At 36.1% G+C, this 139,163-nt stretch overlaps 19 protein-coding genes, 1 long non-coding RNA gene and 2 other non-coding genes across 32 annotated transcripts; 10 read left to right on the forward strand and 12 right to left on the reverse strand.

The window, feature by feature from the left end:
• Positions 1-7,847: 7,847 nt before the first annotated feature.
• Positions 7,848-10,206, reverse strand: LOC106444939. 5 transcript variants are annotated; one of them, XR_001288371.3, is made up of 7 exons: positions 9,694-10,206; positions 9,393-9,575; positions 9,163-9,302; positions 8,985-9,080; positions 8,773-8,889; positions 8,337-8,683; positions 7,848-8,223 (listed from the first exon to the last, which is right to left on the reverse strand). It is a non-coding gene; the product is annotated as an uncharacterized LOC106444939 (long non-coding RNA). The 5 variants fall into 5 exon arrangements; XR_007339222.1 differs by having other exon boundaries at positions 8,337-8,679; positions 9,393-9,578; positions 9,694-10,205; XR_001288369.3 differs by having other exon boundaries at positions 9,163-9,307; positions 9,694-10,202.
• Positions 10,207-25,197: 14,991 nt separating this feature from the next.
• On the reverse strand, positions 25,198-26,872 carry LOC106444940 (probable inactive patatin-like protein 9). The gene is made up of 2 exons (XM_013886380.3): positions 25,682-26,872; positions 25,198-25,604 (listed from the first exon to the last, which is right to left on the reverse strand). Exons 1-2 carry the CDS (start codon positions 26,615-26,617, stop codon positions 25,377-25,379), a joined length of 1,164 nt encoding a protein of 387 aa, XP_013741834.1. The 5' UTR covers positions 26,618-26,872; the 3' UTR covers positions 25,198-25,376.
• A 3,137-nt stretch (positions 26,873-30,009) lies between these two features.
• On the forward strand, positions 30,010-32,129 carry LOC106444941 (ribosome-recycling factor, chloroplastic). Its single transcript, XM_013886381.3, has 10 exons — positions 30,010-30,246; positions 30,347-30,494; positions 30,577-30,643; positions 30,717-30,910; positions 30,984-31,095; positions 31,163-31,204; positions 31,307-31,363; positions 31,448-31,498; positions 31,648-31,704; positions 31,839-32,129. The coding sequence occupies exons 1-10, from the start codon at positions 30,168-30,170 to the stop codon at positions 31,854-31,856; spliced, it is 825 nt and encodes a 274-aa protein (XP_013741835.1). The 5' UTR covers positions 30,010-30,167; the 3' UTR covers positions 31,857-32,129.
• Positions 32,130-34,569: 2,440 nt separating this feature from the next.
• On the forward strand, positions 34,570-38,879 carry LOC106444942 (protein TIME FOR COFFEE). Of its 2 annotated transcripts, XM_022717808.2 has the most exons (12): positions 34,570-34,861; positions 34,934-35,158; positions 35,279-35,340; positions 35,479-35,596; positions 35,685-35,859; positions 35,945-36,023; positions 36,104-36,190; positions 36,283-36,439; positions 36,559-36,628; positions 36,697-36,766; positions 36,863-37,177; positions 37,303-38,879. In XM_022717808.2, exons 1-12 carry the CDS (start codon positions 34,771-34,773, stop codon positions 38,632-38,634), a joined length of 2,781 nt encoding a protein of 926 aa, XP_022573529.2. In that variant the 5' UTR covers positions 34,570-34,770; the 3' UTR covers positions 38,635-38,879. The 2 variants fall into 2 exon arrangements, with proteins under 2 accessions (XP_022573529.2, XP_013741836.2); XM_013886382.3 differs by having other exon boundaries at positions 34,571-34,861; positions 35,279-35,596.
• A 63-nt stretch (positions 38,880-38,942) lies between these two features.
• Positions 38,943-43,807, reverse strand: LOC106444943 (transposon Tf2-1 polyprotein). The gene is made up of 5 exons (XM_013886387.3): positions 40,231-43,807; positions 39,707-39,958; positions 39,333-39,582; positions 39,152-39,243; positions 38,943-39,085 (listed from the first exon to the last, which is right to left on the reverse strand). Exons 1-5 carry the CDS (start codon positions 43,805-43,807, stop codon positions 38,943-38,945), a joined length of 4,314 nt encoding a protein of 1,437 aa, XP_013741841.2.
• A 2,049-nt stretch (positions 43,808-45,856) lies between these two features.
• On the forward strand, positions 45,857-49,699 carry LOC106369305 (mitochondrial Rho GTPase 2). The gene is made up of 14 exons (XM_013809443.3): positions 45,857-46,156; positions 46,310-46,442; positions 46,530-46,679; positions 46,873-47,049; positions 47,131-47,382; positions 47,519-47,587; positions 47,703-47,758; positions 47,959-48,040; positions 48,165-48,376; positions 48,462-48,531; positions 48,622-48,734; positions 48,823-48,973; positions 49,051-49,237; positions 49,322-49,699. Exons 1-14 carry the CDS (start codon positions 45,939-45,941, stop codon positions 49,387-49,389), a joined length of 1,938 nt encoding a protein of 645 aa, XP_013664897.1. The 5' UTR covers positions 45,857-45,938; the 3' UTR covers positions 49,390-49,699.
• A 149-nt stretch (positions 49,700-49,848) lies between these two features.
• Positions 49,849-51,756, forward strand: LOC106369308 (chloroplast stem-loop binding protein of 41 kDa a, chloroplastic). Its single transcript, XM_013809445.3, has 6 exons — positions 49,849-50,379; positions 50,463-50,584; positions 50,679-50,781; positions 50,859-50,997; positions 51,073-51,350; positions 51,449-51,756. Exons 1-6 carry the CDS (start codon positions 50,005-50,007, stop codon positions 51,629-51,631), a joined length of 1,200 nt encoding a protein of 399 aa, XP_013664899.1. The 5' UTR covers positions 49,849-50,004; the 3' UTR covers positions 51,632-51,756.
• LOC106369307 (RAN GTPase-activating protein 1) lies at positions 51,719-53,520 on the reverse strand. The gene has a single exon (XM_013809444.3). It carries the CDS (start codon positions 53,518-53,520, stop codon positions 51,901-51,903), a length of 1,620 nt encoding a protein of 539 aa, XP_013664898.1. The 3' UTR covers positions 51,719-51,900.
• A 7,346-nt stretch (positions 53,521-60,866) lies between these two features.
• LOC125608404 lies at positions 60,867-61,879 on the reverse strand. Its single transcript, XM_048778877.1, has 2 exons — positions 61,856-61,879; positions 60,867-61,736 (listed from the first exon to the last, which is right to left on the reverse strand). Exons 1-2 carry the CDS (start codon positions 61,877-61,879, stop codon positions 60,867-60,869), a joined length of 894 nt encoding a protein of 297 aa, XP_048634834.1.
• Positions 61,880-63,405: 1,526 nt separating this feature from the next.
• On the forward strand, positions 63,406-64,869 carry LOC106365430 (adenylate isopentenyltransferase 3, chloroplastic). The gene has a single exon (XM_013804864.3). The coding sequence runs from the start codon at positions 63,561-63,563 to the stop codon at positions 64,563-64,565; it is 1,005 nt and encodes a 334-aa protein (XP_013660318.1). The 5' UTR covers positions 63,406-63,560; the 3' UTR covers positions 64,566-64,869.
• A 2,842-nt stretch (positions 64,870-67,711) lies between these two features.
• On the reverse strand, positions 67,712-68,918 carry LOC106365431 (histidine-rich glycoprotein). Its single transcript, XM_013804865.3, has one exon. It carries the CDS (start codon positions 68,875-68,877, stop codon positions 68,071-68,073), a length of 807 nt encoding a protein of 268 aa, XP_013660319.1. The 5' UTR covers positions 68,878-68,918; the 3' UTR covers positions 67,712-68,070.
• Positions 68,919-69,153: 235 nt separating this feature from the next.
• Positions 69,154-71,047, reverse strand: LOC106365432 (probable glutathione peroxidase 5). 2 transcript variants are annotated; one of them, XM_022691615.2, is made up of 6 exons: positions 70,834-71,047; positions 70,655-70,731; positions 70,509-70,570; positions 70,246-70,364; positions 69,889-70,056; positions 69,154-69,784 (listed from the first exon to the last, which is right to left on the reverse strand). In XM_022691615.2, exons 1-6 carry the CDS (start codon positions 70,834-70,836, stop codon positions 69,731-69,733), a joined length of 483 nt encoding a protein of 160 aa, XP_022547336.1. In that variant the 5' UTR covers positions 70,837-71,047; the 3' UTR covers positions 69,154-69,730. The 2 variants fall into 2 exon arrangements, with proteins under 2 accessions (XP_022547336.1, XP_013660320.1); XM_013804866.3 differs by having other exon boundaries at positions 70,882-71,016.
• Positions 71,048-71,262: 215 nt separating this feature from the next.
• On the reverse strand, positions 71,263-78,771 carry LOC106369309 (protein HUA2-LIKE 3-like). 2 transcript variants are annotated; one of them, XM_013809448.3, is made up of 11 exons: positions 78,342-78,771; positions 77,855-77,931; positions 74,912-76,954; positions 74,086-74,482; positions 73,538-73,637; positions 73,326-73,438; positions 73,060-73,244; positions 72,573-72,975; positions 72,131-72,470; positions 71,844-72,032; positions 71,263-71,603 (listed from the first exon to the last, which is right to left on the reverse strand). In XM_013809448.3, the coding sequence occupies exons 1-11, from the start codon at positions 78,462-78,464 to the stop codon at positions 71,575-71,577; spliced, it is 3,999 nt and encodes a 1,332-aa protein (XP_013664902.2). In that variant the 5' UTR covers positions 78,465-78,771; the 3' UTR covers positions 71,263-71,574. The 2 variants fall into 2 exon arrangements, with proteins under 2 accessions (XP_013664902.2, XP_013664900.2); XM_013809446.3 differs by having other exon boundaries at positions 73,529-73,637.
• A 185-nt stretch (positions 78,772-78,956) lies between these two features.
• Positions 78,957-81,017, forward strand: LOC106363873 (E3 ubiquitin-protein ligase SPL1). Of its 4 annotated transcripts, none has more exons than XM_048778257.1 (10): positions 78,957-79,176; positions 79,253-79,359; positions 79,432-79,527; positions 79,605-79,745; positions 79,810-79,875; positions 79,959-80,071; positions 80,169-80,300; positions 80,389-80,459; positions 80,535-80,622; positions 80,728-81,017. In XM_048778257.1, the coding sequence occupies exons 1-10, from the start codon at positions 79,053-79,055 to the stop codon at positions 80,834-80,836; spliced, it is 1,047 nt and encodes a 348-aa protein (XP_048634214.1). In that variant the 5' UTR covers positions 78,957-79,052; the 3' UTR covers positions 80,837-81,017. The 4 variants fall into 4 exon arrangements, with proteins under 4 accessions (XP_048634214.1, XP_048634216.1, XP_048634215.1 ...); XM_048778259.1 differs by having other exon boundaries at positions 79,444-79,527; XM_048778258.1 differs by having other exon boundaries at positions 78,961-79,176; positions 79,250-79,359; positions 79,444-79,527.
• A 179-nt stretch (positions 81,018-81,196) lies between these two features.
• Positions 81,197-81,391, forward strand: LOC125608468. Its single transcript, XR_007339361.1, has one exon. It is a non-coding gene; the product is annotated as a U2 spliceosomal RNA (small nuclear RNA).
• Positions 81,392-81,583: 192 nt separating this feature from the next.
• BNAA04G00180D lies at positions 81,584-82,880 on the forward strand. Its single transcript, XM_013804867.3, has one exon. The coding sequence runs from the start codon at positions 82,261-82,263 to the stop codon at positions 82,681-82,683; it is 423 nt and encodes a 140-aa protein (XP_013660321.1). The 5' UTR covers positions 81,584-82,260; the 3' UTR covers positions 82,684-82,880.
• A 19,884-nt stretch (positions 82,881-102,764) lies between these two features.
• LOC125608405 lies at positions 102,765-103,238 on the forward strand. The gene has a single exon (XM_048778879.1). The coding sequence runs from the start codon at positions 102,765-102,767 to the stop codon at positions 103,236-103,238; it is 474 nt and encodes a 157-aa protein (XP_048634836.1).
• A 15-nt stretch (positions 103,239-103,253) lies between these two features.
• Positions 103,254-104,517, reverse strand: LOC106377832 (methyl-CpG-binding domain-containing protein 4-like). Its single transcript, XM_013818065.3, has 2 exons — positions 104,341-104,517; positions 103,254-103,903 (listed from the first exon to the last, which is right to left on the reverse strand). The coding sequence occupies exons 1-2, from the start codon at positions 104,383-104,385 to the stop codon at positions 103,391-103,393; spliced, it is 558 nt and encodes a 185-aa protein (XP_013673519.2). The 5' UTR covers positions 104,386-104,517; the 3' UTR covers positions 103,254-103,390.
• A 191-nt stretch (positions 104,518-104,708) lies between these two features.
• On the reverse strand, positions 104,709-105,324 carry LOC106449034. Its single transcript, XM_013890844.3, has one exon. The coding sequence runs from the start codon at positions 105,264-105,266 to the stop codon at positions 104,721-104,723; it is 546 nt and encodes a 181-aa protein (XP_013746298.2). The 5' UTR covers positions 105,267-105,324; the 3' UTR covers positions 104,709-104,720.
• Positions 105,325-108,072: 2,748 nt separating this feature from the next.
• LOC111212230 (gibberellin receptor GID1B-like) lies at positions 108,073-110,460 on the reverse strand. Its single transcript, XM_048778260.1, has 2 exons — positions 109,792-110,460; positions 108,073-109,571 (listed from the first exon to the last, which is right to left on the reverse strand). The coding sequence occupies exons 1-2, from the start codon at positions 109,834-109,836 to the stop codon at positions 108,534-108,536; spliced, it is 1,083 nt and encodes a 360-aa protein (XP_048634217.1). The 5' UTR covers positions 109,837-110,460; the 3' UTR covers positions 108,073-108,533.
• A 3,433-nt stretch (positions 110,461-113,893) lies between these two features.
• On the forward strand, positions 113,894-113,966 carry TRNAA-UGC. Its single transcript has one exon. It is a non-coding gene; the product is annotated as a tRNA-Ala (tRNA).
• Positions 113,967-114,068: 102 nt separating this feature from the next.
• Positions 114,069-115,737, reverse strand: LOC111212232 (NPL4-like protein 1). The gene is made up of 2 exons (XM_022713684.2): positions 114,605-115,737; positions 114,069-114,459 (listed from the first exon to the last, which is right to left on the reverse strand). Exons 1-2 carry the CDS (start codon positions 115,589-115,591, stop codon positions 114,205-114,207), a joined length of 1,242 nt encoding a protein of 413 aa, XP_022569405.2. The 5' UTR covers positions 115,592-115,737; the 3' UTR covers positions 114,069-114,204.
• Between the last annotated feature and the right edge of the window lie 23,426 nt (positions 115,738-139,163).

Below are 139,163 nucleotides of genomic sequence, written 5' to 3' on the forward strand. Positions count from 1 at the left end.
ATTTGCATTATGCACTAACATATTATGAAGGTCAAAGAGGTTTTGAACATTTGTTGTCTCCATTTCTCTAGAGGATAATGATTTTATAGTAGTTAGTCCACCAATTTCGGGAGTATTACGAAGTTTTACTAAATTATTTGATAAAAAATTAAAACGATACCTATGTACTATGAAAGAGAGTTGAATATAGATTAATACAAATATAGAATGATCATAGGCTTTGGTATAGAGAATATTTACCGAAAAACTCAATATTTTCGTAGATGTTAACACATAGATTTTGAGAAAACTTCAAAATTATGATAATATTGTTTTAATGCATAGTTTCATCCTGAACTAACATATGATGAAGGTCCAAGTGGTTTGGAACCTTTTTTGTCTCCGTTTCTCTAGAGAATACCGAATTTATAGTGGTTAGTCCACCAATTTTGGGAGTATTATGAATTTGTACTAAAATAATTGATAAATGATTTAAACTATGCCCATGTACATTGAAATAGAGTTAAATATATATTAATCCAAATGTATAGTGTGTTTAGAAAATTTAAAACTCCACTAAAGATCATGGGCTTCAGTATATAGAGCATTTACCGAAAAACTCAATATTTTCGTAGGGGTTGACACATAGATTTTGAAAAAAATTCAAAAATAAGAAAATACTGTTTTAATGCATAGTTGCATCCTGCACTAACATATGATGAAGGTCAAAAAGGTTTGGAACCTTTGTTGTCTCTGTTTCTCTAGAGAATAGCGATTTTATAGTGGTTACTCCACTAATTTTGGGAGTATTATGAATTTTTACTAAATTAATTGATAGAAAATTAAGACGGTACCAATGTACCATGAAAGATAGTTTAATATACATTAATACAAATTTAGAATGTATTTTGAAACTTTAAAACAACACTAAACATCATAGGGTTCAGTATAGAGAATATTTACCGAAAAACTCAATATTTTCGTAGGGGTTAACACATAGATTTTGAGAAAAATTCAAAAATATGATAATATTGTTTTAATGCATAGTTGCATCATGCACTAACATATGATCAAGGTCAAAGAGGTTTTGAACCTTTGTTGTCTCTATTTCTCTAGAGAATAGCGTATTTATATTGGTTAGTCCACTAATTTCGGGAGTATTACGAAGTTTTACTAAATTATTTGATAAAAAATTAAAATGATGCCCATGTACCATTAAAGAGAGTTGAATATTCATTAATAAAAATATAGAATGAATTTTAAAACTTCAAAACAACACTAAAGATCATAGGCTTCAGTATAGAGAATATTTACCGAAAATCACAATATTTTCGTAGGTATTAACACATAGATTTTTAGAAAAATTTAAAATTATGAAAATATTGTTTTAATGCATAGTTGCATCCTAAACTAACATATGATGAAGGTCGAAGAGGTTTGGAACCTTTGTTGTCTTCGTTTCTCTAGAGAATACCGATTTTATAGTGGTTAGTCCACCAATTTCGGGAGTATTATGAAGTCGTACTATAATAATTGATAAACGATTTAAACGATGCCTATATACATTTAAATAGAGTTAAATATATATTAATACAAATTTATAGTGTGTTTAGAAATTTTAAAATACCACTAAAGATCATGGGCTTTAGTATATAGAGCATTTACCGAAAAATTTAATATTTTCGTAGGAGATGATAACACATAGATTTTGAGAAAAAAAAATCAAAAATATAACAATATTGTTTTAATGCATAGTTGCTTCCTGAAATAACATATGATGAAGGTCAAAGTGGTTTGGAATCTTTATTGTCTCCGTTTCTCTAGAGAATGGCGATTTTATAGTGGTTAGTCCACCAATTTAGGGAGTATTATAAAAGTTTTCTAAATTAATTGATAAAAAAATTAAACAATGCCCATGTACAATGAAATAGCATTAAATATACATTAATACAAATGTAGAGTGTGTTTAGAAATTTTAAAACAACACTAAAGATCATGGACTTCAGTATATATAGAATTTACCGAAAACTCAATATTTTCGTAGTGGTTAACACATAGATTTTGAGAAAAATTCAAAAATATGACAATATTTTTTTAATGCATAGTTGCATCCTGCACTAACATATGATGAATGTCAAAGAGGTTTTGAACCTTTGTTGTTGCTTTTTTCTAGAGAATAGCGATTTTATAGTGGTTAGTCCACCAATTTCTGGAGTATTACCAAGTTTTTCTAAATTATTTGATAAAAATTAAAATGATGCCCATATACCATGAAAGAGAGTTTAATATACATTAATACAAATATAGAATGTATTTTGAAACTTCAAAACAACACTAAAGATCATAGGGTTCAGTATAAAGAATATTTACCGAAAAACTCAATATTTTCATAGGTGTTAACACGTATATTTTAAGAAAAATTCAAAATTATGACAATGTTATTTTAATGCGTAGTTGCATCATGAACTAACATATGATGAAGTTCAAAGAGATTTGGAACATTTATTGTCTCACTTTCTCTAGAGAATGGCGATTTTATAGTGGTTAGTCCACCAATTTAGAGATTATTATAAAATTATCACAAATTAATTGATAAAAGTTTTAAAAAATGCCCATGTACAATGAACTAGAGTTAAATATAAATTAGTACAAATGTAGAGTGTGTTTAGAAATTTTAAAACAACACTAAAGATCATGGGCTTCAGTATATAGAGCATTTAGGGAAAAACTCAATATTTCCGTATGGGTTAACACATAGATTTTGAGAAAAATTCAAAAATATGAAAATATTGTTTTAATGCATAGTTGCATCTTGCACTAACATATGATGATGGGCGAAGAGGTTTGGCACATTTTTTGTCTCCGTTTCTCTAGAGAATAGCAAATTATAGTGGTTAGTCCACCAATTTTGGGAGTATTATGAAGTTTTACTAAAATAATTGATAAACAATATAAACGATGCCCATCTACATTGAAATAGAGTTAAATATATATAAATACAAATTTAGACTATGTTTATAAATTTTAAAACAATACTAAAGATGATGGGATTCAGTATATAGAGCATTTACCAAAAAACTCAATATTTTCGTAGGGGTTAACACATAGATTTTGAAAAAAATTCAAAAATATGACAATACTGTTTTAATGCATAGTTGAGTCCTGAACTAACATATGATGAAGTTCCAAGAGGTTTAGAACCTTTGTTGTCTCACTTTCTCTAGAGAATAGCGATTTTATAGTGGTTAGTCCACCTATTTTGGAATATTACGAAGTTTTACTAAATTATTTGATAAAAAAAATAAAAAAAATGTCTATGTACCATGAAAGAGAGGTTAATATATATTAACACTAATATGGAATGTGTTTATAAATTTTAAAACAACACTACATATCATTGGCTTCAGTTTATAGAGCATTTACTGAAAAACTTAATATTTTCGTAGGGGTTAACACATAGATTTTGAGAAAAAATTAAAAATATAACAATATTGTTTTAATGCATAGTTGCATCCTGGACTAACATATGATGAAGGTCAAAGAGGTCTTTGTTGTCTCCCTTTCTCTAGAGAATGGCGATTTTATAGTGGTTAGTCCACCAATTTAAGGAGTATTATAAAATTCTCCTAACTTAATTCATAAAAAAATGTAAACAATGCCCATGTACATTGAAATAACGTTAAATATACATTAATACAAATGTATAGTGTGTTTAGAAATTTAAATCAACACTAAAGATCTTGGGCTTCAGTATATATAGAGCATTTACCGAAAAATTGAATATTTTTTTTTGATGAAATTTAAAATTTATTGATCCATCAGAAAATAATGTTATGTACAAGGTACAAATATTGAACTAAGTTTCCTCTATGCTATGGTATGATAAATAAAGAATGATCTGATCTATAGAGTGGCCTCGAACCATCGCGTTAATAGTCCTCCGTATTTGTGGTCCGGTTTATATCGAAGGGAGACAATCCTATTTCTCATGGCTTTGTCAATCCTTCTTCTCATCTGATCAGTACTCATACCAGGCTGTTGGTGGCGCCTAGCATTCCTCTCCCTCCATACATGATAGACTGTACTCTGGAATAACATTCTTGCAAGTATGGTATCCAATCTCTTATCGCTCATACGCTGCAGTCGAGTACTTTGAAAAACTGAATATTTTCGTAGGGGTAAACACATAAATTTTAAAAAAAAATCAAAAATATGAAAATATTGTTTTAATTCATAGTTGCATCATGCACAAACATATGATGAAGGTCAAAGAGTTTTGGAACCTTTGTTGTCTATGTTTTTCTAGAGAATAGCAATTTTACAGTGGTTAGTCCACCAATTTAGGGAATATTATAAACTTCTCCTAAATTAATTGATAAAAAAAATTTAAACGATGCCCATGTTCCATGAAATAGAGTTTAATATTATTAATGTAAATGTAGAATATGTTTAAAAATTTTAAAACAACACTAAATGTAGAATAGCATTTACCGAAAACATCAATATTTTCGTAGGCGTTAACACATATATTTTGAGAAAAATTCAAAAATATGACAATACTGTTTTAATGCATAGTTGCATCATGCACTAACATATGATGAAGGTCAAAGAGGTTTATGTTTCTGTAGAGAATAGCGATTTTATAGTGGTTAGTCCACCAATTTCGGGAGTATTACGAAGTTTGAATAAATTATTTGATAAAAAAATTAAAATGATACCCATGCACCATGAAAGAGAGTTGAATATACATTAATACAAATATAGAATGTATTTTGAAACTTTAAAACAACACTAAACATCATAGGGTTCAGTATAGAGAATATTTACCGAAAAACTTAATATTTTCGTAGGTGTTAACACATTTATTTTGAGAAAAATTAAAAATTATGACAATATTTTTTTAATGCATAATTTCAACCTGAACTAACATATGATGAAATTCAAAGAGGTTTGGAACCTTTATTGTCTCCCTTTCTCTAGAAAATGGCGATTTTATAGTGGTTAGTTGACCAATTTAGGGGGTATTATAAAATTCTCCTAAATTAATTGATAAATAATTTAAACAATGCCCATGTACAATGAAATAGAGTTAAATATAAATTAATACAAATGTAGAGTGTGTTTAGAAATTTTAAAACAACACTAAAGATCATGGCTTCAGTATATAGAGCATTTAGCGAATAACTCAATATTTTCGTAGGAGTTGTTAACACATAGATTTTGAAAAAAATTCAAAAATATGAAAATACTGTTTTAATGCATAGTTGCATTATGCACTAACATATGATAAAGGTCAAAGAGGTTTTGAACCTTTGTTGTCTCCGTTTCTCTAGAGAATAGTGATTTTATAGTGATTAGTCCACCAATTTTGAAAGTATTACGAAGTTTTACTAAAATAATTGAAAACAATTTAAACGATGCCCATGTACATTTAAATAGAGTTAAATATATATTAATACAAATGCAGAGTGTGTTTATAAATTTTAAAACAACACTAAAGATCATGGGTTTCAGCATATAGAGCATTTACCGAAAAACTCAATATTTCATAGGGGTTAACATATAGATTTTGAGAAAAATTCGAAAAATATGACAATACTGTTTTAATGCATACTTGCTTCATGCACTAACATATGATGAAGGTCAAAGAGGTTTTGAAGATTTGTTGTCTCTGTTTCTCTAGAGAATAGCGATTTTATAGTGGTCAATCCACCAATTTCAGAAGTATTATGAAGTTTTACTAAATTAATTGATACAAAATTAAAACGATACTCATGTACCACGAAATAGAGTCTAATATACATTAATACAAATTTAGAATGTGTTTAAAAATTTTAAATCAACACTAAAGATCATGGGCTTCAGTATAGAGAATATTTACCGATAAACTCAATATTTTCGTTCGGGTTAACACCATCTTCTCAGTCTATCTCTAGTGCTCGTACTCATCAAGTATCTAGTCTTACTTTTCAAGCAATGTCTGGGCTAACCCGCCTCAAAATATTCATTCAGCCGCAGCTTGGATTTTACTTCCTCGTGGATCATCATGTCCTCATGCGAGATGTGTTATAATGCTCATTTTCCAATCATCCATTTATCTTATATGGAAAGAGCGGAATTCGAGAATCTTCACTGCAAAGGCTTCTCCGGTCTCAATTGTTCAAGCGGCTGTGGATAGGCAGATCAGAGATCGTCTCCTCTCCATTCCACCATCTCCCCGGATTCAACCTTCATTCCTCCAGTTCTTTCTTGCTTTCACGAGGCCTCCTTGATCTCTCCACTCTTGTAAGCGTAAGTGTAAGCGCCAGTTAGTTAAGTTGTCTCTCTGTTTCCTTGTGTTTCTTCTTTTATTTGGTTGTTCTTCGTTTGTATTTTCTCAAAATAAGTTGCTAAGCAACATGTAAACTCTTTAAAAAAGTATGAAATTTAACATGATTACCCAGAAAAAAAACATTGTGTAGACTGGTATGGTAAATTGAACATTGTCATATGACACACATTATTTTTACTCCTTCCGCTAATATCTATGTTTTAGAAAAAAATGTTTCAAAATATATATTTTTATATTTTTAATATATTAATTAATGGTAAATTGTAAACTTCAAACACACATAATTATGTTCATCAAAATGCTATTGGTTAAAATTATGAAGAATAATTAGTTAAAAATGCATTTTGGTAATTAAATTTTTTTTTTATTTTTCTAAAATATACATCTTATTGAAATAAAGGGAATACTATTTGTTCTGAATTAAGTGCTCAGTGAAAAATGTACATGCGTTTAGCAAAAAAAAAATGTACATGCATATCGAAAAACATAATTTTCAATTAAATCCCTTATATATTCTCTCTCTTCCTAAATGTATGATATTTTCAAGAATTTTGATGTTTCAATATATAAGATGTTTTTATTTTTCTAGGTAATTTTTACTTTATTAAAAATTGTGTAACCAGTTATATTTAATAATTGGTTAAATATCATTAATTTATAGTTTTAATGATACTAGGATCAAACCCGCCCTACGGGCGGGTAAACAAATATAAAACTATTAAATTTATATTGACTGGTAAGATATATTTAAATATATTTAGTTTATTCTATGTTGAAAAATTTAACAAAATTTATTTTTGTTTCAAATAATAAGATGGTTTAATTTTACAAAATTATGATGCCAATGCAATTATGTTCAATTTAATTTACTCGAAATTATAACAGAACTATTCATGAATTGACTATTTTCACCTTTTTATGAACTGTTCTTATTTATTCTTAAAATTAGTTTTTTTTGTATTACATTGTATATTTTGGATTACATTATATATATATATATATTGTGTATTTGTCTGACATGCAACTGTATTTTTCACCTAAAGTAACGTAGAAAAGTAATTAAACAAATGGTTTAACATATGAACTTCATCTATATATAAATATATATATATATATATATATTTTTTTTTTGGGTAAAAATGTAAAGATTAGAAATTATATTTCATATTAGCTATGCTATTTTCTTGGAACGCATATTATTATCTATGCATACTTCTCAATTTTGATGGTTAATTCCAACTTTTACAAACAAAACCAAGACTACGAACGGAACACACGAAACAATCTTATATTGGAAGTCATATATTTGAAGTTAGTTGGTCGATCCAACATTAGAGCCATTGTTTTTGTAATCCTTTTTTTCCTTATCTTATTGTTAAGGTTGGTAAATTTTGGTTCGGAGTACATTTGTGAGTGAGTAACATTATCATATACTCAGACAGTTATTATCAGAAGTGTTCTAAGAGGTGTTCCCTTCTTCTATTTTATAACTTACAATTTTGTTTTCTTTCGAATTCTGGTTTTTTTGTTCAGAAAAAATAAAAGTGGCTGCTGAGACCATTTTATAGTTTTAGTCCATGTTTTAGCTATTGGCTTATAAGCAGAACATAGCTTTTTTCTCTAATCATATTAATATTCTTTAATCATATTAACTCTGGTCACACAAATGGAACAAATAAATTGTAGAGCTTCAGCTAAGGTTACAGATGAGCTGATTTAATTTGCCTCCGGATTCATTCTTTGTATCACCGTGAGACCATTTCAGCCTGTAGACCTCAGATTTATGTCCCACGGGCTTGCTGTTCTCGGCTCGAATATTGTGTTAAAGGAAGTTTATGCCTCTATAGGCCCTGGTGATAAGATCCTTGACCTTCTTTTGTTTCGACTTTCTTGCACTGTGTTCCGTCCTAAACCTGCAAGTTATATATGTGGAATACTCCTTTCATAGAAGAAGCAAAAAAGATACGGGTTGCAATTTTAACAGTAAAACCAAAAAACAATTTTATATGATGCTTTCATTGAATACCTTTCACAACTTCTGCCTTCAGAGTAAGCCCGTGGAACTATTTGCTTCCATCAGCTGCAAGCGCATCTTGAGATGGAGGGGAACACAGAGAAATAATAGAAAGACAATACATACCAAACTATACACAGTAGTGTCTGGAAAATTAGAAATGTACATCCTAACTTGAGAGTTTAATCATAAGTCGTACCTCCATGATATATCAATGTTGAGTAGTTCCTTTGAATCTATCTCTTTCTCTTTTGTTCCAAGACTTGATAATGTTATTACTTATTGCTGATCGTCTTGCTAAATCAGCATGTAATCTCTACTCTGTACCCACCATCGGGTGTTGAACTCTATCTTTCTAGCTTAATTTAATCAAAGGTTTGATAAAAAAAAATCATAAATCGTACATGTAAAGAGGATGATGACGTTTTTTCTTAGTGGTTTAACTCACCTAATCAAAAAAATTAGCTAGTGGTGATCTAATATGCGTGAGAGAAGTGAAACTGAATCCCGAAAACACAGTATCTTGGTGGCATTGGGGAGGCCATGTCATGTGAGTCTTCAAAACCTGCATCAAGTATTTATGAATTATGATGAAGAGGTGGAACGCTCTACAAAATACATAAACTTAAGTATGATACAGAGGAAATGAAAGAAACTAACCTTATCCAACAGTTTCAATACTTTCTCCTTAGTTTTTTCTTGCGTTGGTGTGAGTTCTCCCGTGTATGTTTGCCACTTGATTTCTTCAACACCCTCCTTCACGTTTATGCAGTTTAAGAGATAAATTAATTCAAAATTTAAGAAGATTAATTTTACAAAAAGTCTCAGTAACACTTACAATACAAAAGTAATCATTACATCTGCTTCATCAATAGCATTTTTCCCAATGCCCCAAAACCATAATCCCTTTATGGTTTCTGTCTTGCTCTCCGAAGTAAAGATTCTCATTCAGATCCATCATCCATGTGTTCTTCTTATCTGAGCTACAAAAAAGAGGCCTTTCATTCATAAAGTACACAATTTTCTTATGTATAGAACCAAAAAGAGTAGAGAGCTGAGCAACATTACCAACGTCATCGAGGGTAGAAGGTAACACCAACCTCTCCCAAGTTCTCCGTTCAAGAACAAATTTTAAAGTTGAGATGCTTTACTTCGGAGAGATCGGAAAAACCATCGAATCAAGGACCACCGCGTTTGACGTTTCGAACTTCCCAGAATCAGAGCAAACACACCTCGACATAGGAAGAACAGCTGCTGGTGTTTAAAACACCAAGAAGAACAACTGAATTAGCCATTATACTGCAAATATTATGTTTATTGAGGATTTTAATGAACTGAGTGGAACGATGTTCTAGGGATGTAAGAGTACCTTTGTAATGAGGGTGTATAGGTAACGTAACGTTTCCAAATTTTGGTCGCCAGAGAGATGAAGGGAATGAAGAACTCTGAAGACAATTAGATCGAGTGTCTTCCACACTTAGATCAGCCATTCTCAAGCTCTTCACGGGATTTGGATCGTCGCTTTGATGAAGGACAAATCACAGATTGGCTGCCGCAGTTTGAGATATTCTGCAATTGGAAGTGAGATCGACGACTTTTGGAAGCTAGGAGACACTGTGGCTTCTGGTCGCGAGTTTAGGAGGCCGCGGCGGTGAAACGATCACGCGGGCTCACGCCGCGAAAGAAGCTTGGTCACGACAATGGAGGGAGGCAATCGCGGTTAGACCACCAAAGATCATTTGGAGCCGCGACCGAGATGACCTGAAGAGTCGCGAGATGTTTCGAGGTCGCGGAGACGATGAACTTTTGCAGTATTGTGATGGTCCTGTTGGGCTGCAAAAAAAAAAGCACATCAGAATAAATATTAAATATTAAATGAAATGATGAGTTTTGTGTTTGTGAGTTTAGATATATCATCTGACGTGTCAAAACGAAATATTGTGATTGGAGGAATATTTTTAGTGACGTGGACAGCTTAGAATTTCAGGATATCTGGCTTTTAGTATTGTAATTTTCTAGATAAAATGTAGTTCTCTTAATATGTATGTTTTTATCTAAATATCTTATATTTAGGAACGGAGGTCTCAGTTCCTAAATGAATGTTGTTTTAAAGAATTTTGATGTTTTAATATATAAGATATTTTATTTTTTTAGGTAAGCTTTTACTTTATTAAAAACAGTGTTACTAATTATATTTAATAATTTATTTTTTGGTTTTTTTTTGTCAACTTGTAATTGGTTTAATACTATTAATTTATAGTTTTAATGATATTTTTAGATAAAATATATATCTTTTTAATATGTGTGTATTATCTCAATATTTTATATTTAGGAATCAAGAAGTACAGAAATACTGAATTTTATGCTTAGAAAGTAAAATAGGTTTTTCAATGCAGAGATGGGCCCGAGTGGGAAGGTTTCTGCCAGAGCTTCGTCCTTAGAACATCCGCAATGGAAATCCTTAAGGGGAAGTCCTTAGGAAAAAATAATTAAATAATCGGTAGACCCCACCAAAAGCTAAGGATTCAATCCTTAAAATTCCTAAATAAGGACTCTTTCTTAGTGAATCCTTGCACTATTTGCGAGTCCCGACGACATGTGGCGACCCGCAATTGGTTGATATTTATTTTTTTATTTAAAAAAGAAAAAAATAAATAATAATACTTAAAAAATCAAAATACACTTTTTCTAAGGACTCCCCTTAGAATAACACCATTGCGGGTGCTCTTATTATGTCCATTGTCGTCGCTACACGACATAACTCTTTTTTTTTTTGCTTTTTTTTTACAGTAAACAAACACTAACACACAAATTGCCTTTTAACTGTAATAAAATAAAATGAAAACAAAGTGTCTTATAGAAAGAAAAAAAAATAAAGAAGACAAAATCTTAGCAAGATCCATGTAATGTTTTTTTATATTCGAGCCACTGACTTCACTTTAAAATTACATATTCAACTTTATATCTTTAAGAAAATAATTCACTAAAGGGGAAAAAGAAAAACTGAGAAGTACGAAAGGCCAGACGTGTGTTGTTATTTTTTTTGCTCTCTTCTCTTTTTGAGTTCCAAACTCTAGTCAACATATTTATGCTAAAAATATGAGTATATATAGCAATGCTCTGTGAAAAAATGTTTAATGTAATCACTGATGTTAGGATGCTAGAATTGTTATACATCAGTGTCAGTTGCCCTAGGAGGATATTCAGTACAAAGACTGCATAAATATAGATATCCAATAAGATATAATATAAGACATTTACATGATAGTCACTGTAATATCTCGATTTCACTTTAACTTATAGTCTAATACCAACAAAATATTATCTGATAATGTGACTTACGATTATTATATATTTTTAAAAATATGCATTCTCATCAAAACAAATAAAACTGTTTTTTTTTTGTTGGCTAAAAGTACCGAATAGTTTAGTTCATGATATCAGTAAATAGTATTTACTAAATACTAAATTGTCAGTTTCATAAAAACACCTTCAGTCTTAAACATTATTTTATTTACGGTTATATAATATTTTAACCTTTGTTAACTTACTTTACTGATGCCCATTTTGCATTTTGTATAAATAAATTGTAGTATAGGTTCACTTCCAACAATAAAAGTTGTTTAAAGCTATCCCTTTCTCAAAAAAAAACAAAAAAAGTTGTTCGAATATACTAATGATATATATTTATATGTATGATATGGGACGTTCTTGCATTATTATATGGTCTAGAACTTGCATATGGATCCATCTAATTATTCGACTTAATATTTTTGTTTTTGCTAAACTGTAAATATCATGTTATTAATGAGAATGATTACATGTTAACAAAAAAAAAATGAGAATGATTACATATGTAGAATTTTAAGTCCGCAACGCTCTGGCAGAAAAAAAAAAAGGAAACACAGAGCGGCCAAAGAAATACGACAGATGGAATATACATTCATTCATTCAATATATCGCAGCCAAATAGATTAACAGAAGAAGACCGAAGTGTTTACTCCCCTATCTAGTTTTGAAAAGACGCCGTACCTTTAGTTTTTTTAAAAAGAACCGTAGCTCGTGGGCCGCTAGCTTCCGCAGGATTACGACCTTTATAGACGCGGGAGACCGGAGCCATGAGAGGAATTCGACTTAATATGTGAAATAGTTTTGGCTAGCTGACCTGAAATCACTTGATAATATCTCGTAACCAAATATATCAATTGCATGGGTCCCTAGTCGTACTTTCAAACAAATCAGTCATCCACGTCATGAATGTATTAGTAAGCTAGTAACGGATCATTTAACTATAAATATAGCCAGGGCTGTCTCAAACTCTACGAAACCCTGTTCAAAAAAAAACAAGACTCTTTATAATAATCTAAAATAATTTATGTTTTTCTGATAATATTGTTAAAATATATAATAAATACATTAATCTAATTTGAGTGGAAGAAACATCTTTTTCTTTTATAATTGAAAACTTATGAAAAACATCTTTTCGGAACTACGAATTTTTCAGTTTCTTTTGATTCTTTTTCTATCCACAATCAAGAGTTATAATCTATAGAAAAAACTAACAAAACAATAGAATCTAGATAGTGGTTAGACAAAAAAAACCGTGGAGACTCCTCAGTTTTCTTCTTGATAGACTAGTGTTTACTATTTTTTATAAAAATTGATGAAAAATTATATATTTTCCTCTTTATTTACAATCACTAATTAATAATAGTTTTATAAATATAATCAAATTAGAATATTAACTTTCTAAATTTACATTGAATATTAAATCAAACACCAACAACTATTTTTACTTCCCAAAATATATAATTGATATAAATGTTAATTTATTCCTGACTTATTGCAATTTTTGTTGGTTATGGAAAAAAAATCAAATTTGTAATTTATATATATATTGTTTAATAAATATGAAAATTAAATTAAATATAGTTATCTGATTTTTAATCAATATATGATTTTAAATTTATAGCTATTACTAAAATAAAAAAATTATGGGCCCTCTAAAATTTTGGACCCTGTTCGACCGCTCTACTTGCACGTGCTAAAAGACGGCCCTGAATATAGTCCTTCAGGTTTGGGCTTTATCGGACTACCCGATCCTTCCCGGTTACTCCCCGAGTGCATCCATATATCAAGAACTTTCTTTTTTGGAAGAGAAAAGAGGTGGCTCTTCTGAGACTACAATTCGATACATTTCCATGGATCTGTTGGTATATTTGGAAGGCGAGGAATGATAAACTCTTTAATGCGAAAGACGTATCCCCAATCGACACTTTCCAACACAAATCTCTTGAGGCAGAATGTTGGAGGAAAGCTAACGAACAAGAGGAAGCAAATGAGGATCATGACGATCCCCCTGCTACAGAAGTTGAGATAGTGCTCTCTTGGATACTTTGAATCCCTACTTGTCAAATTGATGCATCATGGATCAATAATGGCAGCGTCAGTGGCTTAGGTGGAGTCTTAAAGATCAAATGGGCTCAAAATACTTCGGATTACGGGTGTGTAACAGGAACCTCACAACTTTGCATGTTGAGATGGGATGTTTACTTTGAGCAGCCTCATGTATGAGAGACAAGAGGATAACTTCGGTACGGTTCGAGACGGACTGCTCGGACTTAGTGGACATGACTACAAACCCGATGGATTGGCCATCCTTCGCGAAAGAGATCGAGGTCTTCCAAAGGTTACTGGAGGACTTCGAGGATGTGAGCATGTCTCATATTCCTCGGAGTCGAAATGGCTGGATGCGTTAGCAAATGATGCAAGGACCATAGGCTATTTTTTCCCATATAGATCAGACCGGGATAGATAAAGATGCTCTTCGGAGAATCGGCTCGTATGTTCTCCACTTGATCTAGCTTAGATGGGTAGACGACAAAAAAAAACTATAAATATATTTGTTTCAAGATTACTAGAATAATAAAATCATTATATATAAAGTTGAGTAAATGTTTTATAAGAGAAATAGCTGTTTATATTTGTTATTCCAAAGTGTATAACATGTTAAATATTGGTATAATACTTATTAATAGGTCTGGGACGGATCGGGTATCCGGGCAATTTTAAACTATCTGGATACGGATCTTTATCCGGCGGATCCATAATCTGACTATCCTTATCCGGATCCGGGGTTCTCGGATATCCGAGTGTCGGATATCCTTCTAAAAATTGTAATATCCGGCGGATATCCGGATTTAGATCCTTAAAATAAATAAAAATAATAATAATAATATATATATAAAATATTTAAAATAATTTTTTTAAAAAAAATATATAATGTTTTTAATTATTTCTATGTATAATATTACAAAAATTTACATATATTATTATAAAAATGAAAATATATTAAATAAAGTTAGTTTTTATATATATATATTACTTTTTGAAATAATTATTAGTAAAACTTACGGATCCAAACATCCGGACTAAAAAATCAAGATATCTGGATCCGGATTCGGTTTTGACGGATCCAATATTTTACTATTCGGATCCGGATTCGGCCCCTCCGGATATCTGGATTTTCGGATCGGATCCGGAACGAATCCGGATCTCGGATAAAAGTTTCAGGCCTACTTATTAATGTACAGTAAATGTTACATTCATATGAATATTTATAAAATAACTTTCAGAAGAGCCGGTTACTGTGAAATTCTATAATTAAACGTATAGAAAATAAAAGATTGAGGAAAATTATAAAACTATTTCAACATATTTGTAAAATATTTTACAAAAGTTTGGATCGCCAGTTTCCAGTTTCAACATATAACGAATAAAATATAAAATGCACGTACTAACGAATGTATCAAAATATTATTCCCTCCATTTATTTCAACATGTTTTAGAGGAATGTTTTTGTTTCAAATTATTTGATGTTTTCAATTTTCTGTGTAAAATTTATTAATAATTAATGCAAGATGACCAATAATATTATAGTTTTTGTTTTATTATTGGTTGAATTGGGAGTAGGTGAATAATAAATGATGTTTTTGTTTAGAAAATTAAATATTTTTTTAATTTATGTGCATAATTCTAAAACTTTAAATATAAAAGAAAAATGGAGGGAGTACAAAACTTGAGTCCTCATTGTGAACTAAGTTTATATAATGGAAGTAATTCTATTAAATGTACAAGTTTTAATCATTAGTTTGGTTGGCAAAAAAAAAAGTCATCAGTTTGTCCCTAAGCTGACACATTTTTCAAACCAGAATTTAGTTACCTGATGTTGGTACTTGGTACAATATAAGAGAGAGAAGAAAATAGAAGTGAAGGGATAATTAATTTAATTTATTGTAGTGTTAACTACACAAGGAATGTGGTGGTTCCACGCCATTGATGAGATATAAACAGAAAACGTAAAGTTTTTTTGTTTGTTTTGGTACTTAAGTCATAACGTTAAGCTTATCTTCCTATTCTAGATCACAGACTTTTTGTTTTTTTTATTATAAAATTTTCGTTAAAGGAATGTCCTCAATTATTTTCAAAACACACTCTTCCGGACCTCTCTCTTGATTTTCTTCTGATTTTTCTCTAAAAAGTTTTACAAAACAGAGTTTTTGTTCAAGTGGCCGGTGGTTTTCTTGCCGCCGGTCATTAATCCCTTTTGTTTTTTGTTGTAAACTACCTTCGATCTCTAGATCGGCTGTTTGTTTCCGATTAGCGGATCTCTCTACTTTCCGATTAGCAGATCTTTACTTTTTGATTAGCGGATCTAAACCCTTTCCGCATCTTAATTTATATTCTATGTGACTGAGTCAGGAGTCCTCTTTTCCCCGGTTATCCTCAGTCCCCTTTACTATGAGTATAAATATTTTTCCTTTTATATGTTATTGGAGATAGTTTCTTAGATGTAAAGGAAGATCGAGTGCGGCGCAAGAGAGTTTTGCGTCTTTAACTATATGCTATCGAAGAGAGTTCGCCCTAGCGTTTCCTCTCAGGCACGATTTCCAAGGTGGCCGCCATCAACAAAAGCTTCAACTCCGATCTAGCATGGACGTGTGGTGCCAGAGCCTCTCCGCCGATCTTTCATCCTGATAAGCTATGCTTCTCACTCTCGGGACCCCTGCTGGGTTTACCCGAAGAACCCTCTCACCAATAGGTGAAGAACGTTTGCAACCTAGAAGATTGTGTTTCTCATCTGGTTGTGCTCTTCCTTTAGAAAGATCTATTTTCCTGATGAGAAACTGTGTTTCCAAGGTCGCTACTTCTGGTTTAAGTCTGAAGGTGAAGGGTTCAACTTCGAAGCCGCTTCCTCTGGAGTTGCCCGACTTTTCTCAACCACCAGAACCGCCTGACCCACCGGACCCTCCACCAGAGCCACTGGATGTTCCCCTCTTGAAGACTACGGCCTCTTTACAGGACATGACTTATCCTCCCTCGCCGCCAATCTCTATAGATCTGTGCGGTGCTTTCCCGAGCAGATCTCGAACGCCGCTTCTCCACCTGCCAACGACCTCTATCGCAGCTAAGTGCCTCTTCCCTGAAAGTGGAGGCCAAATGAAATGCAGGCAAGACTCCACCGGTGAAGAATCGGCCGAGCAACACCGATCCACCGACGTTCCACTCTCCAATCTTCACGGTGGTAAATATATGGGCTTTATTAAATTGTGTTCGGTACTGGACGTTGGCTCCTTTTCAAACCCATCAATTTTCATAAGTATGTTTATCTGTGATAATCAAACCACTAAGGGTATTCACTCGATGTTATATCGAGAGGCTTCATCAACTTCCTCCTCAGCCTGGGAGAGATCACTTTCATCCTCCTTCCCATTAGAGGAGAGATCACTTATGTCTTTCTTCCTTCTCAGGAAAAGACAATTTTCACATTCCTCATGTCAAAGGGAGAGATCTGTTTCATCTCATTCCTTTTCTTGGAGAGGAGTTCTCTCAGAATTATTTCTGATGAAAAATTCCAACTTCCTCACCAGTTTGTTCTCTTGCGTAGAGGTTTGTACGGGACCAGAAGAGACAATCGAATTCGCTTTGTCGTATTTCGTAGGTGGGGGTTGGTGTCTAACGTCACATTTCAAAGTGACTAAGTTTCAACCATCCGGCTATGCTGTGAACCTTCAATCGATGGAGTCGAGACTCGTCTCAGATTTACAGGCATTTGAAGATCTATCTAGTTTAATTTCTGTTGCTTTTATGTTTTATTGTAATGATCAAAGAGGATGGCTAATTCCCTCTTGTAACCCAGAAATTTAGTTAATGAAGTTTAATGTTTGACAAAAAAAAAAAAAAAAAAAAAAAAAGGAAGATCGAGTTTTCTGGTTTATTTCAGTTGATTTCAGAGGGATTCAGCAAAATTGGCATCTCATATATGAAGATGGTCTAATATAGGGTTTGCTCAAAGTTGATTGAGTTTCTTTAAGAGTTATCAATCGGTGTTTGTAGGGATCTTTATCTTCGATTTTTGTCTCAAGAATGTGTTTGAAGGTGGAAGTGATAATCAAGAGTACAGTTAATGGTGGTTAAAGTTGAAGAAGAAAAAATTAAAGCGGCGTATTGGTTGAGTAATCTCGCCGGCGAAGATGGTCATAAGCCACCGGAGCTAGCTTTGTCTGATTACTAATCTTTTCCTTAATACGTATTTAAATCCTATGTTTTATTTATACACATGTAATAGAGATTGTATAATATTTACGGTATATTAAAGTTTGTATTTTTTTATTTTGGGCATTAATAATAAAAAAAAGTTGAAAAAAAACACACCCCTCCCAATATCGCTATAGTGGCTTTGCAAAAAAAAAAAATTCACGAATTCTAAAAAGAAAAGTGGTCGAGCTTTAAATTTGGAGGCACAACGCATAATGGTGATTTGAAACAAGAATAAAAATAAAGCATGGTATTGGTGGACGAATATGGTCCCTAATAATTTGGTGTTCTATTCATATAATCGTATTATCCCCTTCATTTATTATATTACTTATTTACTTTGTCCAATTATTAAAAAGACAAGCTATTAAATACGAACATATAAAATGGCCCAACCTATTTTATTCAATTACTTTAGCCGTAACTGTAGAACTACGAAGAAACCCTTGAGACTCAAGGAGCGATTGGTTTTTCCGCTACCACCCGCAAACGCAGCTTTTGCGGTTGGTAACGGTTGTCGGCGGTTTGCAACAATCATTCAAATTGCTGTAAACCGTTTCAAACCGCTTCAAATCTCATAAATTCAAAAGTTGGTTCCAGCTAACGTTTGCGGTTGTGGGCGGCTGCGAAAGAGTAAAAAAAATTTCTTTTTTTTTTAAAACAATATATATAAAAGTAAAAATATTTAATAAAAAATTTCAAATTGAAATTATGAAAATGTTAAAATATATCTATTATATTTTAATTAATATTATAAAATTTTATAATAAAAAAAATCAATAAATTTTCAAAAATTAAAATTATAACTTCCTAGATATAAATTTTATATTTATTATAATTTTATGATTTTTGATATTTTTATAATTATATTAAATATAAATATTGTTAATTTATTATTTGACTGTTACCGCATTTGATAGTTAACCATTCATAAATCATTTGCAAACGCACCAATTTTTAATCGCAGTACCAGTCCTACAAATCTCTTAAAACCGCTAGAAACCGCAACCATCCGCATCCACAAACTCCCGCAACCGCTGCATTTAAACCAGTCAGGTCCTTAATAACCTCCACTCCGAATTTTTGTTTTACATTTACTTTCAATGCTATTTTTTGTTGTTTTGAAAGCCTTTTAATGCTAACAAAGACAGGATATCTTGTATATTCCCCCGTTCGTGGACAATTATCGAGTCGACTTTTTGTATACAAGTTTATTTATAAAAATCAAAGTCACCGCTAGAATTTTAGACGACTTTATAGTTTGCTTCAGTTTCTTTAAAGATATTGCTGCATTTATAAACGGAGTTGTCGGTAATGGATAAAAAAGAAAACGAAAGGCCCACGAGGCGACATTGATATTAATTAATTAGCTTAAAATTTTCAATAATTACGTTGGTCATCATCAAAGAATGAACAGTGTCTCCCACCAACTACTTTATGAATATAATAACTAATTTTCTTTCCTGGATTTGTTATTTATATTTGCTTCAAGGTAGGATGCATTTTTGTATATTCAAACCGACAAGTTAAGACTTAAGGTTTGTGTCTGAGCACTATAGTTAAACTTTGATTAATGTGTAAAATTATGATTATGGTTATGATGTTGCTGTACATTCAATCTATTGAGGTCATGGTGGCTCTACCATCCACTTAAATCTTTTAACTACCGGCTAATTAGCCATTCTCGTTTTAAAAATTCAAATTAGGTGGGTAAGGATAATCTTGATATACGCCAATACTAATTTAAATGAATGGGATGGGCAAGACGTGAGCTAACGAACTATAATGTTTTATGAACGAATATACACGCATCATCATACAATAAGCATAAATCTATATGCTTTTGCAAATATAAAATTGAAGAGATGAGTATAAACGAAAGAATTGATGAAGGGCTATAACAAAACAAATTATTATTCCAGTATTTCTCATGATATTATTAATTGATATTGTCAAATGCATATAGTACAAGTATATTAGTTTTTGCATCCTTTTCTTTCATTATTTGTCTGGTACTTTGTTAATTCATTGCATCAAAGCTTACAACACTACATTGTTTGATTAACATACGCACATAAGTTTTGTTTGACGTTTGTCAATCATGCGTATAGATTATGTAATCAAAGTATCAAATACTTGGCTTGTCTCTTGAATGGCGTAACCGGTAGGAGAGAGACTTTTATTTTGTTTTTAAGAGAAATAATTATTCAATCAAACGACCGAATAGGTTTAACATTAATAATTTGGTTTGGATTAAGATACGATATCGTCAAATAATTTGTTAATATATATGAGTCTATTTTTTTCCTTATTGTGTTTTGGTGACTAAAGAACAAAAAAAAAAGACGAGGAAAATGCATTGAACATCAATAATTCAGCTAGACAAAGGGAAGATCTCGTTATTTTTCGCTCAAGATTGTTTTATATATTTACCATATTAATTGAAGCAATTGTTTTAAGTTGGCAGCGTATACGACAACAAGTATCTATGCCATCCGAATTGTCTGTCATACTACCATTTCCGATATTTTGTTGTTTTTAGACATCTTAGGGTTCTTGTAGCTTACCGAGTTTTAACATTGACAATCACAAAATATGGGATATCTAATCTATTAAAACAGGAGTACAAAATTAAACTAACCCTGAATTTTTAATGTTAATTACTTTTGAAAGCCACTGAAACTATTATTACTCTTTCCTTAAAATTAGCTTGTCTTTTTCGATTATTTAATGTTATACTATACACTACAAAAACGGAAACAATGACTTAAAGTCTTCACCATGATGGAATGTTATGTTATAAATCGGATGACTTCAAAGTAAATCATCAATTCAATTCTTCTTTCATATCATATAATAATTATATAGTATCTAACATTCCTCCAAAACACTAATTAGCATTGAAATCATGTTACTGGTACTGTAAACTATAACAGAAATATTTATATGTACGTTAATAATATATTGTGTAATTTGTTTTGGTATTTACGTTAATATTATATGGTATAAATTATTTTTCCAAATCAGTTCTTCCTTGCTTTACATGCGAAAGTCTCTACAACAAGTTCAAAATTTGAAAACAGAATTGATTAAATCCGAGTGCACACAGGATCCTACTTACCAACAATATTTGATCCCCATATATTCAAAATTTTAAACTATTTAATCATTATCAATACATAGAAAATCGCTTTCAGAAACTTAATAGCTTCAATTACGGAAAAAATATATTAAATCGAAAAAAATGGAGAGCGATTCTGATTTAACCAAAAAGATATCAATACTATATTCATGTTACCAAAAAAATATATTGCATATAATTAGTTACCAAAATCATTCCTCCCCTAACCTTGCGCATCAATCAACATTTATTTTTAACATTAAATAATTAAAAGTTATCGATTATTGGTAACAAGAATATATTTAACATAACAAAGATAATTGATTTCTATCAAACGATTAGCTATATTCTTGGTAATAAAAATATTTTTATGCACAGCATATTCGGTTTACTTGCAAAGTGGGCAAAGTGGGCGTTGTGTAGATTTAGAATTCCTAGGGTTCCATATCTCCATTATATATAGTTTCCCTCAGACCAATATTCACCAAAACATTTCATTGTTAACAAACAATCATGTCATTAAACAAAAGTTTCTCTTTGCTTTCCAATGTCAAACCTTGGAAGTCGGCATGGCGTGTGCGAGTGAAACTGATACACTCGTGGAAACAAACCCCCCCTCCCCAGCTATGCCGAAGAAACATTTGAAATGGTCTTAGCTGATGAAGCAGTAAGTCATTCATACACAAAATTTCCCATCTGTCAATACTATTACTTTCTAATACTATTTTGTGAATTTCAGGGTGGTAAAATTCATGCATCCTGCAATAAAGCTCACATGTTTCGTACTCAACGTAACTTTCCAATTGGAGAGTGGCGTGTTGTTGAGAATTTTAAGGTTTCCAAAGCAGGTGGAAAATATCGACCAACAGGACTTTACTATAAGATCAGTATTACCAGTGAAAAAGTTTTTACTGGATCTGACTACCGTAATGATAGGAGTTTCTTATCTCTAACTAATTTCGATGAGCTTTCGAAATGGTTGGGCTTTTTAAATTAAAATCACACAAATAGTTATCTATTTAACACAAACATAAGCCTTTAATTAAATTGTAACTACGATTGTTCATAAATTTATTTATTCTTAGACTACTCTTAATCAAAATTTTAATATGTTATATTTCCATAGCCTTAGAATAAATATATCTCAATAAAAAATTATACCTTAATTTTCCTTTTCATATATATTATACTAACTCATAATTATTTATTTTATTATATTTTAAATTGTCAAAATTGTTTTTTTTTATATTTCTTATTTTAATGCATCATTATCTTCATTTTTATTTTCCACTTTATCTATTTGATATTAAATATCGTTCATAAAATATGATTACTAACACGGATACAGTTACTACTCAATGTAATACAGACTAACTATTACAAATAAATCATGAATATAAACAAAACAAATTTGAAACAAAAAATAAACACCCGCCCGGTCGGGCGGGTCATGATCTAGTCATGTTGTTATTTCATTAGTCAGTTAAAGAAAAATACCTTACAAAATAACAGTCAAGTAATTTATTATCCTAAAATAGTATACAAGGAAACAAACTAAAACAATATTAATTAAAAGTAAAAATACATTTATCTTTTATATCTAGGTTTGAGTTTAGTGATTAGAGTTTAAGTTTAGTGTTTAAGGGGAGTTATAATAAATGTTTAAGGTTTAGAATAATTTACTAACTAGTGTTAATTTATTCATTTTTCTTTTTTGTGTGCTAACTTTGTCATAATATATTGTCTGCTATATAAGTCATTTGCTCTTAATGAAACTATGGATGCAATAAGCAGTATGCATTTTGAGAAAGTAGAGTAAGTTTTAGTAGGATTTCTAATCTCGTGAGTTACCAATAAATCAACAAATAAGTCGAGTGAATTACAAATGCACTTGTCATTAACAGGAGTGGGCACGAACCAGATATCCATGTTTTTAGAGGATTCGTGATCCAATCCGTTTCATCTGGATAATCAGTTATCTGATCCGATTTGATCCGTACCATCTGAATATTCAGGGTCTCAGATATTCGGAAATATTAGATTTTCAACCGAATTTCCGATTCGATCTGTAAAATAAAAAACTATAAAAAAAAATAAAAAATTACAAAATAATAATATTTTATTACAAAAATTTATATTTTAGTGTTTAATATACAAAAAAAAAACTAAACACATATATGTCAAAGTGCTTTTTTTTAAGTTAAGATTTCAAAATCTAACTCTAAAAATACCAACAATACTATAACATATGTTATCAAACCCTAAACTAAAGACTATCATGACTCAATCTACATTCACTCATACATGTTGAAAATAATTTAATTGTAGTAAAATTAAATTTACATCATTTATAAATGTTTACATTTACATTATTTGAATTTTTTCCTTATCAAAATATATTTTGGAAGATTTAATACATGAAAAAACTTCACGAAGACTTTTGGAAAACTTTGCTTTTCGCGGAAAACCTAAATTCTACTAAAATTTAGGCGGAAATATGTGAGTAGACTTCTTAGAAGATTTCTAGTGAAGTCTTCTAGGAAGTCTTTCAAAACCTAACCTAATCAAATAAATAACCAAATAACAAAAAAAACAATTCATTAAACTTAAATCAACTTATAAAGTGTTTTACACAAAACTAAACACATGTAAATCAAATTTATTTTTTATTTTTTAAAAGTTAAGATTTTGAAATCTAATCGTAAAAATACAAACAATATTATAACATATGTTACCAAACCTAAACCAAAGAATATCATGACTCAATCTACATTCATTCATTTATGTTGAAAAAAAATTCAATTTTAGAAAATATAAATTTGCATCATTTAGAAATGTTTATAATTACATGATTTCAATTTGTCCTCATCAAATATTTTTATAAAAGTTTAAAATTATTTTAAAGATTTATTGTACAAAAAAAATTACGAAGAATTATTCTCACGCGGAGGATTATAATGGTAAAACATACAAGTTTTTTGTTTAGTCATACAAAAATTGTTGAAATTTTACTAGTCTTTTGGGTTACTTTTGCATTTGATTGAATTTGGAATACAATTTTGTATTTAAAAACAAGTTTTTAGTCATTTTTAGCAAATCTCTCTTTATAATAAAGGTTTAAGATTTAGTATACTTAATTTGTTTTATCTTTTAGTTAGTGTAAATTTAGTTATTTCTCTTCTTGTGTGCTAATTTTGTCATAATATATTGTGTTATTAAAGTAATTTGATCTTAGCGAAACTATGGATGCAATAAGCAACATGCATTGTGAGAAAGTAGAATAAGTTATAGTAGGAATTCTAATCTCCAGAATCCCCCTATATATCAACAAATAAGTCGAGTCAAAATTAGTTTAAAAAAAAAACAAATAAGCCGAGTGAGTTACAAATGCACTTGTAAATAGATGTATGTATATCAATCAAGGAAACTAAAATAAGAGTAAATGCTCTTTCCACTCAATATATCGCTAATTGTGATATCCACTCACATTCTAATAAGGTCATCTCCATCCCTACTCTATATTTTTCTCTAAAATAGAGTAAAAGTGAATATGAAATAAAGAATGCTCCAACCCAACTTCATATTTCATTCCATAATGAAATTTACTCCATTTTTAATCTATTTTTTGTTTGTTTATATGGAGTGAAAAATGGAGTAAGATTGGAGTAATTTTACTTCATTTTCACTTTTACTCCATTTTGGAAAAGAAAATGAAATTATACATTGGAGATGCTCTAAAGATCGCATAAATTTTTCTCAGTTATTTAATAGAATTGACACCAAATGAGATTGAATTTTCTATAAACAGTATGTAGCTGAATAATTGATGTGTAATGGAACATAGCTAGAAAGAAAAAAAAAACAGCAGAAGTTAGTTACAACGACGGTTCAATTTGGTATGAAAGCAGTAAAAATGAATGGAGAATGCGAAGGATGTGTTGGAAAGAATAAGCATGCGCCACTACTATGGTTGACTACTTACGAATCACATTGCTCTCACTATTATATCGAGCTGTATTTTTTATTTATTATCTATTATACGCATTGTGTCACTGGCTCACTGCTATTGCATGAAAATGACAAGTTATAGATTTGGAACACTCTGGTGCTGGCTATCCAAGGAAAGAATATCTGTTTATTTTCTTTCCACCAGTGTAAATAATAAGTAGATTATATCATTCATTATTAAGTCTTTTAAGAAAAGCTAATTAACTCGGGAGATTAAAAAGAAAAAAAAAAGAGGATGCGGGGTTAAAAGCTAACCCTGGGTTTGCTTACAAACTTACATCACGGGATTAGATCCTAAATAAATAACAATAAAAAAAAACACACATTTAACGGCCGTCAGCGAGAGGATTAACGGCAGATTCCTTGCAAGGACTTGGAGGGAGGCTAGAAGCAACAAGGCGTTGCACGAAACACTCGATTCTTTCTCCGTTTGTTTCCGTTAGTAACCGTTTCCCTCCGAACGGTGCCGTTTCCACACCTCTCTCTTTCAACAACTCCTCCGCCGTTTTTCTCGGCCCCACAATTCCATCTCCGCCGCTAGTCAAACCGCTCACCTGCATGCACATCCATTTTTAATCCTCTTTCTCGTTTTTGTTTGTAATATTTTATTTATTTGAGAAATTAGCTTTACCTGGATTCTAACGTAGTCCGTACGGTTCCAGCAGAAAGCGTTGCCAAGCATCTGATCAACGGTATCGGAAACTCCGTCAAGCACGATGTCCACGAGGCATGACGTGGAACAGTCTCCATTACGCTGAAGTTTCCTTCCTGGAGTCGAGGACGAACCGTTTCCTATGGACAAGACGAGCAAGTCATCGACGCCGTTAACAGACGGGAAATCTCGTTTGTTGTGGAGCACGTGCGTGACGGCGGCTGCACTTGGATTGTTCATCACCAAACCGCCGTCGACGGCCGAGCAAGAGGTCTTTCCGTCCACCGACACCACATTGACCGGCTTGAACATGCTGGGAGTCGCCGAGGTGGCACGGCAGACTTTCCAAAGCTCGAAGTCGAAGCTCGGCGACTCGGATGCGCCGGCGCGTGAGAAAACGAAAGGTGCAGAGGTTTTGAGGTCGTAGCAGGGAACGAGGAGAGGCTTACACGTGTCCTTCATCGTCAGCACCTTACCGTCCTCCCTCCGAAACGCTGCCTGCAGCACCCTCTCCATGCTGCTCCCGGAGTATCTCCGGCTCCTCCTGAAGACTCCCGTGTGCCTGATCTCGAATAGCTCCGAGTTCTTCTCCTCGACGAACTTCACAGCTTCCCTGGCGGTGAACATCGGTCTCCCGGAGCCATCGTCGGCGACGAGCAGGGCGGCGAGTATGCCTCCGATTCCGGTTCCGGCAACAATGTCGAAGAAATCGGAGATCTGAGCGTGAGGGTCACCGGTCTGGAGGCGGATCTGGTCTTCGAGGTGAACGATAGAAGCTCCGGCGGCAATGGCAGTGGTTCCACCACCGTCGATGCTAAGGATGCGTGTCTTCCTGGTGGTGTCGCAGTGGGAGAGCCATTTCTGTTCAAGCTTCGTGAAAATGTCAAGAGTGACCTTGCTCAGATCCATCTCCATTATCTTTGAAATAGTTTTAAAAAATGATTTTGATTCGAAACGGTAAGGAGTTATGATTCTCTTTCTTTCTGTCACGCTTTGTTGCAGGGAGGCATTAATGGAGGGAATGCTCTCTCTCTCTCTCTCTCTTTCTCTCACTGTGTGTTTACTAGTCTCTCTCTTAGAGTGAGTGGATTTGAGAGAGAAGAAGAAAGGGTTTAGTGATTCAGAGATAGTTCCGGGTTGGTTTGTTAGTGGGTGGTGGTGGTAGTTATATACTCCCACTGACGGTGCTTTCTCTGTTTCTTTCTCCTCATTTTTTTAAATTTCCCTTATTTTATTAGCACCGTCTACGAAATAGGGAGGATATTTCATTTTTTTCCTTGTTCAAAAATGATTTAAATTCAGAAGAAAATATGAAATAAAGTTGTTAACCATAAAATTGAAAAAGGGTAAAGTCTCTTCCCCTTGTTATTATCTCTTCATTGGCCATATAATTTTTGGTATCATCCGATGACTTATATAGTTTCTAGAGTGCCAATTTTGTTTTTCTTTCTGTTTAATTATAGGCCAAAGTGTATGTATGCTATATTTACACTTCAATGCAGTAGTATAACTATATGTTCGTTAAGAGTTTCTAAACAATGAAAATTACATTTTTGGTGGGAGTAGGACAATGTACTTCAGAGTTTTTTTTTTTTTGGCTAGAAAAGTGTATAATGTAGGTCTTACTAGATTCTTTTACTTGAGTAAATCAGAATAGAAAGGAGAGAAATAAATTTGGTGGGAGTAGGACAATGCTCGCACGTGTGAGTAGGCATATTAAATTAGAAGGTCAAGGGGGGTAAAGCGCGAACCTCGGCTGCTTTACCGGCTCGGCTTCCGCTTCCGTTATAAATATGCCAGCTGCTATATACCTTCCTACTAATCTCTATTAACTCTCGCCTTTATATTTATTTATTTATTGATGCATGATAAATGAAAACCAGCAAAATTTATACTAGTATTTTTTTTGTCATCTGGTAGATTAAGATTAGATCAAACAACATTTTACACAAAAACGCTAGAGACAATACCTACCCTTCCAGAGCCAAGAGCCAGCGAGGTAACATGTACCACCCGGAGCCAAAAGATGGATATAACACAAACCCTTAAAACTAACAAAGACAAAGAAGAAAAAAAGATGTCGCGAGGCAGGAGAGTAAAACAGAACTTCAGGAGAGGAGTGCTCCACACCTTGCGCTCAAAGACGAGCTTACCGAAATAGAACTCATCAACAATTAACACAAGCTGAGAGGAGCAGCGAGATAGACAAGTCGCACACGAACATCACCAAACATATAAAGTGAATCGAGAGAGGTTAGAATCCTTAACCGTAGCTGTAAACACCCTTCAATTCCAACTAAGTCTCGCCATTGGACCTTGAGTGTGCTCTCCCCGCGCCTCATACGCACCATCACCCCACGGCGAAGCCTATAAAAGCTTCCCGGAAACTTCTTATTCACACAGCCGGTAACTGGATAAAAACCACTCCAAATCCATGACAATCACAATCAAAACGGCGGCAAACGATCCGATAAACATCTATCTCTTTCTGATCCTCTCGAAACTAAGGTTGAGCTCGCAAAAATCTCTGGACATCAAAAGCAACAAACCCCCGGGGTTGACTCTAATGAACAGAGGCAGCACTCCCAAACCCAAGCAATACGCCGAGCCACATCCGCAGCAATACGCCGAGCCACATCCACCTTCCGCGCCGACATCGAAACGCCCGGATACAAGATCTACTAAGAGAAACCACTTGAGAAATCCTAAAAACTGATTCCACCTAAATCAAGCCCACCACCTGCCGCGCCACGACTCCAACCCCAGCAAGCTCGCGTTCTGGCCAGCGACTCCACGCTAGCAGAGACAGAGCCGAACAGAACCTCCGGAGGCAGAACCAAAAGCAAAGCGGACAGGAATGGATAGATCCCGGTAGAGCAAAGAGCAGAGAAGACTAAAAGAGGAAGATGAAAGCTCCGACGTCGGGAACGCGCTCGCACGCGCCGGACGACGTCGGACCCAAAACTAGATCTTTGTTTGCGGCCGAGAGAGAAAGGTCCGTTGAAAGATATGGAAATCTTTTACTTGAGTAAATCAGAATAGAAAGGAGAGAAATAAATTTGGTGGGAGTAGGACAATGCTCGCACGTGTGAGTAGGCATATTAAATTAGAAGGTCAAGGGGGGTAAAGCGCGAACCTCGGCTGCTTTACCGGCTCGGCTTCCGCTTCCGTTATAAATATGCCAGCTGCTATATACCTTCCTACTAATCTCTATTAACTCTCGCCTTTATATTTATTTATTTATTGATGCATGATAAATGAAAACCAGCAAAATTTATACTAGTATTGTTTATGATATCAAAAGGACCACGAGATAAACATTTAATAAACCCGAGATGACAATAATTAAAATTAGACTTATTATCTACGTTGCACGGAAGCTTCATCGGAACGTTCGCCTCCCGCTTCGGAATCGGAATCGGAACCTTGTGGAAGCTTGCGGAATCTCGCTTCTAAAACGTTTCTAAAATATTCTCTTTAAAAACCTGTTGGAAGCTTATGATTCCGTTTTGGAATCACGTTTCCGTTTAAAAAACAAATACAATGTATATCAATAAAATATAAAACCATAGTTTTAATCTATATAAAATAAAAAAATTAATAGTAATGAATATTGAGTTATAAATATACAAATATCAAAAATAATACTATAAATTATCTTTATGCATTGAGATTTTTTATTAAAGATATAGCACATATTAAAACATATTGTGTCAATTATTTATGAAGATTAAAAATAATTAATATAATATTTTTTGTAAACATAATTTATGTGTATTTTTACAGTTTTAATATAAAATCATTTCAAAATTATTATAAATGAATAAATGTTTTATTTCAAATTTAAATCATATGATTTTTAGTCTTAATTTTTTTAAAAAATTTACATATATATATATGGATATACGCTTCCAACACGTATCTGCTTCCTAATATTTTAAAAAATCTCGCTTCTGCGCTTCCTTACGCTTCCGCTTCTACGTACCCGCTTCCGTTTCCATGTAACATAGCTTATTATAATTGATTTTCGTTGATCGAAAAAAGAAAATTTAATTTTCACCTTTTGTTGTTTCAATTGATTTTAGTCAGTAGTAGTACACTAATAAATAGGCTTGGTATAAATATAAATAGGCCTGGTATAAATGTTGCACAAAGAAAAAAAAGGCCTGGTATTAATATAAATAGGCCTATGTATCTGAGCCGTTGGCAAATATTATTGGGTTTTAGACACAGGCCCAGTTTAAGACGTTCTTAGATTCGAGCTGCGTAATGTTCTATGGAGCGGAGCCTCACATTCATCTAAATACTGGGCTTTAATATTTGAGGCCAACACTTAGAAGCCCTCCTAGTAGAAGAATATCTCTGAATGGATTAGAGGTTTTATGTGTTCAAGGAGTCGAAGCGTTTCCTTATCCCGAAACAAGGCATTGAAGATTTTTCTAACTCTAGTCTCTCACTGACTGCCATGGCGGCTTCCACTGCTCAGAGCATACCGATTCTTCGATTCAGAGCCAATGATTCAAAGTCCCTCGTCTCTCTGCCAGGTACGTCTCCGCTCTCGGCTTGGTTCAAATGGGGGAATCAGACTCCTGTTTTATTTATCTTGCTTCGAACACATATTTAAAAAAAAACACGTTGGGGTAGGTTCGTGTTTGAGGGTTATGGCTTCGGACAAGGCTTCCTCTGCACGCGCAATTGCGTGTTCTTTAAGGAGCGACATTCCTTGGCTCGGTGCGGGAGTTAAGCTCTCCGGTGGTGGTGTCCCCGTTGTCAAGCGGTCACTACAAAAGAGGCAGGTTTTGCTAGTTAATTTATTTATGTGGGTAGTGATGATAGTTTTGTTTGCTAAATTTGTCTAAAAAACTCGATTGCAGAGTGGTGATAAGGTCTGCAACTATTGAAGAGATAGAGGCTGAGAAATCTGCTATTGAGAAGGATGTTGTACGTATTCTTTTTTTTTTTGGCTATTGATTAGTCGAAGAAGTATGATTATGTTTTCTTTGTGCGAATTCAGAAAGCAAAGATGGAGAAGACGATTGAAACGCTTAGGACTAGTTTCAACTCCATAAGGACCGGGAGAGCCAATGTAGCTATGCTTGACAAGATTGAGGTGGAGTACTATGGAAGTCCAGTGAGTCTGAAAAGCATTGCCCAAATCAGTACCCCCGATGGTACTTCTCTTTTGCTCCAGCCTTATGACAAATCTAGGTATACTTTCTGCTTCTTTTCTTTTTGTTGTTGTTATTCTCTTGGTTGGTTCATGATACATGCTTTCATATAGCTTGAAGGCTATAGAAAAGGCCATTGTCAATTCTGATCTTGGAGTCACTCCTAATAACGATGGTGATGTCATTCGCTTGTCCTTGCCTCCCCTCACTTCTGAGCGACGAAAGGTATATCTTCTTGTGGGTGTTTGCTATGCTACTTCCGACTTATGTGCTTTAATTTGTACCATTGCAGGAACTAACAAAGGTTGTAGCCAAACAGTCTGAAGAAGGGAAGGTAGGTTGTGTTTTTTTTTATAATGATGTACTGGAACTCTTCATTTTCCTTAATCATTGCCTGCTGTCTCTTTTATTTTGGAATTTTGTATTTGTTATATAGGTTGCACTGAGAAACATAAGGAGAGATGCCTTGAAGTCTTATGATAAACTCGAGAAGGTTAAGCTCTTTTTTTTTTTATTCTTCATTTTTCCTGGTGTTCCTCTTCGTTTGTCATTTTTTAAAGAAGCTTCATTTTAACAGGAGAAGAAGCTGTCAGAAGACAACGTGAAGGATTTGTCAAGCGATTTGCAGGTGATCATCTGAACCGACCACAAGAGTTTGTTTTATAAAAAATTGGAAAAAAGGCGAGAGCATTGTAATTGTATAGTGAGAGAAGTATTAATGGTTAAGTGTGTGTTATTGCTCATAGAACTGGTATGTTATTTGGGTAATGATGACAGAAACTAATTGACACATACATGAAGAAGGTAGAGGAGCTCTCCAAACAGAAAGAGAAGGTATCTCAGCTACTATCTACTCTTTTTTGTGTCTATGGCTCTGGTCTATACTTTTGTCTTAGATCCATCGATAAAGTAGAGTCTCCACTAATTACTACAAAGCTAAAAAGCGTACACAATACATGAATCCACAGGAATTGTTGAAGGTGTAACTTGGAATGGGTGCTAGGCGACGATCTGGTATAATCCCCACATTCCCATCTTCTTTTGCCGCTTTTACTACTCTTATCTTTCATCGGAAAAAATATGTTGTGTTTCTTGGGGTACAAGAATGCCTTTTGGAATCGAGAGTAACTTTGTTCAATTCTATTTTCAGTTCTTAAAGTGTTCCCTCTTTGTACAGCAAACTCTTGTTAGCTTGATTTCCTGCTTTCCGTGTAACACATTTACTTTCTATATTCCTAGATTTCTCTCCCTCTGTTGAATTCGGGTTTTCAAATGCGTTTTCTTTATAGAAAGTCGCTCTCATCGAGAAATCTGTCAAACCCAAATATGTATCATACTTCATTCTATGCTTGCATTGAAGTTTGATTCAATCTGGAGTAAAATCTGTTTTCTTTTTAAAAAATAAAAAATAAAATAGCACAAAACATAGGATTTTTTTAATTGTCGATGAATACACCTAAAACCAAAACCTAGGTGGCGAATTTGACTTCTCTGTACCTATGCACAATTAACATGTTCACTTTTTCTTTCCTAGAGGTTTTATACACTTGAACTTGTTAATTATTCTTTAATTTTCAAATATAGATACATGTTGGTTTTAAATTACGATCGCCAATTCCACATGATTATATAATTTGTTATGAATTGAAATTTGAAGGAGGAATAATTTTACGTCTAATAGCAAACGGATACGGATCTTGCTATAAAAGTATTTTGAAAAATATGAATTTTATTTGATTAGTTTATTCATGGTTGTAACTTGTAAGACATGCATGCATCGATAGTGGTGTGTTCTTTGAATATAGTTTTCAAACGATTTAATAAAAATAATTCATATAAGATTTTTTTTTTGGTCTAATAATTCATATTCATATAAGATTAGTCCATACACCATGATGGATATTTTAGTAGGACTGATGGGAAGAGTATATTTTAATTTGTCTGTTTGCAACTTTGCATAATAAAATATTTTATTTCAATAAATATTATACTAATCGCTAATACAAAATTACAAATAGCAATGTTGACATATACTAGAATATGTCAAGTGGCTGAAATGTTGGATTCCTTACATCGGAACTCCAACGAAACTTTCGTTAATTTGTGCTTTCCAGTTTTCAATTAAGTTTTAATCTGTCTTTTACAACATACTTTTATTTTTTTGTCCCCTAGTGTTTGTAATATAAGTGTTACACTGTTACTATACCATTATATAATATAGGCTTGGGTCAAAACGTTATTAAAAGTATTTTTCTATTATAAACATGATTAGAATAGTTAATTTGATTCTCCTTTCATTTAACTGCATAAGACACGGTACGCCCAGTCAGCACTTTATTATGATTAAATTAATTATTGGTTTACCACCATCATCCATCATGCTGCTCTACAACTACGAATACTTTAAGTTTATCTTACTACGTTTGTTTCGTTTGCATTATCTTCCGGCCATATTTTATTCAAACCATTTTTGAATTTTTTTTATCCTGTCATCTTATTTTATATAATAAAGCTCGTTTTGATAGGATATAATTTTTGGACCAAGTCATAGCATAGTATATAATACTAAAGTGGGAATCAAAACTATAGTAATGTGGTTAGTAATAATATATATTGCTTGTGGGCCTGTGGGCCTGTGGCGTGACCAAGGGTAACTAACGGTGAGGCCATCCCACAACCACAAAAGAGCGAATCAGCGGCCAGGTATCCCATTACGGGTCTAATCATTTCAATTAAATAACACTATCATCTTTCTTTTGAAGCACCATTTAAATTTTTTTAATGTAAATGTTTATACAATATAATTAAGAGAAAAAGACAAAAATAGCACCAAACCAAGTTTTTGTTCCCAAAGTAGCACTCAAGTTTCAAAGTCACAAAAATAGGTTTCATTAAAGAGGTAAATATACACTTATACCCTTTGGGTTAATTAATCTAAAACTTAAGGGGTGGGGTTTTGGAATTAGTGTTTAAAATTTTATAAAAAATAAATACTAAAATAAAAAATAAAATTTAAAAAACAGTTTCAAAAAAAGTATTTTTAAATTATAAAAAGAAAATTTGAAGAAAAAAAAATAAAAAAAAAATTTCAAAAAAAAATTATAAAAATTTCGAATCTGAAAACATATAATCTGAAACTATAATTTTTTTTTTCATTTTTTTATTTTTTTATTTATTTTTAATTATTTTTATTTGTTTATTAAATTTTAAACTAAGGGTATTAGGGATATTTTACCCTTTAATGAATGTCATTTTTGTGACTTTCTCCTTCTAGTGCTATTTTTGAGACATAAACTTCAAAAGGTGCTATTATTGACAATTGCCCTTTAATTAAACACCTGACAGTATAAAACGTGTGACATCCAGACAGCTGTTTACATAATGTCATATAAATAAATTACAAAAATTGAATCCTTTATTTTTTTTGTAAATGTGAAGTCTTTATAATACTAATACTATCAAGGAGTGAAATAATATTAAATAGAAAAGCCATGACCATAAAGTTTATTTTAATGATGTGTTTTGGGTGGGTAGGAGAAAAATTATTATACAAATAGTACGGTGAAGAAGATTTGAATAAAAAAAAGGGAAATAAGGAAGCAAAGTCATAGAAAAAATGGATATAATAATAAAAATGTGGGACTAAACATTGAGCAGTGGGCTTTATTCCATAAGAAAGTGACGTTTCTGCCATGCTGGCTTCTCGAGATCGCAGCCGTCCAATGACTGTGTGATCCAACGGTTAAGATGGAAAGAGAGTCGTCATTTGAAGATCTGAACCGTTCTCTTTTGCACAGAATAAAGAAGATATAGGAGGGAGAGGATTGTTAGTTCATCGGGAGAGAGAGGATTTATAGTGAGAATCAGGCAGTCAGTTGATGGGAGGTTAGCGTTGCATGAATGGATAATTCGAGGGAAGCTCGAAGATCATCATCGACCACCTCCATGGCTGCTTCAAATGGAGTAACAAAACGGAGACAAAGATTCTCAGGTATTGCCTCTTCTTCCTTGTTATTTTTCTGATGAGTTTTGTGGTTGTTTGATTTGTTGCTGTGTGTGACAGAGAGTAGTGGTGGGCAGGAGGGGAGAGATCCGGAGTCGGTGAATCGGAGTAAGAGGAGACGGAGTGAAAGGTTCGCGCGGAGAGATGTAGAAGAAGATAGCTCGGATGAGAGTATGGGAGAGGATGACGACGACGTAAAGCATAGTTATCGAAGGAAGAGCTTCCCGGCAAGTCGTATCGCCGATGGAATGATCGGCGTACCCGTCCCAAGAAAGGCTCGTTCAGGTTCCATTTTATTTTATTTATTGTTATTATCTCCTTCTTTTTTGATTTTCAAAATATATATTTTCTTAAGACGGAGTTCCATTCCTATTTAATTAATTTATTTATTATTTTATCTGGCAGCATGTATAAAGAGGTCGCATGACTGCCGGACATCGTCGGGAAGCGGTGGTGGCGGATTTGGAGAAGACCGCCGAGGATCTCCGGGCTTCGAAGTTGCCTCACCCTCTTCTTCTACTGTTTCCGTCAAGCAGAAGAACAAGTTTCCCCGTTGCGGACCCAAATCCGGGATACCGAAGCCACCTAAATCCTCCGGTGCGATGGAAGACGACTTGGAGATTGAGATAGCTGAGGTTCTATCCGGACTGAAGCAACAACACCCTCACCGCTCTAAGATACAAGACGAATCGGAGAATCCCCTTTTATCATCGGAGGTTAAAGGTATGATGTGTACACTTGTTCGTTCTCATCCAGTCTCAGACTGCAACATATATTTATTATGTATATATATCGCTGCTTGATTTTGCAGATTTGAAAACGGAAGTTGGTGATGATTCTTCCCAAGGTTGTAAAGCTGAGCACTCACCCAACATTGATAAGTCCACTAACGGAGTAACATCGTCTCCACTCCCCGATGTTCACAAGGAGAAACAAGTCAGACAAGAAACCCCCAGCGTGTTGGAAGATTCTGTCGCATCAAAAGGGTAGAACTACTAGATTGTCAATTATCCATCTTTCCTTGTTCTGATATCTAATGACTGTTTTTGTATTTTTTGAAATCTAATGCAGGGTATTGGAGGGTTCACAACTGGAAAACTATAGAGACGAGAGGAGTCATTCTGCTAGTAAGCTCCAGATTGATCTCATGGTGAGATGTCTATATTCGTTTTCGATTTTAGCTTCCCAGATTCCCAATGTGCTAAACATCATTTTATTTTCTGTCAATAGGTTCCTCCAACAGCTCCTTCCTCGTCAGAAAGCCTTTCTCTTCTTCCTTTGTCCTCTCATTCTATTGCTGCCAAAGATTGTTGCAAGGCAAGTGTAGATTTATTAAGGTTTGTGCCGTTTAGCATGTCCCCACTTTGTGGTTTCTAACATTTTTTTGTTTCTCGTAATACTTAATGCAGCAAGATGGTTCGGTCAAGAGCAAAGAGAAGATTGTTGTCGAGAAAAGCGAATGCTTGAATCTTGGTCTGGAGAGACTGAGCCAAGAGACCACCGGCAGAGATTCTAGCCTTAGATTACATAATTTGGATCGGAGCCAACCTCAGCCGGCTAAATCTGGTAACCAATCCTCAATAGTTTATAAATCAATCACCATGCAAGTTTTGGCTTCTTAAGTTACTGATTTTTCTTGGATACACAGATCTACTTTTTCTAACCCATGTTTATCTCAATTTCAGCTCAGCAGAGTTCAGTCTTACCTTTGGCTGCAGCTGTAGGAGGCTTGCCTAGTGGCCTTCCTCATCAGGGGTGAGTTCCGAAATCCCTACCTTGTCTTGTGCTAGCCTAATGGTCAGGCCCTCATTTTTTTTTTAAAGCATTGGCAGATACGTTCCATTGATGCAGAAGGGTAAACCTGTGGATGGTGAATCTTACACATGTGCGCAGGTAGGTATATGCTGTTGTAGTTGCATTTGTGCTTCATAGAGATGTTGATCATTGTTTATTTTACTGGTTTAGACCATGATTATTTAACAAATGCAGGGTGCTTCATTTTCTGCTTCTCAGCCTAGGCCTAAAAGGTGCGCCACACACTTTTTCATTGCCCGGAATATTCAGCTACATCAGCACTTTGTCAAATCAAACCATCTTCCTCAGCCAAACAAAGATTCTGTTTATCTGAATGGTGGTGACTTGAGGGCAACCGCTGGAAACCCATCCTTGGTAGGAAGCCCTCCTATTCTCAGTTTAAACTCACAGGCACAAGACAGATTCGTGGTTAAAGCCTCTGAAAGTGGTCATTTTGCTTCAACCAGACAGAGAAAACCTCAACCACCCTCTGCATCTAGTAGTATAGTGGTATGCTGTCCTTGGCTTTTTTTTTTGTCTCGTCACCAATTTGTGTTTATACCATTGCGTTTTTAATTAAAACTGAGTGCTATCTAGTTTCTCCTGAATAAAATCAATTTTCTCCTTTAATGCAGCCTGCTCAAGCTTTCATCTTCCCAACAAACCACCATTTGCAACCGGTCATTTCACCTTCGAAGTCATCTCGTCCAACAAATAATAGTCCGTGTGTGGCTGTCGGTACAGCATCTGTTAATTTTAACCATCCAAGTTCATCAGCCTGCGAAGCTTCTTCTCCATACTTTACAGTTCTTCCGAACAGTGCATATTCCTTTCAACTGTCTTCAACCATCAGAGATGGGACTCCAAGCCAAGCGTTGCCTTTCTTCAATGGGTCCTTTTATTCGCCGCAAATGTTCCAACCTTCCCAGGTTCTGCAGAATCAGACTCAAGGCCAGAGAGAGCCAAAGGCAGCAAGCTGTTCCTCATCATCCCATAGGCAACTACAACCGCAAGTTAGTGTGAATAGCGTTTCAAGCCAAGCTAATGTTCAGAAACACCGTCAACAATCTCAAAAGTCTGAGGCCAAATCTGCTGGAGATAACTCAGATTCAAGGGGCAGCCATACTCATAAAGGAGGGCCATATGGCCAGATCATGACTGCTCCTATGCACCCACAAAACTTTTCCATGTCATTTGCCTCTTCCGCCGGTGGTTCTGCCCCTGCAAATCTGAATTTCTCTACCAATGGCTACCAGTTCGTATCTGCAGCTCCCGTTGTTCACCACAAAAAACATCAGGCAGGTGACTCAAAGACTGGAGGTGGAAGCTGTTCAAGTCATGCCGAGGACCAGAAAAAGACTCTTACTGGGAGGACTCCAGCTATGAATGGACAGACGCTGGTTTTTGACAATCCATCGAGAACCCTCAACTTTGTTTCTGGTACTTGGCCTCCTCCTGCAGCCACAACGATGAGTGGAGATCCTTCAGTGTTTACCCATCATCTTACGCAGAGGCAGCATCATTCTGGTCGGAGTAAAACGATGACTCATTCTCAGGCCGACTCTGTTACCGCCAAGTCATCTCAGCGGAAAAACCCTGCAACCTCATCACTCACGTCTTGCAATTCCTTAGACCTCGAGCAGTTCCAGTCTCAGCAGCAGATAAGAACACACGGACAGACTCAGATTTCTTTTGAAGCACCATCAAAGTCGCAACAGAAAAGATCTGGTGGTGGCTCTTCTTCTGCAGTCACAGGGTCTGCTCCACATGAAAAAGCAGCAAAACCAAAGGTCAACAACAGCAAAGCCTTGCCGTTATCACCTGTTCCTTCTTCAGCTGCACACGCACAGGACCCGGCAGAGAATTCAGCTTCTGGCTCGACCCAAAAAAGCTCTCCAGTTTGTGGGAGGAACGTGCCACCAATCATAACTTCTTGCCCTGGTCACCTTTCTGAGCTAAAGTACTAGTTTCATCGAAGCTGGACGTATGAAGTGGCCATTTTTGCAGTGTCTAGCTTCTGAATTAAGCTAATATATAACACCCAGATGAGGTAACAATACAGTGCCTCTACCTAGGGTCGGTATCTTCTTATAAGGTTTATCTAGATTGTTTAATGTATTTTATGGGGTAGTCGATTTTCTTTCTTTATGATCGGTGTAGTGTACATTCCATAGACTTAACAAAACCTTCAAGCAATTTATTTCATTGAAAATACCTCAATAGTATTATAAAGAAATCCAATAACAAAGACCACACTTTGGTTCTGCTATTTGATCTACTTGTGGGCGGCTAGAGAAGCCACATTGTCTAGAAAATCTTCTCTTGCATTCTTATCAAACGGTTCTTCACCAATGTACAAGTCTAAGATTGACCTACACAAGAGTTTGCTCTTCACACTCCCAACATGGTTTCCCTCAACTGAAAAACAAAGGATGTTAGACAGAGACAATTTACTTGAAAAGTCATAAAAAAAGAGAGTCTTACTTGCTACGCTGAGTACATGGCCTGGTTCTTGAGTCAAATCAATTATGGAACTTCTTGGAATTTTATACTCATCTTTGAAGAGGCCAGTAAAGCTACAAGAGTGACAGCATCAAAGTGAAAAAGAATTCAACAGCTAAACACATAATCAAACATTGAAATTTCTCGTGTTGTCTGTGTTAACCTTTGGAGCAACTCATCGTTGTCAACGCCACCAAACTTCTTGAGTCTGTTACCAACAGATTCTTGGAAAGCATTGCGCACGGAACGGATGTTGAGTTTGCCGTAGACGATCTGCAGCCTTATAGTCATCTTTATGTCGGCTTCCATGAGTTGATCCATGAAAGCATTGTTTCCCCTGAGCTCAGAAGCTGCAAGACTCGAGTACTTCTCACCCACAAGTTTCTTCACATCATCACAGTCTGCATATATGCCTAACATATACAGATGCGAAAAGGAGCTTAATCAATCAATCAACTTAATGCAAAAAAAAAACAGAACATGTTCTTCGTAATAACTAATAAATGTATGTAGTCTGGATATAACGGTTGAATTTACCGAATGCGTAGACATCGATGTTCTTCAACCCCAGCACGCTCTTCTTCCTCAGCCCCACGCCGAGTAATCTCCGGGATTCTCCGATTGTAGCCGGGAACGAGAACCCGGTCTTAGGCTCAGCAACGGATTCGGAGCTAGAATCGGCTAGAGTCATAGATCCCCATGGTAACAGAGACGAACGGTGAGAGGAGAAGACCCAATCCAGAATCGAATGCCTGGGATTCCGCGACGCCGCTACCGCAGCTCCGGCAGCTGCGGCATGTTATGAGATACTCTTAGAAAGAAAGATAAGTTGTATTGATGTGTTTAACGGATCGAAATACAAGCCAGAGAGTATCTTAGGGTCTCTCTCTCCCTCATACAAGTTTGATCCAATCTCTAGATGCTCTCTCAATACATGATACTCGCATATAAATAAAAGGTTCCTAGGTAGCAAACATATCACGTGGGCCGTTGGTGCCAACCTCCAGCTCACCTCTTTATTCCTTATTCCCTTCCTCCTCGTAACCGTACTACTCAAGTGCCCTCCCGTGCCACGTCACTCTGCTCATTTGTCATCTTCTGCTGACTGCTTTTCTTCCTCCTTGAATACTCATACAGCAATGGAGGTCTTCTTGCTTCATAACTAACATTACTCCCTTCTGCGAAATTGACCTTGTCCTCAAGGTCAAACTCCGGAAACTGTCCCTGTATCACTTTCTTCCACTCCCACGAACTCTCATACTCAGGCAGACCTTTCCACTGAATCAGCAACTCATCTTGGCCCGTCAGAGGGCTCACCCGTGTTCCCAATACCTTTTCTGGTTGAGCCACCAACACCCCTTCCGTGGTCAACTGAGATGGTAGTGGAGCAACTGGGTTGTCCTCTCCAATGGCTTTTTTCAACTGAGAGACGTGAAAAGTAGGATGAATTTTAGCCTCCTCCGGTAGCTTAAGACGATAAGCGACCTTACCCACTCTTGCTGTGATCTCATATGGTCCGTAAAAACGCGCTGACAGTTTCTCATTAGCTCTTCTTGCCAGTGTCTGTTGACGGTAAGGCCTGAGCTTCAGATACACCTTATCTCCGACCTCAAACACTACCTCCCTGCGGTGCCCATCAACCTGTCGCTTCATCACTTGCTGAGCGTGACCAATGTGCTCCCGTAGCAGAGATAACATATCATCTCGCTCAATCAGTTTACTCTCAAGGTCCGCGTTTGTGGTCGATCCTTGCTCATACTTGAGAAGAAATGGAGGATCACGACCATAGACTGCTTTGAACGGAGTCATCTTGATAGCTGAGTGAAATGATGAGTTATAACAAAGTTCCGCCCACGGTAAAAACTTTGCCCACGCCTTGGGTTTGTCACTCGTGTAGCATCGAAGGTATGTTTCTAAGCCCCTGTTTGTCACCTCTGTTTGGCCGTCAGTCTGCGGATGATAAGCTGTGCTCATACATAACGACGTCCCTGCTAGTCGAAACAGCTCCTTCCAGAACTGACTGGTGAATACCTTATCCCGGTCTGAGACGATGGTTTTCGGAAACCCGTGTAGCTTCACCACTTCTTGCACAAACAATAATGCTACTTCTGTTGCGGTGAAAGGATGTCGCAGCTTGATGAAATGCGCATACTTAGATAGTCGATCAATGACTACTAGTATCGCATTAAACCCTTCTGATCTGGGCAGCCCTTCCACGAAATCCATAGCAATATCCTCCCAAACTGCTTCTGGAATAGCTAGTGGTTGCAGCAGTCCTCCTGGTGCCAACGTTGAGTACTTGTGCCGCTGACAGACTGAACATGCGGCTACATACTTCCTTATGTCACTCATCATTCCCACCCAATAAAACATGTCACTGACTTTCTTCTGCGTGCGTTGCACCCCTCCGTGACCTCCCATGAGCCCATCATGGAGTTCCCTCATAATTATCCCAATCAGTGGGGAGTCCTTAGGTAGCACCAGTTTTCCCCGACGCATCAACCTCCCTTGTACGACTTCATACTCCTTATGTTCCCCCTTGTTAGCTACAATCTCCTCTTTCAGCTTCTGTAGTATTGGATCTAGAGCCAACTCCTTCTCGATATCTTGAAACTGAATAGCCGTAGGAACTGATAGTGCCAACAACTCTGCTGCTACACCTCTTCTAGATAGAGCATCCGCTGCTTTATTCTCCAACCCAGGTTTGTACTGTATATCAAAGTCGAAGCCTAGGAGCTTCGTTAACCACTTTTGATATTCCAAGTTGATCTCGCGTTGTTCCAACAGAAACTTGAGGCTCTTCTGGTCTGTTCGAACAAGGAATTTTCTCCCTAGTAGATAGTGTCGCCACTTCTGAATTGCGAACACTATGGCCATCAGCTCACGTTCATATACTGACTTGAGCTGCTGTCTCTCTGACAGAGCTTGGCTATAGTACGCTAAAGGTCTCTGGTTCTGCATGAGTACAGCTCCCAGTCCCTTGCCTGATGCATCTGACTCCACGACAAACTGCTCCTGGAAGTCTGGTAAGGCCAGAACTGGTACCGTTGACATAGCTTCCTTCAACGCAGAGAACGCCCCCTCTGCCACTACGCTCCATCCAAAACGATCCTTTTTAAGTAGCTCCGTCAAGGGTCTAGCAATGATTCCATAGTCCTTCACAAATTTTCGGTAATACCCCGTGAGCCCCAAAAACCCTCTCAGTTCCTTCACACTGCGAGGCACTGGCCAGTCTGTCATCGCCTCCACCTTGCGTTTATCAGCTGCCACCCCCTCCTCCGAAATAACATGGCCCAAGTACTCGATGCTAGTGCAGCCAAACTCACATTTCTTCAAATTAGCGTATAGCCGGTGCTGTTGAAGCGTTTCCAAGACAACCCTCACATGCTCCATATGTTCTTGTTGATTCCTACTGAAGACCAGTATGTCATCGAAGAACACCAGCACAAATCTCCTTAGATAAGGCCGAAATATCTCATTCATAAGAGACTGGAACGTGGCGGGTGCGTTAGACAGCCCAAACGGCATTACAAGGAACTCGTAGTGCCCGTCGTGAGTACGAAAGGCCGTCTTCGGGATATCTTCAGTCTTGACCCGTATCTGATGATATCCTGAGCGTAAGTCTAGCTTGGAAAACACCCTCGCCCCACGCAACTCATCCAATAGCTGGTCTATCATTGGTATCGGGTAACTGTCCAATACCGTAACCTTGTTGAGAGACCGATAGTCTACACAGAAGCGCCAACTGCCATCCTTCTTTTTGACTAATAATACCGGACTGGAGAACGGACTGATGCTTTCTTGGATAATTCCCGCCTTCAGCATCGTAGTCACTTGCTTCTCAATCTCCTCCTTCTGAGCGTGAGGATAGCGGAAGGGCCTCACACTCACCGGATTACTCCCCTGAACCAGGTTGATCGCATGCTCCCTCCCTCTAGTTGGTGGTAAGCCTTGCGGCTCTTGGAACACTTGTTGGAATTGAGACAGTAGTCCCTGCATTTGTCCGGAATACTCCGCCTTCCCTTTCAACTCCGCCACTACTTCTCGACATTCGACCACTACACTCACTTCAGCTTGTTCCAGCAACCTTTGCATAGCTTTGCACGACACCTCCGAGCTACACAAGTTTGGAACCCCTTGAAGCGACACCAATCTACCCTCCACTGGAATTTTCAGAGTCTGCAGCTTCCAGTTAACTCTTGTTTCTCCAAGCGTCTCGAGCCACTGAATGCCCAGTATTATATCGACGTTGTTGAGCTCTAAGGGAAGGAAATCAGACGTAATCGAGTAGCCTTGCATTGTCAGTGTTACGTTCCTACAAATGCCTCCTCCCCTGACTGGCTTTCCCGACCCCGTGATCACTCCATAACTCTGGGTTTCCTCCGCCACGAGCCCTAACTTTTGCATCAGCCGGCAATCGATAAAATTGTGGGTAGCCCCGCTGTCAATGAGTACCACCGCCTCAGCCTCTCCCACTGAACCGCGCAACTTGATTGTCTTGGGGGATGAGATTCCCATTGCCGATTTTGTGGATAGAGCGGCGCATTCTGCGAATTCCACCGCCTCCTCCTCGTCTTTCTCATCTTCCTCAAACTGCTCCGCCTCCTCGCCTTCATCCTCCTGCACCACCAGTACCATCAACTCCTTATTAGGGCAGTCGCGCCTCGCGTGTGACTTCTCCCCACACTAGAAGCACAACCCCTCTGCCTTATACCTCGCGTACTCCGCCGGAGAGAGACGCCGGAACGGAGCTCGATTCCGCCCATTGAAGTTAGGGTTCTGGGTCGTCGGTTTCTTCTCTGCCCCAACGGTCTTCTCCTGGCCTGGAAATGTTTTAGGCCGCTGATTGTTAGTAGACCCAGGCCCATTTCCCAAACTAGGCCCACTTCGTGACGGAAATGGAGACGACCCCGTTTGACCCCCTCCCTTAACCCCCTTTCCGGTTTGCGACGACGGCGATGGGTCACCGTAATTCACCCATTCCTCCACCAATTTTGCTACACTCATCATCTTCCTTAAGTTCCGCGGCTCCATCAGCTTCACGCCGGCCTTGATCTGTGGTTTTAACCCAATCATGAATGCCGTCTCCAACACAGCATCGGAAAGCTCTGGAGCGTTCGACGCGAGCGAGATGAAATCCTTTATGTACTCTCTCACCGTCCCCACCTGCTTCAACGTCATCAACCGCTCTCGTGCCGTGATCTCATGATTAGTAGAGAACTGCTCCAGAACTCTGTATCTCATCTGATCCCAGCTCACGAATGGGTTACGATCTCGTTCCCAACGATACCACATCAACGCCTCGCCGTCAAAACACATTCTGACCACCCTCATCTTCCGTTCCTCCGGAAAATCGCCCAGTTCGAAATACTGCTCCACCCGCAAGACCCAACTCTCCGCGTTTTCTCCATCAAAGAGTGGGATCTTCAACTTCCTTGGCAAGTCATCGGGCCCCAGCTCGTTATGTTGCCACTGTTGGTCGTTTCGGCTCAACGATCGGTTGCGTTCTTCACACTCCACCTCTCGTCTCACTTCTCCGACCCTCGTAACAGACTCAGACCTTACCCCCGACGTCCCGCCGCGAAATAGACCGCTTCCCTCCTCTTCAGAAGCGATCTGTTTGCCGGATCGTCTTATCGGAGGCGAGATCTCTTCCTCCATGTGACTTTGCAACGTTGCTTGGAACAACGTCGCAAACTCCCTCTTTCTCGTCTCTTCCGTCTCATCCAAACGTTTCTCCAACCGCTCCATCACACTCATTCGGTTTCGGATCTCCATCACACTCTCCTTGAGATCTTCCATCGATCGTTCCACAACACCGATCTTGTTCACCTCATCTCTCAGGTTCTCCAACGTAGCGTCAAGCTCAGCTTTCTTCCCTGGAGCCATCGATTCCCAGTAAAGTAAGAAGGCTCTGATACCAAGTTGTTATGAGATACTCTTAGAAAGAAAGATAAGTTGTATTGATGTGTTTAACGGATCGAAATACAAGCCAGAGAGTATCTTAGGGTCTCTCTCTCCCTCATACAAGTTTGATCCAATCTCTAGATGCTCTCTCAATACATGATACTCGCATATAAATAAAAGGTTCCTAGGTAGCAAACATATCACGTGGGCCGTTGGTGCCAACCTCCAGCTCACCTCTTTATTCCTTATTCCCTTCCTCCTCGTAACCGTACTACTCAAGTGCCCTCCCGTGCCACGTCACTCTGCTCATTTGTCATCTTCTGCTGACTGCTTTTCTTCCTCCTTGAATACTCATACAGCAATGGAGGTCTTCTTGCTTCATAACTAACACGGCACCAACGGTGAGTGTCACGGCAACGGCGGAAACAGAGAATCTGGAAGACGAAGAAGTGGCGCGCGGTGGTTTGGGGAGTGAGGGCTGAGAAAACGAGAGAGGGAAGCGAAACGAAACCATCGTCTTCGTCTTGTTGGATGTTAGTTGACTCTCTTTTGTTGTTTTATTACACTCGAACACACCATTGATATGACTCAGCGACAATAACTGCTGCCTTGTTGACACGTTGCCAACAATCTCTACTTTGGGCTTTATTCGTTTACTAAAAAGCCTTTCAAGTGCTGTATTGGGCTTTTTTAAATCCGTGAGGCCGAAGTTAATAAGCCTTGCGGGGAACGTGTCGGGTCAACCCGAATTAAGTAGTGGAGCATCCATCCACTTCAGTTGAGGCCGGCCATTCGTAGATCAACAATCTCCGCAAACATGATTTAACGTCATTTTCTCTTCATCGTCTCAGTTTCTCCGATCATGCTAGGTGGATTTGGAGGAAAGTCATCTTCCGGAGGCCGTAAAAGCCTCCGCGTCGCCGTCGCTGGTGACAAAGGCACCGGGAAATCGAGCCTGATCTCGGCCGTCGCCTCCGAAACTTTTCCGGATAACGTCCCGCGCGTCCTTCCTCCGACGACTCTCCCAGCTGACGCGTACCCTGAATATATACCTATAACCATCATCGATACTCCCTCAAGGTCTGTATCTAATCGTGCTAATTGTGTTGGTCTTCCTAAATTGTCAATGGTGGAAACGTTTTGAAATATGTTCATCTCTATATTGGTTTGTTTGAATGTGTACGGATGATCATCAATCTGCTGATAGCTGTGATGTTGTTTGCTGTTAATTAGTATTGACAATAGGATAAAGCTCATTGAAGAATTCAGGAAGGCTGATGTTGTGATTCTGACATATGCCTGTGACCAGCCTGCAACTCTTGATCGCTTGAGTTCTTACTGGCTCCCTGAGCTCCGCCGTCTACAGGTTTCTCTTTGTCTGTTAATTTTATGCTTTCTTTCTCCTTCACAAACCTTAACTTCAGTTTAGTAACTGTATATATTTGTGTCTTAGATCAAAGCACCAGTGATTGTGGTGGGCTGCAAGCTTGATTTACGAGATGAGCGCTCTCCTGTGAGACTTGAAGATATTATGGCACCAATTATGAAGGAGTACCGAGAGATTGAAACCTGTATTGAATGTTCTGCATTAACCCTTATTCAGGTATTCATCTTCTTCTCTCTCTGCCAATTTTCTTCCTTTTTTAAAAAGATTTGGATCCTATCTTTTAGAAAAGAGGGAAAATGCCACAACAAGAGTTCTTTATGTGATTAAACCATGCCCAGAGAGTTTGTCATTGAATGCCACTTAAGCATCATGATTATTTTCTTTCTTTCTTTCTTTCTTCTTTTTCCAGGCCCCTGATGTCTTCTACTATGCACTAAAAGCAGTACTTCATCCAACATTTCCTTTGTTTGATCAAGAAAAGCAATGTTTGAAACCTCGCCTCCGCAGGGCTGTTCAAAGAATATTCAACTTTTGCGATCAAGATTTGGATGGTGCCCTTAATGACGCTGAGTTAAATGATTTTCAGGTTCCAACCCACTGCATATTGCCTTCATGAAAATTCCTCATCCCTCTTTATGTCTCTATAATTATTTATGCTGCAATTCAGGTAAATTGTTTTGGCGCCCCACTTGACCCTGTTGAACTTATGGGAGTTAAGAGAGTGGTACAAGAAAGACAACCAGATGGAGTAACTGATCTTGGTCTTACGCTTCCGGGTTTCCTGTTTCTTTTTTCTCTATTTATCGAAAGAGGTCGCCCTGAGACAGCATGGGCTATCCTACGGAAATTTGGTTACAGTGATTCTTTGGAACTCAACACCGAGTTACTAACAGTTCCAGCAAAGCATTCTCCTGATCAGGTGTGTGTGTGTGTGTTTTAAATAGTATTTAACTTCTAGAATATCTCTAAATTGTTCTGTTATTTAAAGTATGTGATTAACAGGCTCGCCTGCTTTTAAATAATTCCTGCATTCTATTCCGTTGTTTGACTTGCAGAGCATCGAGCTAACTAATGAAACTATGGACTTTCTGAGGGGATTCTTCCAGTTGTATGACCTTGATAATGTGTGTATGATCGTTTCTCTAATCATCCAACCTTGATTTATGTTATTCTTTGTCACCTAAAAGCTTATTTAATCCTCAAGAAGCAGTGATAGTTCTTTAATGCTTCATTGTTTAGGATGGAGCCTTACGGCCAGATGAGCTAGATGATTTGTTTCAAACAGCTCCAGATAGGTAATTTTCTGGCGATTACTTTTTGTGTGATTCGTTGCTAATTTTTGTGTTTATCAACTGCTACTTCCAATGTTTGTTTAGTTAGGTGACCATGTTTTCTTCAGAATTTTACTGCCAGTGCCTTTAGTGCTCTCGTACATGAGCATTTATAGTTCCGTCTTAAGTTTGTTTACATGTACAATATGCTTTTACAATTTCAGTCCTTGGCTTGAAACTCCCTATAAAGATGCTGCAGAGAAAACACCAGGCGGAAAGTTGACAATCAATGGGTTTCTGTCTGAGGTTTGTATGATTGCTGTCGTGTTGACGGCTAAATTAGAATGATGTTGTTTTCGCCATGATCAAAAATCAGATGCAACATTCCTTACCATAACTAATTATGCTCTGTTTAATGGTGTTAATGCAGTGGGCTCTAATGACGCTACTAGATCCTCGGAAAACTTTGGCAAACCTGATATATATCGGATATGGTCACGATCCAGCTTCAGCATTTAATGTTACTAGGAAAAGATCAGTGGATCGTAAGAAGCAGCGAACAGAAAGGAATGTGTTTCAGTGCTTTGTATTTGGCCCTAAGAAATCTGGAAAGTCTGCGCTCCTCGATTCTTTCTTAGAGAGGTAAATTAGCTCTATCATTGCTAAGTACCCTGTCTTAGTGCTAGCTTTGATTGTTTATGTTCTCTAAGCCGTGTTTCAACTCCAGGAAATTTTCGGACGGCTATAAGGCAACAGTGGGTGAACGATATGCAGCAAACGTCGTTGATCAGCCTGGGGTAAGTAGCGATGGTCTGAACTCTTATGTTCCTTGTCACATGTGGATGTTTTTCTTTTCTGTTTTAAGTGTTGGTTTCATTTTTTGACAGGGTTGTAAGAAAACCCTCATATTGAGGGAAATACCAGAAGACAGAGTGAAAAAGTTTCTGGCGAATAAGGAAGCGTTGGCAGCATGTGATGTTGCTGTGGTTGTCTATGACAGGTTAGCTCTCAGAAACTCTTTGCACTTCTCAGGTAGGTATGGATGGAGATGATCAAAAATGAAGAAATTGGGATAATATATGTTGCAGTTCGGATGTATACTCATGGAGAAAAGCGAGAGAAATGTTGATGGAGGTAGCGAGGAAAGGAGAAGAGAGCGGTTATGGGACACCTTGTGTTCTTGTAGCGGCCAAAGACGATTTGGATGCATATCCAATGTCGGTGCAAGAGTCTGATAGGGTAAAAGCATCACCGTAACCATATTAATAGCATCATATTAGTGGGATATGATAATAAAGTATTTTGTAACTGAACAGGTTTGCATGGAATTGGGGATAGACATACCAGTGTCGGTAAGCATGAAAGATGATGAAAGGAATAGTCTGTTCAGGAAAATAGTGAGTACAGCAGAGAACCCTCACATGAGCGTGCCAGAGACAGAGTCAGGAAGAAGAAGCAAGAATATACGCCAAGTCGTGAATAGCTCACTTCTATTTGTCTCAGGTTCTTCTTCTTCTTGTTTATTCACGAATATTTGAAAAATCACCTGAGTAAGCTAATCAGTAATGATAATAATTGAAATGGCAGTGGGTACAGCGGTTGGTTTTGCCGGATTGGCAGCGTACCGTGCTTATTCCGCGAGGAAGAATGCTTAAAGAGCTAAAAAGACATCATAGATGATGGCTTCTTCATATCTCCGTAATTTTGAAATTTTTATAGATACAAAAAAGGTATTCTTCTCTCTTTTGATTGTTGTCAACAGTCAGGGCCATTATGCGCGCAAGTGTGGTGTGATCCACTATTTTTTCTTTCCTATTCGGGTGTTTGTGGTTTTATTTGATTGGCTAATCTTCTAAAAACCAATGTGAACCTTTTGCTTCTTTATAACTTTTTTGTTTTCCTTAGTTAGTGTACATGTATCGTCGGACTGGTTGATGATATATAACATAACGACCATTTTATTAATGTTTTTACTGTAATTGCATTGTATCTCAAAGATGGTTAAGATTTGTCATATATAAGTAAGCTAAACGATGGACCGACCGTTATCTTGTAAGATAACATGTCATGTAGCCCAATCTTAAAAGATGGTTAAGATTTAAACCACACACACAAAAAAAGGAAGCGAAATGAAAATGGAGCGACCGTTGGATGTTATCTGGTTGAACAATAACAGCCTTACATATATTCATCTGCTTGATCATATCCAATCGTATTAAACACAAAGACGACAACAACTCAGAGCAGAGCAGAGCAGTGAGGGAACTAAAATGGCGGCTTTATCATCATCCTCTCTGTTTTTCTCATCCAAAACAGCTATTCCGATCAACAATCTCCTCACCCCGCCATCTATCCACCGCTTCTCTCTTCCCTCATCATCTTCTTCCTTTTCCTCTCTCTCTTCTTCTGCTTCCCTCTTCACCACACACTCTCTGAAGAGTTCTCGCAGATCATCTACTCAGGGATTCACCGTTAAGGCAGAGAAGAAGAATGTACTTATAGTCAACACCAACAGCGGCGGTCACGCCGTCATTGGCTTTTACTTTGCCAAAGAGCTTCTCTCCGCCGGCCACGACGTCACCATCTTGACTGTCGGCGATGAATCTTCTGACAAGATGAAGAAACCTCCGTTTAGCCGTTTCTCCGTAAGTTTTTTTATTCCCCAAACAAAAGATAAAACATATTCCCCCACACACTTTTGAGTTTAACTGAATAATCTGCCTCGCAGGAAATCGTAAGCGGCGGAGGAAAGACGGTGTGGGGAAACCCGGCTGATGTTGCGACTGTGGTCGGAGGTGAAACATTCGACGTTGTTCTTGACAACAATGGCAAGGACTTGGATACTGTCAGGTCTGCTTTTATCTTTACTATAATAAGCCATATGCCTTTTCTCAGAATTTTCATGGATGGATGATCATATATATACATGTCCATCGGAATACAGGCCAGTGGTGGATTGGGCTAAAAGCTCTGGCGTTAAGCAGTTCTTGTTCATAAGCAGCGCGGGGATCTACAAGTCCACCGAAGAACCTCCTCACGTTGAAGGGGTAATAATAATCATAAGCATATATACACTTCATCAATGCTCATCACCATTTACTTATTATAATGTCCAAACGTGCAGGACGCAGTGAAAGCCGACGCAGGTCACGTGGGAGTGGAGAAGTATTTAGCTGAAACCTTCGGGAACTGGGCCTCCTTTCGACCACAGTACATGATCGGCTCTGGCAACAACAAAGACTGCGAAGAATGGTTCTTCGACAGTAAGTAAAACACTACCCCCACCCACAATTTTTACAAAAAAACACCAAGTAATGATCAAAATGTGTTCACCACAGGGATTGTGAGGGATAGACCAGTGCCAATCCCAGGATCAGGACTGCAGCTAACCAACATATCTCATGTTAGAGACTTGTCTTCCATGCTCACTTCAGCTGTGTCCAACCCTGAGGCTGCCTGCTGCAACATCTTCAACTGCGTCAGTGACAGAGCCGTCACTCTTGACGGTATGGCCAAGCTCTGTGCCGCTGCTGCTGGCAAAACCGTTGAGATCGTGCATTACGACCCCAAAGCCGTTGGGGTTGACGCCAAGAAGGCTTTTCCATTTAGAAACATGGTAAAAAACTAAAACCCCACTAGAAAAAAATGGCTTTCTACTCCTCAATCATTGATTAGTTTTATTATATAACATTCGTCATCACTGTATGATGCTAGCATTTCTACGCGGAACCAAGGGCAGCTAAGGACATATTAGGGTGGGAAAGTAAAACGAACCTACCTGAAGATCTCAAGGAGAGATATGAAGAGTATGTAAAGATTGGGAGAGACAAGAAGGAGATGAAGTTTGAATTAGATGACAAGATACTTGAAGCCCTCAAAACTCCAGTGGCCGCTTAATCAATACTATCTTCCTTTGTAACACTTCTAAAGCTACCATTATGCACTCTCTCTTTTTTTCCCTCGGCTCATATGAGATGAACATGATTTCAGCTAAAAAGACCATTTAAATTCATAACCAAAAACAACAAGACTACTAGTTTACTTGAAGATAAGAGGTTTATGTTTCAAGGAAATAGAACTGAAGACAGTCTTACAGAGAGAGAAATGGATAAAACTGAAACCTACCTACATAGCAACAAGAGAGCATCACTTCATCCCACATCTTCCTATTCCTCCTCTTGCTTGATTTTCAGACCTCCGAGCTTTGCTTCCAGTTCACTGTCTTCTTCTTCTTCGCCTTCCTCATCTTCATCTTCAAAATCTTCACCTTCAGGGTCATTATCATCCAAAAGACCAAGCTTCTCCGGGGAGTCCTTAAACATGTCATTCACCTCGTCCACACCTTCCTCAGATATGAAGTTTCCATTAATGTTCAGAAGCTTGAAAGCCTGTTTCTTCAAAACACTTCCTGCCAAGGCTCTTGCCCCAGCTCTTCTCATCATGTTGGTGCTCATGTCAACTTCAGCCAGCTGGTCATGACCTTCATCAAGCGCCTTTGCTATTAAGATACTCCCTTCGTCTTTGAGCTCATTCTCAGATAAATTCAGCTTCCAAAGACACTGTTTTGCGGCGATGCAATCTGCTAACTTCCCAGTGGATTTCACAGTAATATCATTCCCAGCCAATTCAAGAACTCGAAGAGAAGGAGCAGACTTGATTAAAGCTTCAGAGAGTGCCTCTGCTCCCTCATCCTCCAAGTTAAGGTAACTCATATAGACCTCAGTCAACTCAGTCAACACTGATAAAGTCTTGGCCAGAGCAATCCCACCTTCGACTCCAAACATGTTGTCACGAAGATCAAGCTTCTTCAAGTGTCTACAAGACGCAAGCGCTTCAGCAAGCGCAACGCCTCCCTCAGAACCAATCCTTGTAGAAGAACACCTGAAATCCTCCAAACACGGACAATTCTTCGCAATCTCCGCAATAGCAACCGCTCCTTCGTCTCCAGTCATGTTGTTATGAAACTGAAGAACCTTGATTTTGTCAGTACAAGGAAGCAGCTCGAGAACCGCTCTCGCAGCATCCTCGGAGATGCCGTCATTCATGAGATAAAGCTCCTCCAAGTCACGCTGAGACTTGAAGAGAGAAGCAAACGCTCGGATCCCTTTCTCACCCAAGGCATTGTCGGAAAGATCCAAAAACCTAAGCTTGGAACCTTCCAAGGCAGATGAAAACATGCTCATGACTTCAAGAGCTTCCGCCTCTGGTCTCCCCGCGACAAAATCGGATAGATCAACTTCAGTGAGCTGATCTTTGATGGAAGACAACACGCTAACAGCAACTTTAGCAGCTTCAGAGCCGAAGCTCCTGTTGGTGAAACGGATCTTGGTGTAAGAGTTGTTAGTAGGATCAGCCAAAGGGCGCAAAAGGTCGCGGGCCTCGGAATCGTCAATGAAGGCTCTACGCCCACCGGATAAATCAAACAAGCTATCCTCCCTCCCCCCACCCGCAGTCGTGGTGGATTGAACCTCCTCCTGGGGACCTTGCTTGATGGCTTCGAGCATGAGTTTGCTTGATTCCTTGGCGTAGATCTGGACAGCGGAGGTGCCGTCACCGTCGGGCTCGTTCTGGAAGTGCTTGTTGGCGGCGGCGAAAGCGAGGTCTTCGATGCGCTTGGCGTCGTGCTCAGCCTGGGGAGGAGTCAGGAGACCGTACTTGCGGGAGAAGATGGAAGGAGTGGTTAAGTTGTTGGTGATGCGGTCCACGAGCATCAGGCGTGTGCTCTTGCTCGGTGGCCACATCTTCACTGATAACACTCTTGGAGTTGTCACTGAATTATTATCCATTAGCTCCTGTAATTGATACCTTCTTCTTCTTCTTCTTCTCCGGATGGATCGAGATTCGAGAAGGAGGAGTTTTTATTCTATTTAATTAAATTAAATCAGAGGGGAAGCGTAAATAAGAAGCAGAAAGAAAGAAAGAAAGAGAGAATCATTGAGACGCGTGACGTGATGATAATGGGAGGCAATCATCCCTTTTCAAATTTCAAACCAAAACAATAAAAGCAATAAAAATGAGGACCAATCTATGAAGCTTAGGGTTTACTCAAAGCCCACTAATAATAATAATATCCATCATTGATTAATCCGGGCCTTCTTTGCCAAGCCCATTATTTGGTTGCTTGCTTAAAGCGAGTGCAATGATGCATTTATTCATTTCAGAAACAAAAAGATAACAGATGCAGAGGACTCGCCGACGGTCAACTGTCTAGGGTCTGTTGATCTTCTTGTGTTGTGCTGCCTACCGTGGGAGTGTCCGATTAAATATTTTTTATGTTACGTACAAAAATAACTAACGGTCCAGCTTTGCTAATTATACAATTTAGATTCTAATCGACGACACATGACTATATATGCATAACCTCCTCCAACTAATCTTAGCATGCTCGCTCTTTTAACATTCCTCACACATCCTGTACAGCACCTGGGGTTGCATTTTCACTACACGAGTCTGCTCTCTGCTGTATACGTATCATTAGATAGCTATTGATTTACCATCATAATAACAAATATTTCATGATTTTGACCCAAAATAAAATAAAATTCATGAGCAATACCAACTAATGGTCATGGTAAAAACACTAATAATAAATTAATAATAACCCGTATTTGTTAATGATATACTTTTGTATTAAGAAGCCACAAATGAACAAAAAAAACTGAAAACAATTCCATGTTACTTAGAGTTAGATATCGAAAAAAAAAAAGAATATATGTGTGACTTTGTGTACGTAAGTGTGCTTAAATCTTAAAAGCGCGTATATGTGCAAGATTTTCCGATAGTGATCAATGATCATGAGATGATCATTAATTTCATAGGATTTTATTAGATATGTTCAAATTTATCAAGCGTGCAGGTTTGGCTTTAGCTTTACTTAGACATACCTACTTTTAATGTATTTCTTGAAAAAACGTTCCAAGTATATATAAACCTTTTATTTAAATTAACTACATGTTAAAAACGAGATTTTAAGTTCTATATCCTGGTGCACAAAAAAAAAAGAGTTCTATATCCTAAATCTTGATAGCTATGCATATTTCACATATACATATATATTCGGTATTTCCGTTCTCTTATTGCTTACTTGCAGCACAGTTTCCACATTTGGAGCAATACTCTAAAAACAATGCAACGAATGAGCAAATGATTACTGAAAGAGATAGATTTATAAAAGGTTAGTTAATGCGCAAGGGAGGCGTGACTGCCTTATTGGTCGTATTATTTACTTTTTTTTTATCATATGATAGATTAAATATCTCCATATATATATTTATATAAACGTGGGTGATGAGTTAACATCAATCAATCATTAAGCTTCTTATCCCGAATTATTTTCTTTGAATGTATCATGAACATTTGATAAAGATTTTTTTAGTGTTTACCATTTTATTGGTATTATTATTCATGTTTACTACTAATAAAAATATTTTTTCAAAAATACTTTTTTTATTAAATGGTAAAAAACTTTTATACACTTGTTCTATATATATATAATAAATAATTATTTGAATAAATAAAAAATAAAAAAAACATTTTTTCTTATCTTATCGAATTATACTTTTTCAAATTCGAACTTTCTATTAAAAATTTTTTGATTCTCAATTTTTCACAAATGTTTTTTTTGAAAATCGAAAATTATTTTTGAAACTATTTAAAAAAATTATATCTTTTAAGTATTTATTTATATATTTATTAAAATACTAAAGTTGATATTCCAAAAATCTAATCATACTCCTCAATTCTAAACCTTAAGTCTATATTAGTTAACCATATAGTTATAAATGTCTTTTATCTATACTATTAAAAGAGAAACATTCTGAAAAAATCTACTTATAAAAGGTTGTTGGACCTTTTCATTAGATTAATATTTTTTTGGTATTCCCTTATTTATCTCTAACAATAAGTAACTCAATATTCAATAACATTATATACCATATCATTCACCTATTTTTACTTCTTCTATGAGTTAATCATATAATTTACAATATTTTTAAACGAGAATATGCTTGCGAATTCACATTATCATTAAAATTATTGAAGATTTTGTCATTCATAAGGTAAGCCCCATTCTCATCTACACAAATCTTACGTTAGATGACAAATTAAATAGTTTTTTTTTTAAGTTTTACATATTATTATAAAATATATGAGAATTATAATAAGTTTTTAAGTTTTACATATTTCTAAGTTTTTATCGGATCAACCTGTGTCGCTTCACGGGTTAATGGCATAGTTTTCGGTTTTATCAGATTTTTAATTAATAGGTTTTCCTTAAATCTGAATTCTGTGGAAACATATCAGTTGGTATAATCATGATAGAATATTACATGAAGAATATAAGCCAGTCCATATTATATACGGCCACCAGTTTACTGGTCCAATTGCAAGTCCGAATCAAATATAAAAACAATGCTTATATCTTAATTCGTCAATAAACTACATATGTATTCCTACTAAAAGGAGTTAAATCATTTTCAAAAATAAAATGTTTTTTTCGTACCATTTCAATGTTTCACGATTGGTCTCAGTTTTTTGGTTCTAGAGATATAGGATTTGCTCGATTATTTATGAAAGTCAGTTTAATGTAGGTTTCGTTTTTCTTCTTCAGTTTGCTACAGTTTAGTTCGCGGTTTGAGATAAATGTACACAAACCTATACACTATATATATTATGTAGAAATTAATTTAAATATATATTTAATTTTGAAAACAAACCCGCGCTTAAAAGCGCGGGTCAAAATCTAGTTCTTCATTAAAAGTGAAGGTAAAAATGATTAGGGTAAAGATGAAAAATGATACTACGAATGTGGGGATGATTGGTTGGGTTGCAGGAGCTGATTTTAGCTTTAACATTAATCTACAGCCTTTAAATCACCAATCATAATTTATCTTGTTTCTTAAAGTTATAGCAAAAAAAAAATGGCTATAAAAGCCTTATTTTTTAAAGTTTCATCTTTTTGGCTATAAAAAATATATTGTTGTATCAATCAATTTTAAAGGTATATCACTTACAGCTAAATCAAAAAATCATACAGCCTAAATTCTACAGCAAAGTTTTTACATTAAAATTTCTACATTAAAGTTTCTAACTAATCACCCACATGGTATTTTTGTAATTTCCTTTTAATAAATTAAAGAACTGCAAAAGTTGGTGGCCACCTATGACTTCAGACAAACGCGCTAGCACGCATATATGATGCTACCAATCTTTTTCCCCCTTTTTCGTATTAACACCGTCACCAAGTTTGTTGTTAGATGTACAAAATGAAAGAACAAGCTGACTAGAGTGTTGTCAATATGTAGTAACTAGTAAGTGAAATGATTTAATCGATAGCTTTCAAAGCAAATGAATATAGATGCTAAAAGGTAAATATCATTAAAATGAAGGTTCAGATTTTACAAAATAAGATCTAAGATTTGTTACACCTTGGCAAAAAAAAGGAAAAAACAAGGTAGTAACAAGGAAGGATTGCCAAAATTTCATCTCAACTCAACGCATCCATTTTGCCATTAGATCGAGAAAATGCTTCCTCCCTCTTCTAGCCGTAATTGTATTTCGCATCTCCTTATCTATGATTCTGAAGATCGCTTCTGGCGGTAATACAATGTGGTTGTGCAGGACATTATTCCTTTGCTTCCAGAGATGATATAAGATGGATTGAGCCGCTAACTTCCTTAGCAAAGAAGGAGCCGATGGAGAATTGCCTCTGATCCAGGAGAGTAGCTCAGACCAGGTGCTAAACATCCTAGATGGAGGATTTAGCGTCCCAATGCATAGCCCCCAAACTGAAGTACTGTAGCTACAAGACAAGAACAAGTGCTCTCTTGTTTCCATATAGGCAGAGCAAAGGCAGCAAGCAGTAGGGACAGGAAGGCCCCATGAAGCAAGTCTTGCTTTAGTTGGTAATCTATTCATGTTGGCTACCCACATGTTGAAACTGTTTCTCGGAATTGCTCCCTTGAACCATATGAGGTCTGATGCAGTCTGAATCGGCTCCCTTGGCCGGAAATCCTGCCAAGTATCTGATGCATTAAACTTCGGCTCCTCCCTAGAAGTTGTACACCACGTGTATGAATCAGGCACCTCAGAGAAAGTCGGGCAAGGGATGGTAGTGAGATAGGTATGAAGTTCTAGAGCCCTGTTTGATCTCGGCGAGGCGATATTCCAACCAGATGAACTACACGCTTCAGACACAGTACTATGGAGAGGGACTCGGAGCTGACGGGGGGGGCGTGCTGACCTAAGAAATTAATAAGACTTCCGAAAGGGGTCCAAGCATCATACCAAAAGCTCACACTGTGGCCATTTCCAAGGATTGGTTTAACAAATTGCATCCCAAGCTCCCTCAACTTTAGCAAGTGATTCCAAGTCCAAGAGTTCGAAGTGGAAATCTCTAAAGTCCAGAGACTCTTACCTTGTAAATTGTAACGTCTATTCCATACTGCCCACAACGATTCACTGTCCGAAAAGAGCAGCCAAAGAAATCTGAGGCAGAGCACTTTGTTCCACATTGTTAAACTTCGAATGCCTAGTCCCCCCTCAGCCTTTGGGAGACAGACAGTAGTCCAAGCGATCTTAGCTTTGCCACTAGTATCAGTGTTACCGGACCACAGGAATCTGGAGCAGAGCGACTCAATCCTTTTGATACAACCCTTAGGAAGGATGAAAACCGACATCCAGAAATTGACCGTTCCATAGATGACAGTGGCAATTAATTGCAGCCTTCCAGCGAAAGATAGAGCTTTAACAGACCATGACCGGAAGCGAGCAAGGAGTTTATTGATTAGCGGTTCATACTCTGCAATACGGAGTTTCCTGCTCATGAGGGGAAGCCCCAAATATCTAACCGGAAGAGACCCAGCAGTGAATCCATACGCCGAGATATCATTTGTTTCAGCAACTGTTAGACCCGAATGATACAACTCCGTTTTGCTAATATTCATGGAGAGGCCGGACCAGGAGGCAAAATCAGAGAGACATTCCGTAATACCATGAAGTGAATCCGCTTTGCCATCGAAAAACACCATAACATCATCGGCAAACATCAAGTGCGAGATTTTGACTTCAGACGTTCTAGGGTGGTAACCAATTGAGCCAGATTCATACCTTGAGTAGAGTAGTCGAGAGAGGCCTTCCATGGTAAGAACAAACAGGTAAGGAGACATCGGATCTCCTTGCCTTATACCTCTTGTGCTATTGAAAAATCTCGCAGAAGCACCATTGATGGAGACCGAAAACGTAGCCGTCGAGATAGATTGGTAAATCCAGTTGATGAACGTTTCCGGAATTGATAAGGCTCTGAGGATGCCAATAATAAAATCCCACCTTACTGAGTCAAAAGCCTTTTTAAGATCCACTTTTAGCATGGCTTTTGGCTCAGAATTCGAATTACTATACCCTTTAACCAAGTCTGTAGCCAGAAGAACATTCTCAGCCAGCAGACGTGAAGGCATGAAAGCTGATTGAGCCTGAGAGATCACTCTAGGGAGAACGGCCTTAAGTCTGATGGAGATCAATTTCGAGATGACTTTATAGACGGTATTCAGACAAGAGATAGGACGAAATTCAGTGGCCGAAGATGCGTTGTTCACCTTTGGAATGAGAATTAAGGTAGTTGCATTCCATTGTCTAAGCATCTGCCCTGATCTAAAAAATTCCCTCACAGCAGCAGTGACCTCCGGGCCAATGACTTGCCAACAGGCGGTGAAGAACTCGGCTGAGTAGCCATCCGGGCCACTGGTTTTATTTCTAGGGAGAGAGAAGAAGACATCCTTGATTTCCTGAGTGGAGAACTCGACTGTAAAGCTAAGTCGATCCTCTGGAGAGCAGCGAAAGTCAAATAGGAGGTTCAAGTCATCTTGCTGAAACATTTGCTGATCAATGTCGCTACCCATAATATTCGAGAAGTAATCCACACAATGATTCTCAATCTCCGAATGATTCTCATATCTGACGCCATTATCATCAGTGAGGAAGTGGATGTGATTAATAGCTTTACGAGCATTGACCATACTATGATAATAAGACGTAGGGGCATCACCATTGCCCAGCCATAAAATTCTTGATCGCTGTAGGAGGAAAGACGCCTCGGCCGCTGCCAAGTCCTGCCACTTTAACTGTGCATCGAGTTCCAAAACAGCATTAGTAGGTGAGGGGTCGTGTAGGGTTGCAGCTTGCCTGAGCAGAAGCCGAGCATGAGCCTCACTGACCCTTTTTTCCAGCTCTGAGTAATTTGCCTTACTGAAGTCTCTGATAAACTTTTTCAGCAGTCTAAGCTTTTCATACAGAATAAACATTGCAGAGCCTCTAACATTAAAAGAGTACCACATCTCCGTCATAGTGGGAACGAAATCCGGGTTTTGAAGCAAGAAATTATAAAACTTGAAAGGCTTTTTCTTTCTCAGCAGGTTCGGCTTGAGAGAGATGGTTGAGCAAGCATGATCAGAGAAGTCTGGATTATCAAAGTGAGCCAAGGAGTCCGGAAAAGACTCATACCAAAGATCATTCACCAAAATTCTATCAAGCTTTTTAGCAATCGGGGATGTCTTCCTTTTGTTCCACCAAGTGAAAACCTCACCTCTGAAATGAAGATCTTCCAAGTCGGAGTGAATTAAGCATTGGCTAAGAAGACGCATGTGCTTGTCGATGTTGAGGGACCTCGGGGAGGAGTGTTCCTGTGGTGACAGCGTCTGGTTGAAATCCCCTAAAACAGACCACGGCTTACCCTCAATCAAAGGAGACACAGCGAGCAATTCAATTTCAGTCCAGAGCACAGCCCTAAGAGAGGAACTGTTTGCTGCATAGATAATAGTGACAATAAGAGGTTCGGGCAGGTCTGGGAGATGGACCTCACAAGTGATCTGTTGCAGAGATTTTGCAAGAACCACAACCTTCACACTTGAGTGCCATAAAATCCAGATCTTCCCAAGCTCCGAAAAAGAGTAGTTATCCGCATAAGACCAGCCAGGGAGCACCGAAGCTACAAGTTTCCCAATCTTAGGTTGCTTGACTCTGGTCTCTATAATACCTCCGAATAATGGTTTATTTTTACGAATCCATTTCTTGAAACCGTTGCGGTGACTAAACTTGTTAAAGCCTCGCACGTTCCAACAAAAAAGGTCTGTACACATACTTAAAGATTTGATGGGGCCTTGCCCCGAGATTTATTTCTACCCGAATGTCGATTCTTCATTTTGAAGCTTGGGTCCTTTACATACTCCAGAATCTCTCCCTCCTCCTCGTCAGACCCCGACGAATCAGTATCCGAGGAGTCAGGTTCAGCATCAGAGCAAACAGAGGATGCCCGAGACGCCGGATCACGTGGATGAGTAGTATTTGTTTGCTGTGAAGCATCAGTATCAGCAGGCGCAGTTTTAGTAGGTAGCTGGGGCGAGACATGACCAACTGTTTCTGAGTCTTCTGGACGTTGAGATGAATTACTAGTACCCCCTTCTTCCAAGACACTTTGCCTCCCCTGTATCATGCCGTTGGATTTCAGCTTGGGTCTGTAGACTTGGGCTGATGCAGAGCTGAAATTTCCCTGCGGAACCTGAGGGATTCTGGCTTTAGAAGTAGATCTCCCTCTACGGGTTTTCTTGCCTGATCCGTTAGCTGATGCAGGTTTGACCTTCGGACAGTTTGAGGTTTCATGCGTCTCAGACTTACAAGAAGCACACAATTTTGGTGCTTTCTTACAACTTCTGGTGTTATGACCAATATCATTGCATTGGCCACAGATTGGAGGCATCCATGGACTTGACACAAGCACACGACAGATGTCACCAGAGTCGAATTGTACGTTTACCGCTTCAGGTAGAGGCAGTCTCGGGTCAATGATGGTGAAAACTTTTGCTACTTCCAAGTTGGTCTTATTAGCAGTCGACGGGTGCAGGAACTTAGGATGGCCGACCAGACCTGCTATGCGTTCAAGCCCATCCTCATTGAAGAATTGAAATGGCACGTTCCTTAGCTCTAACCAGATCGGAGCTGACTTTAGCTCCGGCTTTTCCGGGACTTAACAACAAACATGGTTCTCCCTTCGATTTGCCATAGCACCTGTGTGATTTTTAGATGAAGAAGTTAGTAAATGATTTTTATCCTTATCGTAGATTAAACTGGTACCACTGAAACTAATGATGTATTCATTCTTTATCGGGATATGTGTGATGGCAATTGGCAACTGAGTAATCAAACAGCACTTTCCTATGATTACAAATTTGTAAAATGTACTAATCAACTGATGATAAAACAACAAAAAGCTAGGGTTTAAAACAAACGCTCGCATAACCCACCCATTTGATTATATATATATATATATATATATATATATATATATATATATATATATATATATATATATATATATATATTAAATAGTGCAATGGCCAATGAAGAAATATTTTCAGAAGAACATATAAAAAAATACAACTTCCGTTTAAAACAACAAAAAAGGCCAAGCGTAAATCAGTAAATGTACTCATCTCCATATATAACTTTTTCTTCTTAAAGGTACTCATCTAATGTATTTGCAACGAAGTTTATGATAAGTCTAGTGTGAAGATCATATTTGATCAAACCTAGCTATAGTAAATTTATATCTATTTCAAAATATTAGATGGGTTTGGTTGAATTTATCAAATATCAATATATATATATATATTATGTATCTAAAAATAATAATAATAATGTTATTATGTATTTTTTGGTATATAGGTATGGAGGAATCAGATACGTACATGGACGTTTAGGAGCATGCACACATTGCTAAGTTCACACACAAGCAAAATTATATCCCATTAGGCAAATAGCTACGACTTGTCTTTGTAAGAATAATCTTTTTAAAGTCCCTTTCTTAGACCATTATATTTCTTATCTTATCATGTGAATAATTATAATGTAAAAATAATATATGTATTTGTGTTGGTTTCCCATCTTAAGATTATACGAAGAGTAATAAAGAGAGGTTGCGGAGATCTTGGCCATTGCAGGTCGACAAACAATTTTGTCTCTCCAATTCATTAATGGACGGTCCAATAGAGAATCTTTAAATTATTCAACAAGAAATAAAAGAATCATGAGCATATCAAAATTATTAAACATAGAATCACATCTGCATGACTTTTTAATGAGTTTTCTGTTCATAAAATCAGGGAATATATATGGAGTATCTACATATAAACATTTAGTATGCCGATCAGAGGAAGCATATACTAACTCTTAACTTCTTTTATGTGTTTAAGCTTAGTTAGTTGATGCAAGTGAAGTGTAAATCCCTCCAAGCTAAATTTACTTCATGCAAGTTGCAACAAAAGGTATTCAAGCTTATAGAACCCACAGTTTTCGTATTAAAACTAAAAAGGAGACTACATAATAGTCTCTACTCAACTCAAATAATGTAAATATTTCGTCTTCTTTTATATCTAAAAACGAAAGTGCTTCTGACAATATTTTCCAAAAAAATCGTATCTTAACTTCACATCAAACGTATAGAAGTTTTAAATTGATTGAGACATTAATATGTATCATCTGCACTGCACGCGTATCAAATGTTCGGCTAGACTAAAAAACAAATAGAAGAGAATAAAGTAAAGTAAAGAGAAAAATAATAGGTTTTGACCAATTAAAAAAGCCAACCCAATTTGTCCTATATTAATATTGTTCGTACACAGTTAATTGTTCACAGGTGTGACCCTTATATATATATCATATATCCCTCATGCAAATTCACCTGAGCATTTCATAACTGCATACAAGCCTAAATATATATTATAAAACACCTGAAGTTCCAAGTTCATATTGCAAAGTTTTTTTTAAAATATATATCATCATGATCATGAGGATATCTATGGCTATGTGCAAACAGCCATTGGCTCCTTCGACGGCGTTAAACTTCCCCCCGGCAAACTTTGGTCCCAATATGCTAACTCTAAGCCCATCCGGACCAAAGGATAAAGTCGTGGTCATCATGGGTGCTACCGGAACAGGCAAGTCACGTCTCTCCGTTGATATAGCCACTCGTTTTCCAGCAGAGATCATAAACTCCGACAAGATTCAAGTTCACCAAGGCCTTGACATTGTCACCAACAAGATCACGACCGAGGAGAGTTGCGGGGTACCGCACCATCTCCTAGGTGTCTTACCTCCTGAAGCTGACTTAACCGCTGTAAACTTCCGTCACATGGCGAATCTCTCTGTTGAAAGCATCCTCAGTCGTGGAAAGCTTCCAATCATCGTTGGAGGTTCGAACTCATATGTTGAGGCTTTAGTGGACGACGAAGACTACAAGTTCAGGTCGAGATATGACTGTTGTTTTCTATGGGTTGACGTGGCACTTCCCGTTTTGCATGGATCTGTGAATGAGAGAGTTGATAAGATGGTGGCAAATGGAATGGTCGAAGAAGTTAGAGATTTTTTTGACTATTCAGATTCTAATTACTCGAGAGGGATCAAGAAAGCAATCGGAGTTCCAGAGTTCGACATGTTTTTCAGGAATGAGCCGTTCTTAAACACGGGAGACAGAGAAGAGTTGTTGAGTAAAGTGGTAGATGAAATAAAGAGAAACACTTTCGGGTTAGCTTGCAAACAGAGAAATAAAATCGAACGGTTGAGAAAGATCAAGAAATGGTGTATTCAGAGACTGGATGCGACTCCGGTTTTCACGAGGCGAAGGTCAAAGGTGGATGCTGACGTGGCGTGGGAGAGGCTGGTGGCTGGACCAAGCACCGACGCTGTGTCACGGTTCCTACTCGACTTTACCAGTCCTCAACCGCTAGTGGAAGCATTAACCGCGGTGGCTAGGGAACGTGAGATGTCGCGGTGCCTAGTGGTGTAATAATCGGCTATAACCACATAAAGATAAGGTTGGATCTTGGAAATGTGGTTAATATATGCCAAGTCATTTTGGTATTGATGGTGTGGCAATGGTCAGCGATATTCAAGACTGCGATGAGTGGAGAAATTTTTTATAAAATAAAGTTATACCCATGGCTATATATCGTATATAGTAAGTATTGGGAGATACTGAAATTTTGGCATAACGATTATTCAGTATTATCTTCTACTTTTTTTTTTGATGCAATTGAGACTGTAAGTGGAATGCTATCATTGGAAATGAGACTTGCTCGCCTTGTTAACTATTTGATTTTAATAACACAACGACTAAACTGAGTGGGGCTTAAAGTTGGAAATTTTATATTCTTTACATAGTGGATACTTTATACAACATTTGTGTGATTTCTTTAAATGTAAAATGTTTAACGCAGACACACGTACGCACATATGTAGCAATAGTTCATAATAGTATTATCAACGAGCTGATTAATAATGAACTAATATTCAGTTGCGATACACAATGGCATTATGAAATACGAGATTTACAGCCAAAATAATTGATTAGAAGGGGGACAAATATTTCACATATATATTCAAGTTAAGAAAATGAAACTGAGCTATAAACGTTAACCACTCAAAACAAATAATAATAATATGATCTGTCGACTGAGCTAAAAAAACAACGATAGAGAAGTCTGATACTAGTAGTAGATTCTTTTAACTTTTAATTCTTTGGTAGCAAATGAAAAAGGCCGTACATGTAAGAAACATTACCACACGCCTGAAGCCGTACAGAGAAGCCGTTGACAATAATGTATGTTCTTATTTCTATTTTAAAGTGGATCCCACATATCTATCATAGTAGATTGTAAATGCGGTCTTAATTGGAATCCATCCGTTTCTTTTATTATTCTCTTTTGCCCGTGTGCAATTGGCGTCTCTCTCTAGTCTCTATGCGGCTGGCCGAGTGCTTAATATATTTATCATCTACCGTTACTAGATTTTTTGTGGGTCAAGTAACATTTCTTAAGCAAAGTATATATATTTTCCTGAAACAGAAATTATCACTTATCACTCCATACACACACACACAAAAAATTAAGAGATAAGCTTTTTAATATATATATATATATATATAAAATATTATATGGTTTTTTACTTTGAAACAATTAAGAAATAAGTTTTTTTTAAATAAAAAATTATAAGAGATAAGGAACAAAGTGGAAGACAAGAACAAATTGCATTAAAAAAATTGAGTAAAAAATCAATTCTTTTGAGCATAACCCAAGAATTAAATTCTATTATTGGTCCCATCGATCAATGCCACTTTTTGACAAATTTTAAGATTCCATGAATCTCCCTAGCCTCTTTTGTTTGATAAAACATCTCTTATTTATGCTTGTTTGTAAGTATTATATGATACTATATTCTTTTCATTTTGTCGATTTAAATTGCGTTATGGCAAGAAATAGATTCGAATGGAATTATGTCAACGTAGAGATTTTCTGTATTCTTCTTGAATTAAATAGGTAAAAAAGTCAATTAAATTCACACGACAATCATGACTCTCAAAGCATGTCCAACGGCAATATTGATAGGGTATCTAAACAATTAAAAAACAAATGAAAAATAAGGAAATATGAGAAAAGTAGGAGAGAGACACCAAAAAGTATCTAAGGGCAAGATTATCGGTGTCATTAGAGGGATATCTTAGCAATTAAACACTCATAATTAAATGAAAAATAACCAATAAAAACAAGGACGCTTCTTAATTAAGAAGTTTTCGGTGTGGTCCTTACGAGCCACGTGTAGGTCTGAGATTCACTTCGAAAACAAATTGGCTCTCTCTCGAAGGCGATTCTAGCGGCGACGATTCGAGCGGCTCTCTCGACGGCGGTTCTCTCTCGACGCCACATCTCTCTCGACGGCGCTTCTCTCTCAACGGTTCTCTTCTCGTTGATTTTGATCGCAGTCCAGAGGATCTGTTGTTTCATCCACAGCTTTTTCTGCGATTCAAAGGTGAATAATCTACCTGTTTTGCTGAAGTTAATAACTTCATCGGGAGTATCTTCGATCCTGACAGCAAAGGCCGCATGAAAAAGCTCAAGGAAATGGATCCTATAAATTTCAAAACTGTGAGTTACAACATGCTTGTTTGCCTTTTGGTTATATGATGTGTGGGACTGTGATACATCCATAATTTAGGTGATTTTTATCTTTATAGTAAGCCTGTCACATAGCTGAATCTAATAGTAACGGCTGCATTTTGTAGATTTTGTTTCATAAACAAAGTTTGCTTGGTAGTACCCTGATTCTGTGGAGATGTTGGCCAAATAAACAACCTTGGTTCAGTATTTTCTTGTTTAAGTTTCCTGGTGCATATACGTAGCTGCCAGTTGATTGTTCTTGGCAGGTACTGATATTGATGAGAAACCTCACAGTGAATATGTCAAATCCTGATTTCGAACCTTCTGTAAGTGTTAAATTTATCATAACTTCCATGCTTGTTAGAAATAAGTCTCCTTCGCTCTTGTTGTGTGTTACTTCTTTAAGCATTCTGGTGATTAGAATGAGGATTGTTGTGCTTTCTAAGACGTATATTACACACACTGAAACAGATGTATCTAACCTTGATATAGTCTGATGTTGCAGAGGAAGGTTCAGAACACTTAAGCTCTTAGCTCTTGTATGGGATCTTTGGCCAAGAACCAAACAAGTGATATATCTTTCTTGATGGGCTTCTTGCTCACAACAACTGTGTATATCAACTGATATATATATATATATATATATATTTATTTGTTCATGCGTTTTGTAATTTGTAGTTTTCTTTATTGGTTATTTCTTGTCATATATTGAAACCAAAGGCAATGTATCAGCTAGCAAATGCCACTAAATTCATAAAGAGACACATGAGTCTGTTTGTATCTTATTAAAAGTCCTACCAATAATCAACTCTTTTGTGATTGTCCTTAACTTTGTCTCTTACCAACCAAAAATTATTTAAATAAGCTAGGGACTCAAAACTAAGGACAATCAATAATGTTGCTCTAAAATTGCGTCCTCTAGTATACCCACTCTACACATTGCATTTTATAAATGGTTTATAATTTTAAAAATATTTTTGAATTAATTAAATAAGAAAAATGTTATTAAATAATAATTTTATTTTGTTTAGAAATTAAGTTTACATACTCACCGTTAATGTTGCTCTCACCCTGCAGGGTAAATACAATATACGGGTCTGAAGTTAAATTTATAAAATTGCGCAACGATAATCTGATAGGCCCATATGCAATGAAAGATGAGGCGCGCATCGATTCAGTGTAGCTCACGCAACGATAACCCACTTACTTTTTTCTTTTGGTTGACTTTTGTCTGGTCAAGTGTGAGCATACAACAAGTTGAACTCAAGGGGGTAAAATAAAACAAACGTAGTACATCTAAGATATAAAAAAAAAAGGGATAAACAAAAGTGTCTTTCAAGGAGAAGAGACACGAGACAATTAGTTTAGAAGTCTGCCTCCACAGGTGAATGTGACGATGCATGAATCATCCACAAAGACTGTATAGTTATGAGCAGGTTTTGATAGCAATGGAGGAAGCGTAACCAGAAGGTCGCACACGCACTCGTTGTCTATTTGCCTCAACCATTTGCAGCAATCTTGTTGAGCATACGTCTCATCTCCGTGATGATGATGATGGTGGTCGTGGTGGTCGTGGTCATCGTGGTCATGGTCATCGTCGTCATCATGATCATGGTCACCATCGTGGTCGTGGTCATCATCATCATGGTGGCCATCGTCATCATGGTGGTCATCGTCATCATGATCGTGGTCGTGGTCATCATCATCATCATCGTCATCATGATCGTGGTCGTGGTCATCATCGTCATCGTCATGGTCGTGGTCATCATCATCATCATGGTCGTGGTCGTGGTCATCATCATCATCATGGTCGTGGTCATGGTCATCGTCATCGTCATGGTCGTGGTCATGGTCATCATCATCATGGTCATCGTCATGGTCGTGGTGGTCATGATCATCATTATGGCGACGGTGGTCATGGTCATCATCATGGTGACGGTGGTCATGGTGAGGAGGAGGAGGATCGATATGCGGAGAAGGTGGGACAGTGGGGGAAGAAGGTAGGACGGTGGTCACTGGGACACGTGAGCAGGCGTAGTTAGCCAGAGCGTATTGAGAGACGCATAATGGACGTGGTGGTGGAATCTGTATGATTCTCTGGCCTCGTGTGAAAGAGGAAGAGGAGAGAGCCAGAAGTAGAACAGCTACAAGAAAAAGAGTTTCCATGGAGAGTGTGTATGTATGTGTGAAGAGATATCTTTGGTTGGTGTTGGTTATATAATTAAGGCGAAAGGAGGCACAAAGAGGATGTGAGGATTGGATGCTGCGGGATCTTAGGTTCGTTAGAGTATTTCATTTGCTTTGCGTGACTTTGCTAGTTTGTTTGTAGACCTTTCTTTCAGGAGAGTGTTTCATTTTGGGCACACACCTCTTCCAAATTCCACAAACAATTTTAATCACAAAACCATTTGTAGCTGCCAACTCCAAAAGCGTGACAAAGATATATGATATTTAAAAAAAATGCTGTAGTTGAATCGAAATCTGGATTGAACATCCTAACCAAATTTTTTAGAGACACTGTTTTTTCTTAATTATCTTCCAGAATACCACAACTTTTATTTTCCTTTATAAAATATGACAAATTTGTAAACGTAGGAACCCTTCTCATGCATGCAAGAGCTCTTCTAAAAAAAACAACAATTTGTAGTGTTTTCAGTTTAAGATTATGGGAGTAGTATAAACAAATCAAAAGTCATATATGTATATTAGTTTTTTTTTGTCACACACTCTCCCATTGTCTTTTTATTAGTAAATAGTTAAATCGCAAATAGCTGTGGGATATTTTCTTCGGAAGATCAATACTAAGCCCAAATGGAAGCTACACAAGGTGGTGGTAAGGAAATGTGGAAACTTGTGTATGCATGCATCTCTTTTTACCATGGCAGCTACAAAACTGAGTCAAAACAAATTAGAAAAGAGAGCTAAAAAGGCCCTTTTTTTACATGTGATGATGTCATTCGGTAACTCGAGACACAAGCCAGTCCAACGTCAAGAGCCTCTTTGTGTCTGCATCAAGGGTTCAATACTTGGAAACATCATCTCCTGCTTCTCCAAGGGCTTTGATGATGTCTTTCTGTATTATTTTTTTTTTTTGCAGATTAATATATATTGCAACGGATAACAAGAGAATTGTAAAAAGAGTTAAAAAGCTAGCTAGTGATCAAGAGAGATAGAGACCTCGATGGAGAGAGGTGGAACAGTTAGGCCATAACGATCAATGACTTGACCGTCTTTGCCGACCAAGAACTTGGTGAAGTTCCATTTAATCCTTGTTCCGAAGAAAGTTGGTTTCTTTGACTTGAGGAATTTGTAGACTGGTGCTGCGTTTTGTCCATTTACACACACCTAAAAAAGGCAAATTATACATCAAAATATGTTGTTAAAGACAACTAAAGAGATGAATCAGTAAGTACGTAGAAGTGTTCATGTTGATGTCACCAAGCATATTAACGTCAAACTAATAACATTTCTTGAGCTGTTTTTTCTTTGCAAGAGAAGGAAGAAATGGTTATGGCACAAAGGTGGTTAAATAACCTTTTGGAAAACGGGGTACTCGGCCTTAAACCTTGTACAAGCAAATGCATGAGCATCTTGGCTTGTCCCAGGCTCTTGGTACATAAACTGGTTGCATGGAAACGCTAATATCACAAACCCTGAACACAGCAAAGCCCATTATTTAAGATTACAGTTTTTCAATCACATACATTTAACAACAATATGATTAAAATAAACCAACAAATAGAGGATTTAGATAGAGGTTATGAAACCCTAGAATCATAGAGGAGAGAGAGAGAGACCTTGATCTTTGTATCTCTGGTAAAGTTCTGTTAGCTGGGTGTAATTGGATTCCGTGAAACCGCTGTTCCCCAACCACAAACACACACAAAATTTGTAAAACGTTTTGATTAGAACCCAAGAAAGAAATAAAAGAAGAGAGACGGACCATTTAGAAGCAACGTTCACGACGAGGAGAACTTTCCCTTGATAAATGCTAAGATCAACCTCCTTGCCGGTACTATCCTAATTTCCGGCGGACAAATAAACCAAAAAAAATCTATAAAGAAGGGAGCCAGAAAAGTTTCATCTTCTCGGCGATGTGTTCATAAGATCAAATAGTGTTACCATTCATTTCTCGTAATCGATAAAACAAATAACAAAACGAAGAAAAACCTTGACGGTGAACTCATGGATGGACTTTTCGGACACTGCTGATAACGAACCACCCATCTCGTGAGGGATAAGTTCTATATGTGTCTGCTGCTGTCTTAACCCACACACGCCTCCTTTGTAATTGTTAAGAGTTGGGTTTCAAGGAGAATGAAATTTTGTTTTACTATTCTTCTTCTATTCCCTTAAAAAGAATGAATATGTTTACCATATATTATCAGGAGCAGCAGCACAGCCTGGTAATGCGTAACAAGACACCATTCTTGCAATTATAGTTTGAGCTATTTGTTCCTCTAACCATATTTTTCTAATCTAAAATAATTATTGGTGTCTTTCATCTTTTTTAACCAAGAGACAATGCCTATCTAAATTTCCACAAATGGATTTACCAAATCTTTCTCACGACTTGCTGCTTTTTGAATTCAATTTATCAATGAGGTTTTTAGCAACGACATAATCATCCATCATCATATGTACACTTACAGAGTGCTTTATCCTTCACTTCTCTATTTAAATCCCTAAACAAAAGCCTTGAATACATCTCTCTTTCTTTCTTTCTCAAATGGCCAAGTTATGTTCCATCCGAGCTCACTTTCTTCCCTAACCTACTTAGCCCAATATCTTCAAACTAGAGCAGACAGAGCACCTCCCGCGTAGGACTTACCCCGTCTATCTCCATCTGTAAATGTCTGTAACTCACCTCTGATGCCATGTGCCCTGCGGATCTGCAAAAAAATATACTCAAGTTTACTTGACAGACATAAAGGGGTGCAGTAGAAAGATCCCAGTGAAACGAAAATGGCTCATCTAGTAACCAGGTTCAGGTTTCCTACACCTAAGACAATTCCAGCATAATAATGTTATGAATACGGCTAACTAAGACGGCTGATCTAGTTTGTGGGAGAGTAGAGAGAGAGTGGGCCTTTTTTTTAATTTCATTCCCAGGGAGGATTAAGCATGAATACCTCTCATTGGGACTGGAACAGGGCCTTCCGAATGTGGTTTATGTTGAAAAGAGTGTCTGTTGTTGTTGTTATATGCACGCGGAGAATGATGACTCCACCTGTGGTTCTGAAACCTTCCAGAGTCACGGTGATGGCCACTGTATGAACTGGATTGGTAATGGCCTTTGTGTCTGTCCTGATATCGTGGACCTGCAAATACGAGCAAAAGGATCCAATGCCTATTAGCATATATATATATGTCCTTTGCCTATGCATGCATAATAAAAAGGTCAAAGGAGCCCCCATACCATGAGAAGGCGGCGGATGATATCTCCAATTGTCTCGACTCTCATATGGTGCATGCCTCATGCTTTCATGGCTATCATGATAATTCCTTTCACCAAAATCCCCTGTGTAATGCGATCCGTGAGGGTAGGATGGACCTTCTGTCATATGGTTGTCCGGCTCCATATGTGAATAATAGTGATGAGAAGACGGAGGTGGGGGATTAGGTGATGGATAAGGCCTATGCTGGAAGTCAGAACCCTCACCGCGTGGCATGCTTTTTGACAAAGATGCACGGGAACTATAAGATGATTCAGGACTTCGGTAATGCGTAGATGGATTCATCCGTGCCTGCTGATCTCCCTGGAATGTTAAAACCAGAAATGAAGTTAGTAATCATGTCTCAGTCATCGTCACTATGTTTATGTTTAACCGAAAACATTCTTTAAGAAGAAAAGGACGTACGTGCATGCTTTGATATCCACTGCCGTCGAAACCATTTGTGTAGGAATTAGACTGCGCATTCTGTGAAGGGGGAGCTAATGGAGATAACGAGGTCACATTCTGATGTGAAGTGCCAGAGACAGGCTGACAATATGCAGACTCTGTATTATCAGCTTGATCAGTGGGTGCCTTACTTCCAACATCCCAAGGTGGAGCCACGTCTTCCATTTCGAGCTCGCCGTCAACATCTTCAAGTATACGAGTATGCCTTTCAGTAATGGAAGGTGTAACATGTTCTTCTAAAATTCTGGACTCGTGTTCAGGAGTGACAGACTCAAAATCACCCCCATCCGAGTCACTTCCTTCGTCTTCAACCTTAAGCATTGCAGGCATGCACAATCCATGAAGCTGGAGGGTTGAATTACTGATACACAAAGACGAATTAAGCTATGACACTAAAGTTTAAAAAAAAAGAAAATCTCAAGACTGAATAGACCCAAACTCTCACCTTCCATATTCATCCACGAGCATACCCTCCATGTCTCTGACGGGGTCATCCAGCGCCCTTTCTGTTCGCGCTGAGCGCCGAGAATAGAGGCAAGCAGGTGCGTTACTATGTGAATCAAGTTCTCTTATATGGTGACGAACAATAGATTCAGGAAGGATCCTTCTTTCGAGCCAAAGCCTCAAAACCTATATAAGAGCAGAAAAGGTGAGAATACATATTTATATTTAAAAAAAGAGCCAAGTAAAAAAATGAAAATTATCCAATACCTTCAAGCACTGTCTCCGGTTTTCTTGTGTGGTAGCTCCAGCTGGGACAGCAGCAGCCAACAGGCGAGGCAGCATAACTTGAATGGATGAAAGATAAACACCGCCAGCATCACCTGAAGAAAAAGACAATAGCCACAAAGTTAATTCGACATTGAGAACCTCGATGATGCGACTAAGCTAAAACACTAGATAATGTAACTCACCACTCAGACCTTTGGAACACTGAGCTATAGAATCAACAAGGAAAAATAAGTCCACCCTCCTTTGTAAGTTTGACTCGCTTTCCAAAGTATGAGCAAGAATTTCCATGGCCTAAATCAAGACACAGCGATTCTTAACAACATAGGCCAAAATCCCATAATATAGTGTTTTATAAATCGCACAAAAGCACAGTGCAAACAAGTCCTTTTCCTCATGCAAGAGGTAGATACTATAAGGCTTTCCCTAGTTCTAGGCTTATCAAGAGTGGCTGGATGCAGCATCCGAAAACAGTAAAGCAAATACTATGAAGAAGGATTTTTAAAATTCGTATTAATACATAACATTGGTTTGGTAGATATGGTCACTGTTTAACTGAAGCAATTAACTATTAGTACCATGTGATAGTTTTTTTTTATCATAGGACAGATCCAGTTATTATGATTCAAAAATCTATAAGGAAGTTGCCTCCAAAAAGCAGGAACGTTGAATTTCTTATGTTATCTACATAACAGATGGGATCAACAAACAGATAATATCATAAGCAGGAAGAACGTCGTACCTTTGCCGACATACCAAATTTCACCAAGTCCATAGCTAAACGAGTTGCACGGCCAATGGTCTCCTTTGTCCTCACCAAGGAAGCAAGTGCGGTCTCAAAAGATTCAATGGTGAATTGCACATCAGAACTACCGATTTTATTCACCTGAGTTACACCAATTTCAACCCTTCTTTCTTCTTTGCCTGTGTCATCACTGATAGTTTTTTTCTCGCCACTGGTGCTACAATTATTGTTGTTCTGCATACCATCTGCACCTTCTACAGTAGACACATTGCCATGTGGAGCCCCCCTGGCAGAAGAGTCAGGAGATAGACTCATTTTTTCACGTGAAAGGTTCTCAGATACTGAGACAGAATTGGTGGCTTGGATCTGCTCTTTCTGCTCATCCGCCTCACAGCTGCAAATGCACACGGACAGACCATATAGTTAGTCAACCCGTTCTGGGAACTGGAAAAGTTTGATGAAGATAATGTCTAAAGAGACTTGATCTAAAAACTCAATATGCTTATCCTCTACACAGACTTTCACCGTGAGAGCAAATTTTAACAGGAACTGGGAACCTTCAATCATAAAAGATACATGAAAACTACACAAAAGTAAAAATAATAGTGTAATGGGTTAGTATGTGAAAGTCTAAATATATATATATTCCTATTCATGACCTACATCAATCTGAATATGAAAACTCCATACAAATATTCCAATATATGTAGAAATTGAACACCTAATTGTAATTTCAAAAGTTATTCTAATCAGGAAAACAATAGGAGAGACACCATGGTTAGAGATTAGCACATGAGTAGACGGACAAAATCAGTAGACTCACCTCTTTTCCAGCTCTTTGTTCTCCACAGCATCCTCACAGTGGCTATGCACCGTTTCATACTGAGGTTCCGCTTCTTTATCCATCATATAACGTTCAGTGGCAGAGGGAGCTGGATTCTGTATTATCTGAGCTTGCTTGCCACTATCAAGTTCTTTACCCAGACTTCCTTGTTTTATTTCCAGTAGAGTGTTTTCAGTTTCCTGCATGTTTTCAGCCGCCTGATTATTGACCACTGAACAGAACGGTGGAGAATGTTCTACAACTTGGGACTGAACACCTTGAGTCACATTATCAATATTCTCACATTTTTCTTTAAGGGAAGCATCTTCAACAGCGACCAATGATTGGTCACAAGAATCATGGTCATGGCTTTGGTGTTGATGAGGAGACTGAGCAGGTACCCATGACGCTGTCATATCCAAACCCGAGCATAAACTCGGGGGATTATTTACAGATGAGTCCACTGTATCAGGATTCAAAGGGGTTCCGTTGTTCTCACTTTGACGTGTGCATTGCATGCCAATAGGATCGGACTCAACATTTTGACAGTTTATGGTTTGTGATTCCTCCGAACAACCCTGAAAACCTTCAGATACACGAGTGTTCCCTTCTAGCGAACTGCCAAGTTTATTAGACCGTGCTCGAGTTACTTCATCATTTGGCGTCATGCTAAATTCGTTCTCATGGACCTCCATAGCAGTCTGTTTATCTCCTACAGTCTGAACACAGGATATAGACGGAGACATTCTGCCAGAAGGTTTTCCCATATAAGGAGGCACTACATCAACCATATCACCTGGGAGCTTACCAGACAACTCAAAGCTGTTAAATTCTTTGGCCGCAGAAGTATCATGACCAGATACAATATCATTTTCATGATTAACCGAGGGGCTTGTTTGCATGGCTGAACTTGTTGGAGTGTCTTTGGATGATCTTTCTTCGAACTGTGAAGAGGCATTGACCTTTTCATCAGCGTAATAAGCTCTACTCATTCGGACTCTGGCTCGTTTTACCAGAGGCAAGTGTTCATCCCCATTCTCTGCACAGAGCCTCTCATTCAGCGTTTCATGAGAATTTTGAGACCCCTGGCAGCTATCACACGCCTTGGTCCCAGAACCTTCTTCTGCTTCAATTTTAGCAGGAGGGTCAACAAGGTCACAGGTCTCACGTTTTCTGGTAGGCTTCCTCCTCTTCCTCTTCACCATGGTACTAATTTGGAAATCAAGCCCTTTGCTGAGCTCATGACCTCCTTCGCACCCCTCACCAACAGCATCAGGATGCTCAACTTTGGAACCAGAATCCACACCATTGCCCATATTCCTACTATTATTGTCAGACTCACCTGTAGCAATTTCAGAGGCGTTTTCTTCATCAGATCCGTGCAATTTTTGAACTGGTGAAACCACATCATCTGATTCAGAAGGACCTGACCTTCGGATCCTCTTTCTCCTTCCTTTAGTTCCATCATCTATATCATCTACACTGTGGCCACCATCACTGCATTGATGGATGGACCTTTGAAGCCTATCGAATTCCAAGCTTGACGAGATTTTAGAGTGCTGAACCGGTAATACTATTTTCTGTGGAGCACACTTTTGAGACCGCGCCCGTTCATTTCTTCTCCTTGAAGAATGTGTAGCTATCTCACACAGATCTTTGGCTGCGGCATTATCACAGGCTCCATTACGAGCTAGACTATTATGACGCAGAGCTAGCATTTGTTCAGCAGCTGAAGCATCCTCGCTGAGAAGAGTCGATTCATCTCTACCATGACTAGATGATTCTATTTGTGTATCAAGTCTTGTACCAATTAGATTTTCACTGGCCTGAGGCAGCTCTATAGTATTCCCAGAACTTCCAACCGTTGTTTCTTCAGCAGATTTAGGACCATTAGACTCGTCCAGCTGTTTCAGCTTCTCGTAACTCTCTGCGATCTCTTTAACCGCACGGACAAAATCTGCACCTTTTGCATGCCGTTTTGTCAAAAGCGATTGCTTCTTCTCCTCCGTAAATGATTCAACATCAGCAGGATTGCAGAAAGCTCTGCACATATACCAACAAATATTACTAACTGCAAACGAGGGGGGTAAAGAACAGTTAACTGATCCAGAGGAAAGAGCAAAAAGTGAACACAGCTTACAAGCTTAAATTGATTCACTTAATCAATTTAATTTGATAAGCCAGCAGCTGTTCTAAAATGCTCTCTTCATAATAAATATACATCAGAATTCACATAACCGTATGAATGATGCAGCAAAAAGAACAATCACTAAATGTTGATGCTAATCTGCAAAGTAGGTGATAAAACAGTTTTCAGAGAATTCAACATTGAAAAGGCTTACAACAGATAAATGATAACAAAAGTCACCATCCGTTAAGTAAGCTATGTCGCCAACAAAATTTAAATGATGTATGTTACCATCCGTTATGGAAGCCCAACCCATAAGTAAGGAACAGTTAAATGATAACAAAAGTCACCATACGTTATGGAAGCTCAACGCAAGTAAGCTATGTTGCCAGCAAAAGTCACCATCCGTTAGAAGAAAGAAACTCAAAATTAACACTAACTCAAGTGAGCCCCGAATTCCGAACAAGGAATAGTTCTGATCCTAAAACAAGTAAAACTATAGCTTAGAGAAAATACATCACATTAAGAATACCCTGCCTCAACAAGAGAATTTAAAAGTGTACTGTCATAAAGAAGCAACCAGCTTGTACTTGTTAATCTATAGCTAGAGAGGAACCAAACTTCATTACCTCGAATGAGGATCATGCTAAAATGAATTAATCTGCTCGAATGGTGTGGCAAAATTAATGAACTCAAATAAGTATAAGATAGAAACTGGAAAGGAAATGGTAGCATTCACCCAAGAAGGGAAATATGAAAAGAAACTAAAACATATGTAGGAAGGCAATATAGTAAAGGCATGAAAGAAAACTCACATCTGCTGTGTGCCAAAAAAGTGAACCAGTACTTTCTTCTTATCCGCTGAGTAGCCCCACTTTTCTGGTTCACTAACCTACAGTTGCATCCAGCAGTAAGCAGACGGGGGTAAGTCATCCAAAAAGGAAATAGAAATTGTAAACAGTGGATTGTATCATCATAAGAAACTATGAACCATTGGTCTAGTAACAAGTATAATAATTTGCTCATGTTCCTGTTACAGAAGATGTATCAGCCTAATAAAACTGCTAAGCAAAACTATGGATCAGAGGTATCTAATAACAGCTACAATCATTGCTCACTGGTATATCTGCAATCTGCTAAAAAGGCAGTCGATAATAGACATACACATCAAATCAAAAGACGATATTTTCAGCTTAGCTATGCGCAGAGAAGATACACAGACATGCAACTTGAAAGACCACCAAAGTTAAGCAGAGTTAGGGCGTAAGCAATAAAGCGAAAGGAAGGGAGAGAGGCACAAACCGCGGCAGGCCAAGCAGGAAAGCCTTTGACTTTGGCAAGCACGAGATCGCCAACCTTCCACTGTCTCCGGGCGGATGCAGCGGCGGCAGCCTTAGCACCGCCTTTCTTGCGGCTCGGAGCCATCAGGGGAAAGACGATGAAGACGAGGAATCGAACTCTCCAAGTGAAGCCACAACCGCAGGCGACGATTAGCAGTGGGCTAGGGTTCTTCGGGAAAAGAAGTAGCAGCAGGCATTCAAAAATCGGAAGAATCCAATCGACGGAGGGCAGGGAGAAGCTAGATAGAAAACTGGTCTAGTAAACCCCGAATCGATTCGATTTTGGGGAAGAAGAAGAAGAAGAAGATTCGCAGAGGAAACCAAAAGGGAGAAGAAGATTGAGAGGAGGAGGAGGAGCCTTGTGTTAACCAAAAAATTGATAATGCCTCTCTCTCTCTCTCTCTCTCGGTGGTCGGTGTAGGGTTTGCAAGTTTCCAAAGTACTTGTATAACATGCGCTTATTATACCTGCGTAACTTAACCTGAAGACTAAAATATAAATCAATTGGGTCTTTTTTGATACAATTAAAAGTTTCAAGGGTTTATTTGATACAATTAAAAGTTCCAGGGGTTTGAGATTGACAATATTCATTCATTAGGAAAAAAAAAAAGCAAACTTTTATGGCGGTTGATCATTTTTGCCGCAGTGATCGTCGGCTATCGATTTGAAGAAGATGGAACCTTGGAGTGGGTTATGTTGCATAGGCGCCGTTGCTCTTTATCTTCTCAGCCGCCGAACAGCCAGGGATGTTGACTTTCTCAAATCGGTCACTAGGGTTGACCAGCTCAAGGATTTGGGTATACGTTTTCTCTCTCTCTCTCTCACTTACGTTGATGGGGTTGGTTCTCAAAGCAACTCTCTTTTTTTAAGCAGAGAGCGCGGTGTTGCCTTCGATCGTGGCAGTATCAGGAACAGTTGGCTCGGAGACACCCATCAAGTGTGAGCACAGTGGCATTCTCTCTGTTATTCTCCAGGAAACCGTATGTGTTTGGATTTGCCTTTTTCAAAACTAGAAAGCTTTTTTTTTGTTATATCGTTTTTGACTGTTTTAGGCAGAGCAACAGTTTCTGAAACGTAACTGGAAGTTTTCGTGGGTTCAAGACACTGCATTGATGCTCCCCGTGTGTAAGGAAGTCCCTTGGTTTCTGGTAAGCCTGCTCTGCCTTTAACTAGACTGCACTTAGTAGTGTTTATATACTCTTTAGACTCTCATTTTATGTGGTAGGACGATGGGACAGGCCGCGTGATCGTAGAGGGAGCTCGAAGTGGAATAGGTTTTGAGTTGACCGTCGGAGGTGAAGTATTTGAAAAGCCAGAGGCGTCTTCCCTCGTTCGAGGAACCTTAGATTTTCTCCGAGGCCTCGAGGTCTCTCCTTTCTTCCTTCCCACCTCTCTTTGCTCTGCTTAAGTAACACCCTTCTTGTCTTCAGATGCTTGGAATAAGACGCATTGAACGTGTTCTCCCAGTTGGTACACGCCTTACCGTTGTTGGTCAGGTATGACTTCATCTCTCACTTGTCTAAAATCTTGAGAAAAAAAAATACGTTAAATCTCATTTTGGTATGTACAACAACAATAGACTATAAAGGATGGTGTTGGGGATGTGAGGATTCAGAAACCCGATCAAGGGCCATTCTACGTCTCCCCTATACCGCTCGATCACCTCATCTCTAAAGTGGGAAAGTGGTCAAGGTCGTCTCTTATCTCTCGTCCATGAAATAATATTGTACAAAAGTTGTATAATGTGGAATAAATTAAGTCTAAAAATATCCTCTTCTTTTGTGGGCAGGAGGTTCAAGAAAGCCTCCATGGGTTTAGCTGTTGTTGGTGTGATTCTGATATCAAAGCCTGTGATTAAATATATTCTAGTGAGAACAGGAGATTTTCTTGAGAGAAGGCAGCAGCGACTGTTAAAGAAAAGGTATGTCAGCTGCTGGACCAAAAGGGGCAGATAAGTGCAAATGGATTATTCATTCCAAATTAAGTGGTCAAGCTCGTGTTTGTCGCAGAGTTGTTGATGCAGCTGCTAAGAGAAAGAAACTTGCAGCTCCTAAGAGAGAGGAACGAGTGACCAGTAAAGGTTGTTTGCAGTAACTTCTTGGTGTGAATCATTTTTTTTTCTGAATATGGTTACAAAATATACATATATCACCAGGATTGGAGAATGGTAAAAGCAGAGATGGCGATGAACATGATCGTTGTGTGGTCTGCCTTGAGAGGAAATGTGACGCCGCTTTTGTTCCGTAAGAGCACTGCTTACTCTTTTCTTAATAAGCCCTACACTCACTGATTAGTAGTGCATGGTGGATTTTGATTCATTACTTTTGTTTTTTGGTTCGGATTTGTAGGTGCGGTCATATGTGCTGCTGCTTGACATGCGCCTTGAAGTTGCTGGGAAAGCCTTGTCCTCTCTGCCGGAAACGAGGAATTCGGATTTTGAAGATTTACCGCAATTGAAAGACATCATAAAAGACTCACCAGCTCTCACATTTAGACTAAAATATTCCAATCTACCAATCAACAAACAGCCCTTTAAGAACCATCTTTGCATCAAAAGAACGTTATTGAAAGAGTGTAAACAAATGTATAATGTTTACCGACTCAAAGTTTCAATTATCACCAGCTCAAAGTTTCTCTCCGTGATCAATTGCAAACAACGAACAACACACAAAAAGGTATATATTGACAAGAAAATACATTACATAAGTTTCCGTTTATAACTTTTTGCCTTATCTTTTGTCCCACATCGCTTATTAAGACAAACATTACTCACTTCGTGCTGCTATAAATAAAGAGGCCCATTCTCTTTTCCAATTCATACCTTTCTCGGCCTTTTGGCTAAGATCAAGTGTAGTATCTGTTCTTATCAGTTTAATATCTGATATGTGGGTCATCGGCCCACACGATATTAACTTTATTTTTTAAGGGAGAAGGCCTGATAAGTTAGCTTGCTAACTGGGCTTTCATGTGTCGCTTATGTGTTGCACTACAACATGGGCTGGCTCAACCCATCAAACAATTAGTTAAAATTATTCAATAAGGTGTCTTTTTTATCCTTAAACTGGAGAAGTGACACAAAAAGGTTTTGCTAACATGATTTCTAGCCCACATTGACAATTGAGTCGATAACACATGTGAGTATATGTGTCTGAGGATTATCAGTAGTAACAAAATGTCATTGGATACGAAGTGAATGGGTCAATAGGCTTTGTCTAAAGCTCCGACCCAGGAAAGTCCCAGGGACACTACACCGCAGAGATGCGGCCTCGGTAACGAGAGAATCTTGCGGTTGGAGAGACGCAGTCGGCTGAGACGTGGAGCGAGCTTATGTGGTCTCTCCGAATGATACCATGGCCGTTGGTAACACAACAGTTATTCACTTAGAGTCCCTTAACAGAACGGGGCTTACGTTTCCAATGGCAACACCTTTTTATTTCTTTTGTTGTTTCTAGACGCTCTTTCTTACACACGTGATTCACTCAAAACGTGAGAATAACAAAAGTGTAATAATAGTGTAGAAGTACTATTAGAGATCACAAAGTCCGAGTAGATAAGAAGAATATTTTCTAGTTTCCGTCCACTCAACCAACAAAAGAAGCGAATCTCCAGCTCGAATGGAAGAAAAACTTGCACAAAGCTATTTGCTTTTTTTACATAAAGCTAAACCAAACACAGGATTATGAAGAAGAAACTAGATAAATTATGTTTTCTCTTTTTTTCTTTTTTGATAAATAAAAAACAAAGACGATCACATTTTTCTGCAAAGCGTAGAATCAAAGCAAAGCCAATGCGGGAAAAAATCTCTAATCCCACTAATGTTTTGTTTTACATATATATAAACCAACAACGTAGAACATATTTTGGTTGTAACACAAGGGAGGATGCAGAGAAGAGAGACTAACGATGAAAACAAAGGCATTTGCTGCCGGCTGATAAGGTACGTGGTAGTTAAACTCATGTCGGGTCAGAAGGAAGAAAAGTCTGTGAAGAAGAAACTGATCAAGAAGGGATCAAATTCTGATATCACAATCCACTTCAAGGAAAGAGAAGATAACGCTGCTAATGCCATCAACACTAGCTCTAGATCAGAGAGAGAAAGGGTAATCATGCTGGTCAATGGTGGTAGTGACGTGAAGAGCGTAGCGAGTGAAGCTAGCTTTGTGCGACCTCATGCTGCGGTGGTGGTTCCTAAGACTGAAGATGTGAGGAAAAGATCACAACCGAAGCCGGTTTCCATTGATATTGATAAGAAATCAGATGCTTTTATTCAGAGTAGACTCGAGATGATGAGAAAAAGGCTTTAGCCTCTCCTTAGAACCAGAGATACACTGGTGCTATTCATATACTAATATGTTGTTGTTATCCATAAATTCATTTTTTTTTATTTTACGAAACTAATACTGTCTTTGTTATTGATAAATAGTCTATCTACTCATTCATATACGTGTGTATTGTGACTATGTATCTTCCCAGTTTCTATGAAAATTTACTTTGTTGAAAAGAAGAAACAAAAGTTAAGTATCATCTAGGTTTGTTTGCCTTATTCTCCGTGGGAACAAAATTATTGCTAATTGGCCAGTTTTGGCTTTGGTTCATACAATTTCCAAGAAACAGTTTGGCTATTCATAGTAGTGGTTGGAAGGCATTCAAACTTGGATCAGTCGCTACGTATCTAATCTACTCTGTATCATTTAGTTCTCAGACTGACTATATCAACCGATAGGATATATATATATAAAAAAGTGCGTGCATGATGTAGATCAAAAGTGGATGGTAAACAATAAAATGACATTTTATTGAAGTGTGCACAGAAACATGGCTTCTCGCATAATAGAAAATCTTTTATCAAAAAAAAAAAAAAAAAAAAAAACATGGCTTCTCGCATGGCTACAGAAACTTATTTTTTTTTTTGATAAAATGTGAATATTATACCAAAAAGGAACAAGAGTAAGTTTTACAAGGGCTTTTAGCAAAAAGTTACATATGGCTCAAAAAAAATAAAAAACCATGATGGAACTAGAGCAAACTATGAATTAGGCAACATGATCTAGGAGAACCTAAACCACTGAGATAAGAGTCCTTGGCAACGCTTATGGGGTAAGCGAGCAAGGAGAGTGTCTCTCAACATCCTGTCGAGCTTACTGAACAGGACGGCTGTGGGTGCAGGGGAACCGTTGTGGAGTCTACTGTTCCTTTCTATCCATAGGAGGTAGACAACCGCTTGGGCGAGTAGCTTCTTTAACGTTGCTGAGAGGCCTGGCGTGACTGTGAGCATCCAGTTGATAAGAGAAGACCAGTTGTAGAGAACCAGATTCTGCTGTCCAAGGCGAGGAAGAATGATGGCCCATAATTGCGCTGCAACACTACATTGCAGGAAGACATGATCGCGCGATTCCTGTCCAAGTCCACACAAACAACAATTTGGCAGATCACACAAACCCCAATTCGCTAACCTTTCTCTTACTGGAAGACGGTTTAGATTTGCCACCCAGAAATTGAAAGCATGCTTAGGGACAGCATGTTTGAACCAAACAGCCTTCTCCCAAGGAACAAGGGGAGCACTTTGTCTGATGAGCTCCCAAGTTTTCCTGATAGAGAAAGCAGGGCCTCTGTTACCAGGTGGCCCCCAACAATAAGCATCTGCATTGTTTTCCTCTGTAGGCGGTGTGATCTCCAGCAGAGAAGTTCTTAGGGAGGCTAGGGAGGGCAGACGGCAGCGAGATGATGGCAGGAGCCAAGCACCACGTCGAGTTCCTTCCTTCACAGTAGAGGCGATTGGGATTCCAAGTCTGCAGGGACCAGAAGTACCAATGAAGTCAATGAGGGGACCCTGAGGTAGCCAATCATCCCACCAATAGCTAGCTTGTAGACCATTCCCTATGTCACAGCCGATCAGTTGACGGGCCAGGGGACGTAAGGAGATCAAAGATTTCCAAATCCAAGAGTGTCCTGGTTGGGGTTCTGCATTCCAGTAGTTACATCTTTTAAGCCGGTGTTCTTTGTTCCAAGCAACCCATAGCGAGTTAGTGCCAGCAAATTGTAACCAAACCAATCTGAGGGTAAGCGCCTTGTTCCATAGGAGTAGGTTTCTCAAGCCAATTCCTCCTTCGCGTTTCGGAAGGCAAAGGTCGTACCACGCGACTTTTGCATTACCTCTGGCTTCGGGATTAGAGGACCATAGGTAGTCTCTACAAAGTTTCTCTATCTCCTTAATACATCCCTTAGGAAGAACAAAGGCCGAAAGCCAGAAGTTAATCAAGCTGTTGATTACAGATTTGATAAGCTCCAGCCTTCCCGCATAGCTCAGCAGTCTGACTTTCCAGCTTTGGATTCTCTTCTTTATGTTGTCAATAAGGGGGGAATACTCAGACTTCTTCAGTCGCCGATGATGAAGGGGCAGTCCTAGGTATCTTATGGGAAGAGTGCCCAAGAGATAGCCACTAGAGTTGAGGGTAGCTGTTTCCATGTCATCCATGCCCGCATGAAACAACGCAGTTTTATCCTTATTCAACCCCAGGCCCGAGAGGAGGTGAAATTCTTCCAGAGCTTCAGCAATACCCGTGAGGGAGTTACTTGATCCGTCAAAGAAGATCATGAGATCGTCGGCGAAGCAAAGGTGCGAGATTTTTGGGTTCTGACCTAGGGGGTGATACCCAATAAGACCAGAATCAAACTTCTCAGTGAGGAGAGACGAGAAGACCTCCATAGCAATGATGAAGAGCGCTGGACTGATAGGGTCACCCTGTCTAAGGCCACACCCACCTTTGAAGTACCCACATAGCTCGCCATTTACATTTATAGAGAAGGATGTAGTGGTGACACAGTTCTTGATCCATGTGATGAAGACATCAGGGAAGTCAGCAGCGCTAAGGGCTTGGAGGATAAAAGGCCAGCTCACGGAGTCGAAGGCCTTCCTTATATCAACCTTGAGAAGACCCCTGGGAGAAGAGTTTTTAGAACCAAATCCCTGCACTAACTCTGTAGCTAGGAGGACATTTTCCACTAGTAAACGCCCTTTAACAAACGCAGACTGAGAGGGAGATATCATTGCTGGCAGCAGCTTCTCCAGTCGTCTTGCAATGATCTTAGAGACCACCTTATAAACAGCATTACAACAAGAGATGGGTCGAAACCCGCTCATCCTCTCCACTTCAGTCGTTTTAGGTACCAACGTGATGGCAGTTGCATTCCATTGTTTCAGAATATGCCCTGAAGTGAAGAACTCTTGGACTGCTGTGGTGAAGTCAGTCCCTATGATAGGCCAAGCTCTGCGGTAGAACTCTCCTGTGTAACCATCCGGTCCTGGGGCTTTATTTGCAGGAAGCTCGAAGACCTCTTTCCTTATCTCCTCTTGAGAGATTGGTGCTATTAGCATATCTTTACAAGCCTCATCACATCTGAAAGTTGTAAGACGGCTGATTTCACCCGAGGCTTCTATGGAGAGGGACGGGGAAGGGGAACCAAGGAGGTTTGTATAATAGTCAACACAGTGGGTTTTGATATCATTGATATTCTCTAGCCTGTTGTTCTGGTCATCTATAAGATAATGTATCTGGTTTCCTGAACATCTAGTCTGCATAGACCGATGAAAAAGAGAGGAGTTACAATCACCCAACTTCACCCACGTCACCCGAGAACGCTGATAAATGAATTTTTCCTCTGCCTTTGCAAGCTTTGCCCAGTTCTTATGAGCCTCTCTTTCTCTTTCAGCAGCAATTGTCGATGGAGAGGAGAGAAGGTCAGCCTGAGCTGATAGCATGCCAGCGTGTGACTCCTTGACCCGTTTTTCCAAGTCCGAATAGTGCTCTCTGTTGATATCTTTGATCACTGATTTCAGCAGCTTGAGCTTCTTGGAAAGTTGAAACATAGCAGTTCCCGGGACGTGGGTGTTGTCCCAAAAGGCCTGCAGCCTAGGAGTGAACTGCTCATGGTCCATAAGGAAGTGAGAAATCTTGAAAGGCTTCTTGGTCTTGGTCCGTGAGGTGATTATGACAGAGCTTGGACAGTGATCCGAGAAGTCCATGTCCCCAAAGTGACCATAGGAAATAGGGAAAGATAGAAGCCAGTTTTCATTAACAAGGATCCTGTCTAGCTTTTTAGCTAGGGGTCTCGCTGTCTGGTTGTTCCACCAAGTGAACATACTGCCCCGGTAGGTGAGATCAGAAAGGCCAGAGCACGAGAGACAATCTCTAAACTGCATCATACCTTTGGAGATCCGAGTACTACCAGAGGAGCTATCCACGGGATCCACGGTTTGGTTGAAGTCCCCCAGCACAACCCACGGTTTGGACGCAATAATAGGATCTGCTGAGAGAGAGCACATCTCTTCCCAAAGTATTTCCCTTCCATTCTTACAGTTTACCCCATAAACGTAAGAAACCGCCATGTCAGTTGAAGATTTGGGCAGACGGACGATGCACGTGATCATCTGCTTAGACTTCGAGTGGATAGAGAGACTAATCGAGGGGTCCCAAATGACCCAAATCCTGCCTAACTCAGAGAATTCATAGTTTGCTTCATAGTTCCATCCAGGAAAAGAGGAATGTATATACTTCAAAGACTTGTGCATCCTCACACGAGTCTCAATTAGACTACCAAAAAGAGGTTTACTACTCCGCAGCCATCTCCGAAAGCTTCTACGCTTTACACTATTATTAAAGCCTCTTGTGTTCCAACAAAAAGTGTCAACCGCCATATTAATGTTTGTTTGGTTTGGGGTGCTTCCCCATCCGCTTACTCAAAAGACGCTTCTGTTTTTTGGACAGAACCTGTGTGTACTCCTTAGTGACAATCTGATCCTCCACAGGAGCTATATCCTCCGGTTCAGACTCTGATTCAGATGAGGAGGATTCATGCTGGTGTTCGGACCCCAATGATTCCGAGGCAGAGGTTGGGCTCAGCTCAGAGTCGGAGGAGGAGACTTCCTTCTTCTTCTTCTTCTTCCTCTCTGAGACACTCTTTTTGTTTCCTTTCCTACTGCTTGAAGGTGGGTCCTCCAAGTAGTCCTCTGCAGCCTTAGGAGTATCCTTCACTGGAGTTTCCTTGGCAAGCTTCTCCTTATTCTTCTTATTGGCTTTCTTCTTTTTCTTTTGGTTTTTCTTGGATGCGGAAGCTAGGTTTGTGTTGTCATCCACTCCCTCCTTCGCATTCTTCTTCTCCTCAGAGCCAGAGTTGTCAGACTGAGTCTCCTTCTTAGCCCGAGGGCATAAGTCAGTGGCATGAGTGGTGGAGTTACAGCTCGTGCAAGTGATTGGGGCGGACGGGCATCTTCGTAGCGTATGACCTGTCTCTTTACAGAAGGTACACGTTGGGGGAAGCCAGGGGCAAGAGACTCCAACACGAACAATTTCACCACTTTCAAACTGTGCATTGACCGCTTCAGGGAGGGGCTCGGAGAGGTTGATAACCGTGAAGACCTTAGCGACCTCCAGATCCAACAGGTTAGCAGTAGAAGGGTGGAGATACAGAGGGTCCCCGACAATTCCTGCAACACGTTCAAGAGATTCTTCGTTGAAGAACTGTGGAGGAACCCCACGAAACTCAAGCCATACCGGAGCTTCCACCAGCACGGGCATTGCCGGAGAAACTCCCGGGGAGTAGTCAGCCACAAACATAGTCTGGCCTTCAATTTGCCATATTCCTTGAAGAAGAACTCGGCGTCTTGTGACCGGACAGGGAACTCTGATAAGCACCGTTTTCGGTCCAAGTTTAGAGACAGTGATGTCCCGTTTCTTGGAGCTCCAGATACCGTTTAGGATGGCATATAGTGCCCCCTTTGATGGTAGGTTTCCATTGAACTGACCTACAATGAAGGGTTCCCACTTCTTTTGGTTTCGTTCTATGACCTCATTTGGAATTTTGACGCACCATTCGCCAGATTCCAGCTGAAAGGGAGTACCTTTCTTGTTCATCTTGGTAGCAGCTCCCTTTGCCATATCTCTCCAGGAAGGTTTGGCGGCGGAGGTGACTTCTTCCATCTGCGAGGTCGCAGAGGGAGATTCTTGGTTCGGGGAAGGAACAACTAGATCTGGAGCACCGACAGCAGATCCGGAATGGGGCGGCTCTAGGGTCCGTTGAGGGGAAGCCAGAGGCGCAGAGGAAGAAAGGATCAGAGTCTTGGACTGAGAGTCAGCCGCGACAGATCCAGAGGGCACGGGCGGAGGGGAGGCGGGGGTTTGCTGGGCGCGGATTTTTGCAGCGAGGGATAGGGGAAGACGGGCAGGAGACCTACGCTTTCCCATCGGAGGACAACGGTCGGGTAGCCGCCGTCAAGAAAGACGACGGCGGTTTAGAAGGAAAGGGGTTTACTTTTTCGCCTTTAGAGAGAGAGAAAAAGTTTACTAAAAGTCTCGGGGCTACAGAAACTTAGCAGCTCACACTCGTCTTTTCCTTCTCATGCACTCGCCTATACAACTCCAATACAATAATCTATACTATTATTTGCGAAGTAAATTTTGGCAATGAAGCTTTTACGTTGAAAGTTAGAGGGGTTAATATCGTTTATACCCTTAATAAATAAAATGTATAAATAAATCAAAAAAATAAAAATGAAATTTTAATTGATTTTGATTAGATAATTGATTAATATTAAGAATAGTAAGAATTATCCAAAATTTGAAAATATAATTTAAAAAAGAGATAACTTATGTATATATTGTATTGTTATCTGAAAAAGTCTTTAAGTAAAAAGTTAAAACATAAATTCTATAACTAAATATTAATTAAATAAAATTATTAATTATATAATTAAAAATAGAATATTGAATTATCCAAAATCTAAAAAGATAATTAAAAAAGATAATTTCTATGTATATATTGTATTGTTATCTGAAAAAGTATTTTAGTAAAATGTTAAAAACATAAATTATATAAATAAATATCAATCAAACAATTTTTTTTAATTATATAATTAAAAACTATTATTTGCGAAGTAAATTTTCGCAATGGAGCTCTCACGTTGAAAGTTAGAGTGGTTAATATCGTTTAGCCCTTAATGAATAAAATGTATAAATAAATTAAAAATAAAACAAAATTTTAATTGATTTTGATTAGATAATTGATTAATATTGAGAATAGTAAGAATTATCCAAAATCTGAAAATATAATTTAAAAAAGAGATAACTTATGTATATATTGTATTGTTATCTGAAAAAATCTTTAATAAAAAGTTAAAAACATAAATTCTATAACTAAATATTAATTAAATAAAATTATTAATTATATAATTAAAAATAGAATATTGAATTATCCAAAATATAAAAATTATAATTAAAAAAGATAATTTCTATATGTATATATGTATTGTTATCTGAAAAAGTATTTTAATAAACGTTAAAAACATAAATTATATAATTAAATATTAATCAAATAATTTTTTTAATTATATAATTAAAAATATAATATTGAGTTATTTTAAGATTTATTTTAGTAATGAATCTATCTATATATATAAAAATATGTTTGTCTCTCTCCTAAGCTATCCACGTGGAAAGTCACTATCTGACAGACCGACATGTGTGTCTGGGTTTTATTTATTTGGCTGGACCTGAATTTAACTTTGGACTTATACTATGAACAATTGACAGACTTTTTACTCTTTAATATTATTGAATGTGTTAATTATTTCTTAATACATAGTAGATAAAACAAAACAAACACACATTACGATATAAACGTTATATTATCATCAAAACAATCTTTACAATATGTACCTCATCAAGTGATAATTTATAAAGTAGCAACGAATCTATGAGTTCAGCAAATTTGCAATTACGTACTTCAGAATTTTAAGTATATAAGTGTGTTGAATATTATATTCATATGATTTAAAAACCTTTACAAATTTGTACTTTTAAACATACACCAAAAACTTTGTGAAAGTAAATATCTATTCACGTTCTCAACCACTTCAAATACCACCAACGCCAAAAAAATTTAATCAATTGCACGAAAACTATAATATATTCAAAACAATAAATACATTAGTTAATGAAAAATTCTTTTAAAAAAATATTATGGATGCATACATAAATATTAAGAGAAATGTATAAAAGAAAATAAAAATAACAATAACTTAAAGAACAAAATGTATAAGACTCAGAATATTAATGATTTGTGGTCTAAGATATATTCAACTTATTGTCATAAAAACTTAATAAAAAAAATACATACTTTGTTTTAAAAACATTAAAAATCACATTAAAATATTTAACATTTTAAAAAAAATTATGAATCAATAATATTAATATAAAATTTTATCCGAAAAACACAGTACTAAATGCATAAACAAAAAAGCAAACAAACCCTAAACCATATAATCCAAAGCATTATTCTAAACCAAACTCTAAACTCTACTAACCCTAAACCCTACCTAACCCACCTTCTCGTGGTCTTAATTTCTCTCGACCGCGACTCTCTAAAGCAAAACTCACCACAACTCTGTTTTCCTCCGGTAGCGGCGTCGGAGCCGTTGCCGGTGGCCCCCTCTCCCCTTTATCTTGTTTTTTTCTTGCCTCTTAAGCTCCTCAAACCTCTCTGTCCGATATGCTAAGACTCTAAGAGTCGGTCCACCATCAGATCTTCAGATCCGGGACGCTGGTGATGGCTCTGTCAGGTGGTCGGCTTCCTCCGGAGTTGCGGTGAGGCTAAGGTGGTCAGGATGTGGCGAGGTCGGCTTTTACGGTGGTTTGATTCAGATTGACGTTTTTCCCCTTTGTTCGATCTGGATCTAGCCGGAGCTTGCTGGCGCGTGCTTCACTGATTCGGCTCTCCTGACACAGATCTGTTCGGTTCTTTGTCTGTATGGTGCGGTGGTGGCGGCTCTGTCTCCTCCGCCTTGGCGTCTTGGTGCAGGAGGAGTCTTTCTACTCCGCTCAGCTCGGACTTCGACGGTAGTTTACCTTCAAGGCGTGCGTCGGTCTCGCTTCCTCCGGCGGTGTCGTTTGAAGTATCCGACGGTGCGTGTAAAGTAGCAAGCTTGGTGGCGCGTGGAGTTGTCTGCGCTTTGGCGTCACTTCTTGGTACTTTGCTCCGGTCTTCGCCTTTCAGTTCATGGCCTTGTCTGGTGGTTTCTCTTCTAGGTGAAGAGTTCTTGGGTATTGTTCTTCATGGTTAGTGTGGCCAACGTCGCACCGTTGGCTACGGTTTTGAGTGAAGAACCTCCCTCTTGTTCTAAGAGGTGGAGTGCGTGGACATTAGTGGTGCTTCGTGAGTTTTCGGAGTCTTCCTCTCTGTCCGTGGCGATGCACTTGGAGTGTTGTCCTTCCCAGTATCGGAGTCTGTCCTTGCAAGCTTCGGTAGGATGCCTTCTTTCTTCTTACTGCAGGTACCGCTTCGACGAGACAAGGCAGCTACAGTTCAACCGGTCTTGTTAGGTGTTGAGTGCTCACGCCATGGCGTCCAGTACGGTTGGTTCAGCTATGAACTCTCGGGTCTATTCACTCAACTATACGCTTAATTCAGCAGAGATTGCGAGCGTGAGGAGATCATCAAGATCCAGCTACTCTGTTGATGGCATAAGATGAACCGGCAACCAAGGAAACTTGGTGAACGCTACCCTCGAATGCTTTCTATCAACGGTTGAGAACGGGGATTGATAGTCTAAGGATAACTGAACTATTTAGCGGATTGCGCCGGTTTAGAGGTGGTCGAGCGAAGCTAAAGATGTTTAGTTAGATGTAGATTTTTGTTCAAATCATGTTTGTAATCAAAGTTTGAATTGTCCGTATTAGGTTTTGATGTTTAGTTTAATTTCCGTAATCCGCTACTAGTTGTCTTTGTAATTTCTGTCACAAACTTGAAAACTTGGTATAATATTTAACATTTTACCAAAAAAAAAAAAAAAAAAGAACCCTACCTAACCCTAAACCCTACTAACCCTAAACCCTACCTAATTCTAAACCTATCTAACCCTAAACCCTATCTAACCCTAAACCTTTTTTAGCCCTAAACCCTACCTAACCCTAAACCCTACTAACCCTAAACTCTACCTAACCCTAAACCCTACCTATTTCTAAACCCTATCTAACCCTAAACCCTATCTAGCCCTAAACCTTACCTACCCTAAACCCTACCTAGCTCTAAACCCTACTAACCCTAAACCCTACCTAACCCTAAACCCTAACTAACCCTAAACTTCTTCTAACCCTAAACTTGACATAACCCTAAACCCTGCCTAACCCTAAACCCTGCCTAACCCTAAACCCTATAATCCAAAGCATTATTCTAAACCAAACTCTAAACTCTACTTACCCTAAACCCTACCTAACCCTAAACCCTACCTAATTCTAAACCTATCTAACCTTAAACCCTACCTAACCCTAAACACTACTAACCCTAAACCCTACCTAATTCTAAACCTATCTAACCCTAAACCCTACCTAACCCAAAACCCTTTCTAGCCCTAAACCCTACCTAACCCAAAACCCTACCTAACCCTACTAACCCTACTAACCCTAAACCCAACTAACCCTAAACCCTACCTAACCCTACCTAACCCTACTAACCCTATCTAACCCTAAACCCTACCTAGCCCTAAACCCTACTAACCCTAAACCCTATCTAACCCTAAACCCTAAACCCTACCTAACCCTAAACCCCTTCTAACCTTAAACCTGACATAACCCTAAATCCTGCCTAAACCTAAACCTGACCTAACCCTAAACCCTGCCTAACCCTAAACCCTACTTAACCCTAAACCCTTTCTAACCCTAAACCCTGCTAACCCTAAACCCTACCTAACCCTAACCCTAAACCCTTCCTAACCCTAAACCCTGCCTAATTCTAAACCCTACCTAACCCTAACCCTACATAACCCTAAACCCTACCTACCCTAAACCCTATCTAGCCCTAAACCCTACTTACCCTAAACCCTACCTAACCCTAAACCCTACCTAACCCTAAACCCCTTCTAACCCTAAATCTGACATAACCCTAAACCCTGCCTAACCCTAAACCTGACCTAACCCTAAACCCTGCCTAACTCTAAATCCTACGTAACCCTAAACCCTTTCGAACTCTAAACCCTGCTAACCCTAAACCCTACCTAATTCTAAACCCTACCTAACCCTAACCCTAAACCCTTCCTAACCCTAAACCCTGCCTATTTCTAAACCCAACATAACCCTAAAACCTAAACCCTAAACCCTAACCCTAAACCCTTTCTAACCCTAAACCCTACTAACCCTAAACCCTATTAACCTTAAACCCTACCTAACCCTAAACTCTACTAACTCTAAACCAAACCTAATTTTAAACCCTACCTAACCCTAAACCCTTCCTAACCCTAAACCCTACCTACCCTAAACCCTACCTAACCCTAGACCCTATATATCCCTAAACCCTACTAACCCTAAACCCTACTAACCCTAAACCCTACCTAACCCTAAACCCTACCTACCCTAAACCCTATTTAACCCTAAACCCTAACTAACCCTAAACCCTTTCTAACCCTAAACCCTTCCTAACCCTAAACCCTGCCTAACCCTAAAACCCTACCTAACCCTAAACCCTAAACCCTAAACCCTAAACCCTAAACCTAAACCTGACCTAACCCTAAACCCTGCCTAACCCTAAACCCTTTCTAACCCTAAACCCTGCTAACCCTAAACCCTACCTAACCCTAACCCTAAACCCTTCCTAACCCTAAACCCTGCCTAATTCTAAACCCTACCTAACCCTAACCCTATATAACCCTAAACCCTACCTACCCTAAACCCTATCTAGCCCTAAACCCTACTTACCCTAAACCCTACCTAACCCTAAACCCTACCTAACCCTAAACCCCTTCTAACCCTAAATCTGACATAACCCTAAACCCTGCCTAACCCTAAACCTGACCTAACCCTAAATCCTACGTAACCCTAAACCCTTTCGAACTCTAAACCCTGCTAACCCTAAACCCTACCTAATTCTAAACCCTACCTAACCCTAACCCTAAACCCTTCCTAACCCTAAACCCTGCCTATTTCTAAACCCAACATAACCCTAAACCCTAAACCCTTTCTAACCCTAAACCCTACTAACCCTAAACCCTATTAACCTTAAACCCTACCTAACCCTAAACCCTACTAACTCTAAACCAAACCTAATTTTAAACCCTACCTAACCTTAAACCCTTCCTAACCCTAAACCCTACCTACCCTAAACCCTACCTAACCCTAGACCCTATATATCCCTAAACCCTACTAACCCTAAACCCTACCTAACCCTAAACCCTACCTAACCCTAAACCCTACATACCCTAAACCCTATTTAACCCTAAACCCTAACTAACCCTAAACCCTTTCTAACCCTAAACCCTTCCTAACCCTAAACCCTGCGTAACCCTAAAACCCTACCTAACCCTAAACCCTTTCTAACCCTAAACCCCGCTAACCCTAAACCCTTCCTAAGCCTAACCTTAAAACCCTACCTAAACCTAACCCTAAACTCTACCTAACCCTAAACTCTACATAACCCTAAACCCTTTCTAACCCTAAACCCTAAATCCAACCCTAAAACCCCTACATAACCCTAAACCCTTTCTAACCCTAAACCCTACCTAACCCTAAACCCTGTTAACCCTAAACTCTACCTACCCTAAACCCTACTTAACCCTAAACCCTAAATCCAACCCTAAAACCCCTACATAACCCTAAACCCTTTCTAACCCTAAACCCTACCTAACCCTAAACCCTGTTAACCCTAAACCCTTCCTAAACCTAACCCTAAAACCCTACCTAAACCTAACCATAAATCCCATCTAACCCTAAAACTCTACCAACCCTAAACACTAAAAAATAATCTCAAAACTTAAAGCTAAAAAAACCTAAACTCTTACCGCTATGTAATTTGTTGTTGTGATATTCAAATACCAAATTACATAGCGGATTTTAAATCTTACATCCATTATTTTAATTGCCAAAATATTTTGAAAGTTGTATCTTAAGAATAAAAAAGATAAATTAGATTTTAATAACGTTAAATTTTGTTAAAATAGAATGAAAATTATTATCATAAATAAATAAAGAATTTTGATGAAATTTGAAAATCGTCGAATCAATAACAATTAATTAGTAATATTTCAAAAACCCTTAAACTATTATAGCAGTAGAATCTCAATCATGATTATTGTTATGAGTTGGAAGAATGGTTAAAATGCTTCTTAAAATGTTGTATCAATATGAAGCTTCCAACATTCTTGTTTATTAAGATGAGAAAAATGCCATTGGAGTTTATTATTGCATATGAGAGATCCAAAAATAAGAAAATGGCTAGTGAAGTCTATTATTTCATTGATTTGTAAATGTGTAAACACATTGTTAGCACATGTATTACATCTTGGGAAACATTATTACTGATTTTACAAAAAATTCACAACTAAAAGAGTAGACATGCAATTCACAAAACAGACCACAAACAAAACTATTATAGATCATTCCTCTACAAAGATAAGCTTGGACTCCACTTGATATGGAAGAAGACTTTGTCAGAAGACTTCCAGGAAGTCCAGACGACTTCCAGGAAGTCGAGACGACTTCCAGGAAGTCCAGACGACTTCCAGGAAGTCCAGACGACTTCCTAAACCCTAAACCCTAAACCCTAAACCCTAAACCCTAAACCCTAAACTTGACATAACCCTAAACCCTGCCTAACCCTAAACCCTGCCTAACCCTAAACCCTATAATCCAAAGCATTATTCTAAACCAAACTCTAAACTCTACTTACCCTAAACCCTACCTAACCCTAAACCCTACCTAATTCTAAACCTATCTAACCTTAAACCCTACCTAACCCTAAACACTACTAACCCTAAACCCTACCTAATTCTAAACCTATCTAACCCTAAACCCTACCTAACCCAAAACCCTTTCTAGCCCTAAACCCTACCTAACCCAAAACCCTACCTAACCCTACTAACCCTACTAACCCTAAACCCAACTAACCCTAAACCCTACCTAACCCTACCTAACCCTACTAACCCTATCTAACCCTAAACCCTACCTAGCCCTAAACCCTACTAACCCTAAACCCTATCTAACCCTAAACCCTAAACCCTACCTAACCCTAAACCCCTTCTAACCTTAAACCTGACATAACCCTAAATCCTGCCTAAACCTAAACCTGACCTAACCCTAAACCCTGCCTAACCCTAAACCCTACTTAACCCTAAACCCTTTCTAACCCTAAACCCTGCTAACCCTAAACCCTACCTAACCCTAACCCTAAACCCTTCCTAACCCTAAACCCTGCCTAATTCTAAACCCTACCTAACCCTAACCCTACATAACCCTAAACCCTACCTACCCTAAACCCTATCTAGCCCTAAACCCTACTTACCCTAAACCCTACCTAACCCTAAACCCTACCTAACCCTAAACCCCTTCTAACCCTAAATCTGACATAACCCTAAACCCTGCCTAACCCTAAACCTGACCTAACCCTAAACCCTGCCTAACTCTAAATCCTACGTAACCCTAAACCCTTTCGAACTCTAAACCCTGCTAACCCTAAACCCTACCTAATTCTAAACCCTACCTAACCCTAACCCTAAACCCTTCCTAACCCTAAACCCTGCCTATTTCTAAACCCAACATAACCCTAAAACCTAAACCCTAAACCCTAACCCTAAACCCTTTCTAACCCTAAACCCTACTAACCCTAAACCCTATTAACCTTAAACCCTACCTAACCCTAAACTCTACTAACTCTAAACCAAACCTAATTTTAAACCCTACCTAACCCTAAACCCTTCCTAACCCTAAACCCTACCTACCCTAAACCCTACCTAACCCTAGACCCTATATATCCCTAAACCCTACTAACCCTAAACCCTACTAACCCTAAACCCTACCTAACCCTAAACCCTACCTACCCTAAACCCTATTTAACCCTAAACCCTAACTAACCCTAAACCCTTTCTAACCCTAAACCCTTCCTAACCCTAAACCCTGCCTAACCCTAAAACCCTACCTAACCCTAAACCCTAAACCCTAAACCCTAAACCCTAAACCTAAACCTGACCTAACCCTAAACCCTGCCTAACCCTAAACCCTTTCTAACCCTAAACCCTGCTAACCCTAAACCCTACCTAACCCTAACCCTAAACCCTTCCTAACCCTAAACCCTGCCTAATTCTAAACCCTACCTAACCCTAACCCTATATAACCCTAAACCCTACCTACCCTAAACCCTATCTAGCCCTAAACCCTACTTACCCTAAACCCTACCTAACCCTAAACCCTACCTAACCCTAAACCCCTTCTAACCCTAAATCTGACATAACCCTAAACCCTGCCTAACCCTAAACCTGACCTAACCCTAAATCCTACGTAACCCTAAACCCTTTCGAACTCTAAACCCTGCTAACCCTAAACCCTACCTAATTCTAAACCCTACCTAACCCTAACCCTAAACCCTTCCTAACCCTAAACCCTGCCTATTTCTAAACCCAACATAACCCTAAACCCTAAACCCTTTCTAACCCTAAACCCTACTAACCCTAAACCCTATTAACCTTAAACCCTACCTAACCCTAAACCCTACTAACTCTAAACCAAACCTAATTTTAAACCCTACCTAACCTTAAACCCTTCCTAACCCTAAACCCTACCTACCCTAAACCCTACCTAACCCTAGACCCTATATATCCCTAAACCCTACTAACCCTAAACCCTACCTAACCCTAAACCCTACCTAACCCTAAACCCTACATACCCTAACCCTATTTAACCCTAAACCCTAACTAACCCTAAACCCTTTCTAACCCTAAACCCTTCCTAACCCTAAACCCTGCGTAACCCTAAAACCCTACCTAACCCTAAACCCTTTCTAACCCTAAACCCCGCTAACCCTAAACCCTTCCTAAGCCTAACCTTAAAACCCTACCTAAACCTAACCCTAAACTCTACCTAACCCTAAACTCTACATAACCCTAAACCCTTTCTAACCCTAAACCCTAAATCCAACCCTAAAACCCCTACATAACCCTAAACCCTTTCTAACCCTAAACCCTACCTAACCCTAAACCCTGTTAACCCTAAACTCTACCTACCCTAAACCCTACTTAACCCTAAACCCTAAATCCAACCCTAAAACCCCTACATAACCCTAAACCCTTTCTAACCCTAAACCCTACCTAACCCTAAACCCTGTTAACCCTAAACCCTTCCTAAACCTAACCCTAAAACCCTACCTAAACCTAACCATAAATCCCATCTAACCCTAAAACTCTACCAACCCTAAACACTAAAAAATAATCTCAAAACTTAAAGCTAAAAAAACCTAAACTCTTACCGCTATGTAATTTGTTGTTGTGATATTCAAATACCAAATTACATAGCGGATTTTAAATCTTACATCCATTATTTTAATTGCCAAAATATTTTGAAAGTTGTATCTTAAGAATAAAAAAGATAAATTAGATTTTAATAACGTTAAATTTTGTTAAAATAGAATGAAAATTATTATCATAAATAAATAAAGAATTTTGATGAAATTTGAAAATCGTCGAATCAATAACAATTAATTAGTAATATTTCAAAAACCCTTAAACTATTATAGCAGTAGAATCTCAATCATGATTATTGTTATGAGTTGGAAGAATGGTTAAAATGCTTCTTAAAATGTTGTATCAATATGAAGCTTCCAACATTCTTGTTTATTAAGATGAGAAAAATGCCATTGGAGTTTATTATTGCATATGAGAGATCCAAAAATAAGAAAATGGCTAGTGAAGTCTATTATTTCATTGATTTGTAAATGTGTAAACACATTGTTAGCACATGTATTACATCTTGGGAAACATTATTACTGATTTTACAAAAAATTCACAACTAAAAGAGTAGACATGCAATTCACAAAACAGACCACAAACAAAACTATTATAGATCATTCCTCTACAAAGATAAGCTTGGACTCCACTTGATATGGAAGAAGACTTTGTCAGAAGACTTCCAGGAAGTCCAGACGACTTCCAGGAAGTCGAGACGACTTCCAGGAAGTCCAGACGACTTCCAGGAAGTCCAGACGACTGAAATGGAAGTAGTCTGGAAGACTTCCTGGAAGTCGTCTAGTGCATTATATTTTAGACGACTAACAGGTAAGTCGTCCCAGAAGTTTTTCAGATCCGAAAAACCTGCATATCAAATCCAGATCTGAAAAACCTGCATATCCAAAAATATTCAAATGACTTAAAAACAGAAAAAATGAGTGGAAGATTAGATAAATCTACCTTTATAGAACACAAAAAATACATATCTAAAATTAATAGATCTACCTTTAAATGAGTGGAAGATGAGTACCATCTGATTAAAAACCTGCAAAAAAGATAGATTAGTAAGAAAGACATGAGACAAAACTGAAAAATTCATATAAAATTTGGTGTTTTGAAATCAAAGAGATTAGAGTGGGTTTGGAGAGTTTTAGTTTGGGAAAAAAGTAAGAACTTTATACAACAAGAAGTTACCAAATGAAGAAAAATCAAACATAAAAACTTACCAAAACACTCAGATCTCGTCAGAAGACTTCCATGACGTCCAGATGACTTCCAAAAAGTCCTGGAAGTCGCCTGGAAGACGTCCTGGAAGTCGTCTAGTGCATTATATTTTAGACGACTAACATGTAAGTCGTCCCAGAAGTCTTCCAGATCTGAAAAAAACTGCATATCAAATCCAGATTTGAAAAACCTGCATATCCAAAAACGTTCAAATGACTTAAAAACTGAAAAAATGAGTGGAATATTAGATAAATCTACCTTTATAATACACACAAAAATACATATCTAAAATTAATAGATCTACCTTTAAATTGGTGGAAGATGAGTACCATTTGATTAAAAACCTGCAAAAGAGATAGATTATTAAGAAATACATGAGATAAAACTGAAAAATTCATATAAAGTTTGGTGTTTGCAAGTCAAAGAGATTAGAGAGAGGTTGAAGAGTTTTAGAATGATGAACATTACATTTTTGTTGCAGCCATTGGAGAAGAGGAGAGAGAATATGTAAATTTTTCTTTATATAGGGAGACAAAAAATCTAATTAGGTTAAATATTTTTGATTCAGACGACTTACTTGTAAGTCGTCCAGAAGAGTTTAATATTTTTAGCGGGAAATTAAAATATTTTTAGCGGGAAACTAAAATAAAAGACTTCCCAGACGACTTACAAGTAAGTAGTCTGGTTTAAATTATTTAAGCGGAAATATTTGGACGACTTACATGTAAGTCGTCTGTTTTAATTTCTTCACCAGACGACTGAAATGTAAATCGTCTAGACTCTAAACATAACCCATAAACTTAATTAACTAACTAAACACTTCATAAAATCAAATTAAACTTCAAAAGTGTTTACTATATACAAAAATAAACACGTATAGGTACAAAATTAATTTTTCAAAAAAACATTCAAGCTTTCCAAAATCTAACCCTAAGAATACATACAATACTATAACATATGTTCCCAAACCCTAGACCAAAGAATACCGTGATTCACTACCTACACTCATCTATGTCGAAAATAATTCAATTTTGTTATATTTTAATTTATATCACTTAAAACTGTTTATAATTACATGGTTTTAATTTTTCGCTTATCAAAATAATTTTTTAAAAATTTAAAAATTATGTTTAAGATCAGCTACACCAGAAGACTTACTTTGAAGTTGTCCAGACGACTTCCAACATCTCAGACGACTCAGATGACTTACTAGGGCTATACTCGTAAAAATAGCTTCTGTTTTTTTTTGTTTGGTCACAAGGGGTTGGACTGTAATTTCACAAGGCTTTTAGGTTAGTTTTGCATTTGATTCAAGTTTGGGTATATGTTTGGGGTTAAAATCAAGTTGTGGGTTAGTTTTGGAAAATTCCCCAACATTTATTTGCCAATAACCATCCTTGAATCTTTGCTCATTCAAAAAAATAATATTCTTTACATAAATTTGAATCAAGTTTTTTTTTTTGACTAGAGACCCAAGTTTAAATTATACCACTAAAATATTTTAATATTTAATTGTTCAGAAATAACAAGTTAATGTTCTTAAAACATAACCATCCTTAAATCTTTGCTCATTCAAAAAAAAAATATTTTTTTTCATAAATTGGAAACAAGTTTTGTTTTTTTGACTAGAGACCCAAGTTTAAATTATACCACTAAAATATTTTAATATTTAATTGTTCAGAAATATATATATTTATATATTCGAGAGTAGACAATGCATAGATGATACTAAATTGATCGCAAGAATTCTTTTTGGAAAACATAATATAACTAATAAAGTATACAAAAAAAATTTCAAAAAATTATGAAAATGTTTAAGCCCGCATCGCGGGCAAAACACCTAGTTAATATAATAATTAACACATACTAAGATACAGCTAATATATTAAGTATCAAAATAATGTAATATCAATGATGATAATAATGTTAAGCTAGATTGGGTTTCCAACCTAAAATGCTAAGCGGAGTGGCCCATCCATCTTATATATTGCTAAGGAGCATCAATCTCGGAGTGTTCAGGCAAGGATTGATGGGACGACTTTGGGCTGGATCGATAATGGATCGGATTGGAATGCATGGATCGGGCTCTGATACTATGTTAAACTAGATGAGCTTCCAACCTAAAACCAATTGTGCTAAGTGTAGTGGCCCATTCATTTTATATATTGCTAAGGATCCCTTCCAATATCTGATGTGGGACATTTATTAATAGGAACAAGGCCAATTTTTTTTTTTTTTGGTTTCATTGTTGCATGAATTCAAACACAGCTGGTTAACACTGCTCTATCAATGATTCGTAAAACAGCCTTTTGCATACAATTGGTTCGTCGTGCAGAATTTTATCGACAAGATGCGTGTAAAAGCCTCTATAGCCTACAAGTGTATAACCAATAAGACATGAAAGCATCATTCATTCTTTTCTCTGCTTTTGCATAAGATTCTATCATGAAACCACAACAACTCTTATTTTCTTTCACAACTCATTTACTACATTGTCTACTGAATTGCTATACATGTTTTTCATCAATTAATTATTACGTAAACAATACTGCCTTCATTCAAATCATGAGATGAATTTCAACAATGTAATCTTAGGGTTATATTTTCAATATTTTTTTCTAAAAGTGTTGCAGTTTTTTAGTTGATGATGTCCAAACTGCGCAATGCATCTGCTATGAATATGATTGATCTAAGGATCACATTATAATCACTGGGACTTGTGTTGGGTTTGGACACAGGAATGCATCATATGGGTGAAGCATGATGAACAAGTGGATGGTAAGCGAATTTTTATCTACACGTACCCACAACACCCGTAGGCAGTAGATATCTTGCATGTTATAGACCCCTTCCCCCACCTTTATATAATATAACACAAATATTAACAAAGTAACCAATAGTCTTGTAACCATGAGTATAGGCATGATACCAAGACAAGCGAAGTTAATAGTCAGCTTTATGTTTTGGGGTTTTCTGGTGTTGTCAAGTGCAACAGAAGATCTGGTGGTGATAACTCAGTGTAAGAACCAATGCAAACATGATCTCCACAACATGAAAGAATGTGAAGATAGGTGCCACAAAAAGATGATGATGATGATGGACCAACGATGGCCACAGAGAAGAGGTTTTGATGGCGTTGACGATGAAGCTCTGCAGACAAAATGCAACAGGAAATGCACTTCTTCTTACACACCCCGTAAAAGATGCATATCTCAATGCTTCAGGTCCATGGTTGGGAAGAAGATCATGGACAACGAGGTAATCTGTGAGTCATCGTGCACCATCCTTCAAGAGAAACCGCTCATTGTAAGATGCACCAGGGTTTGCCACGAGAGTACTCCCGGAGCTGTTGGCTTAGTTCTACTTGAGAAAGAGAATCTCTAGTGAGATACTAAGTAATAAATGCTTTTGTGTAACGATCCAAATAAAACTAAAAGTATTAACATTTTGTTTTGCCTCTAAAAACTACTAGTTCGTTATTAGAAAGAGAGAGCAGAGAGCTTCTTCACAAGAAAGAAAAGCAAATCTACACAAAACTATCCTTTGAATGGCTTGGGTTTGATGCTCTTCTCTGAAACATCATCAGTGGTAGGAATAGGAGAGGCAAGCTTAGCATCAGGAGGACAAGTGTCTTCCATGACCTTTGGGACAGTGAAAGCGAAGTCTCCAAGCGGCGCATCCTTGAACTCTGGATTGGTTTCGATGAAGGATGCGACTTCATTGCGACTCCTGAGCTTCTTACCAGCTGGAGTAATGTAGTAAGTATCCATCTTGGAGTAGTCTTTTCTGAGGACAAGGCTCCTCTTGAAACCTTTGGGAGTTTTGGGGATACCAGGCTTGTCGATGACCCAGGTTCGAGAGGAATCATAGTCAAGATCAGCAGGGTCTTCACAAGAGACTTGTTTCTTCTTGTCGCAGGTAAAAGGGTCCTCCAGCACTCTACTCCTGATGTCCTCGTACTCCTCCTGGCTACCAATCACTCTCCACTTGTGACAGGCATCGCATTGTGCCGCATAGGTATCAACAACCCTCCCTGGAGCAACGTCTTTCTGCAATGTAGCCTCAGTGTAACAAAAGACAAGGCTTTGTGAGCTTATATATAGATAAACAAAGTAAGGCAAGAGCTGAAAACTAGTTCAGCAGGTACAAGAGTAAAGAAGACAGCTTTTAATCAAGAAACAAATGAAAACATAAAAAACATCAAAGAGAGTGACAATCAAAAGGAAACCCCAACAACAAGTTACATCCAAAGTAGTGCTCTTGAAGACTAAACGACAAAGTAATTACTACAAAAGCTCTCAACTTGAAGTGTCTCAAGCACCCTAAAACTGAAACCTAGAAGCTACAAAACGAGATATGAGAACCCACCCCAGAGATGATGAAAACATGCAAAAAATGCGTGCACTTTGGCAAAAAAACATTCGCATCTGTGAAAGAAAAGAAACACAACAGAACCAGAAGAGGAAGATGATAATGGTTAGCTCACCTTGGCTCTTGGTGTCGCTGCTTTACCGAGCTCTTCCTCCTCCATCAGCTTATTTGGTAAGACGAGAGAAAAGTTTTCAGCTTCCTTTTATTATTTTCCTTTTCTATTCCCAACACCACAGAGTCTCTCTTCTCTCAAAAACCCTTCCTGAGAACATTTGCTAATCCCACGGCCCCGTGCGAAACGAGATCAACAGTGACAGACAAATCTACTTCTGACACGTCATAATCTTACAAGTTTTTTAATTGTTGGACAAGCTAATGGTTTTGGGCTTTCAGGCCCAGTATTTAAGCATTTTAAATGGGCCTAACGTTAAAACAAAATTAGACAACGATCAATCCCGCGAAATTAGCACAAAAAAATATCAGTGAATTTTCTGTTTAATCTTCTTCTTGACTGATTCTCACGGTTCCGATTCTGAGTCCTTCTCTTCCACGTACGCTAACGATCTCCGGTATACTCACTGCCACGCTGGCAATCTCTAACCGTCCTTCGCTTCTCACCCTCCTGTGATGAAATCTCGGCCGTCCGTTACAATCCAGCGTCGTCAGATATGGCGGCAGATCTCGCTTCCTCGTCACGCTTCTCCCTCTCCTCAATTCTACAACCGCTTCCGTCCTCTTCGGAAGCGGCATCTGCGGCGGCGCAACCGGCCTCGACTCCTTCAGTAACGGCGGTCCAAACGGTCCCCACGCCGATATTTCTCCCCCTAGATAGAAATCGTCAGCACCTCTCTGTTCCACTCCGTCGTGATCCGTCAGAGATCTGAAGGTGAGCCTCTCATCGAGAGATTCGACGCCGGATTCAATCGGAGTGCTCCACCGCCGTCGATGAGAGTGTGTTGGTGTACTCTCCTCTGATGGCCGGTGGATCTCTACGCCTTCTTCTCCGATGAGAATCGTAGAGGATGACGCCGTGATTACCATAACCGCCTCTTCCTTTCTCTTTACGATCGCAACTCTTCTGGATGCGATAACATGCTGACTATCTTCGATTATATATATAGCATTTGGTGGGCCCAGTGCGAGAGGCTCTGCCAGCGTGGAGGACTCAGTTTTAACGGTCGTTTGTAAATTTAATTGACTGACGACGACTAACGGTGGGTTCTACAAACATCACTAAGCATACTGATATAATATTATGGGCTTATAAAAGCCCTTTTACACTGCCCACAAGAACTCTTTTCATCTTCGTTAACGGTGAAGATAAACGCCAATCATTACTTTACTTTGATTTTATTTTTTGCGAAACCCATTATTTGCTTTGATGAAAGAAAGCCTCAAAGGCTAAGAGCCCATATTCCTGAGTGAGGATGATGTGTCGTTTATGACAAAACAGGTAATACAAATTGTTTTCGCTTGCACCAACCCATTAATTTATGCGATTATAACACTCAGTGAGTTCCTATAATTTATGCACGTTGCAAATAACTAATATGCATGTCAAGTACACACTATCTTCGTATGTGACATAGATTTGCAATATTGTTTTCCACCATCATCAACCTCCTCTCTTTTTTTTCTTCTTATGGGAGTTGTCACCAACAAGATCTGACAAGAAAGATGAAAACATGATGACGAGTTGATGATGAACGCAAGTGATAAAAGTGAGTGTGAGAGGGAGAGAGAGAGAGAGAGAGAGGATGTTTATTCGTGATTTGTGGGGTTTTAGATTTTGAGAATTTCAAGATGAAAGGTCTGTGTCTTGTTCTTTTATCTCTAGGGCTTAGGTATAGACTAATAAAGACAAAGAGTATGCATTGTTGTTCAATGCTTTTGTCTTTTCCTTCCTCTCTCTCTATTTTTTTTCTTCTTTTTTTCTTCAAATCTGTGCATCTCTATTAAACTGTTGCTCAAAAAAAAAAAAAGTGCATCTCTATTAAACTTTCCATTCTTTAACTTCTTCCTAGATTATATAATCAGATCTCTACCCTTCCACATAATTTTTGAAATCCTTACAACGTGGTTGATTGTGAGTTTAATATATCAGTTTATATTTTATACATATATTTTTGTTTTAATTAATTTGCATGTATATTGAGTGTGATTGGTATTAGCTGTAGGTGCTGTCCACAACTACATTTATTTATATAACACTAAATTCACATCAATCAAATTTTAATAAAAATTTCAAAATCACAGCTATTGAAATAATTTACAGTTGTATAAATGTTCTGTAGAGCCAAAAATCTAAAGCAATTTTTTGGAGTTTTTCATAAAATTTTAAAGCAGCAAAAAATCTGTAATTTTTTTTCTACAACAATTTTTTTAAAAGTACAACTATTACCAATCAGACTCAATCTCTTATGATCCCTCTCTGCATGTATACTTACTTTGTCAATGTTTTATAACTTAGCGGCCAACAACTAAATTCAATTCCATTTCTTTTCTTTTTTGTAAATTGGCTTTCATGATTCAATTCGATTTATGTTATTTACAAAAACATGTGACCGACACCTCAATCACCATCAGATCAGTTAAACAGAATTACCACTACCGAAAATCTGTAACCGATCAAAGTTACTTTTGGTCCAAAGCACTTAATATAGTCCACAAAGGACAATGCTAATCCATTGACAAAAGAAAAAACATCTTAGTGTAAACGACAACTTAGTGAATTGTGGAAAGCTAGAAGATGTTGATAATGCACCAAACAATGTTCAAGTGGGTTTTGTCAGAATTAAAGACTACAAAACCAAATGAGACCGACCATTAGAAAATGAAAATCAATATTTTCATGACATGAAATTGAGCAAAAAAACAGTTGATCTATCATTAGTAAATATTCACACTAAAACAAAGACGATGTACCCAAATAATTGCCAAGACTATTTCATTACAAGACAAACGAGAGTCTTTGTCAAGGATGCATCAATAAGCCAAAAGTTTGGTCATAAGTCATACTTTGACAAGATGGAAAAACAAAATAGTGGCACTAGAAAATTAATTTTTGAGAGATGCTAATGCTAGGACAAAGAAGCCAATGTTAATCGAAAAATGAAATTATATTCGTAAGTAATAAATTACCTGTTCTATATTAGTATTTATCTTTTGTATCATCATTATATAGAATACAAACTATCAAATACAAAGGACTAAGAAACGCTTCTTCTTTTCAAGCTTTCGATACCCCTACCCTAACATCCAAAGAAGCAACTATATATTCAAAACAATCAACTATTGTTATAAATGGTATATTTTAGAAACAAACATATATAGACAAAATAGATTGTTTTCTCTAAGAGGGGTCCATGTTTAGCCACAACCACTACAAGGAAACACCAAAAATTCTAAAAATCGAATATATGCACATAGAAGATGCATTAAGCAAAAGATGCCAAAGAAAACTAAAAGTAATTTTTTTAAAGGAATAGAAAAGAAAAATCTATTGTCGATTTGAAGTTTGGCTGTGTAAGCTTTTTTCACTCATCTGAGTGGATGGGGACATGGGGTTAGGTTTTGGCATTGTGAAGCTTTTGCCTAAAAGGCACACGCAACACTTGTCTTGTCTTTTTTCTTCTCTCACATTTATTTGCCCTTTCCTTCTTTCTTTGTCATCATTTAAAACGCTATTGCCATATGTCCCCCTAGGGTTTTCACTTAGATGTTTGAATCTTTCTTTCTCTATATGTTTTCATTTTCATCTTCGTACATGTTCACAATTATAGCAGAGATAGATAATAGATTGAATGTTTGGTGGGTTGAAGTTAGAAAAGTGCGTAGGAAAAAAAAGTTTTCTAAAGAAAGATTTATCTTTTATATGCAAAAACCTTCAATACATGAAGAAGGTGAAAAACTAGAACCACAACTACATATTCTTTCTATTAAAAGCATGATTGATATAAACATACAAATCCGTACTAGGATAAGTTTTCTTTTCACAGCATACTGAAGACAAGTTCGTTGTCTTGTAAATTTACCATCTGTACTTTAGAGCCAATTAAAGACTACCTCCTGTACTACTACTACTACTACCAAGCAAAGTACAATCTCCCGGTTTAGCCCTGAACCGATATATGCCGACAAACCGAATTGGTTTTTGCTTCCGGTGCAACATCCCAACTTATGATGCTTCAGGAGACCAATGAACACATAAAAACGTGACTTAGAACTCCACAATAATTGTGGAAAACTGTACAAGAAAACTTATCATAGCTATGTATAGTGCATCAACATGAGCAGACCTTAGTGTTGTTATAGACTCAGAAGAATAGGACTTGACTTGCTTTGGCTACACTCTTCTATGGAGTGCACAAACTTTTTTAACTCGTCCATAAGACAATGAAAGTGATCATTGTTAGGCAAGAAATAAAACCCAATGGTCGCCTGCTTCAAATACAAAAGGTTAACATCGTGACCAGTCTTCTTGAGACCATCGACATAAGCCAACTGCCAATCCTGAACAAGATCCAAACCAGCAACAACGACAAGACTCTTGGGGAAGTTGACACCTTCAAGGCTTTGACCACGAGGGCCAAAGGGATTACAAGCAGGATGATCTCTATCTTCACCTTCAGGTAGATAAGCCCTCCAATACCAATCTCGGTCTTGAACAGTGACAAAGTATTTGCCGTCAAGTCTCTTCTCAGACTGAGTCCTCTCCACTCCACCGAACATAGGATGAAGAAGAATGTTCCCAAGAACTTTAACACCTTCGTTGGTAGCTCTCACGGCAACGTTATGAGCAATGTTGCCACCAGAGCTATCACCAGCCAAGTAAACGTAAACACTTGAGTCTTTACCACTCCGAAGCCAGATTCTGGACTTGACCCATTTGAGAGCATTCCACCCATCGTCGTAAGCGCAAGGGTAACGATGCTCCGGCGATCTCCGGTAGTCAACAGAGACGACAACAACGCCGCAAATAGTCACTAACCGTCGGCAGAAAGTGTCGTAGATGGCGCTGTTGGCGGAGGAATGAGTGAAGCTACCTCCGTGGAAGAAGATGAGAACGGGGACGATCTCCGTCGTGCTGAGAGGCTCCGTCAAGTCGACGGTGCCGTGACGGGAGGGGTCGAGGGGAGCTGGGAGGTAGATTCTGGTGAGAAGGTTGGTGGTGGAGTCGAGGTGGTCGAAGGAGAAGACACCGTCGAGGGGGAAAGAGTTGGAGGGAACTTTGCGGTCGAGAAACTCGGCGAGGTGACGGTTGAAGGAGCCGTCGGGACGGCGGAGGAGAGTGTAAGCGAGCTTGAAGTTGGAAATGAGGACCCATGTGTTGAGTGGGACTATTCTCTACAGACAAACAAAAAAAAAGAAACAGAACTTTTAAATGGATGGGACGTGTTAGATTTTTATTTCAACATTTTCCGTACGAATGAATCTATGATGATCATCATCTTTCTTTCATCAATGAGAAAAACAAAACGGGATATGGCTAAGAATTATATTCCTTAGTTTCCAAAAAATAAAATATATAAATATTCCAAGAAATCTCAGAGAAATGGATCAGTACCTTGCATTCGTTTAGGTTGACTTCGTTCCCACCAGCCATAGTCATCCTCACTGACTATTTTCCTTATAACACAATATATCGACTCTCTTTATCTCGAAGTGGTGAGAACTGAGAAAGATTTTTTTAGGGAGGATCGATTTCAGTGAAACTGCCTCATACCAAATCTCTCTCTGGTCTCTTCAGATTAAAAAAAAAAACAGTAGAGGAAGATGGAAATTTTTAAGGAGCTGGAGAAAAACGAGACAAGTAAGATAACAAAGTACAGCAATCAGCAGAGAGAGTTGTTCTTGTTCTTCTACGAGAGAGAGAGAGAGAGTCAAAGGTGAGAGATGTTGAATATGATATAACCTATCGGACGGTGACAAATGGGCCGGACGACCCATTATTACTGTTTCGATGTGTGGGTCCTACCTCTATCCACATTTCCCCTATTTTTTTTATTTTTTCTCTGCAGTAAGGTAATTTACTAGTCCTACTACTAATTACCAACTAATTCTAGTCGGCTGATTAATTATAAAAAGATATGTTTTTGGATAAAAAAAATTATACAATCAAAAACTTTAAAAAATATTTTTTAGAAAAAAAAAATTAAAAAATTATATACCCTAACATATTGGCCACGGTGTCATGTGTAGAGGAGATTGGCTATTGGCACGCCAGCCCCCGACACGCTCTCTCATAAGTGCTCCTTTTGAACCCCCCCACCCCACCCCACCCCATTTTTTCCTTAATTTCTTTTTGGGAAAATTGGAAAAATGGGACACTTTGAACTTTTATTTGTCACAATAGGATTTCTGATATTTTGGACAATTCTGGACATATTTTACCCTTTTTTAATAGAAAAAATAGTAAACTGAATTTTAAAAATGTTAAAAAATATCAAAACTATTGGAAACATAAGTATGACAATATATATGTTTAAATTGTTTTTTTTTTAAAATGAATCATAATTTATTTCATCTTCTAGCTACAGTTACAATACTCATTCTGGTCATCTACTTAGTCTAGAATTCGGCTACTAATGTTTATACATAGATATATCTTTGGTATACAACGTAACCTATCTTTTCTTATATATTCTAACCAAAGCTAGGTTACGTTACGTTATAATCAAGAAAGATGTCTTTCTTATACCTTTAGCTTGATTACGACATGTAGCCACAATGCGTTGATATACCCTATCTATATTTGGAGCCATGATGTGGTCTGTCTTTTACCTTATGTGGCGCCTAGGGAAGAATATGTTTCACATCTACTCTACTGTGTTCTGACTTACATAGGTTATACATTCTACAGGAAATCCGAAAAATATGGAAACTTCCATAATCGGTTAAAGATGTTTCCTAAATCTAAACTAAATCTTCCCTAAATATCTCCAAGAATATTTTCTCCCACGTTTTTCTCCTTCTCCCACGATCTTTTGTCGTCGTTCTTTGTGTTTCTCTCTTCTTCATCGACATAATCATCTCTCTTTTCTCTATCAATACAACATGGTTCTAATCTATGTCAAATCTAAACTTACTATTATAACTAGGTAATAACCCGCGCCTTGCGCGGGATGTGATTATTAGTTTTGTTATTTTTAATAAATAGACACTAAATCTGTTTAATCTGGATATTAGTTCGGTTTTAAGTTTTTTTTTTGATTTTTAATCTTCTAAAATATAACTATTATTTTAAATTTATACTCCCTCCTTTTCATACTAAGTGTCGTTTTGGGTCTATGCACACGGATTAAGGAAACAATTAATTTTGTATATTTCCTATATAAAAACACAATTACCACTATATCTAACCATATTTCAACCAATAGAAAAATAAATTACTCAATAAAACTAATAAATTTTGAACTGAAAATCGAAAATGACACTTATTTTGTAACGAAAAAATTTCTCTCCAACGACACTTATTCAGAAACGGAGGGAGTATTCATTTTAGTTTATTCGGTTAAAATGTTTGATTTTTTGGTTTTTTTTCCGGTAAAAACCAAAAATTAATATTATTTGTTTATTTTCATGTTATGAATTTTAGATAGTTGTCATGTCGAACCAATAGTTAATATTATAGTTTCAAACATATAATATTTAAAGAAAAAGAAAAGAAAATTATTATAGACAAATCATTTTACTACAATTTGGTCGGTAGTGAAAGAAGCAATAAGAAAAAATATTTCAACTTTAAAAAAAATAGATATTTCAGTTGTTGTATGAGTATGTAAAAAGTATATAAAAATAGTTGACAAATATATATAAAGATATTGTTAATTAATATGAAATGACATTTTTGTTCAAAATAATACATGAAAGATAAAATTTAAATTAATTTGAAATAAAAAAGGCTTTGACATTAGTCATTTTTCATATAAAGAAAATAAAGTTGTATCCGTAAATAGGGGTGGGGCCAGATCGAATATATGAGTACTTGGAAGCATTCGTGTCGATTCGATCTTTAGCCACCTTGATATTTGGTGACTCGGATATCCGAAATGTTTTAGAATTTTAAAGAATATCCGATTTGATCCGTAAATAAAATAAAATTTTAAAATAATTGAAAATTTCAATAATAACATTTTATTACAAAAATAAAATATTATTTAACTTTCTAAATTTTAGTACCTAATATATTAAATTTAATTCATAACATATATATATATATAATTCTTTACATATATGTATATATATTCATATAGCAGATCAAATTAGATATATGTTCCTAAAATTATTGGTATTTATGATTTGCTTTTTGTTTGGACATTGTATTTTAGTATTTGATTTGTTTCGTAGAGTTGCGGATATCCAAATTATTTGGTTCAAATCAAAATGGATAATGAATAGAATCAAAATTTATGAATATTTTGCTCAACTTTATCCGTAAATAATAAAAGTAATATATATATAGTTTGGCTTTTGATTCGTTATCTATTTTTATTCGAACCGAAAAATCCAGAGTTTTATTGGAACCATGTATGTGAGTTTTATATTAAAAACATAAAATACATTGTGTGAACACATTTATGAATATAGTGTGAACGCGTTAGCATATTTATTATCAAATCGTTGTGAGGCTGCCACGTGTCTGTTATAGTGTGAATGCATTTATTACAATGCTTCTCTTTTAATATATAAGGGATATACGTGTTCCCGACAAATTCATTTTTATTATTTCACGTTTAGTTGTCAAAATACTACTACTACTTCATTAGTGTTGAATCTTTGATTAATAGATTAGATAATCCTTCACTCATGTGAGTTGCCAGAAACAAAGAGTTATTTTGCAGATCCTTACCTTTGGTATAATTACAAGCAGGAAGCATATCTATATATACTTAGTATGATAAGTTTTGTCGTTTGGTGAGGAAGACGGATTCTTCATTTATATAAAGACGATTTGTTAGTGTGATAACAAAAAGACGATTTGTTAGCTATATAGCTTAAGCTCGAGTTCAAAAACAGAAGAGTGAGGAATAAAAAGCTCCATCAAAGATCATTCATCATCTAATGAAATAATACGCAAAAGTATGGGATGGTAACAAAAAAAAAATCAAGTATGGTAATGCAGCTTTAAACTATTTAAAAATATAAAGTTTGGGATCTTATTTTTATTATTGATGGTTGTGAGTTATGATAGGTGAAGGACAAAGAGAGGCTATTTTGTTTTTTTTCTTTGGTATCTTTTATTTATTAATATTATATAAAAATGTGAATGCAACTCGTAGATAAAATAAAATAAAATTGGTTAGAGGAAGGTGACAAAAGAAACTATACAGCGTGCGACCAACGCCATGGCATGTGGGTGGCGACAAAAGGGTTGTGTTGTTTTCTCTTGGTTATTATTATAAGAAGAAGTAAACTTTGGTATCCCAGAAGCGCCCTCGTCCGGTCAACAAGATTACGAACATTGCCACTACTAGCGAAACCTGTTCTATGTTACTTATGGACGCTCCCTTTCTACGTTGGACACAGCTGTTATTGGCAGACAAGACCAATTCAACAAACATTTTGGGCTTCTTTGGTTGAGGTAAACATAATAAGCCCAGTCCAATTTATGATATCACATAACGTAGGATTGGTCTATAACTAACACAGCAGGATAACTACCAAATGGGGATGTAGCTCAAATGGTAGAGCGCTCGCTTTGCATGCGAGAGGCACGGGGTTCGATGCCCCGCATCTCCACTTTTTGTACTTTTCAGGGAGTGGAACAATCTTTTTGGTAGGTCGTTCTCTTGGAACTTGAGACACACAGAAGACCTAACGTCCTCTTTTAAGTTTAATATCTGAATCAAACACGATTTTGATTATTAAAAGAGAGAGAAACTAAACGTTGTACATAACACAAACCCTGAAGGAAGGACGTTAAATAAAAACCCTGAAGGAAGAGAAATATAAAAACGGACATCTATTACGAAATGTTTTAACAAGTATTGGCCATCGAGTCGATGAGCAACTCATAGCCCTCGGGGACATTAGACTGAAGACGCACGCACTCAGCTAATGCAGGAACATCTGAACCAACGTCTAGGAACCGAGCCACAAAGAGAAGCAGATGAAAATCAGAGATCCTCTTCACGAACGGGAGGCTCCTTGCACGATCCATATGGGTTTTCAAAGCCCGCATTGTTGTCTCAACGTTCCGGTTCTCTATCGGGAAGGTACACGTCAACGGTCCCTGTCAATTAAGCAAAATCAAACACACACAAAAGTTATAAAAGACTAACGACACAAGTGACTTGATCATCTTTATCACTACAAGTAGCTAGAGCAGATACCAAGCCTGAGTCATAAATATATCTAAAGGGCAGAGGAAACAGAACCTGATGATCCAAGATCTTGACGACAACAAGGAAGAAATCATTATCAACTTGTTTAAGATCCTTGACACCAACAACCACCTCTTTCTTCAACTTAGAGAGCTTGGGATCATCCTCAGGCCCAATCTCCGTCACAAACCACCCTTCCCTGAACAGCCTCACACACATGTCACTCATCTGAAACGCCTCAAAATGAACATCGGCACCACCATCCTCGTTCATCTCAAGCTTCACAACCGCCGTGACCCACTCCTTCAACTCGCTCTCCGCGTGAAGCTGCGCGGCAAGCAACACCTCCACGTTGGACAGAGTGTACTCCTTCTTGTCCTGCGTAACGGTCTGGCTGAAGATAAACCCGACTCTCCTCATCCCCAACCCTAGAGCGATCGCATCCACACGCTTCTCCTCCTCCGCGTCCCTCATGAGGATCAGATTGTCCTCCATCCCTTGCTGCGGCGGCTCGTAGACGAAATTCACCTCGACCTCGCCCCCCTCCGAGACGCTCCCGTACATGAACCCGCCGCGCTTGACCGCGAAGGCGAGCGACTCGTTGACGTAGTGCTGAAACGCGTTCGCGCAGTCGCGATCGAAGGAGACGGAGTCGCAGTGGGACTTCTCCTGGCGGGAGACGCGCATCTGGCGCGCGATTAGGTCGTCGACGGTCATCTTCCGCCCGAAGGAGCCGGCGGGAGTAACGGCGGGGCCGCCGCGGATGGTGCGCTCGCCTTCGTAGGCGAGGTAGAGGATAGATCCGTGGGAGAGATTGAGAGAGGAGATAGGGAGGTTGGGGTCGGTCATGTCGGTGAAGGAGAGGGACTCTTCGGGAGACTTGGCGAGGAGGAGGTTGCGATCGGTGGATAAGGTCTGGTTGTGGATTGGGATCTGGAGCTGATCTTGGATCAGGGTTTTGAGTTGGGAGACTGTCGTGTCAGATCCATCCACGCTCACTCGCTCCAATCCATCTCTGCTTCGGACTCTCAGCATCATCATCTTCCTTCCTTCAATTAACCACTTTTGATATTGTATAAGAAAAAGGAAAGAAGATACTGATTGATTACTTTGAAAGGTATATGTGATTTTCTCCTTCGTTAAGCTCCGAGAAAGCGAACAAGCTAAAGCAAAGAATCGATTTTGCTTGCATATAGGAGAGAATGCAGCATGTGGGCTTTTAAAGTGAGGCCTAGAGTTTCTCGTCTAACTGTAAATGGGCTTTACTATTCATCATAGGTAGGGCATGTATTTAAACAACACGTTCAAACACAACTTTTAATGTGTAAATGGGCTTTACTAGATAAAATTACATATTATTCCTCTTAAGTATGTAATGTCACTGGTAACCATCGTAAGAACAATAGGAACGAATAGAAAATGAATTAATAGGAATAAATTTTTAGGAATGATAAGAAATGATGGTTCCTTATCAAAAATTGATGAGAAATTGATTTGTTATATAATTTTCTACAAATAAAGGAATGAAGAGTAATGAAAAGGAAAACTTATTCCTCATGAATGATAAAATGTTTAAGGAATACTAAGGAACATAGGCTTAAAATACAAATGTAGAATGTGATACATTTGTATTTTAAGCCTATAATCTTTAGAGATGTTTTAAAATTTCTAACCACATTCTATCTTTGTATTTACGTATTTTAAGGTCTTTTTCATGGTATATGTTAATCGTTATAATTTTTTATCAATTAATTTATTAAAACTTCATAATACTTCCTAAATCAATGAAATAACTACAATAAAATAATTATTTTCTTGAAAAATGGAGACAACAAAAAATCCAAACCTCTTTGAACATCATCATATGTTAGTGCAGGATGCAACTATGGATTAAAATAATATTGTCATATTTTTTGACATTTTCTCAAAATCCATATGTTAACCCTTTCGAAAATATTATGTTTTTAGTAAATACTTTAAATATTGAAGCCTATAATCTTTAGTGTTGTTTTCAAATTTCTAATCACATTCTACATTTGTATTAATGTATTTAAGCCTTTTTTCAAGGTATATGGGAATCGATATAATTTCTTTATCAATTAATTTAGTAAAATTCATAATACTTCCAAAATCGATGGAATAACCACTATAAAATAACTATTTTCTTGAAAAACAAAGGCTCCAAACCTCTTTGAACATCATTATATGTTAGTGCAGGATGTGGTATTCATCGGGAGATCTTAATACTAAGTTTTATCATGCCTTAACAAAGCAGCGTAGGATTCGCAATAAAATTGTGGGCCTACATGACGAAAGGGGGAATTGGGTAACAGAGGAGAACGGAGTTGAGAAGGTGGCGGTTGATTATTTTGATGATTTGTTTCGTACTACTAGCCCAACGGAATTTGATAGTTTTTTGGAGGAGATAGTTCCATCTATTTCCCCTCAAATGAATCAAACTTTATTAAGAGTAGCAACGAAGGAAGAGGTTCGGCAAGCTCTATTTATGATGCATCCGGAGAAAGCGCCAGGGCCGGATGGAATGACAGCTCTCTTTTTTCAACATTCCTGGCATGTTATTAAGGAAGATGTGGTGGAGATGGTTAATAATTTTCTGGTTACAGGAGAAATGGATCCTCGATTAAATATTACTAATATTTGTATGATTCCGAAAACGGAGAGACCTACAAGGATGACAGAGCTTAGGCCGATTAGCCTGTGTAATGTTGGATATAAGATCATCTCAAAGGTTTTGTATCAAAGATTAAAAATTTATCTACCAATACTAATCTCGGAGACACAATCGGCTTTTGTGGCAGGCAGGTTAATATCGGATAATATTCTTATTGCGCAGGAAATGTTTCATGGATTGAGAACTAATAAGTCTTGCCAAAACAAGTTTATGGCGATCAAAACAGATATGAGCAAGGCGTATGATAGGATAGAATGGAGTTTTATTGAGGCTCTTCTGCACAAAATGGGTTTTGATATTCGATGGATTAATATAATGTTGGAGTGTATATCGTCAGTTCAATATAGGGTGCTTCTCAATGGGCAGCCACGAGGTCTCATTACTCCCCAGCGGGGATTGCGGCAAGGAGACCCTTTGTCTCCTTATTTATTTATCATGTGCACTGAGGCATTAATTGTAAATATTAAGAAGGCGGAAAGAATGAAACAATTAACTGGTTTGAAGGTAGCACGGGCTTGTCCAGCAATTTCGCATTTGCTATTTGCAGATGACAGCCTTTTCTTTTGTAAGGCAAATAAGGAGGAATGTCTAACCATTCTCAGGATTCTAAAGGAATATGAAACGGTCTCAGGACAACAAATTAATTTTTAGAAATCCTCAATTCAATTTGGACATAAAATTGAAGAATCCAACCGTCAAGAATTGAGAGATATTTTGGGCATTCAGAATATAGGAGGAATGGGATCTTATCTAGGTTTACCAGAAAGCCTTGGAGGATCCAAAGTACAAGTTTTTGGCTTTGTACAAGAGCGTTTGAATAATAGGGTTAATGGATGGACCTTCCGTTTCTTTACTAAAGGAGGGAAAGAGGTGATTATCAAATCGGTAGTTACGGCATTACCAAACCATGTGATGTCTGTTTATCGGTTACCAAAGGCTACAGTGAAAAAGTTAACTAGTGCAGTAGCTAAGTTTTGGTGGAGTCCAGGAGGAAACACAAAAGGCATGCATTGGAAATCTTGGGATAAATTATGTGATCCTAAAGATAATGGTGGACTAGGCTTTAAGGATCTGATGGATTTTAATACGGTGATGCTTGGAAAGCAATTATGGAGGCTGATTGAGAAGCCAAATACTCTTTTTTCAAGAGTTTTCAAAGGACGGTACTACAGGAATGCTTCACCCTTGGAACCGATCCGTTCATACTCTCCGTCATATGGCTGGAGGAGTATGATTTCTGCTAGATCTTTGGTTTGTAAAGGACTAATTAAAAGGGTGGGAACAGATTCATCTATTTCAGTATGGAATGATCCTTGGATCCCAGCCACTCGCCCGAGACCAGCAAACAAAAACCTTCAAAACAGTTACCCAGACCTCACAGTGGATTCTCTTATTATATCGGAATCCCGAACATGGAATTTACAGGCAATCAGGACTTTGGTGGATCCTAATGATGTAAAACTCATAGAAAGTATACCTTTAAGTAGAATTACGATGGAAGATAGAAATGGATGGCATTTCACAAAAAAATGGAAAATACTCGGTTCAATCGGGCTATCAAGTGGAACGAGTCTATCCTGACAGGGAAAAACTACCAGATTTGATTGGACCTACGGTGGATATATTAAAAGCTTTCTGCTGGAAAGTGAGGTGTCCCCCGAAGATCCAACATTTCTTATGGCAAATTATCTCAGGATGTATAGCGGTGATGAAAAATCTACAAACTAGGGGAATACAAGGAGATATATGCTGTGCTCGCCGTGGAGACCCGGAGGAATCAATCAACCATGTGTTTTTTGAATGTCCTCCAGCACGTCAAGTCTGGGCTTTATCTAAGATACCATCGAATCCCAATATTTTCCCTAGTAGTTCTTTTTTCGCCAATATGGATTATCTATTCTGGAGAGTCAATCCAAAGATGGATGACCACCAGTTTGCATGGATATTATGGTATATATGGAAAGGTCGGAACAACAAAGTGTTTAGCAATCTGGATATTGACCCAACGGATACATTGAAAATAGCAGAATTGGAATCGACACTGTGGGCTGAGGCACAGGTAGCCAAGAATCAAATGAGGAAACATCAGGTCCAGAACAGATCCACAGAACCGAACTTAGGACGATGGTGCTTCATAGATGGTTCATGGAAGGATAAGGAATTATTTTCAGGACAAGGCTGGTATAGCACTCTACCAGGATTTGATGGTTTACTAGGGGCCAGGAATGTAAGGGCATGTCTTTCACCTCTCCATTCGGAGGTGGAGGCATTAATTTGGGCAATGGAATGTATGAAGAATTTAAGACAGTCTCAGGTTACGTTTGCAACGGATTGTTCTCAATTGGTGAAGATGGTTTCGGAACCAGAAGAATGGCCAGCATTTGGAAGTTACCTGGAGGACATAAAGCTTTTGAGAAGAAGTTTTTTCAACTCAGACATCGTTCATGTACCACGGACGGAGAACCTACGGGCGGATAGCTTAGCACGGAGTGCTAGGAAACAACCGTCTTTCGTCGTTCACATGGATGCAGAGTTACCAATTTGGTTTACAGGGTCAATATGAGTCTGTAAATGTTTGCTGCCAAAAAAAAAAAAAATGTTAGTGCAGGATGCAAGTATGCATAAAGATAATAATGTCATATTTTTTGAAATTTTCTCAAAATCTATGTGTTAACCCCTTCGAAAATATTGAGTTTTTGGTAAATACATTATATACTGAAACCTATAATATTTAGTGTTGTTTTAAAATATCTAACCACATTCTACATTTGTATTAATGTATTTTAAGCTATTTTTGATGATATATGAGAATCGTTATAATTTGTTTATCAGTTAATTTAGTAAAACTTCATAATACTCCTTAAATCAATGAAATACCTACTATAAAATAACTATTTTCTTGAAAAACAGAGACAACAAAGGTTCCAAACCTCTTTGAACATCATCAAATGTTAGTGCATGATGCAACTATGGATTAAAATAATATTGTCATATTTTTTGAAATTTTCTCAAAATCCATGTGTTAACCGCTTTGAAAATATTATGTTTTTGGTAAATACTTTAAGTACTGAAGCCTATAATCTTTAGTGTTGTTTTAAAATTTATAATCACATTCTACATTTGTATTAATGTATTTTAAGCCATTTTTCATAGTATATGAGAATTATCTTAATTCCTTTATCAATTAATTTAGTAAAACTTCATAATACTCCCGAAATCGATGAAATAACTACTATAAAATAACTATTTTCTTGAAAAACATAGACAACAAGGGCTCCAAACCTATTTGAACATAATCATATATTAGTACAAGATGCAACTATGCATTAAAACAAAATTGTCATATTTTTTGACATTTTCTCAAAATCCATGTGTTAACAACCCCTTCGAAAATATTGAGTTTTTGGTAAATACTATATATACTGAAGCCTATAGTATTTAGTGTTGTTTTAAAATTTATAACCACATTATACATTTGTATTAATGTATTTTAAGCTCTTTTTCATGGTATATGGGAATCGTTATAAATTGTTTATCAATTAAGTTAGTAAAACTTCATAATACTCCCTAAATCAATGAAATAACTACTATAAAATAACTATTTTCTTGAAAAACAAAGGCTCCAAATCTCTTTGAACATCATCATAGGTTAATGCAGGATGCAACTATGCATTAAAATAATATTGTCATATTTTTTGAAATTTTCTCAAAAAATCTATGTGTTAACCCCTTCGAAAATATTGAGTTTTTGGTAAATACTTTATATACTGAAGCCTATAATCTTTAGTGATGTTTTAAAATTTCTAACCACATTCTACATTTTTATTTATGTATATTAAGGTCTTTTTCATGGTATATGTTAATCGTTATAATTTTATATCAATTAATTTAATAAAACTTCATATTACTCCCTAAATCGATGGAATAACCACTATAAAATAACTATTTTCTTGAAAAACAAAGGCTCCAAACCTCTTTGAACATCATAATATGTTAGTGCAGTATGCAACTATGCATTAAAATAATAATGTCATATTTTTTGAATTTTTTTCAAAATCCATGTGTTAACCCCTTCGCAAAATATTGAGTTTTTGGCAAATACTTTATATACTGAAGCCTATAATCTTTAGTGTTGTTTTAAAATTTCGAACCACATTCTACATTTGTATTAATGTATTTAAGCTCTTTTTCATAGTATATGGGAATCGTTATAATTTGTTTATCAATTAATTTAGTAAAACTTCATAATACTTCCTAAATCAATGAAATAACTATTATAAATAACTATTTTCTTGAAAAACGTAGACAACAAATACTCCAAACCTCTTTTAACATCATCATATGTTAGTGCATGATGCAACTGTGGATTAAAACAATATTGTCATATTTTTTGAAATTTTCTCAAAATCCATATGTTAACTATTGAAGCCTATAATATTTAGTGTTGTTTTAAAATTTCTAACCACATTCTACAATTGTAATAATGTATTTTAAGCCTTTTTTCAAGGTATATGGGAATCGATATAATTTCTTTATCAATTAATTTAGTAAAACTTTATAATACTTCCGAAATCGATGAAATAACTACTATAAAATAACTATTTTCTTGAAAAAACAGAGACAACAAGGGCTCAAAACATATTTGACCATCATCATATGTTAGTACAAGATGCAACTATGCATTAAAACAATATTGTCATATTTTTTGATTTTTTCTCAAAATCCATGTATTAATCCTTTCGAAAATATTGAGTTTTTGGTAAATACTTTATATACTGAAGCCTATAATATTTTGTGTTGTTTTCAAATTTCTAACCACATTTTACATTTTTATTTATGTATTTTAAGCCCTTTTTCATAGTATATGGGAATTATTATAATTCTTTTATCAATTAATTTAGTAAAGTTTCATAATACTCCCGAAATCGATGAAATAAGTACTATAAAATAACTATTTTCTTGAAAAACAGAGACAACAAGGGCTCAAAACCTCTTTGATCATCATCATATGTTAGTACATGATGAAACTATGAATTAAAACAATATTGTCATATTTTTTGAAATTTTCTTAAAATCCATGTGTTAACTCCTTCGAAAATACTGGGTTTTTGGTAAATACTTTATATACTGAAGCCTATAATATTTAGGGTTGTTTTAAAATTTCTAACCACATTATACATTTGTATTAATGTATTTTAAGCTATTTTTCATGGTATAAGGGAATCGTTATAATTTGTTTATCAATTAATTTAGTAAAACTTCATAATACTCCCTAAATCAATGAAATAACTACTATAAAATAACTATTTTCTTGAAAAACAAAGGCTCCAAATCTCTTTGAACATCATCATAGGTTAATGCAGGATGCAACTATGCATTAAAATAATATTGTCATATTTTTTGAAATTTTCTCAAAAAATCTATGTGTTAACCCCTTCGAAAATATTGAGTTTTTGGTAAATACTTTATATACTGAAGCCTATAATCTTTAGTGATGTTTTAAAATTTCTAACCACATTCTACATTTTTATTTATGTATATTAAGGTCTTTTTCATGGTATATGTTAATCGTTATAATTTTATATCAATTAATTTAATAAAACTTCATATTACTCCCTAAATCGATGGAATAACCACTATAAAATAACTATTTTCTTGAAAAACAAAGGCTCCAAACCTTTTTGAACATCATAATATGTTAGTGCAGTATGCAACTATGCATTAAAATAATAATGTCATATTTTTTGAATTTTTTTTCAAAATCCATGTGTTAACCCCTTCGCAAAATATTGAGTTTTTGGCAAATACTTTATATACTGAAGCCTATAATCTTTAGTGTTGTTTTAAAATTTCGAACCACATTCTACATTTGTATTAATGTATTTAAGCTCTTTTTCATAGTATATGGGAATCGTTATAATTTGTTTATCAATTAATTTAGTAAAACTTCATAATACTTCCTAAATCAATGAAATAACTATTATAAATAACTATTTTCTTGAAAAACGTAGACAACAAATACTCCAAACCTCTTTTAACATCATCATATGTTAGTGCAGGATGCAACTGTGGATTAAAACAATATTGTCATATTTTTTGAAATTTTCTCAAAATCCATATGTTAACTACTGAAGCCTATAATATTTAGTGTTGTTTTAAAATTTCTAACCACATTCTACAATTGTAATAATGTATTTTAAGCCTTTTTTCAAGGTATATGGGAATCGATATAATTTCTTTATCAATTAATTTAGTAAAACTTTATAATACTTCCGAAATCGATGAAATAACTACTATAAAATAACTATTTTCTTGAAAAAACGGAGACAACAAGGGCTCAAAACCTATTTGAACATCATCAAATGTTAGTACAAGATGCAACTATGCATTAAAACAATATTGTCATATTTTTTGAAATTTTCTCAAAATCTATGTATTAATCCCTTCAAAAATATTGAGTTTTTGGTAAATACTTTATATACTGAAGCCTATAATATTTTGTGTTGTTTTCAAATTTCTAACCACATTTTACATTTTTATTTATGTATTTTAAGCCCTTTTTCATAGTATATGGGAATTATTATAATTCTTTTATCAATTAATTTAGTAAAGTTTAAAATACTCCCGAAATCGATGAAATAACTATTATAAAATAACTATTTTCTTGAAAAACAGAGACAACAAAGTCTCAAAACCTCTTTGAACATCATCATATGTTAGTACATGATGCAACTATGCATTAAAACAATATTGTCATATCTTTTGAAATTTTCTTAAAATCCATGTGTTAACTCCTTCGAAAATACTGGGTTTTTGGTAAATACTTTATATACTGAAGCCTATAATATTTAGTGTTGTTTTAAAATTTCTAACCACATTATACATTTGTATTAATGTATTTTAAGCTATTTTTCATGGTATAAGAGAATCGTTATAATTTGTTTATCAATTAATTTAGTAAAACTTCATAATACTCCCTAAATCAATAAAATAACTACTATAAAATAACTATTTTCTTGAAAAACAAAGGCTCCAAATCTCTTTGAATATCATCATAGGTTAATGCAGGATGAAACTATGCATTAAAACAATATTGTCATATTTTTTGAAATTTTCTCAAAATCCATGTATTAACCCCTTCGAAAATATTGAGTTTTTGGTAAATACTTTATATACTGAAGCCTATAATATTTAGTGTTGTTTTAAAATTTCTAACCACATTATATATTTGTATTAATGTATTTTAAGCTATTTTTCATGCTATAAGGGAATCGTTATAATTTGTTTATCAATTAATTTAGTAAAACTTCATAATACTCCCTAAATCAATGAAATAACTACTATAAAATAACTATTTTTTTGAAAAACAAAGGCTCCAAATCTCTTTGAACATCATCATAGGTTAATGTAGGATGCAACTATGCATTAAAATAATATTGTCATATTTTTTGAAATTTTCTCAAAAAATCTACGTGTTAACCCCTTCGAAAATATTGAGTTTTTGGTAAATACTTTATATACTGAAGCCTATAATCTTTAGTGATGTTTTAAAATTTCTTAGCACATTCTACATTTTTATTTATGTATATTAAGGTCTTTTTCATGCTATATGTTAATCGTTATAATTTTATATCAATTAATTTAATAAAACTTCATATTACTCCCTAAATCGATGGAATAACCACTATAAAATAACTATTTTCTTGAAAAACAAAGGCTCCAAACCTCTTTGAACATCATAATATGTTAGTGCAGTATGCAACTATGCATTAAAATAATAATGTCATATTTTTTGAATTTTTTTCAAAATCCATGTGTTAACCCCTTCGCAAAATATTGAGTTTTTGGCAAATACTTTATATACTGAATCCTATAATATTTTGTGTTGTTTTCAAATTTCTAACCACATTTTACATTTTTATTTATGTATTTTAAGCCCTTTTTAATAGTATATGGGAATTATTATAATTCTTTTATCAATTAATTTAGTAAAGTTTCATAATACTCCCGAAATCGATGAAATAACTACTATAAAATAACTATTTTCTTGAAAAACATAGACAACAAGGGCTCAAAACCTCTTTGATCATCATCATATGTTAGTACATGATGAAACTATGAATTAAAACAATATTGTCATATTTTTTGAAATTTTCTTAAAATCCATGTGTTAACTCCTTCGAAAATACTGGGTTTTTGGTAAATACTTTATATACTGAAGCCTATAATATTTAGGGTTGTTTTAAAATTTCTAACCACATTATACATTTGTATTAATGTATTTTAAGCTATTTTTCATGGTATAAGGGAATCGTTATAATTTGTTTATCAATTAATTTAGTAAAACTTCATAATACTCCCTAAATCAATGAAATAACTACTATAAAATAACTATTTTCTTGAAAAACAAAGGCTCCAAATCTCTTTGAACATCATCATAGGTTAATGCAGGATGCAACTATGCATTAAAATAATATTGTCATATTTTTTGAAATTTTCTCAAAAAATCTATGTGTTAACCCCTTCGAAAATATTGAGTTTTTGGTAAATACTTTATATACTGAAGCCTATAATCTTTAGTGATGTTTTAAAATTTCTAACCACATTCTACATTTTTATTTATGTATATTAAGGTCTTTTTCATGGTATATGTTAATCGTTATAATTTTATATCAATTAATTTAATAAAACTTCATATTACTCCCTAAATCGATGGAATAACCACTATAAAATAACTATTTTCTTGAAAAACAAAGGCTCCAAACCTCTTTGAACATCATAATATGTTAGTGCAGTATGCAACTATGCATTAAAATAATAATGTCATATTTTTTGAATTTTTTTTCAAAATCCATGTGTTAACCCCTTCGCAAAATATTGAGTTTTTGGCAAATACTTTATATACTGAAGCCTATAATCTTTAGTGTTGTTTTAAAATTTCGAACCACATTCTACATTTGTATTAATGTATTTAAGCTCTTTTTCATAGTATATGGGAATCGTTATAATTTGTTTATCAATTAATTTAGTAAAACTTCATAATACTTCCTAAATCAATGAAATAACTATTATAAATAACTATTTTCTTGAAAAACGTAGACGACAAATACTCCAAACCTCTTTTAACATCATCATATGTTAGTGCAGGATGCAACTGTGGATTAAAACAATATTGTCATATTTTTTGAAATTTTCTCAAAATCCATATGTTAACTACTGAAGCCTATAATATTTAGTGTTGTTTTAAAATTTCTAACCACATTCTACAATTGTAATAATGTATTTTAAGCCTTTTTTCAAGGTATATGGGAATCGATATAATTTCTTTATCAATTAATTTAGTAAAACTATATAATACTTCCGAAATCGATGAAATAACTACTATAAAATAACTATTTTCTTGAAAAAACGGAGACAACAAGGGCTCAAAACCTATTTGAACATCATCAAATTTTAGTACAAGATGCAACTATGCATTAAAACAATATTGTCATATTTTTTGAAAATTTCTCAAAATCTATGTATTAATCCCTTCAAAAATATTGAGTTTTTGGTAAATACTTTATATACTGAAGCCTATAATATTTTGTGTTGTTTTCAAATTTCTAACCACATTTTACATTTTTATTTATGTATTTTAAGCCCTTTTTCATAGTATATGGGAATTATTATAATTCTTTTATCAATTAATTTAGTAAAGTTTAAAATACTCCCGAAATCGATGAAATAACTATTATAAAATAACTATTTTCTTGAAAAACAGAGACAACAAAGGCTCAAAACCTCTTTGAACATCATCATATGTTAGTACATGATGCAACTATGCATTAAAACAATATTGTCATATTTTTTGAAATTTTCTTAAAATCCATGTGTTAACTCTTTCGAAAATACTGGGTTTTTGGTAAATACTTTATATACTGAAGCCTATAATATTTAGTGTTGTTTTAAAATTTCTAACCACATTATACATTTGTATTAATGTATTTTAAGCTATTTTTCATGGTATAAGAGAATCGTTATAATTTGTTTATCAATTAATTTAGTAAAACTTCATAATACTCCCTAAATCAATAAAATAACTACTATAAAATAACTATTTTCTTGAAAAACAAAGGCTCCAAATCTCTTTGAATATCATCATAGGTTAATGCAGGATGAAACTATACATTAAAACAATATTGTCATATTTTTTGAAATTTTCTCAAAATCCATGTATTAACCCCTTCGAAAATATTGAGTTTTTGGTAAATACTTTATATACTGAAGCCTATAATATTTAGTGTTGTTTTAAAATTTCTAACCACATTATATATTTGTATTAATGTATTTTAAGCTATTTTTCATGCTATAAGGGAATCGTTATAATTTGTTTATCAATTAATTTAGTAAAACTTCATAATTCTCCCTAAATCAATGAAATAACTACTATAAAATAACTATTTTCTTGAAAAACAAAGGCTCCAAATCTCTTTGAACATCATCATAGGTTAATGTAGGATGCAACTATGCATTAAAATAATATTGTCATATTTTTTGAATTTTTTTCAAAATCCATGTGTTAACCCCTTCGCAAAATATTGAGTTTTTGATAAATACTTTATATACTGAATCCTATAATTTTTAGTGTTGCTTTAAAATTTCTAACCACATTCTACATTTGTATTAATGTATTTTAAGCTCTTTTTTATGGTATATGGGAATCGTTATAATTTGTTTATCAATTAATTTAGTAAAACTTCAGAATACTCCCTAAATCAATAAAATAACTACTATAAAATAACTATTTTCTTGAAAAACGGAGACAACGAAGGCTCCAAACCTCTTTGAACATCATCATATGTTAGTGCATGATGCAACTATGAAATAAAATAACAATGTCATATTTTTTGAAATTTTCTCAAAATCCATGTGTTAACCCCTTCGAAAATATTGAGTTTTTAGTAAATACTTTATATACTGAAGCCTATAATTTTTAGCGTTGTTTTAAAATGTCTAACCACATTCTACATTTGTATTAATGTATTTTAAGCTCTTTTTCATGGTATATGAGAATCGTTATAATTTGTTTATCAATTAATTTAGTAAAACTTCAAAATAGTCCCTAAATCGACGAAATAACTACTATAAAATACCTATTTTCTTGAAAAACGGAGACAACGAAGGCTTCAAACCTCTTTGAACATCATCATATGTTAGTGCATAATGCAACTATGCATTAAAACAATATTATCATATTTTTTGAAATTTTCTCAAAATCAATGTGTTAACCCCTTCGAAAATATTAAGTTTTTGGTAAATACTTTAAATACTGAAGCTTATAATCTTTAGTGTTGTTTTAAAATTTCTAACCACATTCTACATCTGTATTAATGTATTTTAAGCTCTTTTCATGGTATATGAGAATCGTTATAATTTGTTTATCTAATAATTTAGTAAAACTTCAAAATACTCCCTAAATCGACGAAATAACTACTATAAAATAACTATTTTCTTTAAAAACGGAGACAACAAGGGCTCCAAACCTCTTTGAACATCATCCTGTGTTAGTGCATGATGCAACTATGCATTCATATAATAATGTAATATTTTTTGAAATTTTCTCAAAATCCATGTGTTAACCCCTTCGAAAATATTGAGTTTTTGGTAAATACTTTAAATACTGAAGCCTATAATCTTTAGTGTTATTTTAAAATTTCTAACCACATTCTACATTTGTATTAATGTATTTTAAGCTCTTTTTCATGGTATATGGGAATCGTTATAATTTGTTTATCAATTAATTTAGTAAAACTTCATAATACTCCCTAAATCGATGAAATAACTACTATAAAATACATATTTTCTTGAAAAACGGAGACAACGAAGGCTTCAAACCTGTTTGAACATCATCATATGTTAGTGCATAATGCAGCTATGGATTAAAACAATATAATCATATTTTTTGAAATTTTCTCAAAATCAATGTGTTAACCCCTTCAAAAATATTAAGTTTTCGGTAAATACTTTAAATACTGAAGCTTATAATCTTTAGTGTTGTTTTAAAATTTCTAACCACATTCTACATTTGTATTAATGTATTTTAAGCTCTTTTCATGGTATATGGGAATCGTTATAATTTCTTTATCAAATAATTTAGTAAAACTTCAAAATACTCTCTAAATCGACGAAATAACTACTATAAAATAATTATTTTCTTCAAAAACGGAGACAACAAGGGCTCCAAACCTCTTTGAACATCATCATATGTTAGTGCATGATGCAACTATGCATTAATATAATAATTTTATATTTTTTGAAATTTTCTCAAAATCCATGTGTTAACCCCCTTTGCAAAATTTTGAGTTTTTAGTAAATACTTTAAATACTGAAGCCTATAATCTTTAGTTTTATTTTAAAATGTCTAACCACATTCTACATTTGTATTAATGTATTTTAAGCTCTTTTTCATGGTATATGGGAATCGTTATAATTTGTTTATCAATTAATTTAGTAAAACTTCATAATACTCCCTAAATCGATGAAATAACTACTATAAAATAACTATTTTCTTGAAAAACGGAGACAACGAAGGCTTCAAACCTCTTTGAAAATCATCATATGTTAGTGCATAATGCAACTATGCATTAAAACAATATTATCATATTTTTTGAAATTTTCTCAAAATCAATATGTTAACCCCTTCGAAAATATTAAGTTTTTGGTAAATACTTTAAATACTGAAGCTTATAATCTTTAGTGTTGTTTTAAAATTTCTAACCACAATCTACATTTGTATTAATGTATTTTAAGCTCTTTTTATGGTATATGAGAATCGTTATAATTTGTTTATCAAATAATTTAGTAAAACTTCAAAATACTCTCTAAATCGACGAAATAACTACTATAAAATAACTATTTTCTTCAAAAACGGAGACAACAAGGGCTCCAAACTTCTTTGAACATCATCATATGTTAGTGCATGATGCAACTATGCATTAATATAATAATTTTATATTTTTTGAAATTTTCTCAAAATCCATGTGTTAACCCCCTTCGCAAAATATTGAGTTTTTAGTAAATATTTTAAATACTAAAGCCTATAATCTTTAGTTTTATTTTAAAATGTCTAACCACATTCTACATTTGTATTAATGTATTTTAAGCTCTTTTTCATGGTATATGGGAATCGTTATAATTTGTTTATCAATTAATTTAGTAAAACTTCATAATACTCCCTAAATCGATGAAATAACTACTATAAAATAACTATTTTCTTGAAAAACGGAGACAACGAAGGCTTCAAACCTCTTTGAAAATCATCATCTGTTAGTGCATAATGCAACTATGCATTAAAACAATATTATCATATTTTTTGAAATTTTCTCAAAATCAATATGTTAACCCCTTCGAAAATATTAAGTTTTTGGTAAATACTTTAAATACTGAAGCTTATAATCTTTAGTGTTGTTTTAAAATTTCTAACCACAATCTACATTTGTATTAATGTATTTTAAGCTCTTTTCATGGTATATGAGAATCGTTATAATTTGTTTATCAAATAATTTAATAAAACTTCAAAATACTCTCTAAATCGACGAAATAACTACTATAAAATAACTATTTTCTTCAAAAACGGAGACAACAAGGGCTCCAAACATCTTTGAACATCATCATATGTTAGTGCATGATGCAACTATGCATTAATATAATAATTTTATATTTTTTGAAATTTTCTCAAAATCCATGTGTTAACCCCCTTCGCAAAATATTGAGTTTTTAGTAAATACTTTAAATACTGAAGCCTATAATCTTTAGTTTTATTTTAAAATGTCTAACCACATTCTACATTTGTATTAATGTATTTTAAGCTCTTTTTCATGGTATATGGGAATCGTTATAATTTGTTTATCAATTAATTTAGTAAAACTTCATAATACTCCCTAAATCGATGAAATAACTACTATAAAATAACTATTTTCTTGAAAAACGGAGACAACGAAGGCTTCAAACCTCTTTGAAAATCATCATATGTTAGTGCATAATGCAACTATGCATTAAAACAATATTATCATATTTTTTGAAATTTTCTCAAAATCAATATGTTAACACCTTCGGAAATATTAAGTTTTTGGTAAATACTTTAAATACTGAAGCTTATAATCTTTAGTGTTGTTTTAAAATTTCTAACCACATTCTACATTTGTATTAATGTATTTTAAGCTCTTTTCATGGTATATGAGAATCGTTATAATTTGTTTATCAAATAATTTAGTAAAACTTCAAAATACTCTCTAAATCGACGAAATAACTACTATAAAATAACTATTTTCTTCAAAAACGGAGACAACAAGGGCTCCAAACCTCTTTGAACATCATCATATGTTAGTGCATGATGCAACTATGCATTAATATAATAATTTTATATTTTTTGAAATTTTCTCAAAATCCATGTGTTAACCCCCTTCGCAAAATATTGAGTTTTTAGTAAATACTTTAAATACTGAAGCCTATAATCTTTAGTTTTATTTTAAAATGTCTAACCACATTCTACATTTGTATTAATGTATTTTAAGCTCTTTTTCATGGTATATGGGAATCATTATAATTTGTTTATCAATTAATTTAGTAAAACTTCATAATACTCCCTAAATCGATGAAATAACTACTATAAAATAACTATTTTCTTGAAAAACGGAGACAACGAAGGCTTCAAACCTCTTTGAAAATCATCATATGTTAGTGCATAATGCAACTATGCATTAAAACCATATTATCATATTTTTTGAAATTTTCTCAAAATCAATATGTTAACCCCTTCGCAAAATATTTAGTTTTTAGTAAATACTTTAAATATTGAAGCCTGTAATCTTTAGTTTTATTTTAAAATGTCTAACCACATTTTACATTTGTATTAATGTATTTTAAGCTCTTTTTCATGGTATATGGGAATCGTTAAAATTTGTTTATCAATTAATTTAGTAAAACTTCATAATACTCCCTAAATCGATGAAATAACTACTATAAAATAACTATTTTCTTGAAAAACGGAGACAACGAATGCTCCAAACCTCTTTGAACATCATCATATATTAGTGCATGATGCAACTATGTATTAAAAAAATATTGTCATATTTTTCGAAATTTTCTCAAAATCCATGTGTTAACCCCTTCGAAAATATTGAGTTTGTGGTAAAATCTTTATATACTGAAGCTTATAATCTTTAGTGATGTTTTAAAATTTCTAACCACATTCTATATTTGTACTTATGTATTTTAAGGTATTTTTCATGGTATATGTTAATCGTTATAATTTTTTATCAATTAATTTAATAAAACTTCATAGTACTCCCTAAATCGTTGGAACAACCACTATAAAATAACTATTTTGTTGAAAAACAAAGGCTCCAAACATCTTTAAACATCATGATATGTTAGTGAAGGATGTAATTTTGCATTAAAATAATAATGTCATATTTTTTTAAATTTTCTCCATATCCATGTGTTAACCCTTTCGCAAAATATTGAGATTTTGGTAAATCTTTTATATACTGAAGCCTATAGTTTTTAGTGTTGTATTAAAATTTCTAACCATATTATACATTTGTATCAATGTATTTTAAGCTCTTTTTCATGGTATATGAGAATCGTTATAATTTGTTTATCAATTAATTTAGTAAAACTTCGTAATACTCCCTAAATCGATGAAATAACCACTATAAAATACCTATTTTCTTGAAAAACGGAGACAACGAAGGCTCCAAACCTCTTTGAACATCATCATATATTAGTGCATGATGCAACTATGTATTAAAACAATATTGTCATATTTTTCGAAATTTTCTCAAAATCCATGTGTTAACCCCTTCGAAAATATTGAGTTTGTGGTAAAATCTTTATATACTGAAGCTTATAATCTTTAGTGATGTTTTAAAATTTCTAACCACATTCTATATTTGTACTTATGTATTTTAAGGTATTTTTCATGGTATATGTTAATCGTTATAATGTTTTATCAATTAATTTAATAAAACTTCATAGTACTCCCTAAATCGTTGGAACAACCAATATAAAATAACTATTTTGTTGAAAAACAAAGGCTCCAAACCTCTTTAAACATCATGATATGTTAGTGAAGGATGTAATTTTGCATTAAAATAATAATGTCATATTTTTTGAAATTTTCTCCATATCCATGTGTTAACCCTTTCGCAAAATATTGAGATTTTGGTAAATCCTTTATATACTGAAGCCTATAGTTTTTAGTGTTGTATTAAAATTTCTAACCATATTCTACAATTTGTATCAATGTATTTTAAGCTCTTTTTCATGGTATATGCGAATCGTTATAATTTGTTTATCAATTAATTTAGTAAAACTTCATAATACTCCCTAAATCGATGAAATAACTACTATAAAATACCTATTTTCTTGAAAAACGGAGACAACAAAGGCTCTAAACCTCTTTGAACATCATCATATATTAGTGCATGATGCAACTATGTATTAAAACAATATTGTCATATTTTTCGAAATTTTCTCAAAATCCATGTGTTAACCCCTTCGAAAATATTAAGTTTGTGGTAAAATCTTTATATACTGAAGCTTATAATCTTTAGTGATGTTTTAAAATTTCTAACCACATTCTATATTTGTACTTATGTATTTTAAGGTATTTTTCATGGTATATGTTACTCGTTATAATTTTTTATCAATTAATTTAATAAAACTTCATAGTACTCCCTAAATCGTTGGAACAACCACTATAAAATAACTATTTTGTTGAAAAACAAAGGCTCCAAACCTCTTTAAACATCATGATATGTTAGTGAAGGATGTAATTTTGCATTAAAATAATAATGTCATATTTTTTGAAATTTTTTCCATATCCATGTGTTAACTCTTTCGCAAAATATTGAGATTTTGGTAAATCCTTTATATACTGAAGCCTATAATTTTTAGCGTTGTTTTAAAATTTCTAACCACATTCTACATTTGTATTAATGTATTTTAAGCTCTTTTTCATGGTATATGAGAATCGTTATAATTTGTTTATCAATTAATTTAGTAAAACTTCAAAATAGTCCCTAAATCGACGAAATAACTACTATAAAATACTTATTTTCTTGAAAAACGGAGTCAATGAAGGCTTCAAACATCTTTGAACAGCATCATATGTTAGTGCATAATGCAACTATGGATTAAAACAATATTATCATATTTTTTTGAAATTTCCTCAAAATCCATGTGTTAACCCCTTCGAAAATATTAAGTTTTTGGTAAATACTATAAATACTGAAGCTTATAATCTTTAGCATTGTTTTAAAATTTCTAACCACATTCTACATTTGTATTAATGTATTTTAAGCTCTTTTCATGGTATATGGGAATCATTATAATTTTTTGATCAAATAATTTAGTAAAACTTCAAAATAATCCATAAATCGACGAAATAACTACTATAAAATAACTATTTTCTTTAAAAACGGAGACAACAAGGGCTCCAAACCTCTTTGAACATCATCATATGTTAGTGCATGATGCAACTATGCATTAAAATAATAATGTCATATTTTTTGAAATTTTCTCAAAATCCATGTGTTAACCCCTTCGAATATATTAAGTCTTTGGTAAATACTTTAAATACTGAAGCTTATAATCTTTAGTGTTGTTTTAAAATTTCTAAGCACATTCTACATTTGTATTAATGTATTTTAAGCTCTTTTTCATGGTATATGGGAATCGTTATAATTTGTTTATTTATTAATTTAGTAAAACTTAATAATACTTCCTAAATCGATGAAATAACTACAATATTTTCTTGAAAAAGGGAGACAACGAAGGCTCCAAACCTCTTTGAACATCATCTTATTTTAGTGCATGATGCAACTATGCATTAATATAATAATGTCATATTTTTTGAAATTTTCTCAAAATCCATGTGTTAACTCCTTCGAAAATATTGAGTTTTTGGTAAATACTTTAAATACTGAAGCCTATAATCTTTAGTGTTATTTTAAAATTTCTAACCACATTCTACATTTGTATTAATGTATTTTAAACTCTTTTTCATGGTATATGGGAATCGTTACAATTTGTTTATCAATTAATTTAGTAAAACTTCATAATACTCCCTAAATCGATGAAATAACTACTATAAAATAACTATTTTCTTACAAAAGGAGACAACAAAGGCTCCAAACCTCTTTGAACATCATCATATGTTAGTGCATGATGCAACTATGCATTATTATAATAATGTCATATTTTTCGAAATTTTCTCAAAATCCATGTGTTAACCCCTTCGAAAATATTGAGTTTGTGGTAAATACTTTATTTACTGAAGCTTATAATCTTTAGTGATGTTTTAAAATTTCTAACCACATTCTATATTTGTACTTATGTATTTGAAGGTATTTTTCATGGTATATGTTAATCGTTATAATTTTTTATCAATTAATTTAATAAAACTTCATAGTACTCCCTAAATCGTTGGAATAACCACTATAAAATAACTATTTTCTTGAAAAACAAAGGCTCCAAACCTCTTTCAACATCATGATATGATAGTGAAGGATGCAATTTTGAATTAAAATAAATTTGTCATATTTTTTGAAATTTTCTCCATATCCATGTGTTAACCCTTTCGCAAAATATTGAGATTTTGGTAAATACTTTATATACCGAAGCCTATAATTTTTATTGTTGTTTTAAAATTTCTAACCATATTTTACATTTGTATTAATGTATTTTAAGCTCTTTTTCATGGTATATTAGAATCGTTTTAATTTGTTTATCAATTAATTTAGTAAAACATCATAATACTCCCTAAATCGATGAAATAACTACTATAAAATACCTATTTTCTTGAAAAACGGAGACATAGAAGGCTTCAAACCTCTTTGAACATCATCATATGTTAGTGCATAATGCAGCTATGGATTAAAACAATATTATCATATTTTTTGAAATTTTCTCCAAATCCATGTGTTAACCCCTTCGAAAATATTAAGTTTTTGGTAAATAGTTTAAATACTGAAGCTTATAATCTTTAGTGTTGTTTTAAAATTTCTAACCACATTCTACATTTGTATTAATGTATTTTAAGCTCTTTTCATGGTATATGGGAATCATTATAATTTGTTTATCAAATAATTTAGTAAAACTTCAAAATACTCCCTAAATCGACGAAATAACTACTATAAAATAACTATTTTCTTTCAAAACGGAGACAACAAGGGCTCCAAACCTCTTTGAACATCATCATATGTTAGTGCATGATGCAACTATGCATTAAAATAATAATGTCATATTTTTTGAAATTTTCTCAAAATCCATGTGTTAACCCCTTCGAAAATATTGAGTTTTTGGTAAATACTTTAAATACTGAAGCCTATAATCTTTAGTGTTATTTTAAAATTTCTAACCACATTCTACATTTGTATTAATGTATTTTAAGCTCTTTTTCATGGTATATGGGAATCGTTATAATTTTTTTATCAATTAATTTAGTAAAACTTCATAATACTCCCTAAATCGATGAAATAACTACTATAAAATAACTATTTTCTTGAAAAACGGAGACAACAAGATATCCCAACCTCTTTAAACATCATCATATGTTAGTGCATGATGCAACTATTTATTAAAACAATATTGTCATATTTTTCAAAATTTTCTCAAAATCCATGTGTTAACCCCTTCGAAAATATTGAGTTTGTGGTAAATACTTTATATACTCAACCTTATAATCTTTAGAGATGTTTTAAAATTTCTAACCACATTCTATATTTGTATTTATGTATTTTAAGGTATTTTACATGGTATACGTTAATCGTTATAATTTTTTATCAATTAATTTAATAAAACTTCATAGTACTCCCTAAATCGTTGGAATAACCACTATAAAATAACTATTTTTTTGAAAAACAAAGGCTCCAAACCTCTTTAAACATCATGATATGTTAGTGAAGGATGCAATTTTGCATTAAAATAATAATTTCATATTTTTTGAAATTTTCTCCATATCCATGTGTTAACCCTTTCGAAAAATATTTAGATTTTGGTAAATACTTTATATACTGAAGCCAATAATTTTTAGTGTTGTTTTAAAATTTTTAACCATATTCTACATTTGTATTAATGTATTTTAAGCTCTTTTTCATGGTATATGGGAATCGTTATAATTTGTTTATCAATTAATTTAGTAAAACTTCGTAATACTCCCTAAATCGATGAAATAACTACTATAAAATAAATATTTTCTTGAAAAAAACGGAGACAACGAAGGCTTCAAACCTCTTTGAACATCATCATATGTTATTGCATGATGCAAGTATGCATTAAAAAATATGGTCATATTTTTTGAAATTTTCTCAAAATCCATGTGTTAACCCTTTCGCAAAATATTGAGTTTTTGGTAAATACTTTATATACTGAAGCCTATAATTTTTAGTGTTTTTTTTAAATTTCTAACCATTTTCTACATTTATATTAATGTATTTTAAGCTCTTTTTCATGGTATACGAGAATCGTTATAATTTGTTTATCAATTATTTTAGTAAAACTTCATAATACTCCATAAATCGATGAAATAACTACTATAAAATAACTATTTTCTTGAAAAACGGAGACAACGAAGGCTCCAAACCTCTTTGAACATCTTCATATGTTAGTGCATGATGCAAGTATGCATTAAAACAATATTGTCATATTTTTTGAAATTTTCTCAAAATCCATGTGTTAACCAACCCCCTTTGCAAAATATTGAGTTTTAAGTAAATACTTTATATACTGAAGCCTATAATTTTTAGCGTTGTTTTAGAAATTTCTAACCACATTCTACATTTGTATTAGTGTATTTTAAGCTCTTTTTCATGGTATATGAGAATCGTTATAATTTGTTTATCAATTAATTTAGTAAAACTTCAAAATAGTCCCTAAATAGACGAAATAACTACTATAAAATACCTATTTTCTTGAAAAACGGAGACAACGAAGGCTTCAAACCTCTTTGAACATCATCATATGTTAGTGCATGATGCAACTATGGATTAAAACAATATTATCATATTTTTTTAAATTTTTTCAAAATCCATGTGTTATAACCCCTTCGAAAATATTAAGTTTTTGGTAAATACTTTAAATACTGAATCTTATAATCTTTAGTGTTGTTGTAAAATTTCTAACCACATTCTACATTTGTATTAATGTATTTTAAGCTCTTTTCATGGTATATGGAAATCGTTATAATTTGTTTATCAAATAATTTATTAAAACGTCAAAATACTTCCTAAATCGACGAAATAACTACTATAAAATAACTATTTTCTTTTAAAACGGAGACAACAAGGGCTCCAAACCTCTTTGAACATCATCATATGTTAGTGCATGATGCAACTATGCATTAATATAATAATGTCATATTTTTTGAAATTTTCTCAAAATCCATGTGTTAACCCCTTCGAAAATATTGAGTTTTTAGTAAATACTTTAAATACTGAAGCCTATAATCTTTAGTGTTATTTTAAAATTTCTAACCACATTCTACATTTGTATTAATGTATTTTAAGCTCTTTTTCATGGTATATGGGAATCGTTATAATTTGTTTATCAATTAATTTAGTAAAACTTCATAATACTCCCTAAATCGATGAAATAACTACTATAAAATAACTATTTTCTTGAAAAACGGAGACAACAAAGGCTCCAAACCTCTTTGAACATCATCATATGTTAGTGCATGATGCAACTATGCATTAAAATAATAATGTCATATTTTTTGAATGCGCTCCTGCACTTCAGATATGGGCTCTTTCAAAGATTCCAACAAATCCAAATATGTTTCCAACACGTTCCCTCTTTGTGAACATGGATCATCTTTTTTGGAGAGTGCTTCCACAGATGGAAGATCATCAGTTTGCATGGATACTATGGTATATT

This window comes from Brassica napus, chromosome A4, assembly GCF_020379485.1.
Source record: "Brassica napus cultivar Da-Ae chromosome A4, Da-Ae, whole genome shotgun sequence".
In the NCBI taxonomy this organism is placed as follows: domain Eukaryota; kingdom Viridiplantae; phylum Streptophyta; class Magnoliopsida; order Brassicales; family Brassicaceae; genus Brassica; species Brassica napus.

What these genes read in the sequence shown, in the direction of transcription:
- LOC106444940 (XM_013886380.3), bottom strand. Translation starts at nt 26,617, where the DNA reads ATGGAGATGGATCTGAGCAAGGTCACTCTTGACATTTTCACGAAGCTT. An exon ending in CGGACTACGTTAGAATCCAG is followed by an intron (nt 25,605 to 25,681) that starts GTAAAGCTAATT and finishes ATGTGCATGCAG; the next exon opens with GTGAGCGGTTTGACTAGCGG.
- LOC106444941 (XM_013886381.3), top strand. Translation starts at nt 30,168, where the DNA reads ATGGCGGCTTCCACTGCTCAGAGCATACCGATTCTTCGATTCAGAGCC. An exon ending in CAGCCTTATGACAAATCTAG is followed by an intron (nt 30,911 to 30,983) that starts GTATACTTTCTG and finishes GCTTTCATATAG; the next exon opens with CTTGAAGGCTATAGAAAAGG. An exon ending in ATTTGTCAAGCGATTTGCAG is followed by an intron (nt 31,499 to 31,647) that starts GTGATCATCTGA and finishes TAATGATGACAG; the next exon opens with AAACTAATTGACACATACAT.
- LOC106444942 (XM_013886382.3), top strand. Translation starts at nt 34,771, where the DNA reads ATGGATAATTCGAGGGAAGCTCGAAGATCATCATCGACCACCTCCATG. An exon ending in CCCAAGAAAGGCTCGTTCAG is followed by an intron (nt 35,159 to 35,278) that starts GTTCCATTTTAT and finishes TTTATCTGGCAG; the next exon opens with CATGTATAAAGAGGTCGCAT. An exon ending in ACCTCAGCCGGCTAAATCTG is followed by an intron (nt 36,440 to 36,558) that starts GTAACCAATCCT and finishes TCTCAATTTCAG; the next exon opens with CTCAGCAGAGTTCAGTCTTA.
- LOC106444943 (XM_013886387.3), bottom strand. Translation starts at nt 43,807, where the DNA reads ATGGTACTGGTGGTGCAGGAGGATGAAGGCGAGGAGGCGGAGCAGTTT. An exon ending in CATCGATGTCTACGCATTCG is followed by an intron (nt 39,583 to 39,706) that starts GTAAATTCAACC and finishes TGTATATGTTAG; the next exon opens with GCATATATGCAGACTGTGAT. An exon ending in AACGATGAGTTGCTCCAAAG is followed by an intron (nt 39,244 to 39,332) that starts GTTAACACAGAC and finishes TCACTCTTGTAG; the next exon opens with CTTTACTGGCCTCTTCAAAG.
- LOC106369305 (XM_013809443.3), top strand. Translation starts at nt 45,939, where the DNA reads ATGCTAGGTGGATTTGGAGGAAAGTCATCTTCCGGAGGCCGTAAAAGC. An exon ending in CGGTGCAAGAGTCTGATAGG is followed by an intron (nt 48,974 to 49,050) that starts GTAAAAGCATCA and finishes GTAACTGAACAG; the next exon opens with GTTTGCATGGAATTGGGGAT. An exon ending in CTCACTTCTATTTGTCTCAG is followed by an intron (nt 49,238 to 49,321) that starts GTTCTTCTTCTT and finishes TTGAAATGGCAG; the next exon opens with TGGGTACAGCGGTTGGTTTT.
- LOC106369308 (XM_013809445.3), top strand. Translation starts at nt 50,005, where the DNA reads ATGGCGGCTTTATCATCATCCTCTCTGTTTTTCTCATCCAAAACAGCT. An exon ending in CGAAGAATGGTTCTTCGACA is followed by an intron (nt 50,998 to 51,072) that starts GTAAGTAAAACA and finishes TGTTCACCACAG; the next exon opens with GGATTGTGAGGGATAGACCA. An exon ending in CTTTTCCATTTAGAAACATG is followed by an intron (nt 51,351 to 51,448) that starts GTAAAAAACTAA and finishes GTATGATGCTAG; the next exon opens with CATTTCTACGCGGAACCAAG.
- LOC106369307 (XM_013809444.3), bottom strand. Translation starts at nt 53,520, where the DNA reads ATGGATAATAATTCAGTGACAACTCCAAGAGTGTTATCAGTGAAGATG.
- LOC125608404 (XM_048778877.1), bottom strand. Translation starts at nt 61,879, where the DNA reads ATGAATACATCATTAGTTTCAGTG. An exon ending in ATACATCATTAGTTTCAGTG is followed by an intron (nt 61,737 to 61,855) that starts GTACCAGTTTAA and finishes GTCCCGGAAAAG; the next exon opens with CCGGAGCTAAAGTCAGCTCC.
- LOC106365430 (XM_013804864.3), top strand. Translation starts at nt 63,561, where the DNA reads ATGATCATGAGGATATCTATGGCTATGTGCAAACAGCCATTGGCTCCT.
- LOC106365431 (XM_013804865.3), bottom strand. Translation starts at nt 68,877, where the DNA reads ATGGAAACTCTTTTTCTTGTAGCTGTTCTACTTCTGGCTCTCTCCTCT.
- LOC106365432 (XM_013804866.3), bottom strand. Translation starts at nt 70,938, where the DNA reads ATGGGTGGTTCGTTATCAGCAGTGTCCGAAAAGTCCATCCATGAGTTC. An exon ending in GTGAACGTTGCTTCTAAATG is followed by an intron (nt 70,571 to 70,654) that starts GTCCGTCTCTCT and finishes GTTGGGGAACAG; the next exon opens with CGGTTTCACGGAATCCAATT. An exon ending in AGTACCCCGTTTTCCAAAAG is followed by an intron (nt 70,057 to 70,245) that starts GTTATTTAACCA and finishes TGCCTTTTTTAG; the next exon opens with GTGTGTGTAAATGGACAAAA.
- LOC106369309 (XM_013809446.3), bottom strand. Translation starts at nt 78,464, where the DNA reads ATGGCTCCGAGCCGCAAGAAAGGCGGTGCTAAGGCTGCCGCCGCTGCA. An exon ending in AATTTGGTATGTCGGCAAAG is followed by an intron (nt 73,638 to 74,085) that starts GTACGACGTTCT and finishes GTCTTGATTTAG; the next exon opens with GCCATGGAAATTCTTGCTCA. An exon ending in TCATCCGCCGCCTTCTCATG is followed by an intron (nt 72,033 to 72,130) that starts GTATGGGGGCTC and finishes TCGTATTTGCAG; the next exon opens with GTCCACGATATCAGGACAGA.
- LOC106363873 (XM_048778256.1), top strand. Translation starts at nt 79,053, where the DNA reads ATGGAACCTTGGAGTGGGTTATGTTGCATAGGCGCCGTTGCTCTTTAT. An exon ending in ATTTTCTCCGAGGCCTCGAG is followed by an intron (nt 79,746 to 79,809) that starts GTCTCTCCTTTC and finishes TCTTGTCTTCAG; the next exon opens with ATGCTTGGAATAAGACGCAT. An exon ending in CAGCGACTGTTAAAGAAAAG is followed by an intron (nt 80,301 to 80,388) that starts GTATGTCAGCTG and finishes TGTTTGTCGCAG; the next exon opens with AGTTGTTGATGCAGCTGCTA.
- BNAA04G00180D (XM_013804867.3), top strand. Translation starts at nt 82,261, where the DNA reads ATGCAGAGAAGAGAGACTAACGATGAAAACAAAGGCATTTGCTGCCGG.
- LOC125608405 (XM_048778879.1), top strand. Translation starts at nt 102,765, where the DNA reads ATGAGTATAGGCATGATACCAAGACAAGCGAAGTTAATAGTCAGCTTT.
- LOC106377832 (XM_013818065.3), bottom strand. Translation starts at nt 104,385, where the DNA reads ATGGAGGAGGAAGAGCTCGGTAAAGCAGCGACACCAAGAGCCAAG. An exon ending in CAGCGACACCAAGAGCCAAG is followed by an intron (nt 103,904 to 104,340) that starts GTGAGCTAACCA and finishes GCTACATTGCAG; the next exon opens with AAAGACGTTGCTCCAGGGAG.
- LOC106449034 (XM_013890844.3), bottom strand. Translation starts at nt 105,266, where the DNA reads ATGGTAATCACGGCGTCATCCTCTACGATTCTCATCGGAGAAGAAGGC.
- LOC111212230 (XM_048778260.1), bottom strand. Translation starts at nt 109,836, where the DNA reads ATGACTATGGCTGGTGGGAACGAAGTCAACCTAAACGAATGCAAG. An exon ending in TCAACCTAAACGAATGCAAG is followed by an intron (nt 109,572 to 109,791) that starts GTACTGATCCAT and finishes GTTTGTCTGTAG; the next exon opens with AGAATAGTCCCACTCAACAC.
- LOC111212232 (XM_022713684.2), bottom strand. Translation starts at nt 115,591, where the DNA reads ATGATGATGCTGAGAGTCCGAAGCAGAGATGGATTGGAGCGAGTGAGC. An exon ending in TCAAGATCTTGGATCATCAG is followed by an intron (nt 114,460 to 114,604) that starts GTTCTGTTTCCT and finishes CTTAATTGACAG; the next exon opens with GGACCGTTGACGTGTACCTT.